Below are 144,179 nucleotides of genomic sequence, written 5' to 3' on the forward strand. Positions count from 1 at the left end.
TCCAGCTGATAACAACAGTCATTCAGTCAAGAGGCATCAAAGAGCGCATCCCTCCTCTCAGAGGAATCCCTGCAACACCAATCAGAAATCTCAGGTTTCTGCAGAACACTTGCAAAAAGTTATGTGCACAATGGCTTGTACATCAAAACCAAATGGGTAAAGGTAAGTACCTAGCACGTAAATAATGAATAAATAAGAGATAATTGTAATCGTTTCACAAAGAGGAAGGGAGGAAAATAGTTCTGGAATAAATTACTTGCCATGAAAAATTCACTGCTCCTCAGAAAACACACACCTTTCAGTTCATGATAGGTAAAAAGACAGTTGTTTAAATTTTCCATTACTGAGTTTTTCAGAACATTAGTTATGTTCATATATAAGGTCATTTAACACATAAGAATCCTGCTCTTCCAGTGCAGAATAATGAACTTGTCAGCCCAGATAACTGCTGAAATTCAGCCATCTGTGAGATATTGCCATGGAAAGAGCTTATTGCACAGGAGTTTTTGGCCGTGGAGATTGTTCTGGAGATCACACTTTTTAGACAGGACCTTGGTTTTTTTTGGTCCTCTTTGGACAGAGCAAATTCCATGGCAAATCAGTGTTGTTTAACCTTAGACACTCAGAAAGCAAAGGCAACACTCCTTCAATAAAAATGTGTGATATCAGGAGAGGTTTTGTTACAAAGTGATGAAAAAACACTTTCCGGACAAAGATGTGAGAAGCTAATCCAACAGTGACTGAACAAAATCAGACAAATGTTACATGAAACAGATCAACTTTCATCTCTGACCTACTCACAAAAGACAAGCACAAACTAAAGGCAGGCAAAACAACCCTTGTCCTGCTGGCCTTTCTTATCTTTTAAGAGAGGCAGTGACTGCGTTCCCAGCTTTGAAGTCAATCAAATGATGAGTCTGCTAAAACTGATTAGCACATGCCTGCATGCGGGGACACTGATGAAAAAAGAGCTGGGAACGCAGTAGTCTGAAGGAGCAACAGTTGGAAAACTCTGGGCCTGTGGGATCGTGGAGGGACATGTAGATCCTCTCTGTCAGCTGCAGCAATGAGGGTGTGCAAAATGCAGGGTGATATTTCATGCTGCTGAACGTGCGTATTGTATTGCTCCTGCTTTTGCATCTGCAGCATTCCCTGCTCTGCAGCTCTGAGCTCCCAGTGCATCCTGAACCCCTGAAGTCCCTTCGGTCCAGAGCCTCATTTTTGGCAGAGCCTGCCATCAAATATGTCAGATGTGCAAAAAACCTCATAACGAAGGATAATGGAATAACAGGCCAGAGGGAAAGTTTCTCCCTAATAGCCAGTGATTGGTTCAATAAAAGCAGCACAAAAAAAGAAAAACAGAGAAAAAATTGGCAGCAGGATTAGCCCTGCTATTACTGCGGAGATCCAGCTACCAAGAACCAAACAGAGAACGGCAGCTATACCAGGGTGCTAGCCTCCCACTGCAGGAAACAAATAACTCCTATTGAAATCAATGACATTTATTCATGTCCTGTGGCAACAAAATGGAGCCTCCTATCTACTTTTCTCAGTGGTACTGTTGCAGCGAGATCAGTGAGGGTGAAGAATGTGTGCGTGTGTAATTTGTGTTCTCTGTTCAAGAACATTTAACTGTCATGACAAACTGCAAAAACATTGCCAGCCTATAAAAGGGTCTGCAGGTCCCTGTCAGAGGTAGAGACAGAGCCACAGGCTGTGTGCAGGCGCTGCGACTGTTTGCTTGACTCCAGTCCCATTTTATCTCTTGCTGGCAGATCAGTTCATTTAATGAAGTTCATTCAAGTGCTCTTCCTTGGTCTCCCTTGCATTTTGGGGTAGAAAATGCCTATTCATTCCAGGTTCCTCTCTTGCCCTACGCAGCTACCAGCCCCATATTAGGATCTGGGAAATGTCCAGCATGAAGCCAGGGTCAAGGCTAAGGAAATGTCATGTTGCCTCTGAAAAGGCTGAGAGTTTCACTGTAGGGCTAAAGGACAGGCCTCAATGGGTTGGCCTCGATGGGTTTGCTCATATCTGGGAAGTGGATTTTCTGGGGCTTACCCTAGGGAAATGAGAGTTGGGGCACATGCTGGAGGGCAGGATCTGAAGTCAAAGCCCTCTTGGCAATGGGGGAAATGGTGGGAGAAAAACGGGCTTGAATCCAGAGTAGCACACCTATCTAGGGATATTCTGTTGTAGAAATACAGCAGGGTAAATGATTGCTCTTCTTGGGAAAGGCTGCTGTTGGATTTTGAACAGTTCATAAGGCTCAGCTAAAAATCAGATCAAGATTTGACTAAGATTCTGTGATTCTGTGAAAACTTCAAAACAGGGAGGATAAAATGTGTTATGGGAAAAACCTCAAGTTTTTTGCTGTAGCAGAAAAAACATCTAAAAGCTTCTGCCTACACCAGAAAACCATTGCTGGTGCTTTTGTTGTTCTGGTCAGTGAAGCATATGTTCCACTGGAGATATAGTTTACACCAGTTACTAGTTAATTTGTCAATACCAGAGAGGCTTAGTCTGAACAAGATCAAGGCTCTCATTCCAGAAGAGCTGCACCCGTACATGGGTATAGTTACTCTGGTTGAAGTAAATATTTAAAGGAACAGACCTGCTACTTCATAACCAGAATAACTCCTAAGCAGATATGCTGCAAGATACAGAAAGTGAAATTTCTGTTCTCATATTGGATCAAAAAGGCCTTTTTTTTCCCCCCTTTCCTCTTTCCTCCTCTCTGAAAATCCTATTAATTCACCAGATAGGAGCTGTGTGAGAACTGCTACATTTCAGGGGGATTAGACAATGGGGAGGGAGGAAGGGAAGGAGTTGCTGAAGGGTCTTGGCAAAACTCAAGAGCCTTCTCCCCACACCTTTTCCCCACTCTCTCATCTGCCTTGCTCTTCCCTGGTATTGAATTACATCAAAAATAATGTAAGTCTTGAATTCAAGCAGTCACAGTTGCAGACTCTTGCTGCAAATCCCTGTATGGTCATATCTGTTGCAGAATTCATTGCAGTGGCTTGAATCCATTTAGTCAATGTCAGCTGGAGACTTTCAGGGTTTTTCAGGTAGAGCAAAAAATCTGTGTGTGGAGACCCTTAAATTACTATAGCACTTTTTTATTAATTTAGCTTCACAGCACTGAAAAAAGTAAAATAAAACCCCCAATACTCTGAAAAATGAGGATTCTGGCACTCTGAAGCTGTAATAGTTTAGCTGGAAGTGTGAATTTAAACCAATAGAAACCCTCTTGTAAATATTATTATTTCAATTTAGATTAAGTCATCTAGAACACTGACTGATGGAAGATATTTCATTGGAAAAACCCTGCTTCTCTCACATATAATGTGACTCTGAACTGAATTAAATTTTTCATAATCTAGAAAATATTAAACTGCATGAAAATTATCTCTGTTCAGTCAAGAGAGTTTTGGCTGAGGGGGTTGCCTGTGAATAATTTCCTTTACAGTTTTGTGCTTTATCTTGGCAATTCTGTTATTGTAACCCTGGATTAACAAGTAGTTTATCGCAATTTAGGTTAAATGGAAAGAACAGTGTCCCCATGGCAGTCTGCTTGGTTTTAACTGGTGCCCGTGTGTATCTGGGTACCACATAGGGCTTTATCCACCTTAAAATGGAAGATCTGACTGCAGTGATGTGAGCACAGCAGATGGGAGCAGATACCTCTGTGATCTAAAAGGAGGTCAGTGTAGGTATAACTTTGTCAGAAGTGCCTGCAAGACCAGCTGTTGACATCCTCATCATCCACCAAATCTGCATCCAACCACGGCGGAGTGTGAAAAACCTCAGTGTGGCTGGGCAACTGGAAGCACCTTGAATACTAGAGTGACTATTGCACCTTGGTCTAGCTAGATTTGTTCTTGCCTGGCTATGCTTCTCTCCTACAGTCACATCTCCTGGTAGGTAGGAACTAGGGACTAGCTTTACTGATTTTCCATGGGCAACATCTAGTAAAATCCATTTTAATTGGAACAATTTTGAAAGAAATTTTGGAAGCAAAAATGAGGATAAGGACCAGGCTTCTACCAAAAAGAAATCCCAGCAGGTCAACTCCAAATCTCACTAAATGAATCATGACTGTAAAGACACATCCACCTTGTAACCCGGGGATGACTGGGTCTGAAATCTGAGAGATGTGCAATCCTTCTACTTTCACAAACTATAATAATATTCACTGTTAGCTATATGAGGTACTTTTCCCTAACATCTAGTCACCTCACAAACAGGAAGAATTAATCTTTTTTTTTTTTTTTTTCCATTTGTTTCTTTTGGTAAAGCACTGCAAAATTAGTTGTATTAGAGCATTGCGAAAATTGCAAAACTAGCATTGAAAGTTGTTGCTTTTTCTTCAAAATACATGTATAGTTATTTCCAGAAGAAAGAATAGAGAGTGTTCAATGAGCCCAAAGTGTATCCAGAGTAAAAGATATACTAGTATGATATATCTTCTGAGTCTCTCCATACATTCATGTTCAAGCAATTCATCACCAGAGTGAAGGGAAAGACAAGTGGTCAGCTGGTGGCTGTAAATCCATCCACTTCTGTAACTCACTCTAGTCAGACATATTTGCGGAAAGTCCAGGAGCAAAATCTGTCCTGTTTTAAATAGTAGCTGAGTGTTGTTCATGTGTGCCTTATCAATCATAGAGTCTTAATGCAAAGGCATCCATGCTATAGATGGAAATAAAGAAAAGACCAGGCACTACTGGGACTGTTTATGCAGACAAGCAGGTGAAGTATTGGGCATCTTTATTCTAAAGAGCAAAGAGTACCAAAAGAGTCAAACTGATTTTATTTCTACCTTTAAAGGTCAGTGCCTGATTCTTGTCTAAGCGCTCCCGTGCACTTTTGCTCTCTGAAGGTAAATGTGATCTTGACAAGACCTGGGGCTTTATCTCACCTATCTTCAGCCATCTATAAAGCAGGCAACTTATGTAAACTGATCACCTCATTTTCTTCTGTAATTAGCAAGAGAAGGAATTCAGCAAAGTTGCCTCCTGTGGTTCCTTTTCTCTGTGTCGATGGTGGAGGGAGCGCATATTATGAATATAAACAACCTGTCTACCTTTCAGATGATGAATGCTGTCCAGTACCTGCTTTGTTGGGTTTGAGCTACACCAAACCTACTTTTCTGACCCCTGGGGAGCCTTTGCTTAACCAGCACCTGCCTTACTGCAGCTGTGGCAGCTGGAACGAGGGGCTGTAATTAGGGCACTGTCGCTCTAACTGAATGTGCAGAGCAGGCAGGGATGAAATGCCTCAGTGCACTTGCGTCCTACTTAACACTTACTTACTAAGACTCTGGATCTTTCCACTGAAAACTAAGCAGTTTGCAAAAAGATCTTCCTCATTAATTGTCCACATCATGGTGAGAAGCCAGGTCAAGATGCCACTAAGAAACCTTTCTAGGAAACATGATATCACATGTCAATGCTTATTAATATCTACAGGGCAGAGCATGTAGAGCATGGGGCCAGACTCTTCTCAGTGGTTCCCAGCAACAGGACAAGAGGCAACGAGCACAAACTGGAACACAGGAAATTCTATCTGAACATAAGGAAAAACTTCTTCACTTTGAGGGTGCCAGAGTACTGGAACAGGCTGCCCAGAGATGCTGTGGAGTCTCCTTCTCTGGAGAACTTCAAAACCCATCTGTATGCATTTCTGTCCAACTTGCTATAGGTGACCCTGCTCTGGCAGGGGGGTTGGACTAGATGATCTCAAAGGTCCTTTCCAATCCCTACTATTCTGTGATAGATGTACCACTCACTCCCTTTTGTTCTGCAAGATCGCTCTATCTCTTTATGCTCCTACAAGGCTCTGGAATGTTCAAGGGACAGAAGAAATATATAAAGTTACCTCTGGCAACTTGCCTTTGTATGTCATTACAAGCTTGGGCAATTTCCATAAAATGCATGGTACTGTTCCAGCATTTGCTGTTTATATTCTGCCTCTTAGACCTATCAAAATATGTTCCCTCTACCAGAACTCACAAGGAGAAGGTGGTGTCATGCCACTGCCTTTTTAAAGTTCTCTAGAATCTGCACTGGAGGAATAAAGGACAAGAGAGGTTTCTGACTCCGTTCCCTTCATATAGCAGAAAGGAGTCAAGAAGGGTGAAAAGGAGAGAAATACTGCACACCACTACTCAGAGTGCATTACTGCTGTTCCCTTATTTGCTGGGCAAGTTTGTCTTCTGCATTCTTGCTGTTACGACCTTGAAAAATGTAGTCTGTGATGCAGTCAGATTCAAGATCCATCGTGTATCCCATCATCATTCACTTTACTCAGCATAAAATGATGGTTTTCCACCACATTTACTTGTTTTTCACATTTCCACCCCTGAACCTTCCCTCTTGCTACCAATTCCACACACACGTGTTGTTTCCTTGTCCTGTCATTAATCCTTCATAGTCTTTATTCACATGTTCCTACCCACTTACTTCTTCCACCTGGGCCACAACCATGGCCTGACCAGTCAACTCCCACTGTGCCCCGCACTTCTCAAAGAAACATGAAGCCCAAGTTAAAAGTGCCTTCTTTCTCTATCCATTTGCGGTTTGCACATTGAAACACACAATTTGGTTTTCAAATTGCTGACAGCCAGTGACTGCATTTACTACCTTTTGCATCTCAGAGTTTAACAAATATCATGGATGAAAACCCTGCATGTCCAATTTGCATAAGTGGGGAATTCAGATGCAGTTGAGCTGTGTCTTTATGAACTCCAAGAAGTGCCAGATGACCAGTCACTCTAATTGCTACATGGGTTTGGGAGCATTTGATTTCTGAGGAGCGATTATGCCTGAAACAGACTGTGCCCAAATAAAAATGATCTGCATGAAAATGCACTTAATTATAAACTGCCACAGCAGAAACGGAACCTGACAGCCCAGCTACCCCATAGGACTTCTGCATACGTCACTGAGCAGAAGAAATGGTGCTAAGAACCAAGCTCGTAAAATCCGCTGACAGGCACCAAAATAAACACTGATTTTCAGAAACAGCTGGTGCTACGTGTAGCCTTCATAGATACAAGGGTAAGCACTGGTCATGTAGAGCATTTGACAGGAGAATTTGGTAAAGTCAACATTTGCAAGCATTTACAATCATCCAGAATCAGAGACCTGATGTACATGGAAGTATATATGTGTCACAAGATCCTCTGGTAGAGAATGGGACTCTACTAAACAAAGCCATACATCTTCTGTCATGTGTTAGGGGTTTACACCTTTCTTTTTTAATTCCTTTATGCTGGGATTGAAGCAGATAGGTATTGAGTTCCTTGTCCTTTCTCCAAGGATACTGGGATGCCAGATATGAAAAGACCTGACACCACATCATGCACGGACAGTAGCAGATTAAGAGAGGTATTTCCTTCAACTACAGGATCTGTGATGTGAACACATCATAAGGCAATTAAACTTAACAAGGTAGCACAGCACCACCTAAAAGTACAGCAAACAGATACCATGAAAGGCTCCTGATCACAAGGATTCATCAATTTCTAGGCAAATCTTCTCAAAAGTGTGATAATAAGGATAGAATGTCTACAAGAATGATCATGGAGAACAAAAGAAAGAAAATAGACCTAAATCTTTATTATCTCTACCAAAGAAAAAAATGGAAAGAAAGAAATAAGTAAGCCAGGAATAATGTCCAAGGTACTGGTGTGATAAATACTGTGGATGAAGATGGAAAAAAAGCTATTGGGAGATACTGTATTATATGGAAAGAAAACAATTAACAAAAGGAATAGATGTTTGTGCTAAACAGCAAAGATACTGAAGTAGAATATGGTTCTGTTAGTGGAACTTCTGACTCTAGCACATCAGAGAAGATCTAAAACCTAGAAAAATGCCATCAAATAGTAAATACAATAGGCATTTTTGAGGAAGGCTTCAACACAAGGAGAGACATTGTGCAGAATAAGAATACAAGTACCCAACTAAAGCAATGGGACACATATGACAAAAAAATCAGCTGAGGATGATCCAATGAGTACATTAACAATGGCACCATGAAAGGCAGAAAGGAGATTCCAGGCACCCACGCAGTGCCATGGAGGCTGTGGGAACATTGGGTGCAGTACAGTTCTCTGCAAGACTAGTTATCCTCGGTCGAGCACTGCACTAACACAGTTTGTCTGGTTTTGACACCCAGTCTGACCTGTTCAGAGCTGAATGAAGCCTCACCAAGTGGAAAAATGTAGCATCATGTAAACACCTTTTATATCCCAGCACCCAAGTACTCCAGGAAGGAAAACCAGAGGATCCTATAGACTGGTTGTAAAGATAGGGAGATTTCCAGAGAACAGGAAAAGATCAGTGGTGTGATTATAACATGTTCAAATGGTCTCCGTGCACAGATGCTGCTGAAGGAGGCCAGCCCTTCTATTGGTATATGACCATCCTAACCAGTCTGATCCCAGCTACACTATGGATCAGTCATAATAAAGAGCAAAATTCTATTAGAGACACACAGCTAAGGCCTGGGGATCACAGTTAAAAGCCAAAGGGAAAATGCAGACTGTCAAAAAAAACCCCCAACAAACAGGAAACAAGACATGTTGCAGCTTGTCATTTATACTAGTTGGCACGCAGAATTCTTAAGCACTGTGGGACAGCAAGTAGCATGAAACCAGAAATATTCTCAGTGTCAGAATGATCCCTGTCTATAAACACATTTTTCAAAGCAATGGGCATCTATGGGACAAATTTGAGTTAGAAACAGTGCAATCTGAGGCTGGTGAAACAGCTGGATCCATCGGATCTGCTGGTGTCAATGGAAAAGGAGCTGTCAGGACCACAAAGGTAAGGTAGCACTGCAGCATAAGAAACCAGTGGGTAAGCAAATCTGAATTGGCTTAAAGCTGCTGTAGAGAGCAGTATTAATACAGGTAATAAACTTTACCAGGTTCTAAGAACACACCCAGTCTTGTCAGCATACTCTGCTGGACATCGGTATTTCACTGGTGTACGCCCAAGGGGGCAGGTGTTACTAGATATGTACGACAAAAAGGGTAAGGCCCTGTGTTGCTATGTGATCAAACCAAGAGTTGTGTGTCCTGGATCTCTCAAACACAAAGGTTATAACTGATGACCTTTCTATTATCAGGGGAAGTAAAGTCCAGACGAGAACATTGGCCTTTAAAACTGCCATGTAGGAGATCCTGAAAAGGCTCCACAAACACTTTAAGGGGGGGATAAAGATAAGAGGTTTTAAAACTGTGAGGTCCTACTGGACTTTTCAGGCTCTATTACCAAATTCAGCAGTATCTGGGAATGTTCTTGAACACTGGGACATATTTGTCTATGTTGTTAAATTGACAGACTGGTGTCTGGCTTGGGTTTGGCCCAAGCAGCCTGGTACTCTACTGAATACCTTCCAGGCACAGTTTGGAAGTTATCACTGGCCAGAACTATCCCCAGTAGGCAGTTTGGAGGTGGCCACCCTATTTCAAGGCTAGGAGAGTTCAATGGCCCAGTCATGGGCTGTTCTATGTGTGCTGGTCTCGGCGCCAGGAACTTTTTCGGGACATGTTACACTGCCATAGATATAACTTTGAGTCTCTCTAGGCAATCCAACAGAGTGTTACAGGCACTAAAACCACTCCATAGCTGCCATCCTCTCCAGAAACATGGAGACTGTGCCACACTGCCAAAGGAGGGATGTGTAGTGCATGCAAGACGGTAATCTGTTGAAAGGGAGTAAGCAATCTTTCCATCAGACCTCAGGGGTAGCCTGAGATGGAGACATACCTCATCCTGAGGAGTAAAGGCATTTCTCTAACTAGCTAGGGAATTGTTATGTGGGTAATGCTTAGTTTTAAGATAGTTTGTAGAAAAAAAATGTGTGAAAAGACCATGCTGCAGAGCTGCACAGATCTGAGTCTAGCATCAAAGACCTCACAAGCTGATGGGAAAGCGCAACAGTTAGGCTACCTAAATGTGTGACCTGAAGACTCAAGGCAGTGGATGAAGCAAAACTGAAGAGTGGTAGTGAACAGAAAGCACGTTGTGAAATGGAATGCAAAGCTAGAAAGACCTAGAAAGAGCATGAATGTCCATGAGTGAGCCCGACATGAGGGAAGTGAGACAGAGGAAACACGTATTTGGAAAAAAAAACCAGAGCCAACCCATCATGCAACAGAATGAAGACAGCAACAAGGTTAAATCAAGCTCATAATCAGGATACTGAAAACAAGAAGTAGGGGAACTGGTTTGAAAACCAACTCATTTGAGTTGTAATGATTAAAGCCACATCTGTAGGTTCAGGAACATACTAATATCCACTTGACTTAGTGGCAATTGATCCTGTAAAGCACACTCAACCTAAAATATTCAAAAACAATGGTTTAATCATTCTTGTGTGACTTAGAAGGAGGAGCATATCTTTCAGTAAGGAATCCTTTGGAGGGGTATGGAAGAGTCACTCTCTCTGTACATGGCTGCATGCAGTTGCAGGATCTCTGCAAAAATAAGACATGTCCATTTTGTGTTGCAAATATCTCATTATGTTATCAAGCACTGAGAACATGAAATGTCTCTTAGTCTTTGACTTGCACACTTCCTTATGCTTTGTGCAGCCCACATATCTCCTGTAAGCAGTCATGACCCAGGCAAATGAGGAAAGATAGGAGATCAGTTGTAAAGCAGTGATAGTGCTGGTCCTCAACCTTATTCATGACTGAAACCTTTTCTACCTATTTCAGAAAAAAAAGTAAGAGCTGTAAGTAGGGAAATAGCAAAGTAGGGAGAAAAAGTAATGGAAATGGATCACGTCACAGATCTTTCATGTCTGTATAAAGTCAGTTTATGATGGAGAGATGTGGGAAATGTCATTGTGTAGAAGAAAGTTTAGGAATTCTCTGATAAAATGTCCTACTGACACTAAAACATTAGTGTGAAGGGAATACAAATAAAGGGGCAAACAAATATTTGATTTCTGACCTGGGATATTTTAATTGTGTCAGGCTTCAGCTAAGATGTTGAACACACTTTGGAAGAAGGTAAAACCATTTCCTAACCTCTTAATCTTGCAAGGTGTGCATGCCAGACCATACCTAAACCGTTTCCTGCTCTGTGGCACCACCTCCTGGCACAGAATGACAACATAAATCCGGAAAGAAGATAAAAAGCAAACTTTCTGTACAGTTGTTTTGTTTGATCTAAATTATTCTTAGAACTGCTTGTATGAGGTAAGCAAAGGATGATACCATATTTTGATGCAGGGGTCTAAAGACATATAACAGCAAGTAATTGCATCATTAGCACCACAGAATTAAATCATGAGTAAAAATAATGGTGTATTAACACACCTTTACATCCTGTTATATCAGTAATCAAGTGATCTTTGGTAATATGTACATTCCATGCCCACCCACCCAAGGTTTCCTGTGTCTTTCAAACTTACTATATAAACATAGGGGAAACAAGGAACTGCCCAAAGGAAGAAATCATAAAATTCTCTTTTGTGTCATGTAACACCAGGAAGCCTTGAAATAAGATCTCACCTGCACAGGCTGTTCTGCCACTTCTGAAGCCATGCTGTCACACTGCAGGAAAGATTTCCATTTTAGTATGCCTCAGTCACCACTGGATGTTCAAGGTGAGCCACACTAACAAATATGGCTCACTGCAAGCCATTAGGCAGGAGAAGGCTGTCTAGAATGAAAGCCTGGAGGCATTTTTCAGAGACTGTCCTTGCTCTCTGCCCATCATTCTCCCTTCTCCCCAGAGGGGATTTGCTTTCCTTCCATGTTTAGATAAGGGATGATATGTGAAGTTACAATAAGAAAGGTGGACACGTGACTGTAAATAAAAAAGTTGTTGCTGGTTTTGCCTCCTGTTGTTTTTTAATATGTCTTCACCTTTAGTCTATAAATTGATGAAAAATCAGCATTTTTGCTTCCAAGAGGCTGAAATGTCTATTTTCTAGCCATAGATTGATCAGCTCCAGTCTTACCCTCATTTTCATATTCAGAAATGTGTCACAGTAGACAAGCTGATCTTGGTCTTGAACAGAAAAGCCACCTGAATATATTTGGTACACCTTTATTAAAGATTTGGAAGCCAGTTGACAAAAATCTCTTCCCAGAAAAGTAGAAAGAATTCATTTAGGAAGAACTGAGAACACCAAACTCAGTAAATGGGTGGAAGGCAGAATTATGTTCTGTTTAAATAAGACATTCCTGCATTTAGAAGGACTAATCAAACAGATAAGTGTAAATAAAATATGCAAATGATGCTATTTTTAAAAAGATGGTATTTTTAAAAAATTGTTTAAATGAGCACAAAAGAGGAGGGGAAAAAAATTGTTGATCCTGTCACTTTCCAGGTGCAGTTATGGATCTGGAACAACAGAATAGAGACTTACAAAACTGTTACTTGACATCTTTATTCCATGTGATTGAGAAAAGGAAACATATTCATCAACACAGTGGAAGAGGAGATGCTGTGGGAAAAAGGTTCCTATCTAGCTAGATCTGCATTTTCATCTTGCTACAAAGCAGAAAACCTGAGAGGGTTGACTTTCTTGCTATTGTGTTTACCTTGACCACAGGAAAGTTAGGTTTAATTAGTCATCTTGTCCCTCGCATGACTGCACTTTTGTGTAAAACTTCAAAACCTTCCCTACCTAATCTGTAAGAGGAAATAATAATTCTTCCTACTGGTGTGGCTGCAAAAAACATTGGGATGGGCTGCCAATACCTTCTGTACATAGCTGTCAGAACTGTTTGCTAGATCAGTATCTGAAAGTCATGACTGGATGAATTTTGCATGTTGCAGTTTCAGTGATCTTGTAGTCTAACAACAGTACTGTTTTACAGTAAAGTGTTTTTTGTTTAATAAGGAATAATAAAACCACACTCAAGAATATTGTAGAGGCAGCATATGGAATGCAGCTCTTGTTGCAGTTATCAGAATCTGATTACACAGTGGGAGGGATGCTAAGGCACATGGAAAATAAGGAGGTGATCAATGACAGCCAACATGGCTTCACTAAGGGCAAATCGTGCCTGAAAAATTTGATGGAATACGATGGCATTTCAACATTGGTGGATAAGGGGAGAGCAACTGACATCATCTACGTGTCCCAGATGACACCTTTGTCTCTAAATTGGAGAAACGTGGATTTGACGAATGGACCACTCGGTGGATAAGGAATTGGCTGGATGGTCACACTCAAAGAGTTGCGGTCAATAGCTCAATGTCCAAGTGGAATCCAGTGATGAGTTGTGTTCCTCAGAGGTCAGTACTGGGACCTGTGATGTTTAACATCTTTGTCGGAGACATGGACAGTGGGATAGAGTGCACCCTCAGGAAGTTTGCCAATGACGCCAAGCTGTGTGGTGTAGTCAACATGATGGAGGGAAGGGATGATATCCAGAGGGACCTTGACAGGCTTGAGAGGTGCGCCCATGTGAACCTCATGAAGTTCAACCAGGCCAAATGCAAAGTCCTGCACTTGTGCAAGTGTTCAAGGTCAGGCTGAATGGGGCTTTGAGTAAGCTGGTCTAGTGGGGGATTTGGAACTAGATGCTCTTTAAGGTCGTTTCCAACCCAAACCATTCCACAATTCTATGTGAAGTTGAACTAATCTTCTGATTTCAGAACATCTCACAAATTTACTTTTCAAGATATTAAGGAGTCTGAAATCCAGACACTAACTTGGATCAATGTTTGTGTATTCTTAATAGGACCAATTTTATGATGACCTGCTTCTTGCAGGACCTCAAATAAACTTGGTGATAAACAAAGCTGATTTTGGAGCACTAAGACGTCAGGCAGCTTATTCACCAGGTATTTGTATCTTCTGTCCTAGTAACAGGAAAGGTGCTATTATCTTTGAGGGGATAAAATTAAGTGATAACTCTACACATCACTGAAAACTCCTGCAATAGTACATGCCAACCTCTTTGGAGTAGCAACAGCAATACAGCAGAAAAAGAGAGGATATGATCAAGACATGGTTTTGATAAAAGCATTTAGTACTGTCAATGCCAAGAATGTGGAGCTCTAGTAGTCACGTCTTCTTACAATCATGGCAGGAAGGAACTGAATTGCTGCAGGTCTCAGGGAAAGCAACTGTGTCAGGCAGAAATACTGGGTCTCAAAAGCATTTAAGAATGCACTGCCCTTTTTTTCTTTCCCTTCTGTAGCACAACCACACCCTTTTTCTCAAAGGTGACTCAGTTTTAAGCACACTTCCTCTTCTTTCAGACTGAAGGAAAATTTCTCATTCACTGTTTAGTATTTCCCTCCTACTACCTTCTTCTCCCCTATGTGCCTCCTTTACTTTCTTTATTGCCAATAAAGAAATAATGTTACACAGGTGCAAAGGGATTTCTGGACTTAATTCAAACAGTGTTTTTATATCACATTCATTGACACAGTTCTTTCATGTTTAAGCACTTTGCTCAGGATGTTTGCACAAATACTGAAAAAGCTTAATTCTTCCTCACTTTGGTTTAAAAGCAAGGCACACTAACATAACACACTGAAGGAGGAGGTCACTCGAAATACATAGAGATGTCCCTAAAAGAGCAGTAATAAAAATGACCTACTTATAACAGCTTTCTGAGACTGATCTCAAGCAGATGGAAACATCTTTTCTCCAGGGTTCTTCCTCTTATGAGCAGCAGCACTGAGAGCAAAATCAAATTGCATGTGTTAGAAGTTCAGTCTTCTCTCCAGGTCCCAATGCACCCTAAGATTTCATTTTTGCTAGTAGACAGTGCAAAAGAGATTGAAGCAAGAGACATGGTGAATCTCCTGTGAGAACAGCTGGAGTCTCTTACTTTACAAAAGAGGGTGGCTGCATTCAACCTGCGTTTTTTGCAACAGTCCCAGCTCCTGCTGTCCCAAAGCTGTGTCCAGTCCTTGCCTGGGAGAAGGGTGCAAGCTGTGCCAGAGAGCAATCTAGCAATTACCCCGTCCACCCTGACTTTCAGCTGTTTAATAGCATAAGTGTAGCTGAAGTTTTCAGACCAATGTGCTGCCTTCAAACATGTGAAAACTGGAATTACATTATGAATTTCATAATTTCACCAAGTTGAAAATAAGATTTCCCACATGCCACTGGAGACAATTCCCTCCACCAGAAGCACAAGGACTGAGGAAGGGACTGTGGATATTTGTAGTGTGAATGCAAAGGAGACTGTAGTACATGGTCACTAGTTATGACCTGGCACAGTAGCCTGGCTATGGGACCTGTCTAAGTTCCTAATTGCACACTGGAATCTCTGCGAAGCTAAAGATCTTGTGAACTTTGTTTGATCTCTGCCTAACTCTCCCATTGCTAATGTGCACAATTAACACCTTAAACAACAGAGATTCACAGCTACCCGCATCCCAGAGGCATTTCCATCCATGTGATGACAACACTCACAGCCAGCATAGCAGCACCTGGACAAGAGGCCTGCTCTACCTCCTCACCCCCACATAGAAAAACTCAGGCAGGTTCAAACAGCAGATACCATTGCACAGAGGCTCACTGGTTCTTGTGGAGGGCTGATCCCTCATTGCAAGTTGAAGTACAGATGGGCAGATCACGAGAAAAAGCAGGGAAAGGAACTTTGGGTAGGGAGAAGGGAAAAGAATCAGTACAGGTCTGGTTGAGGAGCAAAAGTCCCACCCAGGGCTGCCTAGAAACATGAGTTTTTCCACTCAGCTTTAAAATGGCATAGTAAGTCCAGAATTTAACAAGGGTTCTTTGAGGCCCTTGAATGACGTTGTAGCAATTGCTGCAGAGCTGCCTGTAAATCATTGCTGTTTGTTGAGGCTAATGGTACACAGACAAGGTGACACTTTGTATTCGCCGGTTTTGAACACCACCTATCTGGTGTTTACAAACAGATTATGAGATACCTTTAGCAAATGCTTACTATTTACACTATTTACAATTGTTCAGTCCTTAGCCTTTTGAACCCAAACCAAGCAGTTTCAATAGCTTACCTAAGAAGTTGTGTAGTTCAACACTCTCCACCTCTGTGCTAATATTTTTCTAGCAGACAATCTTCCTAACAATCTCTTCCTCTTTGGATGCCTTTATTCAGTTGTCTTGCTACTTAGCAATCAATGCATGCCTTGACATCCCATTCCGCTGTTAATAAGTGAAGTCAGCAACTCTGGACACTTTGACATGGGCAATACCCTCTGTCTGTCTATAAAGTAAGCCTTCCCCCAACCAGACTGGACTTCAAATCTATGTCCTAAAGGCATTTTCATATAGTTCTCATGTCTTCATCTACTTCGGAGGGTGACATTGTTTCCCTTGTTCTTTTAGCCATGGAGGACCAGATATGACTCAAATATTTACAGTGTTGAGCTCAACTTTGGGGTACAGTAGTTTTTGTTCATCCTTGAGGTGTTCAGCCCGTGAATATGAACAGCATTAAGAGCCATTGCTTTTCATAAATTAGAGGGAGAAGAAAGTTCTATGAGAAACATGTTCCCTATCTCACACAGGCATTAACCACAGATAAAAAGGTGGGTAACTATTGGGCAGTGCCTTTCAGGGTGTTTCACATACCAGAATAAATAAATTCTCAATGACTGCTGTCCCATTTTCCACTGCCAATCCCAAAGCCTTTTCACAGCAGTGACATTACTTGGTTCCCTGAAATAACACAAGGGGAAAGATGATGGAATGGGATGGGTGCAGCTTGCCCTGCCATGTTACCACAGAGACTCAGCAGTGAATTTTCTTTATGCGCTTCTGCTAGCCTTCACCTCTCCTGTGTGCATCTATAAATTTCATCATGATTAAAAACACCCAGGCACATTAACTGACTTCACTTCCTTTGAAGAAATCCAATCAGGCATAGGAATAAAAAGAAGCATTAGCAGGAACGTAGGAAGACAGATGCAAGTACTCTTAGTGTGTCTAAAACTACATTCTTCTTGACCTTACAGTAGAAGAAAATAAGTAGCACCTGGAAAAGCTGTGTGGTTCCGTAGTGTGGGACCCTGAAAAGTATTTATTAGGAAGATTCTCCAGCCTAAAATACATTAAGCTGCCCACATGCTGGGCAATTGATATCATAGGCACTCTGGGATGAGTTAGCTGAGATCAGTTCTATCACACTGAGACAGCTGCTTGGTTAGACAAGGCATGAAGCAGACCTTGGGAATAGCACAGTTTTTTGGCTCTGAGTGATTTAAGAGAGAACACATGGTTGGTAGAAGTAGGAAAATATCTGGAGTGGAAAGAATGGGGCAATCAAATGCCTCCTGAAACATAAAACTCTCTGAAAATGCAGAATACAACTGGAGAAAATGTGAGCAGGTAGTGATTCTGCCTGTGTGAGCGATATGGCCCTGTCAAATGGGACATTATCTGAATGTGACCCAGCTGTCAGGTGCTCTTGGTCACAAAACTGTTGGGTTCCTTTGGAGGTAAAAAGAGGAAAAATAAACAGCAATATAAGCATCTCTCCAGGACCCAAAGGTAGAAATAGGGAGCTCGGACACTTGAAACAACAATAACTTTGCTTTAGGGACAGAACAAAAGAAGCTTGGAAAGGGCAAGATGTATAAGAAGCCCTTTCCAGGATGTCTCAGCAAGGGTCTGACCCCAGCCCTTCCCTCAAACTGTCAGTGGCTCCAGAGGAAGTGAGTACTTAAATAGAAGTGCAATATTTAAGTGTAACATTTGAATGGGTGCCATTTTTTCCTTTTATTCTTCACTCACACACGTTTATTCACCATCATACAGTTCAACTTCTGTAGGAAGTTCATCTACTGGCATAGAGGGTATAATAATCCCAGGATTCCCTGGATACCTTCTGTGTACCCCAGATGAATGGACACTGCTCTCATGTTAGGTAGTGATATGCCTTCACAGGAATCATTCTGCAAAACTACTGTTTTCTGCACCTATAGCATAAGCTGTTTCAGCTCTGCTCAACACCCTAAACTTGCCTATTCGTTTTCTCACTTCTGCGTGCTACTTCAAAACAATCTGCCTGTGTTTCAGCTTTGCTTGCCACTTCAAATCTGACTCCATTGCTTGATGCCTTAAAACCATCTCTACACAAAATCTCAACTTTTCTCATCACTTAGATGTTACCTTTGCTCCCTCTTAGCTCTGCTTGTCACCTTGTCCCTTCAAAGCTGCCTCTTTGTGTTATTGTTTGAAGGAGGACTTACGGTACAGAGGGTATTAACAGAATCTCTGTAAACGAGCACAGTCACGATAACCTCTTTTGTTTCCTTTGTCATATCCAGTTTTCTTACTCTGTTAGTACTACTGTTGCTGAGGTCAGGTTCACCCCTCTCTAGGTACTTCTGATATGGTCCCATCATCCATTCCGTATGGCATCAAAAGCTGACATGCAATTGACATGAACATAATCTGTTTAGTTACTTCTTGTGCGGAGAGAGATACAGGGAAAGAGGCCAGAATTCTGCTGGGACTGTTCTTCTTTGTCCTTATATGCATGAACCTTTTGTGATTTCCTTTATTTATAGAGTTTACAGGGTTAGTCTTGTTTCTCACAGCAGATGATTAGAGCAGATTGATGATTTTGATAGTTTTCATTTAACTTGGACATAATTCATCATGAGACTATACAGGAGTGTGGGGAGTTCCACATCAGAAAGGAAGTGGCAGTTATTAATTCTAAGTTGAATACACAACCTAAAGTGAGGTCAAGCAACAATTAGCAGGACAAACAGGACAAATAAAAGCTCTAGCAAGTAAATGGGTTAAGCTTAGGTTATACAATAGCAAACTTATTTACCATTAAGGGAGTTTGTTTAGAAATCATATAGGCAGGAAACATATTTCACTGAATTTCACTGAATTTTTTTTTAGAGTTGGAAGGGACCATATAGATCATCTAGTCCAACTCCCCTGCTGAAGCAAGATTGCTTAGAGAATGCTACTCAGGACTGCATCCAGGCGGGTCTTGAAAATCTCCAAAGAAGGGGACTCCACAACCTCCCTGGGCAGCCTGTTCCAGGGCTCTGTCACCCTCACCGTGAAGAAATTCTTCCTCATATTCAAGTGGAACCTCCTATGTTCCAACTTGTGCCCGTTGCCCCTTGTCCTGTCACTGGGAACCACTGAAAAGAGTCTGGCTCCCTCCTCCTTCAACCCACCCTTGAGATACTTATAGGCGTAAGTATAGACGTATATGAGTCCTTTGTTTCATCCTCTGGCAGGGCAAGGGACAACGGCACTGGAGAAGCATTCTTGGTATAAGAAAATTGTTGACAGAGTAGAGAGCTAAACTGAAAGACCACAGCCATCTCACCCATTAAACTTAACACAGTTCTTGTCCTAAGGCATAGGCTGGCAGAGTAACTTAATTGGTTTATTGCTGTAGACGCACAACAGTTGAAAAAGATAATAAAATCAGCAAAGCTGGTGAACTCATTGGTCATTTGAAAGCTTCTCTAAACAAATAAGTGCAAAACATCCCATCAGCACAACCCCCAGACAACTATATACATTTATAACAAGGAGTCATTCTCCTCCCTACCTGGGGAGAAATTCCAGTAGACAAGGCTGAAGTCAAATATTTTTCTACACCTGATGCGTCAGCAGAGTTTTGGCACGTTCCCTAAGAAAAACAGAGCATACATTTGTGAACACTATGTGAGCCTTTTGGGAGACATTGTGAGTTGGACTGTGTTATACACCATTTTCTACAGGAAAATACAACATATTCTTGACAGTAAAACAGGTTCTGAGATTTTCTGGGTGAAATTTTGAGCTGTGGAAAAATAGTAGACCATATTAGCAAAGCCTCTGAGGAGATCAGGAGAGCCCCAGAACAATGGTGGCTACTGGGAGCTCTTCACGTCAGATGTGACTTTCCTGGGATTGTAATTAGTCCAACAATGTTACAGGTAAATCACAGCAAAGATAAAACCCTGGCTAACACACCAGATCCCCTGAGGAAGGACGGGCGCAGAGATTAAAAGGAAGTTTTAAAGAGTTAAAATTTCATAGGAAAGTTTGTAGATTAACTACTAGTATGAAAGTGTTACTCTGCAAAGATGACAGACATTGAGTGGAAATCCTGCTGGAGCATGAGAACATGATAGAGTGAATTAGAGGGTCTCGTTTGGAGATTCCGTGACAGTAGACCCAAAGCTAAACTCATGCAGGGACACCTCTCAGGAGGTATTGGTAGGGTCTCCTTACAACATCTCAGTCATATGTGCTGGGAATGTCAACAAAAACAAAGTCAATATGGACGGAATATAGAAGGATATAAAAAGTTGCATTTATTTCCAAGATAGCAGTGTTGGCTACAACTGACCAGAAACCTTTTTTTTTTTTTCCGTTACGAAAAAAGGGACAGACAAACATCTCCTTGCAATTACAGACACAGTTTGGAGGATGTTAGGGGGTTTTTTGTTGTGTTTGGTTTTTTTTTTTTTTCCCAGCAGCTACAGATCTGTCATTTCCAAACTGAAAACCTGGGTGAGATTTAGATTCTCTAGTGCTGGAATCCTTAGTTTTCTCATTCTAGTGGTGGCTCCATGGCAAGTCACACTCTGTGTGTATAGTCTTGCTTTAATCTATATGTTGCTTCCAGGCTAACCTTTTATTGTCCATCAAACAGATGAATGCACAACTCTTGAGTTTTGCAGTGGCCCTCTTTAGTTCACTACTGCAGCTACAGGGTCAAAGATGGTAGTTCACATTACCTAAACATGAAAAGTCACCATACTACATCCAAATAAAGGTCCATCTGTCCCAATAGTCTCTCATGGCAGTGGTAGTAGATACTAAGTGCAGCGTAAAGAATAAGGCAAATATAAGAGGTATTCTCCAATCTTCTAGTGACTTGCAGGACAGGGAGTTCCAGAGGCATGTCTTTGTGTCCGATAGCCTTTGTCTAATTTCCTTTGAACCTAGGTCAGCTTCAGCATCCACAGGATCCACAGTCTATTCTGAACTCGTGCAGTTAGTAACCTACTGATTTTGAGTGAGTTTGACATTTCTTGTTATGTTACCTTTACTTGTTAAATTATTATTTTCTCTTTTTTTTTTTTTTTTTTTTTTTTTTTGTGGGTAAGCAAACCTATCTGTCCTGAGTACAGCAGTTAGCAGTCAGGTGCTGAGGGATGTGGACCATGGCAGGTCCCTGGGATCTGTGTGAGTGCTGAACAAGACAACCATTAACAAGGTAAGAACGATTTCTATGAAATCATTAATTGCAATCAAACTTTCAAGATGCTCTTGGGTAGACGAATAATATCACTGAAGCACTTGGAGCTAGGCCAGCCACTCGCAACAGCTATATTTTAAGTGCTAAGAGGAACAGTAAGTTAATTATGTTCTGATGCATAATGTGTGCACCTTAAGATGATGTAAAAAAAAAAGAAAAAGAAAAAGAAGACAAGAAAGAATAATGCTACAGATTAGGTATAACAACTGCTCTTCTTTCAAGGATTTTAAGATTTCACAAGGCTTCTTTATGGAGCTAGTTAGCAGCAATGACAACAGTTTTACTTCAAGCACAGGCATAAGGCATTGGCCCAAGCAAAGACACTCGTAAAGCATGCATGAACAATGAGGATCAATTCTCTATTTTTCAGCAAGGTTTTTCAGTCTCTGAGAAGCCGTAAGATGATACCAATGAAGGGAACAGCCAGAAAAAAAATTACCAGATTTGTGAGGAATAAACAGTGGGACTCAGAAACAACTTGTCGGAGGGTGGGTAGTGTTAGGGAGAATTTGGGGAAAGAAATTGCCACAATCACAGAAATTGTGCCATGTAAATAAAAGGGGTTCCATTTGTCTCCATCAGCCATTTCTCCTAACTGAAAAAATACAGAAGAACACACTGTTATAGCTAAATGTTTGTGTCAGAAAAGGTGGCAGGAAATGTTCTGGTATTGCAGGATTCCTGTCCTGAAAATATTTGACCATAAAACATGGATGGGTAAAGAAAACAGAAAAAAATTAAAAGGAAAGACATACCTAGAGAAAAGTATCTTCTCCATGTTTACTTTTCAGCAATTTTACCTCCCAATACTCTTTTTTTCCCAGCCTTTTATTTGCCACGTCTTTAGAAATCGCTGATCTGGCCCATCACCGAATTATCTTCAGACTCAAAACACTCCTCAGTAAATCTATTCTAAGCTGTTCCTTCCACGTTTTCAGTCTGTTAGCAATCTGGTCATTTTATTTTCATTTCACATTTGCGTGCTGCCTGACACAAGGCGAAATCTAGGGGAATGATTTTCAATTCATATTTGTGTCAATGGAATGTCACTCTGCTGGCATCAGTAGCATAATGTTGACTTTCCTAAATTGTGCAAGGCCCTCAGATGAAGGGCTCCTTTTGCAGTGCTATTATCTTCCATAGGCTTTGGAAAAGCTCAGTAAAACCTACAGACTTAGCCTTGGTGAAGGGCCAAAGTCCCACTCAGCTGCTTACTAACTCCTCCTCAATGGGACGGGGGGAGAAAAAAGGATGAGAAACTTCATGGGTCGAGATAAAGACTGGCAGATCACTCAGCAATTAACATCACAGACAAAACAGAGTTGACTTGGGGAAAGCTAATTTAATTTATTGCCAATTAAAATAGATTCAGGTAGTGAGAAGCACATTAAAACACATTACTACCACCCCCTTGTACCCTGCCCAGTTCTCACCTCCTGCCCTCCTCCTCCTGCGCCCTCGGGCTCCCTCTGCTGCTGCTCCCTCCTTGCCTTCCTCCTCCTCTGCCTGGGCCGCCTTCCGCCCTTTCCCAAACCTCTTTTCCCCGTTCCCAGCACCCCCAGCTTGGCTGAGGGGCTCGGCTGTGTCCTGCGGTGGGGCCCTTGGAGCCGGCTGGGACCGGCTGGGACCGGCTGTGTCCGGCACGGGGCAGCCCCGACCGCTCCACACACAGGCCGCCCGGCAGCACCACTGCCAGACACTGGGCATGGAGACCCCGTACAAGACTATGGACAAATGCAGCCATTAAAGATTTCTTCTCAGACCTTCTTGTGGGCCTGGATTAGACTTTTTGTAGGTTGACAGCGTGAGGATATTTCTGGACATGCCCACATCAAATACATGCCCACACCTTCGAGGTGAGCTGGAAGCCGCCATTTCTCCTGCAGTAAAGACAAACTGTGATGGAAACCCCAGCCAGCCCCAGCGCTGGGAGGGACTAGGTGGTATCACACAGCTTGGAGAGCCTGGGACCGCCTTTCACCTGCTTCCCACCCTGCTTCATCTCCTTCAACACATTGTGCCTTCGGTAGCTGTCAGTTTTGGAGACGCACCTCTCCAACCTGTCAAGTCGCTGACAGGAATTGACAGCTATGTAATGGCCGCCGGCTGTCTGTCTCCCGGCTGAAGTGTTGCTCGGGTGGAGGGACGTAGGTAGAAAAGCCTCTCTCCAGCTCCCCCTCCAAATGACCAAGGGCATTTCAGAGCAAGCAAAAGAGGCTTCTTCACATTTGTCTTTATAGCGGTCACCTGCTTTCTCGTTTTCTTATGGTTGGGCAGGGCAATGAGAGAAGTGAGGTAGCCACATTGCTGGGGTTGCACTTGATACTCACATGTACCCTGGTGGGAATCAAAGCCAGCAGAAAATCTTGAACAAGTAAATAAACAGCTTCTGGGTTTTGTAAAGCACAAGAGCAGGGGGACATTCAACAAAGCAAAAGCGTATCAAAACCTATAAACCCATGTAGTTTTTTATTCAGAGTGGCAGTAGGAGGTTCCCAGGCCAGTAACTCAGCAAGGAGTGAAAAGGGATTAGACTTTTTCAGATACTGAGGACGTTCAGAGGCAGAGCAGTTCAGCCTAATAATGTTTTTCAATGGGATATCACAGAGCGTCTGGCAGGGATGGAGTCACTCTCTAATAAATTGAGATTAGAAAACAAATTGCAGTGCAGTGGAGGAGAGCATATAATCCCACATCTGACTGCTAGCTTCCTCCCGGGAACGTAGGACTCTCCATATGCTGGGCTAAGGGTACCTCCAGTCTGGTCCAGCTCCACAGCCCTGTGTCTGGCAGCATTATGGCTTGTTTGTTGAGATACTACATTTTTAGGGAAATGTTTTGCTCGTTTGCGTTGATTTGCTGCTCGTTAGCGTGTGGGAGGCAGTTTAACCACAGCCCAGACTGCTTGGGAGTCACTTTGATGGCCAGGAAGCTGTCTCTTTCATATTTCTCCTACTGATTGAAGTAGGCTGATTGTAAACAGAACAGTAAAAAAGAGGGGGAGATAAATTCTCCCTGTCCTCCACATACATTACTCAGTGAAGCACATGATCCCAGTCACAAGAGGACACAATTTTCCTCCTCCCTTTCCTGCTCTAAAGTAAGATGTGGAAAATCAGCACAGTGGGGAAAACAGCACAGAATGTAGACAGCGTGAGCGTGACATCAGGACACAGTCACTGATGTGCTAATAAGTAAGTTTTGTTTATGATGGCAATTGGGAACCTGATAAAAATGCCTCTTGTTGGTAAGGCAAGTTCATATAGGTTTCCATTTGAAGAATTAAGGGCTATTAAATGACATTAGGAGCTGTTCAAAACAAGCAGGTAGGTTTTGTTGACACTGGGTGGTAGACCTGTGTAACTCAAAGGGTTGTGCAGATGCAAAGAATTGAGACGGGTTTAAGGGGAGACAGGACAAGGACAAGGACGAGATCCTTTGGAGACATGAGTAGACAAAGCATATCAGGCTTAGACTCCCTGAAATAGTCAAAGGCGGGGAGAGTGCTTGAGGGAACTTATACATGCTTGCCCTCTTTTCTTTTCTCCTTGGGCATCTGTTTTTGCACTGTTTGCTAGAGATGTCAGTAGATATGGGATTAGGCTGACCCTTAGAAGGGGTCACACATACTGTGTGTGTGCTCTTATGAGGATACCTGTTACTCCATGGTGCTATAAGTACAATCGCAAACTAATAGCACTGGAAATATTTAGATAAGACCAACTTTTTGACAATCTATACTTTTGGATTGTCCTCCAGTCCTCCAGTCTGGTTTCCTGCCTAGGCCCTCACCCAGAAATTACTGCTGGAATAAGGGAGAGGACTCAAATGCATAAGCATCTTCTTGTTTTGAGGTCATTCTAATCCATTATCAGAGCAATTTTGTGGTGTTCTTGGAAGTTCTAACATCTGCTAGTTCAAAAAAAATTGTTTGGCTTTCCTTGAGTGAAGTTGCTTCTTACAGCATTTCAAGGATCCTTCCTGCCCGCATTGCACCAGTGCAAAGAAGCTGTGAACTAGCTCTTGACTCCATTGGTCATCCCACATCTATGCTGGCTAGGGCTCCAGCTGCAAATTCCTCATCCTCTAAAGATAAGAGTGAGAGAGCCAGAAAAAGATGACTATCGTCATAGAAAGATCTCAGTAGTCAACATACCCTTCAACAGTAGGTGCCTTTACATCTCCTCAAATCTCATATTTAAATTCCGTTTCAAAACCTAGTCAGAAAGGAAACTTAAAATAGTTCTGCCAATAGTGATAGGCTTTGACTTTGGAGAGTTGGGAAGCTCAGGCCAGGCACAGGGGCACGTTAGCTGTTTCACTCATCTCCACAAGCTAATGTCTATTAATACCAGCACTTCAGGAGAGGGTGGGAGGTTGAAAGGTGATATCCCCAAATGTCAATGTGTTGTGTTTCCTCTACAGCAGTCTGGCAAGTTACGGTCTAATAACAGCTCCTGGTCAGCTTTTTTTCCCCTATCATCTTCACGCCTACATTCCTGTGGTTTTACTTGAAAGGAATACATGACATAAATCTATACAAATGCCAAACGTGCTCCCAGCTGCTGAGCTGAGTATTTCTGATTCAGAATAGCACAGAATAACCGCACAGAACAGGTCTGGAATAGCTTTAGAAGAGGAGGAAAAAAAAGAAAAAGCCAAACTTTACAACATTTCCTTTGAAAAGCCTGTAGATGGAAGGGTAACAGTGACAAGACCTGACTTGTCTTTGACACCATCATCAAATTATATTCGCTAGATATCAAAGAGTGATACAATTTTTCTCAAGGGAGCTGCCAACCCAGGCCTGGTTCTGGGAGAGTCCAAGCACTGTCAGCAATGGATTGTGAGGCTTGTGAGCGTCTTGTGGGAACATGTCTGCTCTCCCACCTTTTCCTTGGAATATGAGTGCATTTGCAAAGCTTTCCTGTTGAAAACAAGCCATTCATCATTTTTATGGTGATTGCAAGACTGAGGCTCCATTGTTCAAGCTACCATACAAATAGTACTTTAATTCTGCAGCGTTTGAGATAGTGGTCTGTTCCTTTGCTGCCTAAAAGGTTTTAATCCATTTTGTAACAGCTTTTGCCTTCTGGAGGTCTCTTGAGCAGTCCCAGCACATTGCTGATGACACATACACACAACTCAATGCAGGCCAACGCTAAGATGCGGATATAAGTGACTTGCCAGCACCGGAGAAAGTGAAATGTTACAATAGCAATGTATTTTCTATACAGCTCTTCTTATGTAATTTCCTGTGACTCACATTTTCTATTAATTTTGGGGGGGAGGAGAGGGGAGAAGAGACTGACAAATGACTTGTAGACTAGATATAAAGCTACATATGGTGCCATTGGTTTAATACTCAAGAACCTTTATATGTGAAAATGCACACTAAATGAACATTAAGACTTTAAATTCAAGCACTCAGAATTTAGGGACTGTTCAGGTCTAGTTTTGCTGTTCACTTTTCATTCATCCTCTTCATTTGTACACATGTGAACTCAGTCCTCAATGACAAATTAGCATGATGTTTTTAATTTGGAGCTAATATCTTCAGTGACTTTATAAAGCATTGAATAAATTACCAAAAACTTCCATTGCCCACATTTTTGGTTAGTGATCATACGTCCAATATACTTTTTGCACTTCGGTGGTATTTATCACTAGACTTGTGTGCACACACGCACACAAATAAAAAAGTAATCTGTTTTCTCAACACCTCTAGTCAGAGGTAGAGGACTGAGATTAAAATCTGGCATATACCTTCGTTCTGGACATCTTTATGAAGTACTATGTTCTTGCTTTTCTGAACGCAACCAGTCATACAACTCCCATGCCTGAAGCACAGCTTGCTATTGACTTAAGATACAGCTGGACATACGGGGGCATTTCTGCAAAGTAGATCCTCAGTGCCTGTGTTAGGTATGCAGAGCATGAGGAAAACACAATAGTGAAGATTACATTGAAATTTAATTTTGAAACCTAATATTTCCAGCAGGCTGGAAACCTTTAAATTTTGCCAGGTCTTTTACAGAAACAGTTTCCTTTGCATTGATGAGGCATACAGGTAATGGAAAGACTGATGAAAAGAAAAGCATATGAATTAAACCAAACTTGAAAAAGATAATGGGTCCTCAGGTTCCTTCAGCGATTAGATGAAAATATTTCTCTTTTTTGATTAATGGAAGTTCTTTCATTGACTGTAATGATAGGTAGATGAAATCTCATGGGACATAATGCCTCATTTCTGTGCAAAGTTCATGCTCATTTAATTTAATAGAGACTTACATTAGAAAGCAAAATCTCTTACAAAGTTTTCTTAGGAACCTCCTCACTCCCCATCCCTGTCATTTCTTTAATGAAGCTTTTTAAATCTTCCTTTTTTTAGAATTTCTCAGTCTGAGCTGTCACTCTGGTTCCCCATGATGAATCACATTTTGCTACAGTTGTTGAAGGCAAAGACATCCAAAGTGCAAGGGCTGTAAATTCACGGATATAATCAGCCACCTACTACAGTGCTACTTTACCCTCCCAGTTCCTCCAGACTGAAGCTTATTAGTTGTCTTGGCCTCAAGCTTAGGGCCTTGTGTTGTCTCTAACGTACGGAGAATTTGTTTTTCAAACCAGATCTTTTAAGTGAACCACTCTCTTTTTGGAGAGTTTCAAGTCTCCTTTTGAAGCCAGGATGTGCTCTTTGCTTAAGGCCTTGGGGCACTTTAACTTCTGCAGTATTAACTTGGGCAGAACCTTGAAGTGGGCTCCAGTCTGACATCAGTATCAGCCTTCAGTGAGGGTTTTTTTAAATCACTGTGTCCCCTATTCCTATATTTTCACTGCTAGCACCCAACTGTATTTCTGACAATTTAGCTCATTTCTCTTTTCATTTTTGGACAAATCTACTATATTTAGCACTAAAATTAAAGACGGTTTTAAACAAGTAGAATTTTAGAAAAGAACTCTGTAGGAAAGACGAGAAGGACAGTCTGTCCTTCCTTCTTGATTCATTATCTTGCAACAAAGGAGGAAAGAGTGACTGTTGAAGCTGCATTCAACAGCTTTATTAGCCTTACCTTGCCCCTAGTCTTTGCAGCTGCAGTATGAGCTCATCCACCATTTGCCAGGACCTAAAAAAAAAGGAAAATTTTCTGCTGCTCTAGTTTGCACTTTTTGGTTTTACATCAACATCAGCCTGAAGAAAGTGACAGTGAACCAGCAAGCAGGGGAATAATCGTGTACATGTACGTGCGCACACACACGTGGGATTTTGGAGACTTGCATGTGAGTACGCACTGGACCAAAGTTTGCCACTGAGTCAGTCACAGAGCGAGCAAGAGAAGGACCACAGCCATCTGACTGGGACAGAGACATGAGTCAGTGCCTTCATCTTTGGTTCTTCATAGGGAGACCTATTCATTGTGAGGCCTTGGATGAATCACTGAGTTCAGACTTCAATATTTCTCCAGTGGGCAACAGGGAGAAAGACCAGTAAAAGGAGGCAATTGAGAAGGTCAGAGCCTTGAGAAGGTCAAAGCCAGCAGGGAGTGACTTGAAAGGAAGGAATGACCAGTGCCCCTGTGGAAGGGAGCAGAGTCTTGTGGCATCATCTGCTTTTGTACCTGGGAAAATAACCAGCACCTTCTCTCTCCTGTTATTGCTGTATGAAATGAATACATTCTTCTGAGACAGCCTTTGTCCCAGACATATTTAAGTCAAGGTTAAGTTTTAATAAAAATAATTTACCTTGATCTGGGTGACTGTGACACATAGGATATGCACAAAGCCATTCCATCTCCAAAGTTTTATTAATTTTAAAATGTTGACATATTAAAACTGGGGTTGAGTATAAAATCTGTCACAAATACCAAAAGACTAAACTCTGAAAGAGTGAAATATAAGTATTATTTATCTTGCAGTTGCAGCAAGAAACATGACTGGGCTCAAGACATCACTGTAGCACATGAAAAAGGAACGAAGAGCAATCCCCAAGCAGGCAGCATTCAGGCTGTATTTCAGAGAGGAAGGAAGAGGACACCCAGGAATGAGGTAGATGCAGCATTCTGTGAAGTTTTTGGAGCAGAATAAAAAAGCAGCAATCACCCAATTTCCACACATAGCTCTTGTGGGAAAGATTTTAGTTATTCTGTCAACACTGACCACTGAACCCACACCAGACAGATTCTGCATCTAAAACAGAAATCAGCCTTAATAAGAAAAAGCCAAACATATGAAACAATGTCATAATGAGCTGGAGATGACCAGTTTATTCTGGTTTTAATAGGCATATGAGTACAAGCTGCTGAGTCGGCTGGCAGGACAGGCGTGTGAGCCAGAATGAGACGAATGAGGTTGCTCTGTGAGCTGGGCTTTGTAGCTGGGGGCTATCCCAGCCCTTATGCTCTGTTGGCTGGCACAGATGGGGTGGTGTGTAACTCACCAGTGAATTACACATACTGTTAAATAAGCTGTTGAAAATTCGCCTTTGCCTGGAAGGGCGTTGAACAGAAAACACGCACCAAAAAAATCCTTGGTAAGGATATGGGCTTGAAGTATTTTAGTCTGAATTCCAGTGGTCCCCACACTCTTTCCTCAAGCTTACCTGACTGTCTTTATCCCTAACCATAGCCAGAGCCACAATTCCTCCGAGATAAGATACCTCTCTGCGCTGAGAGAAACAGTAGTGGGAAGGAAAGAAACAGTCCGCAAGCAATGTGCCCTACTTTGCACATTAAGCTTGTGTCATGCACGCACAACGAGGACTTTGTTCTCAGCACCTTTCCCTGGCACAGGTGTGTTGTCTAGTATTTGCGTATATGTAGGCATAAATGACACCAGACCAGGGACATCCTCTGATGCTGCATTTGGACATTTCTTCTCTTGAGCCCAGGGTCATCCCTGGGAGGGTTTTGTCCCATGTTAAGTGGCACTGACACAAATCCCAGTGCAGATGGGCGGTTAGTGGGACTGGAAACTGCTCCCAAGAGACACTGTGTGTGCAGGCCCCTTTTTCTGAAGGTGAAAGGAGTCCAAGAGTCTGGTTTGGGGCCAATCTATGCCAGCTCCCTTAGTACCAAAGATCAGTCCTGGAAACATTCAATTTATTAATACAGATGTAACTTAGCACTATTACTCTGGATTCAGTTTTATCTGTCATTGTAGTTCTAGGGTCAGCCAAAGCAGGTAATCAGAGCCACAAAGAAATTACCATATAAAGATCTGTATCAGCTACAGATAGAAAATATCCTCGTGCTTATCCAGTCCTCCTTAGAGTTGAGATTCATGCATTCAGGTTAAGCCTGCCTTTGTATTTGCTTCTCTGGGACCATATTATCCCTTACCCTGTTATGCTTCTACAGAGGAAAAATTCAACAAAAAATGTGCTAAGACTGGAGCAGAACAAAAGGTCTCTTGTTTCTGTAGGTATGGATTAGTCCTTGCAGAAAGCAGAGAGATGAAAGCTGTTGTGTTAAGAGGATTTTTCGGGTAATACTTTAGAGATGCATGTACGTATGCCTTGTGAAATGGAGTTTAATGTTAAGAATAAGAAGGCTGAGAAATTGAATTCTTCCATTTATCCACAGATATGCTATTGAATAGGTTTCCCATACTGCTTCATCAGTGTGTCACAGTCCTGAAGGGGGTTGAAAGTCCATCCACACTTTTCATTCTATTCTTTTTAAGAGAAATAGATAAAACACATTGCACAGCTTTATTTCCGAAGGATGTTTGCAGAACATTTTTGTTCCTCTCTAAATATCTCACTGGATTAATGGAAAGATATTTTCAGAAAATAAAACCAGTCCCAAACCTATTTTTCAGATATTTAATGAAAGCCAGCTGTGGATAAAAACAAAAAGCAAAATATGGTTTTTGGAAAAAAATTTAACTCCCCCAAAGAGATATTAACATTTGCTAGTATGCTCCCAGATGGGCAAGTTGTGGAGTTGCACAGGTTATTTGATGTTTAGTCTCAGTGCTGAGTGTCTCTTCTGCAGTGTCCTGAAGATCTCTGGTCCCTAAAAGTTCTGGAGCTTTTAAGAGAGGCTGAAGTCCCAAATACCTCTCTTGAAGCAGCCTGTAACTTCCATGTTCAGGCCTCAGTATCAGGTCTTATCAGCTTGTTTTATGATAGAAAAATCACCAATGTTGTTCATTGAACAAACCTGAAATGTAACCTTTTGACATACCATTTCTAAGGGCTCAGGAAGGACACAGACTGGGTACTCTAGTTTAAGATTTAAAAGGTTAAAGATGGTCAGGGGAGACAGGACAGTGCTCAAACCCAGAGCTCCTAAGAAGCCTGGCAAATACATCCTCAGACAGAAGGACTCGGGGTACACTGCCTGGGTTTATCTACATGCCACTTTTTGCAAATCCTTTATATTATGCATGGGGTTTCATCCTTAATGTAGCTCTTCCGTCATTTGCCCGGGTCCTCTGGTATATGACAGGAATTACAAGGGAGAGCTGGGAGCTCTATTGTCAAGGAAAAAGGGTGTTCCCTTTGAACAGGTGCTGGTGAAGACCTGTCTGCAAGTCCTCACTTCCCTGAGACCTCTCCTCTCTGCACACCAGCCAGGTCCAGGTCTTCAGGCAATATCTGGGCTCCTGGGTTGCAATGAGTGTTAAGCACTTGTTGCTGATTGAGACTTCTATCCCTGTGTGCTGCCCATCCATGAACCCAGTTTAGTCATTCTGGGACATGTCCTTGCAGCCCCATTGCTCCATCTTGGGGTGAAACCTGGGTTTATTTAAACTCATGCCCTGGTTGTCCCAAGAAGAAAACGGGAGACAGGAGCCATGGAGTCCTCCAGCCAGGTCCGGTCAGGACAGCAGGAACACAGGATGTGTGGTGGGGCTTGCTAAAGCACAAACCTGTCCCCCAGCCCAATGTGCTCTGTGCCACCTTACAGGTAGGTACTTCAGGGTGACTCAGAGAGCTGCAGACATACAGGCTGATTCACTCTCCGAGTGCCCCATCCATAGCAGCTTAGGGATTTCCTGCCTTACAAAGCAGGGATTCAAGTTCCTGCATGAGAAACCCGGGTTAACGGGAGCCCTATAAATACTATAAACTAGATCACTTCCTTCTTCAGGCTCATATTGTAATGGACTTGCCCCTGAGGAAGAAAGAGAAGTTGCTACAGCACAGAAAATGTCAGCTCCATCAATGCAACCTGATACAAGCCCTTCCTTTTATTCAGTTGGCAGCGACCTATCTGATCTAAGTAAAAAAGCTGGGATCCCATTCTGCAGAAAAGAAACATATTAATGGTTGTCTGCAGCAGGTGAGATAGTTACTACACAAGAAAAGAGACTTCACAAAGAGATCGCTTGGAGACAGGAGGTGCCCGAGAGGCTTTTCTTATCTGCCCTTTGCTGGTTACCAAGATAGGTTCTGATCAGGGCAAAGTGATGTTCTAAATGACTTTTGCCCCTTCCCCAAATACCTCCTGCCACCCACACTCAGCAGTCTACATGCTTTGTCTTCAGTAATGGAAAAGCATTTTTCTCCAGTTGCTTATAGCAACATTTGAAATAATTGAAAAAGGTGAAAAGACATTTTTATCATTTTATTTCTTGCAGGTTGGGACCCTGATGTAAATTAGGCTAACTTGCAAACCTCCAGCTATTCTGATTTATGTGGAAAATTTTCCATCTTACTGCACTATATATCATAATAACACATGACTTTGATAACTGCTTTCAGACAGCAGGTGACTGCAACAGCACAGGAAGGATGTGGGGTATTTGCAACAGTGATGAATAATGAGTGGGATTTTAGTCAACATAGTGGTTGGAAACTCAGCTTTACCCTTTCTTATAAACCATATTCATCTTGGATGTAAACTCATTAAAATTATTTAATTAGTCCAAGCCTTACTGCCCTGTGATCATGCACCAGTTGAAATTAGCTGAATTATCTTCCTTTGTTTCAAATCTTTCATTTTCAAAATGAGTATGCAAGGAGTATTGGTCGTCTCTGATATGTGCGATGGGGATTTCTTTTGCAAACAAAAGACATGGTTCTGCGTATTCTTATTTAAAGGGATAATTCCAGGTCAACTCCTTAAGCATTCATATGTTTGAATTAGCAGCATGATCCTATTATAACTTTGCACAGTTTCAAATTTTCTATTAAACTTTTCTTTTTCAATGGATTTTGAAGATAACAAAAAAGAGACAAAGTTTTCAGCCAAAAAAGCTTTTGCACTGGAAGAAAGTTTCCATTGTCCTTGGGAGCAAGGAAGGAGAAGAGGATATCATCTAACCACTGTGGCAATTTGGTTATATTTTATCTGGGTTTGGTAAAGCAAAAATGTCTTGTTATTCTCCTTCAGTTAACAAATGTATTTCCTACTCATTGCACACCACAAGACTTCTTAAAATCTGTTCAAGTGCCATCAAAACTTTTTTGTTGCTTCTTCTGTACATAATATTGCATGAGAAAAAAATTTACAGCATTTTCTGTGTATGAGAAGTAACAGAAACTTTTTCAGCAGGAAAAGCAAAAGGAACTCTCTTTTGAATAGACCCTTCATTCCTTTCCAGTAGTTCATTCATTCCTCTTATCTTTGTAATTTTATACTGTCAGTCCTTATAATCTTTCAGCCTGCAAGAATAAAGGCAGGAACATCAATTTTTTTGGATGGGCTTTTGAAATTGAATTAGACTAGCTTCTTCCTGTATATCTAAACCTAGTTTTCTTTTCCACATGCAAGCTTTAATTTGCAATTTCAGATATGCCACTGTGTTTATTCATACAGATCTGAACATTCTATCTATAATTGGAACTTTGAATAAATTATACTGAAGCTGCAAATGAAACTAAGTTTATTCCTGAAGTTATAATGCAATTAGTTATTAATTCAGCAAGGTGCTTAAGCACCTTTTAGTTCCTTTGAAGTCAATTAGACTATTCCCAAGTTTACAGTTATGCCTGCGTTTAAAAGTTTCGTATTAAACAAAGCGATATGGATTTAATTTTAAAAGTTAGAACCAGGAATTAAATGTAAGAAACTTTTACCAGGGTTCCCAGAGATCAAAAGAATGATTAAATCTTTGTGTGAGTGGAGGTAGAAACTAGCTATAGCTTAAATAAAAAGGGGACTACATGCAAATTTTTTCCATGTCATTGCTGATTATTTTCTGTAGACCAGATGTTGTACTAATGATGGTTTTCTGGGCTACTTGAAGGCTAGCTGTTGCTTTTTTATCTCTTTCTTTGTTGCCTCTGGACATTGCTGTAAATGTCATAAAAGTTAAGGTGCAACTGCTGTAACCATTGACTTTGGCACCTTCTTGCAGACGGAAGAGGCCACAGACATGCTCTTTCCCCTTGTAGGAATATCCTGTGATGGGTGACCACCAAATTGGTAAACCAAAGGCTTCAGACAATCCAAGATAAAGAAAACACAGGAACCAGGACTCTGTGTTTGTGTGCCAATTTACATTCCAAACAGTAATGTCCTCTGTATCCTCCCAACAGAGGTGCGATGTTAACTCTTCCAGCTGGATGTAGAAAACTCTCCAAATCTAAATTTGTGCATGTGGGTTGCTCAGCATGGTCATGGTTGGTCTCTTCAGGTCTGTAACAGGACTTCTCTCTTTTACTTATATAGTAAGATGGAGAGTAAGGAGAAGCCATGCATGGGACTGGGAATAGGAGAAAGAAAAAAGGAAATTCACTACAAAATCACACAGAAGATAACTGGGAATCAATGGGGTGAGTTATTAGTCTTAATTCTATACTGAATTTTGCACAAACCAGAGTCTTATTGGGATTAACCAGAAAAATCTGTGGTCAGATTTGAGGCCCTGCTCACAGTTATTGACATGGTTAACCATAGCACAGTGAATCTCTGGGGCAACTTCTGCTAGGGTGCTCTAAGTGTCTGGGAGGGAGATCTGTCTCCTTCCCTGTAGAATTCAAGTCTGTTTCTCAGTTCTGATCAGAGTCCCTGATATTAACTGTCAAGAATAAAATCCACATAACCCAGTGTGATTGACTATTGTTGGCTCTGTATCACATGAATTTTAGATATAATGGTTCGTTAAGTTGATCCACAAGTATTGGCAACTCATGGCCTACTGGTTTCTGGGACTACTCAGGAGGTACAGATTTGAAACAAGCATTGACAAATCCAATACAGCTCAGGGTATCAAAGCTCTGATGTATCAGCAATGTGCACTCACAGCAGGGTCCTTGGTGGAAACAGTGGCACACAATGAAGCAAGTGGCATGAGGTCAGTGGCAGGAAGGAGGAGGATCCTTCAAAACACTGGCAGGTGTGAGGTAGGTGACCAGCAGAGGCTTTCACAGGAGAACGGAATGTGAAACTAAAGCAGAAAATTTTCTGTACCTGAACAAATTATGATGAAAGAGAAGACGATAGGCATCCCGCAATGATGGAAATGCAGGTAGATACTAGCAGGCAGGATTCCTCTGTGCCACCAAAGGACTAAATAAGATCTGTACAAAACTCGTGCGGTAATACAGGGAGGAGAATAGGAAATATTTCAACATAGTATTTCAGGTTACATAGCATGAACCAAACACATGTCCCTGATAATGATCTGAGTTTGCCACCACACTCAGTATATCAACAGAGTAATTAATCAGTTGGAAAGCTCTTGACAGGCACACAGTAGAAAGTGGCATCAGCAAGGAGATTTCATGATACACAGTACAAGGGACTGGCTAAGTGCAGGTAATGAGGAGCAGTGGATTATAACCTTTTGGATCAGGTTCCTGGAGGCTCCTGAGATGTGCTGGGCTGTCTGCCACAACTGACATTTACCCAGTGGTCAATCCTGTCCTCAAATGGAGCTGTGTGGATGGGCAAGGTAGAGACAGTCCGACTGCTAGGGGAGGTGGGTCCCTCCTGAAGCCATTATGTGAGTAACTGCATCATGAAGGGCTGGGAGAGAAGAATCAGAAGATGCGCAGGGGCTCTGAGACACCTGGAAGGTGCCACATCTTGGGATGTTGACAGGGTCCACCGGACAGCACAATCCATTGAAAAAGAAAGACCTGGGAAAGAAAACAGCCTAATTCCCCAATCCACCTTCTGCCATTTCCAATTTATCATAGTCCACTGTCACCTAACTATTTTGTAACCTCACCAGTGAGATTAGTCTCATCTTTGATGCAGTGGAAAAGTTCCTGCTGTTGTGGTTTTTCATGTCAGTTATGAACCTGAACCAGAGGGAGTACAGCACTGCTCAAAAAGCCAGTGGATTGGTGGCAGAATGGTGTAATCAAGATATGGTGGAAGGGTTCCCACTCACTCGAAGCATCAATGCTGTATAAGCTGATGGAGATCAAGAGGCAATAGCTTTGCGTGCTACATACTGCATAATGAGATAGTGAAATGTTTGGTAACCTGGGGACTGACAGCCTGAATAGTGTAAATATTGCTACACTTCAACTGGGTGGTATTGATTCTGCGTCACTGCTGAGGGTGACAAACAGAGAGAATACTCCCAAAAAAGCTTGGGATCACCCCAGCCTGTATGTCATCTGGCTGTTCACAGCAGAGTTAATCTTGGAATTGCATGGAAAGATATATTGGAGAAGACAGGAAGTGCAAGACAGAAAAAGAGCCTTTATAGAAATATGTGGGAAGGCATTCAGAAGTGCACTGTAGACGATGTTAACCAGACCCTCCCAGAGGAGAAAGGGACATTCATCGATGGAGCAACAAAAGCTTCTGGCAGGCCCAACAGGAATGTCCCTGGAACTTTACAGGCCAAAGCAAAGCAACATCTCTCCTTCTCTCCTCTGGTCTCCTCCTCTTCCATCCTACAGCACTTGCTCTTTCCCGTTGCTCTCAGTCAGTGGCAGACATATTTCCAGTCTTAGTGCGATGGAAAGGAGGATTGATTCATATGGTACAAGAGTTTATACCATACTAGCTGATATTATTAATGGGGAAAGAGCCCACCCTTCCATATGTGAATCTCAGTCAGAGCACAAAACTGTCAGCCCCAGTGGATCTCCTGTCAGCCATGTGGGAGGGAAGGACTGAGAAACAAACCTCTGTCACCTGCATTTGCCACATAATCACTACACTCCTGGTTTCCAAGTTTTTAACTGCAAAATCAGCCAGTCAGTAGGTTGCTCACAAAGTCTGTTTTATATTTCCTGCACCCATTATATTCATACTTAGGCATCCACTTCCTTATATTCTTTTTTGTCCTAGCAATGAACTATTATTTTTTTTTAGGATATTAGCATTCTGGGAGCCAATAACCTAGTCTGCTGCCGTAAGAAGATGGCTTCTAGATTAATTCCTTCAGATGTTTTGTTTATGAGCAGGAAATATTTTAAAATTAAAATTCCTTCTGAAAGGTTAGTGGAAACATGTTGGGTAGTTTTTACCATTTTTTTTCTATTCTTTAACCATATACAAACAGTTGCCTTAGAAAACGGAGATAAGGGCAAATACAAAGGCTTTAAACCTTACAAAGGAAAATGTCGTGCATTAGCATACGTACCTATGCTTCTCCTTACTAAAGTCCCTTTTTTCATTGTTTTACTCTTCAGCTGGTTCTAAATATTGGAGAGCCCTCGGTCCCTAGGACCTTCCGTTCAGTTTCATGGACTATCCTCAAAGGTTGTAAGTGACTGTATTTCAGGTTCATATCTCTTAGTCTCTCCTAGTCTCATCCTTAGCCCCAACGCTTGGCCCCCAATGCTGCACAATACTCCACACTGGTCAGGACCAGGACTGCTAATGTGGTTTGGCTAGGATGGCACCACACAGCAGTTGGCCCTGCCTCTCCTCTGTGTCCTGTGTGGTGCTCCTCTGATGTTACTGAGACTTGATTTGAAGACTTTTGGAGTTAAAATTCCTGTTCTGAAGACATCAGAATACTATTTTTGTGATGAGAAAGTCATGACAGGTGTTGTGAGCCCTGAGATGTAGCATGAGAACACATGGGGCTATTTAAAAAACGCAAAACTTGATGTAATAATATTGGATGTAGAGCAGAGGGAGATAAACCTGATCTGGATCCCACAAAGAATCCAGAGTCAGTTAGTCCCAGAACTTCATTAAAGTTGGTTTCAGAGGGAACTGGTCAAAGAATTGATTTACGTTACTGATCCAAAGAGAATTTTTACTGTATTTATTTCTTGCAGGCTTCTGTCTTTCTCTACTCACAAAGGGGCACACCAGGAAAATGGAGAATTTCAAAATTCATTGTCAGTTTTGAGGGCAGTGGGCAGCCAGGAAGGAGAGGCTGGTTTCCTGTCCTGTGGTGCCTGTACAGGAGAGTTCTCTCTATAACTGTGTCTGGACTAGTCCTAGTCATGAAACCAGGGGTACTGTAGAGGTGCAAGGATTGTGGTAGGAATCATGCAACATGCACATTGAGGTGCAGGTGATAAGCTATTGACAAAGGACTTCTCTGTCCACAGAGGCAGTTTTGTTTTGTCAACAGGAAGTCTTTGTTTTGCTGGTAGGACTCAGATGTGAATGAAGAGAGGTGGAAATCCGTGCCAACACATAAACAATTTTTGCAGGTAGATCTTTATAGTACATTTCAGAGAATTTCATGCCCTCCCTCCCACGTGTGCTGTCTGTCTGTTTAGTCAATAAGCTCTTGTGTGTTTTCCTAATGCCTGGTAAAAAAGCAGGACTGTATACCCTCATTAGACACTACATTAATAAGCGTGATTAATATGCATAATTAACTCAATTTACTTCACTTTAATGGAGTTCCTGAAGGTCTTCAGGTAGCACCGTTAAGGCTCAGAAGTAGCGGTGAGGACCTTTCCTCCCAGTTCTCTGTGCCAGCTGGATCACAGCCAGCTCTGATCCAAAGTGGCTGTACCCATCCAGAGAGCAGAGACCTGCCGGATGGAGTCAGACAGCCCTTGGGGTAATCCTTCCCATGTCCTGGCACCTTAGAACGCAAGGGGAGGGAGCATGGGTCGGTCTGAAGTTGGCTGGGCAGATGGACTGCACTCCAAAAGAGAGATTACCACTTGGTGCCAGGCTCAGGAAATGGCTGTGCTGGTAAATTGGATGGCAAAGCTGAGGGAGAAAAAGTACATCTTCCTATTAAGGAAATGCAATATGTCCTCACAGTGGGACTGAGGAAAAAATCAAACAAGCATTTGTTCATCCGACAGTTAAAAATGCCTATTTCTGGGATGACTAAAGCCTCTCCAGAAAGCTGCTCAGGATATATGTCTCAGTGGAAGTGCTGGTCAAAGTAGACCAAAATAAACAGACTAGACTTAGCTGTACTCAACAAGTAAGGATTTATGAGAGAAGCATCATGTAGAATAAAAGGGCCATTTTCCTTACTCACATTTCCTCACACTTCTGGGACCCTGATTCATAAGCTCATCTTTCTGCTCCAGAGCCTCAGCTGCCTGAAGTGCAAGAAGCCATGGAATCGAGCTATCACATTTTCAGAGATATCTCATATTCAGAGCTGTAAGACGCATTCCTCACAGATGGTCATGATAGCCTTCATCAGGATCTGAGTCAGACACACCCCTCTAATGCGACCAGACATCTGGTGTGTTGTATTGTCTCTCATGAACCTATGGCTATATACTTGAGAAATTGATCTAACCCTTGGCAATACATTTTTTATTCTGTGATTTTTAAGGGCTTGATAGACAACTCTTCCCACATCTTGCAGGGCTATTAGGAACCTCAAAGGCTAGGCTCCACTTTTCTTGATGCTAGTCATGCTATCCATTTTCTCAGCCTCTCTTGCTTCCTTGAATGTCCACTGTCTTTTCTGAGCTTTCTGGGGAACTGTGAAATCATTCCAATAAAATAAAAAAGTACAACTGTGGGCAGCACACATAAGAAGGACCACAGACACAATACTGCAGAATCAGTGAGTTAGCTAACTACTTCCTTAATGTCCCCTTGAGGCTTGAAGAGCTGTTAACCCTGCCCAAGTCGAGGAAGGTTGTTCACTGACCTCTAAAATTGAAGCCATTGGGAAATGTCCATTCCATCTAGGAGCACACGTCAGCACTTTCTGGGCAGAAGAGACTTCCTGACCTGCATGTGTCTGGACCATCAGCTTTCCTGACAGACAGGATTTTCACCCTTACAGCTTTTAGCTCAACACTTGTTTTTCTAAGCTGTCTACCTATGCTTCAACCATAAAACTAAGGTGTATTTTCTAAGAGAGTTGTCTCACACAAGTGGATGCAAGGTGGACAACTCCTGGATCTGGGGCGCTCCACTGTGTACCCAGGCCCTGGTGTTTCTCACACAACAAGGACAACCTATGTGCTTGGCAAGTGTCTCCCACTGCTTGAAGTCTGGCATTTTAAAGTAATTTGGAGAAAATTTCATTCCCGTTTTTCCAACAGATTCACACTATTTTTCTATGTAAGAGTAAAGACATACCTCAATGCTCACTTTTCACTGGTGTGTATATTGTCTTCTCTTTCTTTCCTTAAATATTATACAATTGAAAGCTAAAAGACCCATACAGTAGAACTTAAGCTGTTGTGGCCCATGCAGTCATTATATATAAGTGTTGCCATTATGTAAAACTGCAGTCATTATGTATAATTGCTAAGGAAGTTGTGTAACAAAGGAAGAGGTCTATCTTATAGAAATAAAAATGTTATCCTGGAGATCGCTATTGACACACCGTCTGCTGAGACCTGCGACTAGACCATGCTTCTTTCTTTTCATTGCTCTAACTAGTTCTTTCTCAGAAAGCCAAGATGTAAATTAAAAACATACTTCTTTAATTAAAGGCATTCAGCAATCCTAGTGGAAAAAAAGTGGCATTTAAATGCGAAGTCAAAATCAACTTATGGATCCCTCCTTCCCACCGCCCCAGCTCTCCAGGTACAATGAAGATGCCATTTTCTGGTCTCTGTATTACCATTCTTAGCACAATAAAAGTGAAATGATAGTTATTTGCCACTATTTTGTTAAAATGTCAAACTGTGTTGCAAGCAAATTGATTTCAGGCCAGTTCAGCTGAGTTCGGCTCAGCAGCGTGAGCCTTCTTCCTGCCTCTGCTCCTTCTTTGAAAAGCCACAGCAATACTGATGGGGAGAGACGGACTCACTCCAACTGAAAATATGCAGCCAAGGGCAGCAAATTTAAATAGGAACTACGGACAAAATACTACAATTGGAAGTGAAGGCATCAGCACCCAAACACAGCCATGGCTTCAGCAGCGCAAGAGCAACTGAAGCCAGTGGGAACTTCTTCAGCTCAGCCTGAAGTTCATATGCTGGCAATAGAATCTAACTCCCAGGCTGGGTTCTACTAATGAAGCTTTGGATCACCAGGCCCATGGTGAGGAAAGTCTGCCTTGTTGGAGGGCACAGCAAAGCAAGAACACCAAGACTTGTTCTCCACATGGAGCTCCTCAATAGGGCGGAGGATGTCAATAAAGACAGGGTTAAAGTCTTCTCCAAAGCTTCTATCCTGCTCACATCTATCCTATGGAGCCTCAAATATAACTCTGAGAACTCTCTCCAATGACATTCACCAGCATCTGGCACAGACACAATTTAAATAGGCTGTCAGGATGCTGAAACACAGACCAGTACAAAGCCTGGGGTGTAAATCACCCAAGGTTGTGCTCTCCATACGCTTCAATAGGTAGCGTGAGCCAAATGTGACAATCACACTGGATGTGAAGAGCCCTTAACTTCTTTTAAGTAGGCTTTAAAGTAATGTACCCAGTAACTACTTTGACCTTGACTCATGCCATATATTAGAGCCCAGTGTAAAAAAGATGAACCCAAAACTAACACACTTTTGAGGTGCGTTTCCTCTTCAGACTCTCTGAGGCTTGGCCAATGTGCTCGGTGCCTGCTTGTGTGACACAAGCTGTCGTTACTCACTTTGAACTTGGTCTCAGTGCTGTGATTCCAGGAAGCAAGTGCTAATTGGTGTGGACAAAAATGAAGGTTTCTGACTTCTTATGAACAGCAGACAAAGGGCTTTGCAATGGCTCATCAGACAGTCCGGAACAGAGCTCTCTGTTATGAACTTTGTTTCATTAGAAATGTTCTCAGCTCGGGAATTTTGTGGAGGAAATGGCAGGCTCAGGAGTTTAGAATGAGACCTTTATATTTGACTGCTGTTGCGGCGGGTTGTGTTCTCTGGTAAGCAGGGTCTTCCAAGGGACAGTGGGAGATGTGGGGTCCCAGTTTCACACAGAGCAAGTCATTTCATGTTTCTGTACATTTTACCTCTTTATAACCCTTGTTAGACTCCTATGACCAATTTTTTTTTACTATATTTTTATTGTACTTGTAGCACTAGAACACCCATTTCCGCTGGATCTTTTCAGATGATATTTTGATAGACAGTAGCATATTTGAGCATGCAGTGTCTTCACCACGAGTCTGGTAGCCAGTAAGATTCACACCTGATTAACCATACATTTATTTTTTGGCAGAAAATACATTAACAAATTTAAGTCATCGTTTTATGGAGAGAAACAGTGTGGCTTTTCACATGGCACAAATGTATGGACCTTGTTATTTCTTTTCTCTCTCAGATGACTGTTGCCAGGACACTTACACCTTGACATGAAAATCAATTGATGTATTCAACTAGCATTTCCTTCTGCTCCAGCAGTAGTAGTGGAGGAGAAAAAAGATGAGGTACTGAAAGTAGACATTTTTATAAATCAACAGCTTGGAGCAATTTGTGTCTGAGTATTTAAAAGAACAAGTAAGACTCTGGCTAGGAACTCCTGGAAAGCAACAGGAGGTTCAGCCACATCTGCAGCAAGAGAACCCACAATGAAGGGGAGCACAGGAGGACCTTCTTCCAACATTTTGACTGGGGTGGAATTGGTCTTACAAATATGGAGGGGGGTTATGAAAACAGACAGGTCTAGACAGCCCCAACCCAACTTGGAGCTTGCCCTCTTGAGCCCAATACTAATGATTATTCCAGTTGGGTGAAACATCACATGAGTAAGAGCTGCCTGAGTTTCTTTAGGAAATTCAGTATGTGCCAGCTAACTTTATTTAACATTTTTCACCAGCACCCACAAACCTGCAAAGGTAGGCAATGCTTTTCAGAGCTGGTCCGTGCATTCCCTGTGTTTAGTACAGAGCTGTGACAGATTCCATATGGACGTTTTACCCTTCAGCTGCTTATAGACACAGATCTGCTGAAATGGGTCTTCCAACTCCAGGTGTGAGGTCCTACTGACTGTGGAGACAGAGAAAGCCCCTCCAGCTGTCAGCTTGCACCAGCCTTGAAATGAGTGAGAAGTTACCTGAGCTAGTCACAGGAACAGGCTGGATTCTGACCTCATTGACGTGAAGGCAGGTCAGGGGTCTCCTCAGTTAATTGATTGCACCATAGCAACAAGAGTGGCGATCAAAATCGAGCTCCCCCACACTGTGGCAGGGCTTGTCCTGAGCATTTACCTGGCAGCAAAAAGCTGCTCTTCACCAATAAAGTCACTACAGCCATGACAAAGAGCAAAAGGGGAAACTGCATTTCCTAGATGATATAGAAATACAAAGCAAGACAAAGCAGTCATTCCTTCTCTGACTTGTTCCCAAAAGCAAACAGGTATGTAATCTCTTTAGGAACAAAAAATAATATGTGAGGGCATTGCAGAGCTTACAAGAGATTTTCTCTGAAACAAATTAGATCAGCTGCAGTTTACCAGCCAGGTAAGGGTAAGCCTGGGATTAGTTAGTACAGGGGAAAGAGAAAGAAAGGGCAATGGAACTGCTTGGGGTCTAAGAGAGAACAGTGTTCCAACTCTCTAGGTGAGCTCAAACATGCGGTTAATGAATGAAATGGTCAGTGGAGAAAACTGAGCAGTGAACACAATGGGGAAGAAAATAAAAATAGGTCTCCATTTTTGGAGGAGATGGAAACGGGACTGTCGAGGTTTAACTCCAGTCACCAGCTAGAACCACGCAGCTGCTCATGCAGTTCTTGCCTCTCCCCCAGAAAAGCATGGAGAAGAAGGAGAAAAGGAGGGGAAAGGGAAAGGAAAAAAGCCTTCTGGGTTGAGATAAAGACAGTTTAATCGAACAGTAACAGAAAAGATAAAAAACAATTTTAATAATGACACAAGTCACTCTCACCACCTGGTGAATTGGTACCTTTCCAAGCAGTGATCACCCCCACCCCAGCCAACCCACTGAGCATGACATCTAGGGTATGGAATATTCCTTTGGATATTCCATTGCTCTACCTGCATCCCTTCTCAGTTTCTATCGGAAGCTGACAAGTGTCCTTGAAAAGTATAAACATCGCCTAGCAACAACTAAATCAATATACATTATTGAAAACCCTTTCACAGAAATCACTAAAAAGAAAATAAGAAAATTAACTCTTTCCCAGCTGAAATGAGGACAGGGTAATATAAGAAGGAAGTATCTTGCTGATTTATAGTGAATTGAAAAGCATCATAAATGTTCTTTTCTCCTGTCTTGTTACATACCTGTTCTCAATTGTTTTACAGGGCTGGTGAACAGTTATCATCTTCAAGTCAAGAAATTACTCAAAATTCGGAGGACATTATGTTATATACTATTGGAAGACTAGCTGATAATGGAAATTATTGCTAATGAATTCTTAATTATTTACAAAGGTCCCCCACACACCAAATCCCTCTCCCTAACTTCAGGGCAATCCCACCACCATAGGTGTCCTGACACTCTCAAACCATTTGCTAATTAGTGCTTTAACTAAAATTTCTGTGTAACTTTTTTCTTGGTGTAATCCTATAAGAATTTCTCTAACAGCAGTTTCACTGGTCCTCTTGGTAATCCTCATTTGTTTTTCCCATCTGTCATAGGCACATATGTGGATAGATACGATATTAAACTATTCACTGCCATATTTCTTTTTCACTTTTTGAGTCTGAGTGAAATCCCTTCACCTGTGCAATGTGGATATACCAAAATGGTCTTAAATGCAGCTATCTGTATTAAGCCAGGTGCCAGACTGGGCCCTGTCTGTTACTCTAATTCTATCTACACTAATTTATCTTGGGTTTAGATGATTAAGTTAATGGGATACCTTGATTCAATCACTGTATGAACAGAATTATTACTGAAACTGTAGATGGTTGGAAGCTTCATGATAGGAAATATTGTTATGCTTCCAGATTTTGCTTTCACCCCCACCCTCACCAATTTTGCATATATATACCTTTCTTAGATCAGTGTGGACTTTTGGGCAAAAGTTTGCCAGAAGCAGTTTCAGTCCAAAGTGCAACACTTTGGCAGGATTGAATCCAATCATTTTTGTTGTGACTAACTGAGAGGAAAATGTACAGATGATCGCCTGGTTTTAAAATTATCCATGAATTTTGCAAGCAATCCTATAGGCGTCTATAAGATATCCAGAAAAGCTTAGTGTTCATCTACTTCTGTTCCCACTGTAAATCAGGCATTTTATCAAAATGAATTTAATACTGACTTTGACAAAATTAAAACAAGGTGAAACCAAAAGTTGCACCCCTCATGGCTTCAGAGTTCACCAGGCTATTCCTCCCTGATGCAAAATGACTGTGACAGACTATAAATAACTGCATTTCATCTATCTTACTGCAAGTCATGGTCAATGTAGAGTTCTTGTATGGGATCACTGAGAACCAACTAATTGGTTGAACCCAGCTCTTGCACAGTCCAGTCTCTGTTTTACTTTTTTATCTCCCAGAGCATCAGACTCAGCTTGGTCCCTTGCTAACAGCTCTATTTTTGGTAGCGTATGCAATAGCTATCAGGCCATGTCTGTTAAATGAGGTGAGGCTGGTCTCAGATCACTTTAGTGGTCTACAGTGCAGACACCTGTATCTGACACACTTGTCAAGGCTCCCTCAGTAGGTAATGGAGACTCATTTACAGAAGGTGATATGTTTTACTTTCCTCTTTTAGCTTGGGATAAATAACCTTGTCTTTCAACTGGCTATAAGGGGAGCACAATTAGCTTAAACTAAATGCCTAGTTTGGGATGATGAAGTGAAATGAATCTCTGATGGAAGTATAGGAAAACCTGACTTTTAAAGCTTTCTTTACAGATTGTGGAGAGATCAGATGGTATTTGAGGCTGCTCTATATCTTAGGGTTGTCTTTTCTTCATACTTCTTGCACATTCTGCAAATCTTATTCTTCTGTTTATGGAAGCTGAACATGTCTTCCTAGTACTTCCCTAAAACACATCTTTCTCTTTCACCTCTTTGCCATGTTCCACTCTTCAGATTAAGGTGTTTGGGTATCTTGTTTGTTTGTTTGATTGATTGTTTTTGTTTGAGAAGCTTTCAAGTTTTTTTCAGAGAAAGTAAAGATTACCGCACCTTACCTACAAAAGCTCCTTTTAGAGACCGTGCACTAGGATGAGCACATGTACTTGACCTTTAATAGGCTGAGAAGTAAATCAAGGGTCCAACAAGCTTTGAGCAGCAAAGCTCAGTTGGTGTTCCTCTTTTTCCTAAAGGAAACATGGGCTTTTTCAAGGTTAAGCTTGTAACCAGACAAACTATGAGAGGAGTATGACTCTCATTTAGCTTAGTTCCTTTCAGCCAGATGATGAAGGCAGCCAGTCTTCAAGAAGGTCACAAGCTCCTCATGGCTAAGAGTAATCAAGAATTCCTTTATGCAGGACTTCAGTGGATTTACAAATACAGCTGTATAAGCAAATACTACTGGCACCAAATATTTGAAGAATCAGTAGTGAGTGCTGCATTCAGTAATGCTTATCATAGGCTCAGAACATAGATAAATACAAGTCTAGAGATAAGTCACTTCCTTAGAATAAAGTCACTTTCTTTTATTTGTCTACAGTGCATTGCTTTCCCCATTAGCACTTGGTGCATGGCTTAAGTAGCTATGACGTTTAACTTGGGATTTATTATCCACTTCCTTTTAAGACCCGAACTTGTAATGAAAACTGGATCATGCTACAACATCTCATTTTAATATAAATGCATATTAAAAATGAGTCTATAAAGCAGAAGCTGTCTGCTGGTAATGAGCTACAGTCATGAAACCATTTGTAAGTACCTTAATTGAATAGCTTACACTCTAAGAATAGCAGGTCGATTCCCATCACAGCATGTGTTCCACCAGCTGTGCTGAAAGAGATGGTGGGGTCATCTGCAAGTTAATTTACAAACAAAGCCAGTTATATATCAACATTTCCATGACAAACAGCTTTTTCTCAACAGTTCCTCCTCTTCAAATATGCTCATGCAACACTGTATTGAAAGGTCAGCTTGGACTCTCTCCACTGCCATAATACATCAAGCACTCAGAGCTTGTGCTACAGCAATCCACCCCCGATGCTCTGCCAGACTTGGGCTATTTATCCCATGAACAGCCTGCTTTGGTATTCCTTACTCATGGAAAGTGCCCTGGGAGTGCTGGTGTCAGAGACTTTTCGAAAAGAACCCCCACATGTGGAATGAGGTGGGTGTGAGAAGGAGGAGGCTTTGACAATGATTTCTTTTAAGTTTTCCTTGCTGTGAGTGTCTTTATTTACCATAATTGATTGATTGAGGAGTTGTGTCTTGCAGGTACAAATCTTGCATTCACACCTTAGTGTAAGCCTGGACCATGGGGCTCCTTACCACCTTATTTCTGTGTTTAAAGTGCATGTAGAGCCTCAGGCACGGGGACCCTGGTGAGGAGAGATGCCCCTGCAGGAGAGGAGAGCTCTCTGGGACATTTCCATTCCCTGCTCCATTGTAAATTTGCTCTGTGACTTTTGACAAGTCACATTCCTGGTCTTCCTGTGCTGAAACTAACAGCTAGTTACCAAACTTAAAGGCTTTCCAGGGCTTAATTTAACCATTCTTTAGATATTTAGGTACAAAGTATATGAGAATTGCGAAGTCTCTTGATGTACCATCCATCACATTGTCTCCGTGATGGGGGCATTTACTTGTTCACTGTTTGAGGAGCAAGTACACCAGTGTAAAAGCAGCGCTGTTCTGAACTACCATCTTTCACATGCCAAGCTGTCACTGCGTGTGGCGATTTAAGAAGGTATGACAAATGTTTAACAAGATTTTTAATGGCTGTTAAATCCACAGTCCTGGATATATTCCAGTTCAGGTAATTACATTCAGCCTGCTTAAAGACACTTTAACAGGATAGATCATTCTTCACAGAGCCTCCAGTATGGAAAGAGTGAAAGAAACACACAGCACTGCTGGCAGGCAGGGGAGGGAGGCAAGCAAGGGTATTCCTGAAACAGGGAAGCAAGAAGAGTCATGGGTTTATATGTCTTTGTGTGTGGTGGCTGAGAACAAGGAACCTTTGGTAAGGGAAATAAACTTACCCTAGAAAAGCAGGAAAACTGTTTACTGTGTTGATTTTATAAAAAGTTAATCAAACAGCAGAATGAAAGTTGGGGTACTGTGCTAAACTCAGCAGTGAGTTGATGCCAAATTCCTCATTTGTTGCTAAATTATAAACGTAGTATTTTGAAAGCTGCCATTTCAAACACCAAGCTCCAGCTTAGGAAGCCTCAGGATGTTTTTTGAAGAAGTAAGAAACGAGGCTTGACAAACACCATCCTCGGTTTTTGAACTCCATAGACAGTTCTTTTCTTTCATAAAAGGAGATTTCTTCTCACACTTTTGGGAGTGCCAGCCTTTTAAATTTGTTAAATGTTATAGCCCTGAAGGGCCCTTTAGAGAGCTATCAGCTAGCTCTTCTTTTCTTACAGCTGGTATGTCTTCCTGACATGATTTCATTTTCTTTTCTTACTGAGGAAATTGAGACTCACTCACAAATCTGTAGCCCCAAATTAATCTGCACGTGCAGATTGATTTCTGTAAATTGGATAACACGTATTTGTTTGAAATAGGCAGAAATTGCCAGCCTTTTAGGCAATGCTGTAGATAACATCTGTTTTGATGGAATTTTGAGAGGACTGAGGATATGGGAACTTGATTTTTAGTGTTGCTGACTGTCTTATCGCTTGTATAAATAGTTAATTTTTAATAATTGTTTTCTTGTTAGTAGTAAGCAGAGCAATCAGAGGCAAAGCGCATAACACCAGTCAATCATCCTTCTCTATTTCACTGATTCCAGAGTAATTATGTTTCTATCAGCCATGATTGCTGCTGCTGATTGGCTTTGAACAGTGCCTACACCTGGGATATCCACATTTTTATGCCCATTTTCTCACTCTGTTTTATTTTCCATTGTCCACCTATTTTGCTCACTGTTTACAGCCTGTATTATTTTATAACATTAGCTATTTATTTTAGACTACAATCTACAGCCTTGGTTTGATTTGAAATAGTAGGTGTAATTTTATTAGAAGTGATAAATAATTTAAAATAACTAGGTGAAATGGAAGTTCAGCTCTTATACTAATTTTCCCAGGTCAGTTTTACCTCATGCACACTGGATGCCTTTTCTTGTTCCAGGAATCATGTTTCCAGGATCCAAGAGAAATTAAGAAACTCTTAGTGATACTACTTCTAGCTCTGAGAAACATCTCTCAACTAAACAAGTATTGGAGTTGTTGAAAACTTAAAATGGCGTCATTCCCAAACTGCCACTCTATCTGGTGGCAATCTTGGAGGGCTTCACAACCCACAACAGATTATGATTTAGACAAATAAGTGGCCTAGATGTGTTATATTACCTTTAGCGGAAGGTGCTGTCTTATTTAATCAGATAGAAGATAGGTCAGGCAGGGCTATCAGCCCTGTAACCTGATGAACACAAATTATTTCCAGATAAATAAAGACTGTCCTCACAGATTTTTCTTTTAGAGGTTTTGTAAGTGTATTTAATGCTATTACATACTATCTGAAAAGCAATGCTCTCCTTGGTGACGGATATGAAAATATTGTTTGAAAGTGAATATATTTTACCTTGATTTTTCCAGTGGGAACCAGTTTAGAAGCCAGGATTATAGAGCACTATTTAAGCTTATTGCATCAATATCAGGCATGAGTAAAACCATGCCTTTATTCTGCGTTAACCCCCCAGGGTACAATGTCTCAACTCTGTGCTGGAATTTATTTTTGTATTGCTCTATTGGAGTAAAGCATCTAAGGATCTAAGGGCATCTCAGGGCATCAGTAGTGCCAAATGTGTTAGCTATGTGTTTTTTTCTCAAGCTGTAGTCCCCTGATCACAACAGTATGTTAAATGGTTTATAAACTTTCATATCGGGCTTATAGACTTTCCTCTGCAGAGCACCAATTAGCTATGTCTGAGTGGAAAGCTAGATGTGGGATCGCTCACTCCAAGGATGACTACCCTTGAGAAGTGTGCATGAGACCACACAAGGTTTTCCTCCCTTGACACTTGTGTTTCATCAAACCCCGAGATCTCCCATATCCACTCAGCCTTGCTCTGGGACAATACAACGTTCTTGACTCTCGCAGTCTCATGACTCTCGCCTTATTTTGGGCCCTTTGAACTGAAAAGCCACAAAACAGCCTGATAGCCTAACACCCCCGCATAAGGCTCAGTGAACGCAGGCGAAAGTTAAACCCCAGCAGCGTGGGTATAGAGTATGACCAGGTGAAGGGTGGTTGAATTTAGGAAAGGGCACCCTGAAAGAATTAGTATTTCAAGGTAGGCAGGGACATCTCATGTATGATTTCATGGGTGATGTTGCACTGTGTCTCCTGTAGATGTTGTGAAAGACAGTGTGAAGGGACTGACAGCAGGACACTGAAAATCCCACTGTAGTCTGGAGCAAAGGAAATGTTGTTCTCCCACCCCTCCAGCCCTCTTTCAAGCATTGTCAGTCAGAACACACACAAATGACACATCCTTATCTCTGTTACCATCAATATATAATGCTGTTATTAAAAGATATGGAATGGGTTGTGGGGAGAGCTGTAGATTATTGTCTTTTTAAGTCTGAATAAGGAGTTCGAGGTTGAGAAAATGCTTTAGAGACTAACGTCCTGCTCCAGGAGCCAAGGAAGTAAGAGTTTATTTCCTAATGTTTCTTATTCTGCACCTAAATCCAATAACCCAGTGTCCCATCCCAACCCCTATCATCCCTCTCCCTTTAAAATAAGGTATGAAACTTCAAAATCTTCTGAGAAGGAGGATAACGGGTGAGCAGTAGCCATAAGGATTTCTGACACTATAATGATAACTACCTAAATATGTTTTTAACTGGTGATTCATATTCACATGTCACAAAACAGTCATTGGCGGAATGGAATTAGGATTTCCCAGAAATTACCATAGAAAATGATTGAATTGCAAACATCCTTAAGAAAAAGAGATGTCTTAGAGGTATCTTTCCTATTGCCTCAGACTGATTTTTTGAAACACGAATAAAACCCAGAAAGGGCAGAATGAGTTGTTGGCAGATGGAATTTTCTCATTTCCAGGCTGTAGAGGAAGACAGGACCATGTAACAGTTCAGCAAGTACACCCAAGACTGAAAAGATATATATGTCTGATTTTTCTCCATGAGATGTTGATATTTCTTCTGCTTCATGAATCAAATACCATTGCTTGGGAGACATGTTGACTGATCTACTGTCTCGTGCTCTGCCAACAAACTGTGAGCTTAATTATTTCTACTACTAAGAGAAAATAAGACCTTCGGGCCCCTGGCACGCTCTCCTTGAATTTTCCTTTTGCTTTCTGTCTTAGAGGCTTGGGCTTCTCCTTACGACAACCTCTCCTGAATGCTGCCATGGTGAGGCAATGCCATCAGCTATGCACGACACCTCTCCTCCTGCTGCCTCCTAGCTCAGAAATCACCTGAGGCAAGCAGTAATAACTCATTATTCCATAGTCTGAGCATGAGTAATAATGAGCTGGCTGCTCAATTAAAATCCTATGTCCTATAATATAAACGCAGCACATGGCTTACAGAATTTAAGAATCTCAGGGCTTAATTAGTATGATAAGAAATTCTGGGAGCAGTTACTATTATGGAACAGCACATTGCTGCTTGGAATTAATATATGTCAACAGCCATATCATAAGCAAGTTGTCTGACCCCTCAGGGCCAGCACCACCTTGAGGACGGACCACTTGCTGCTGGAAGTTGGTTGAGGCTAAAGCGTTACCATCTTCTGCTGCTTGTCCCACCATAGAAGTTTCAATTTCCTCACAGGTGTGAATGAACACCTCACCTCTCCTCAGCCAGTCCTGCCAAAAGGAAGGGCTGTAACAAACATAAATAAAATAACATATTTTTTTTTGTTTGGTTCAGTTCTCATTTAATTTTTTTTTTTTTTAAACCTGGTGGTTTTGACAGAAATGGGCAATAGAGTGGCTACAGGCACAGTCATACCCCATGAGGGGACACCCACCTCCAGTGCAAGGGGAGAGGAGATGAGTATCTGGAAAAAAGTGACCTCATCTCCAAACTGACAGCTGCCAGACCATCATGCCTGGACATATCTGAGTTCCTATAAGCAAATGGCTGACATTTCTGCTCAGCAGCTTTGTTTCATGCACTTCTACCCATTCGGTTAATTGACTTTGGTCTGGGAGGTTTCAAGCCACCTCTTAGTTCTCCAAGATAGAATTGCTAAGTCCTTCCTTCACTGAAACAGCTTCATAGCAAAAAAACCCCAAAACCCTCACTGACATAATTTTCCTAAACAGATGGGTTGTTTTGTTTTAGTTTTATGAGAGAAAAATAGAGATTTCAGTTTGTTCTGGTTTTCTGCTTTTTATTTTAAGCACACATTTTTGCTTTTTAGATCCTCTGGGGGAAAAAATAGTTGGAAAAGAATATTTATCAAATTCTACAAGACTGAAGGTTTGGGGGAAGGTGGGTCTTCTACTTCATTGATTGCAATCAAAGCAGGCTTCTCTGCTCTTCCCCTCTGTGAGAAATCTGTGCCTCTTCTAAGCAGGTCACTGGCATGAGGCTTGGGGAAAACAGGCTCCAATTCCCATCTCTATTACAGCTTCAGAAATGGAAGATGGGAATGAGTGAGTTCCTTCATGTGGCAAATTTGAAATGCTTTTCATCAGGTCTCTCAGGGACTGATACAGCCTGTCTCTCCATCTCTCCCTTTCTCAGGGTACAGCTACAGCCGCAAAGCCCGTTAAAGAGCTCCCCACCACCCTGTCTCCAGCTGAACATATTGCAGTTTTTGTCCCATCCACTGAGCCAATACAATTGCTTCTGCAGATGGGGAATAAACCTTATTACCGATGTGGCCAACAGATCCCTGTAACATGCGGCTGTTACCTGAATATTTTGCGCCAGAACCAGGGGAAGGTCAGCTCTCCTGTCAATTAGCAAACAGGAACATCGCACCTGGCTTTCCAGCTTCCCATCATTCACAAAGCCCTCCTTGATCCCTCTCTTTTTTCCACTCTGCAGAAAACACTGTACTCATAAATTTTATTTTTATAGGGAGTGCTACACTCCTCAAATATGTAATGTATGTTCATACTTCTCCATCTTTAACTGAGGTAACTGGAAACTATTAAATGCCTTTCCTTTCCCTGGCACCCATTGCTTGCAGATACACAGTAAAGTCTTCAAGTTTTCCCTGTTTATGTTTTTTGCATTCCTCAATTGTCAGTCTCTGGAATGGATTTTAACTGCCCTATTCTTCTTGGTAATGTATTTTTTATTTGACAGCCTGCGTTGTTCAATAAGAGCCAAGAAATAAGGCCCTCTACCTCCAGGAGCCTTCCTGGAGCTGCTCTTTAAGGACATACTCCTTGCCTGCCCCTGGCAGGACCAGAGACCATTTTGGGCAGCACCTTCAGGGCAGGTCTTTGAAGAGAGTGTGAGCCCAGGCCTGGAGGTGAGCAATTGCTAAACAGCACAAGCTCCTGCAAGCCAGAAATAGCCTCCTTTGAAAAAAAAAAAAAAAGATTTACCATAGTAGAGCTAGCTGTAATAGTCCAAAACCATTACGTTAAGTGTGGGTAGTCAGGGCTCAGTGCTAGAAATCTCTTCTTGTTGCCTTTTATAATTGGCAGTACAGGCATTCCTGCTCTGTCCAGTGCCGCAGAATATGAGCCTTGAAAGGCAAAGCAACAGGCTGCAGATGGGTCTTCCCGATCCTTTCTAAAGCACAGCCCTACACAGCTCAAATCCCTGTTATTAACAAGCCACTAAGGCTTCACAGGCATTTAACTACTGACACTGGTGCTGCGCATCGCTGTACCCTCTTGCAGGTACTCTCTTGCAGTGATTCATCTATACCTTTCGCTGTATCTGTGTCAGATCGTGGTGATAATAGCTTTTTTGTATATTCTTGAAGTTTCTTTTCCCACTAAGGTTCTTTCCTTCCAGAAAGAACGGAACTGGCTTCCATGTGATCAAATGCACCACATCTTGTCTACTGTTAAGAAAACGGCTGTTATAAAAATATGGTGCACGGTGAAAATTGTTATAATGAATAGCTGCAGTTCACACTTCTGCTCACGTAGTAATATATTTTGACTATTCGGTGTCAGAGGCTGAAATATTTCCTTTTTAATGAGGTCAGATATTTTTAATGTAGATTCTACAGAATCTAGATGATTCACAAGGTATGCGAACCACTTGTACTCCATGGAAATAAGTAGGGCATAAGAGAGGGCAATTGCTCTATTGCTCTGCCTTCAGTAGTGGAGTTTCTGAACACAAGAGGTCCAATTTTGAGTCAGCTGCAGCTCAGCACAATTCAAGATCTGCAGAGTGTGATTCTGAAAGAAGCATGGGTGAAGGTTTCCTGATGAAAGGAGGATGAGAAGGCAAAAGGCATAGCAACGAGCTAATTAAAATCAATGCCAGGGGAGATCTCTCTGATGCCTGGGTGGTGAGCAACCAGCAGGTGTCTTCATTACTTAGACTGCTGGTGACAAGCTACATCTAAAATTACAGGGTAGCTAGTTTAATTTCAGCTGCAAAGAAAGTCTTAGCAAGTCTCTGGAGAGATGGAGTGGGAAGAAAGCCCGTAGAGGCTCAGTCTGACAGCTTGATATTTGGACAAGAAAGAGTGTTCCAGAAGAGAAGACCAGGGCTCATGTGAGCTTAAAACCTTTTTCTTTAAGAGCAAAGTGAATGAATAAAAGAGGGTGAACTTTGGTTTAAGAGGAAAACAATCAACATGGCAGACTACTGCTGTTGTAAAGGGTTTGACTTTCATCCCAGTGGAATGCTGTTGATTTCACACAGTCTTATTTTCCACCCAGAAACATGGAATCCCTCCTCTAGCAGCCCCAACGTGCCCCAAGCCATAGGATGGATGAAAGGCAATGTTATTGGTGCTAATGGCTGCTCTTCAATTTCATTCCTTAACGGAATTGCTTGCAAGCTGGAAAAATGTTCCAGCATTAGCTGTGAGCTGTTATCAGACTTGTGCAGGTTGCAGCTTTTACAGTTAAGGATGCAAAGCAGGGTTCATTCAAGCGCTGGCTTCATATCAGAGCTGGGCAAAATTTATGGACACATTTCAATGCAAAAATGTATGACATTTTCATTGCTTTTTCATGTTGGTTCATACAGGTGACTTCTGTCAATGAGATTTTGATAGCCCCTGACTTGGAGGGGGAAAAAAAAGCAAGTATCACATTAGACTGCATCCCTGTTTCAGGGGGAAGACAAAAAGGAGGTCTGTGTATTAGCAAAGCATCTCTTCATCACATAATTCGGAGACAAGATCTACAGCTCTTTTCTCCCTCCCTGGTACTCTGTTAGATGTTTACTTGGCAGTGATAGTGCAGGAATTGTGGGGAAAAAAAGAGAAGCAGCAAAAAATTTCAGGAGTTGAGGAAGTATTGTTTCACTGCTGCAGTGATGATGCTTTAGAAAGGTCAAACTGATAATTGTTGTTGAGATACTTAATTGCGATATGGAAATGTTTTTCCATACATAAAAAAAAATGTTTATTTATTAAAAATAAGTCATCTAGTAATGTGTGTTTAAAAGCCATGATAAAATATAATTTGAAAACACCAATATGTCCTCTTCTATTGACTTACCAAGACCGGAATTTGGAATTTGGTTTATTTTAGTGTTCTCATCCCAGTTAGTAGGACAGTTTGAAAGATGGCTCTAATGTACTGTGATGTTTCTCACCAGAAGGAAGCGGGAAGCCTTTGATTTATTTTGAAATACTTTCTGCTGACTCAAAGTAGGCTGAGATGGGAGACATAAAGCACTGTTTTGGGTTTGCAATTACTTTTCTGTTGGCATCTTAATGGATAGAAAAGATATGAGTAGCTCGGGACAGATCCTTAGCAACGTATTCAATTAATTTGAAGGAAAAATAAATACCTGGAATTGAGCTTAGCTAAACTTTGACCAACTAGAAACACAGCTTGTGATAAGATCTTTAAAATATGCATGTTTGCTGCATCACAAATCAATGTTAAATAATCTACATTCTGTCTTTATCTTTTTAGAACTATATTAAAGCTATGTTCATTTTCTGAATAAATTGGCAGAACTGCAAGGCAAGGTGTAATAGATAATAAAAATTAACCAATTAAATCTTCTTGCTTTTACTAGGAATAATAAAGTATCTCTCACCGAAGATCAAGGTAGGGTTGGGTTATTTTTGGTTAGAGGGACACAAAAAGGTCTGGAAACTGGAGCAACAGAGGTAGTTTTGCATCCTTATTTCACTCCTGTGAACTGCAGTAGAAGATGATAGTTTTGCAGACCTGAGATTGCTGCTGAGGCTGTATGCATGGCAATCAGGGGAGCAATTACAGTCAAACAAAACCTGGTGCCTGACACATTGTGAGGGAGTCTGCTTATTTGTATTTTCACCTAGCCCGTGCAGACAGTAAGAAATGGCCAATTGTTCCCGTGTGCATTTTCTCTCTACTTAACATAAGATGTTTATGTGGTCCCTAATAAAAAAAATAAAAATCATAGCAACCCTTGCAGATATATTAAGGATCGCAAAGGACTGCAAAAACAACAGGGAGTGGAGAATCTTGAAACACTATAGTTCTTTGTAATGCTGTTATCTCTTAACAGGACATAGTGTTTTTATTCCTAGGCCTTTTCTCGCTGAAATTGATGGGCTTTCCTATCAAGAGGGTAAAATTGGGCAAATTATCCTTGATGTTGTGAGAGGGAAAGCTGCTTCTTCAATCTGCTAAGCATAAATGTGGCTCTATTTATTAAGCAGCACCTTTTAAACAAGCAGCATAGGATATTATTACAGGTAAAGTGCCCTGAATAAACAGAGTGAGACATCTGTAGAAGAGAGAGGATGTGTGCCAAGCTTTGCTAAGTTACAATGCCAGCAAGTTATTAGCACTTCTGAAATGCAGACATATATGTGAAAATTAATGCTAGGCAGGTGTTTCCAGAAATAAATCCCCTCAATTACTTTGATAAAGACCTGACATGGAACCTGGACTGCCTTTGCCCATTTGTCACACTGGCAAACTCTGGGCAGCACTCATCTTTTTTGACTACACATCCAAAAAGGTACATTGTGTAGTCAGCAAAGGGAGAGGACAATACACGGGTACATGTACCATGGGCACTTAAAGCAGCTGAGCTGCACTGTCCCACAGAGGTGCCTGTGTCTCCTGACTGAGTACAGAGAGAGCATTGGTAGCAACCCTGTGCTATCTTCTGGGACTGGAGGTGGTCTGGCCGCTTATGGCTTGATGGCAGCATCTGAGCATGCCATCCTGGTCTTCTCTTTAGCAATGGAGAAGACCCAGTGAACAAAGTTGTTGGCATTCAGTGGCATTATTGGATACATCCAGTCTCTTGACTAGCAGCCTGAGCTCCAGCAGCTATATTGGCTAGCTCCCATCAACAGCAATGGGGTTCTACACTGCTCGGTGAGATGTCTGCGACATAAGCTTCTGCTGCTGAATTTAGGTATGATGATAATAGCAACTCTGATTTTAACCAGGTGACGTTAGGTGGCATGTATTTTAGTACAGTGGAGATAAGTTGATGTATTTGTCTTCGATATGTGCACAGCTCTCAGGATGTAGTACATGACAACCCTCTAAGTTACACAAATCCTCACTACATCCATCTGGGGTAGGGCAGAGATGTTTCATACCGGGAAACAGAGAGCACAAACCTATTGGTGTATCCAGTAAAGCCAACAACCAATAAGCGGTCTTTAAAATCTATGTAGCTACATGAACACAACACTATGTCAGTGAAGTGTCCTTCAGTATGATTAATTAGTTTATGTTTGGTGATATACTCTTCAAGTTTTCTTCTGGAATGGTGGGAAATTAATCCAGTGCTTCTAGAAGTCAGGCTATGTACTGTTCGTAATTAAACCATCTTGTGAACTCATCCAGATTCTCTCAGACTTCAACAACCATGGTGGTTGTTGGTTATGGTTATGATTCTAACCATAAAAAACTTTTTCATGGCTGGAAAACAGATTTGTCTTCAGGTCTGGGGAGAGTTAAATTTTGAGTTTTTTAGGCTTTGTAAACTTTTTGATGGTGATCTGTATGAACCAGAAAAAGAGTAACCACATTCAAAGGGTATTCGGCATCCCAGCGACAGGCCAAGCCTTAATGTCTGGTTTTGTTGGATGAAGCTAAACTCAGTCCACCACACAGTGATGTTTGCTAAGGACAGTATGGGCACTCTCAGTGGAGGACTCACTTGGTAGTATAGATGGAGAAAAAAAAATCATCCTGTGGTCTTGAGCACGTTTTCTGAAGGCATAGGCTCAGATCTGCATTTAACTGTAGTACATCAGTTCATGACTTAGCATGGTAATTATTTGTGCAATTTGAAGCATCTGAGCAGGTTTATTAAATTTAGTGCTTAAGAATAAGGGTGCTTTTAAGCACTCTGCTAAGCTAGAACTTTTAAAGCTCATGCTTACACAGCAGTTATCACAGGATTCAGGAGTGTCTCATACAATGTGCTGCTATTGGAATTCCATTACCACAGCTATCTATTTAGCCCTGGGGTGTACAGGTGGCTGGTTATCACTGTGTGTTTTTACTCAGAAGCTATTAAAATTGTTAAAGGGCAGTTTTCTTCCTGCCACTGGCTCAAATATTATATCTCTGTTTTATAGTCTTCATTAAAAGAGAAGGATGAAGATGCACAGAGTATTCAAGTTTAATGGTGGTAAAAACAGACACTTGGATATATATATCCCTTGAAGAAATTTAGTATATACTTGATTTAATTTACTTTCCACTAAAACTATCTCCAAATAATAGCTATTAATTAGCACTGTGATGTAGTATACTAGCAAGGTCATGTGTGGTTATCTTAGATATTTCTTGAAAATTATGTTTGTGGCTAAATCACAAAAGAAATTCCATTTCAGCTTGAAACTTCAGCTGGCAAGTAGTAATAGTCAGTGCATATAAAACATTACTGCTCTCATGGATTGTTGAGATGAGTTTCCAGTTACCCAATGACACTTCTCTGTTGCTGAAATTGACAGTTTGCAAGATTCTTTGATTAGGATATATATTTTGTTGGCATTATGAAAAAATGTACTTTTAGAGGAGGAAGAAGATTTTAAAAAAAAATAAAAAATGCTGATGACAGGTGCTGTTCATGAACCTGAATTCTGTGCCATGCACTACTGTACATTCTCATTTAGTCCTGTTTCAGCTCTGCACAAGCATGGAAACAGGAATGGTGAGTCTGTAATTGGGAAGTTTTACGAACGTGAATGAGAAAAAAATTAGTAAAAAAGGGACTAGCTTTTACTAGACCAACATGCATGCCCCCAAACAGGTCTTGTTGGCTTTTGATTTTTTTTGTTTGTGTGCTCCATCTCTGTTAGCTGCTTTAGTGAAAGACATTAACTTGCTTAAGAATGGGAAAGAAAAATTAGAGAATTGTCTGCATCAAGAAGCTTCTGTAATGACCCCATTTATGTCCAACTCCAAGATATTGCTGCCCTCCCTCCATTCCTAATTTCTTGGCCTTAGTCTACAGGGTGCTCCGGGGAGCTGGGCAGCTCACTGTTGGAATGGCTGGTGAGAGGACACAGAGGGGTTCCTGTCAGCCACCCGGCAGAAAAATGGGCAGCTTTCCCATGAGGAGTCAACACAATGCCAGAGGATACAGTGGGGCTTCCAAATCAGACCGTTCCCTGTATAAAACTGACCCATCAGAAATTTCTACAAGCATTTTGAGTTGTGCAAGCACCTCCTGATTAAGTCTCCTCAAGTCTTTGTGAGATTTTCAGAGAGACAGAAAGAATAATATTTAGTTAAGTTCATATGTGAAGCCAGTGGCAGAGGAAAAACAGTAATATCTGTATATCCAGGTCTATTTCTTCAACGCTATTCTCCTTTCACTGTATCCAGTGATACAACGCTATTTAGTAACAGTTCAAAGGATGGAGTGCCTGGCATTCCTGAAAGCTGCTCAAATTCTGATCTGAGTATCAAAGGCCATATATTTATCTCTAAAGACAGATTTTAAAAAACCTTGTACATGCACATAGAGGCACTCTGCAAAAATTACAGGGGAAGGGGTCTAACCATATACCTCCATTACAACTCCACAAGCAGGGGACTCCACTAGAAACGGGATGACCTCCTGTACTCTACTACATTTACCTCCACTACTTGCTGAATAACAGGCTTTAAGCAGGAGTCTAAGAACTGAGACGTAGACAGGTCCAGAGCTGTGTCCTGCTATCACTGTAAAATGTTGACATCACACCCAAGCCTTGCATCAAAAACAGAGATCTGCAGGAAGAAGGAAGAACTTTCTGCTTCTTCTAGCTTTTATAACCCAAAGAGCAAATGACTTTGCCATTTCTGTATTCTGAAATACATCCAGAAGGAATAACCATAACAACTACTGCAATTTGTTAATTTGAAATTGAGCATATAGTTCACTGTTAACTAGAATATTGGATTCAAGGAGACATTTTTTGATATGTTCTTTTAATTTGCTACATAGGAAATCTGCTTTTTTTTTATTTGACTTTATTTTCCTTCCAGTTTAATCATAGAATACCATGTTGGAAGGGACCTCAAGGATCATCTGGTCCAACGCTTCGTAGCAAAAGCACGATCTAGACAAGGTGGCCCAACACTATGTCCAGCTGAATCTTAAAAGTGCCCAATCATGAGGAATGCACCACTTCCCTGAGGAAATTATTCCAATGGCTGTTATCATTGTGAAAAATTGTCTTTTTGTGTCCAATCACAATCTCCCCAGGAGTAACTTTTACCCATTACTCTTTGTCTTTTTCATGTGGTTTCTTATAAAAAGGGAGTCTCCATCTTCTTCGTAGCCACCATTTAGATACTGGAACATGGTAAGGTCTCCCTTAAGGCTTCTTTTCTCAAGGCTGAACAAACCCAGTTCTCTCAATCTTTCCTCATATGGCAGACTTCCCAGTCCTTTGTTCATTTTGGTGGCGCTTCTCTGGACTCTCTCCACCCTGTGCACATCATTTTGGTATAACGGGGACCAAAACTGAACACATTATTCCAGGTGTGGCTTGACAAGTGCTGAGTAGAGTGGGTTAAAGACTTCTTTATCTCTGCTGGTGATGCCCTTGTTGGTGCAACCCAGCATCCTGTTGGCTCCCTTTACCGCAGCAGTACACTATTTGTTCATATTGAGCTTGTTGTCCACCAGGACCCCCAGGTCTTCTTCCACAGAGCTGCTCCCCAGCCAGGTAGATCCCAGTCAGTGTTGCGCTCCTGGGTTATGTTTTCCCAGGTGCAAGACCTTACACTTCGCCTTGTTGAACTTCATAACGTTCTTGTTAGCCCACTCTTTCAGCCTATCCAAGTCTTCCTGCAGGGTGGCTTTTCCTTCCGAAGAGTCCACTTCCCCACTCAGTTTAATATCATCAACAAAATTCACCATGGTGCACTTGATCCCATCATGCAGATCATGCATCTCACTTACGGAGATCTCAAACACTGTTGGGCCCAATATTGATCCCTGGGGGAACCCACTTGTGACAGGTTGCCAGTTTGAAAAGGACTATTTACCACCACCCTCTGGGTGTGACCTGTCAGCCAGTTCCCCGCCCACCACACAGACCACTTGTCTAGGATGTAAAGCATGGGTTTCTCTAGAAGGAGGCTGTGGGGAACCATATTGAAAGCCTTGGAGAATTCCAGGTAGACAATTGACGCTGCTCACTCCACATCAACCAAGCAGGTTATTTTGCAGTAGAAGGCAGATTTTCCCTCACTGAATCCATGCTGACTTTTCCCAGTCACAAGCTTCAAAGTAAGTTAAAATTAAATCCATCTCAAAACACTGCATTTTGCATTTGAAAGAATGTCCAGGTTTCCTTCGTCTCAAGAAGCTATCCCTAAAATATATTTTACCAGCTTCATAGGAATATTATGGTAACAATGAGCATGAACAGTGCAAAGAATTCACACATCAATATGAATTTAGGTAGCAGAGTGACTTGTATTGAATTTTTCCTCAGTACAAGGGTCAATAATTTGTCTGTTGACAAATTTAAAGTGACTGTAAGTGGCAAACAATCTCTTTTTCAGTTCTGAAAGATGATACTTTCAGTAAACCCATGACTCTAGGTTGTGAGCGTCTGCATGTTACAGACCCCTTCAGGCTCTGCTCTGCAGGAGACTACTGTATTTGGGGTGTCTTTACATTGCCATTCCATTTATAAAGCACGTGCTGCATGCTATAGTACTGGAAGCCTGTCATTCAATTTTGTATCAGGAGTTGTTATCACCAAAATATAGTGGGGCTGCACATAAATTCACCTGTTCCTTCAAATCCTGAGTTGGGCTCTAATGAGACCTCAGGTGATGGTAACAACTGCATTAGAGTTGGCATGACATTTCTCATAAGCAGTGTGCTGCATAAATGCAGGTCAGACTGAGGAGGCTAAAAAAGTGGGGTTTCTTTCTCCTGAACATGCTAAGGAAAACTGTACAGTATTTTCTTTTCCACGGCTCCTGGGTTTGTCTCCATGCCAACCTTATCTTTATCAAATGCATAGAATCATAGAATCATTTTAGTTGCAAAAGACCTTTAAGATCATTGAATCCAACCATTAACCTAACACTGTCAAGTCCACCACTAAACCGTGTCGCTCACCATCACGTCTACCTGTCTTTTAAATACCTCCTGGGATGGTGACTCAACCACTTCCCTGGGCAGCTGCTTCCAGTGCTTGACAACCTTTCCAATGAAAATTTTTTTCCTAATATCTAATCTAAACCTCCCCTGGCAAAACTTGAGGCCATTTCCTCTTGTCTTATCACATGTTACTTGGGAGAAGAGACTGATTCCCACTTGGCTACAACCTCCTTTCAGGGACTTGTAGAGAGCGATAAGGTCTCCCCTCAGCCTCCTTTTCTCCAGGCTGAACAACCCCAGCTCCCTCAGTCACTCCTCAAAAGACTTGTTCTCCAGACCCCTCACCAGCTCCATTGCCCTTCTCTGAACATGCTCCAGCACCTCATTGTAGTGAGGGGCCCAAAACTGAACACAGCTCTTGAGGTGCAGCCAGTGACAAGCACAGGGGGACAATCACTTCCCTAGTCCTGCTGGCCACACTACTCCTGATACAAAATGCAAAACTTGCAGAGAGTCATTTTAATTCTAAGATTATCCTCAACCTGCTAAGTACTGATGACAATACACAACATCCAAGCAGCCCGAGTAAGATACAGAGAGTGGTACCAATGTGTTATGTATTGCTGGAGTGGAATTTAAACTATTCAAGCATATAAATTGAAAACTCATTCTGAAGAATTGCTTTGCTTTCCTAAACCGAGTAAATGGTAAAAACAACCAAGACATTCAGGAGACTTATCACTGGAAATGAATGTAATAATGTAATTCATGCTGTGTAGGGCAGACTTTAGTCTTGATGGATGGTGTTTGGTTGGTATTAAACTCTGATTTGCAGAATGGGAAATTCCTTAAGGAAGCAAAATTTCTTGCCAAAGCTGGCAATGCGAGTGCACAGTGATTAACAATGTGCCAAAACATTCACTAATAACTCAGATAGTCAGCCAACACAGTCACCAGCTGGTTTGAAAACACCATGAAAACAATTTACGGACCCTTTCTAAATTTAGAGTGGGACTATATAATTGCCAGTACAGTAACCCCATCTTTATCTCAAGTTGTTTCTTTAAAAGAAAAAGCTAGAAAACCCTCACCTGAACTTAGAAGAGCTAGTCTTCCTCCTCTGCTTACCGAGGAAAAAGAGTCATCTCCATTTTCTCTTTGTGCAGAGCAACATTATTCAGGGACTAATTGTGAAATCCTTTACCAACTTTCCATACAGTCCCTCCTTAAGAAATTCAGTTGGAGCTTTTCTTGGGTGAAGATGGTGAGATTTTTCTGACAAAAAAGAAAATTCACTGCAGATTCTGTCTTAGAGAATGTAACTCTGGCAACTCATCTCAGTCTTCCAGAATGTTGGGGCAGCCATGTTTCAGATCGTTTATCATCCCTTCTGCAGCAATGTCCCTTCCAGACTAGACAATTCTATTATTCTATGGTTCTATGCCTTCTGTAAGAGCTGGAGATGTGATGGTGACTTGTGTAGCTCAAGGTGTTATTTGACACTTACTGTATCCTGGGGATTGCTCTGCTCTTGCCAAAAACAAGGGTGTACAAGGATTGTGTGGTTCATAGTCACCTCTATCTCAGGACTGGAGGGGTGAAGACAACTTCAGTTTGTATAAAGGTTTATGAAGTCCTGTGCTGCAATTGTGGAGTCCCCGTCTCTGGAGATTTTCAAGACCCGCCTGGATGCAGTCCTGAGTAACATGCTCTGACATGCTCTGGGCAATCCTGCTTTGGCAGGGGAGTTGGACTAGATGATCTTTATGGTCCCTTCCAACTCTAAAAATTCAGTGAAATTCAGTGAAATTCAGTGAAATTGGTCATGTTCATCATATAGTGTTGAAACAGGACAATAAGACAGCTGTAGCTCCTCTATGTTCATAGGTACCTCCCAAAAGAACCCAGTTTATTTTATGCACTCTTTATTCAAAACCATTTCACCATGGTGCATGGTGAGAAAAGAATGAGGTTGAGGAAGGGCTGAGTGGTCCAGCAGGCTAAGTTATGGCCTTTGAACCACTTGGTCCTTTCTCTGCTGGTTTCTGAATGGCCTTTGGCGGGAATTCTACCAGACATCTTCAGGCTCAAGGGCTATGCTCTTCAAGGTGCACTAGAGATTTGATTACTCCTGATATATAATGCTTCCTCATTTACTTTCTACCCTCCCTAGTCCCAGAAGGCCAAGCAAATCCAAGCACTGTGAGCAAGGCTGGGTGGTGGTGGGTTAGAGTTGGAAAAGGCAAATAATACTTGAATATATAGCTTCTGCTTCTACTAAGGCAAAAGCCATTACTTGAGTTGGAAAAGCATTAATGCTACTTTCAGATGTAGTAAGCAATGGGAAAGTACCTGCACCTGTGAAAATCTGTGTGTCATTCTCTGATAGTAACAAACACAAAGTAAATTGGAGCAGGCAAATATATTGAATGGATGAGCCTTAGCCGAAGTTGTTTTTTGGGTGACTTTCCTGGTGTTTACATAAGGAAACCTCTCTGTCTGTGAAACTGCCATGTCTTAAAATTAAGAGCTAGGACTGAGTTGGGATCTTCAATGATTCCTATGAAATGAAAACCAAATAATGTGTCTTTCTACCTGAAATACAAGTTCGGCTGTTGGGGTTTTTTTTGTTTGTTTTTGTTGTTCCTTCCTTAATTATAGAATACTGCATTGCAGCTATTCAATATTTCTTTCTGATATTAATCCAAAACTATTTAGCAAAATTTCATTTCAAAAATTTTGAAAAGTCAGAATTAAAATATTGCAATTAAAATTTTTAAAATAGACTCATTCTAAACTCTTCACCCTTTATTTTAATTTCTAAAATCTAGTTAGACTTGACACTCCCCAAAATATTTATGGGAAAATATTATTTGACTGAAAAGGGGAAGATACATGATTGTGCCAACATCAATCTTATGAATTCATGAGCTCTCAGTCAGAGCCAATATTGATCATAAAGTTTTTCAAAGCCTTAGTGAAATATCCCCATTTCATATATAGGGAAAGTACAGTTAGCCATTCAGTCACAAAAGGAACAGAGCTGTCTGACACAGTTCTGGGCCAGGAAGAGCACCAAAGGCAACCTTCCAGCTGAGCGTGGGCTAAGGTCCCTCATGAGGCAATAAGACTCTTGCAGGACTAAGCTGAAGCCTATGAGATTATTCTTTGTTTTTTTCAATTGATTTAAATACATTTGCTGTAGGGTTTTAGCTGCTTATTTTGCTATTGTCATGGGGCAGACAGAAACTGAAATCAAAGCACTGAAAGAATTACATTTTTTTTCTTTCTGTCTATTAAATTGTGATTCTCTTTAAAACAGACTTCCCCAACAACAAGAGTATGGTCATCACTCAAGCTAAATGTAACTAACTGTCCCATTTTAATACAGAAAGTACATATTCTATATTTGAAGTTGGTTATGAGATCTTGAGTTGAAATAATTTCTGGTTATGCAGTCCTTCTAGAATGGTAAAAGGTGTGTAAAATGCTGCCCTCAAGATTTAGGCTTAAATATCACAACAGTTTTGGCTAGTGTGCAGCAACTAACTAGGGAAAGAAATTACTTATGGTATCCTTCACTCCCATGCAAGAAATGAACATTCCCAGGAAACATCTATCCGAGTTGAGAAAGGCTTGAGAAACAGGGCTTTATTTGGGAGCTCAGTAATAGATTAATAGGTCTGGATGTCAGAAAGATTCCCCTGAACCCAGCATAAAATTTTCTAATTGATTTCCATTGATCCTATATATGCCTTTCTTGCCTTACTGTGTATAATTCCCCTTTCTTCACTACCTTCGCATACTTATTGCTAGTCATGTTCTTCATTATTCATTCCCTCCAGGATCACACACAAAACTGAGCTCCTAATTCCTTCTAAATTTACTTTCCCATCCATTTTTAGTTCTCACTGATTTTCTTTTTTTTTTTTTTTTTTTTTTCCAATAGGAACTTCAATGTCTATGCTGCAGATTGTGGACAGAAATCTCTGTGGTAATACTCCCATTTACACACTGTTTTGGTAGTTTAGGAAAGTTTGTATAGTGCTATGCAACCCTGCACAGCTTTCTCTCAGAAAAGAGCAGAACAGGCACATCAATTCAGATACTATACCCTTAGTTTCTCACTAACTTTCACATTTCTTTTACCTTTCTAAGTATTACTCTTCACTTAGAGAAAAATAGAGCATTTCATGCTTTTGATAATTTTTTTAATGTACATTGAAAAAATGAAAAAGAATCTTCATCATTAATGTGCATGGGAAACATCTGGGTTTTGTAGAATATTCACTTTTGGGCAAGCACCCAAATCCTGAAGGCTTTTTGGCTATATATATATATAAAATATTAAAAAGTGAAAGATGTAATTATTTTGGGGAGAGGGAGTAGCAGACAAGGGGGAGACAACATCATCCAATCAGTTCTAAACCTCATTTTCATCTGTTTCTAATCTTTGTGAATTATATCTCCATTACCTCTGATATACACCCATGAAGGATTTAGAGTTCTGTTATTATATCCCTACATATGTGATTTCCTTGGTCATTAATGACAGCACCACTGTCTTACAAAATTATTCAACAAATCAGATAAATACTCAACCTTCTGGATTCTGGTGGACATCTTCAAGAAGTGAGTATTCAGGCTTTACGATCTTCAGGTCTCATAACGCCACGTGGGATGTAAGAGTTTCTTTTCATAACAGTACCAGTGCTTCATATCCTGCAGGATGCATGGGTTTGATATGCTCTCAGACTCTCCTATTTCTCTTACTTTCCTCTTCAACTTGTAACTATAGTAAATCTTGCTCCTCTCTGTAGGCAGATCTCAAATTAATTAATGCCTCTACCTGCAAAGGATCTCACAATAAAGAGAGGTGATTTGTGTTGTTAACAACTTGAATGCAGTAAAAGAATCTTCTGTGGTCTTATTTACCAACCTGTGGAACAAATATTTAATGTTTTTTCTGTCTCCAGAGAAATTCAGTCTCTCAGGTCTCCAGTTTCCCTAAATCAAGTCTGTTTTGCCAGTGAGTGATTTCTCCCTGTTCTTATCTTGACCCATGAGCCTTTCATCATATTTTCTCTCCCCTGCCCAGTTCAGGAGGGGGAGTGGTAGAGCAGCTTAGTGGGCATCCAGCAAAGGTTTACCCACCACAGATACAAGCAGAAAAAATTGTTTCCAGTGATGATCAGACGGATCAGAAGTTTAATAGGTAGTAATTTTCATGTGGTTTCATTTGGTTTCACTTGGATTCATGTAGTTTTCATTTTCCTCACTTGTACTTCTAGATAGAAGTTATGGTGAGACATGTAGAACTTGATACAACTTGCCAAGGAATTTGCATTGATTTAAGACCCAAATCCAGTTTGTATTACTCGGAGGGTTAAAGAACTGGACTCTCCTCTGCCTCCTCTAGACCAAAAAGAAAGCTTATCTGCATGTTTGCCAGACTTAGAGTTTGATTTAAACAGGTTGTGGAAGTTTGGATACCAAAGGGTTGGGTCTGCTCTGTAAGAAGCCTTGAAATCTCAATATTAATGTAGGCTGAAACTAAGATATTTTTAGTACTGCTACTGTGTTGCTTCAGTGTAAATAAAAACTCATTGGTTTTATAATACAAGTAAATCCTACTCATGCCAATGCAGTTCATGAAAAACCTTGACACCTACAGAGCAATAAGGGAAAGCAAGACGAGCCATCCATTTTTAATATGATTTACTGGGGAGCTTGGGAACAAACTGGATGCTAACATCCTTATAGCATCAGGTAGTGTAACTTGCACTGGGTCTGATTGGCCGGGGCTTGGGTAACACCTGGGTCAATGTTGTTGAACCTAGAAGAAGTTTTGACTTGAAAAGTATTTTTGTCAAAGTTGGCAGTGTGGCAGTGGACTATTCTGTGTATTCCCAGCCTATTCCAGTCCATGGTGGTTTGACACATGCATGACATACAAATGTTACAATGGCCACATTAATACAATATAAGCAACATTAAGGTAAAAGATTAAAAAAAATGACTTTTTAATAGAGTGAATAGAGATGCTGAGTATCAAATCTCAGGAATGTCTTTTCTTGCACTTTGCATTTTAGTGTTTTTTCCCTTAATTCTACAATTTTAATACTAAACAGAAATTTTTGTGTTTATATACCATATTTTTAAAAAAGAAATGCTAGTGTCTCTAGCAAAAGAGACAAGGTTACTCTAGCAAGTAATATATCCACTATTGCTCCTGCCTGCCAGTGTTATTGGCCTACCATGTATGAACACAGTCTGCTTCTAAATCATAGTCAAGTCCTTCACAGTCTTCCAGATCTTTAATTAATGTCAATGAGCAATGGATGACACTTAATATAGGTTTATCTCTCTTCTTGTTGTAGCCCTGGTATTATTCAGCTGTACAATCTATGGAAGGACACGATAGACTGAATGTTGAAAGTCTTGAGTTGCACTCTCACATGGTTTGCATACGATCTGAGAAAGCCACACCACCTTCTTGAGCTCTATATTCCCCACTTGTAGGATAGAAGTTAGTCACAATGATGATCACCTCCTTTCTCAAGTGTTTTAGACAAGATTCATCTCAACATTATGTGTCCACATCAAACCTCCCACTGGTTTGATGTGGACACATCAGCAGTGCTCTAGTCACTGCAACCAATGAAGCTTTGAATGTGAGTCACCTGAAAAAAATCAGATTTCCACCATAAAATGAGATGATTCCCCACTAAACTCTTTTAGCTCCACCAATCAGCTCTGCTCACGCTGTAGGTAAAGTCTAAGGTTACTTGCTCAGATGAAGACATTTACATTGTATATCCCCACATTCAATTAAAAATCACTGCATAAGTGATTATATTAGTTATAACAGAGTGAGTGAAAATTTAAGAGTTGTTTGGAGCACAGACTATCCTTTGGTATATCTGGAGAGTCCCTAGAACATCGATGGTATAAGTAGAGCTCTCAGACTGCTATAATATTTAGTGCTTTTTTTCGTGGAGAATTGCCATATTAATTTTTTTTTATAGCTTATTTTAATCACAGCTTGAAATGAATGTATTTCTTGATATTTGGATTCAAAATCATAGACAAAATTTTGTTGGAAGGGATTGCAGGATCTCATCTGATCTAATACCCTGTGCAGACTAGTGCCAACTCTAAAATTACATTAGATTTCCCTGGGCCTTCTCCAGTCAGGTTCTGAATATCTCCAAGGAGAGATATGCCACAACCAGAGTTTCTCAGGATAACTTAGTCCAGTGTTTGACCATGCTCATTTTGACTTTTTTTTCCCTTATGTCCATTCAGAATTTCTCCTGGTGCAATCTGCGACCACTGCCTCATCTTTCCCCAAGCACCTCTGAGAAAGAGGCTTCTCTACATCTTATCATTGTGTACTTGGTCTTTCTGTATTATTTACATTCAGTCACGCTGCAAGGCAGACTTTATTTTTCTTTACAGAACAGGTGTGTTCTTAGTTAATAACATTTATATTTTCAGAGTAATAAAACAATTGTGTTGACAGATTGGAAAAAGCAGACATTTTCCACTGACAAATATGTCTGAATAATTATCAGTGAGTTTCACTCTTCTGTTGAAAAGGCTTCTTCCATCAAGACATTTTAAAGGCTATCTGTGTCAGCTTCTACAGGAGGGGTTGCTGATGGTAATCATCATCTATGCATTTTCAGCATGGATGCTTCGGAAGTTGCTTAGCACTCCTTAATATTTTTGTTCTTTCTGACATTTATGAAAATTAGTGAACTGTGAAATGAAGAGAGAACTGGTAAAAAGGGTCACAGTGTCTTTTCCTGTGATCTGCAGAGCTAGGCTCAGGTGAATCAAATAACAAAAGAGTTGAACACATGTAATTCTTTTTCATTATGAATCCTTAGTTGTTTCAAAGGAGTGAAATAATCTAAATTACTGATTCAAATTGTCCCAAAAGCATCTTCATCACAAAACAGGAGACAGACAAAATAATACAGCAAAAAGCACACTTCCCACTATACATAGATGTGTAGTGATGCTGAAAAAAGGTTTGAAAGACAGTTCCAATCTTTACCCAATCTCTTGGTTGTGGAGGCACTTATACTACTAAATAAAACAAGATAGAACCTTCTTCTACTGCTAACCTTTCCTGCAAAAAGGGGGTGGCTGTAACCAGTCTGCCTGCTGGGAACGGTCCTTGAAATGTTCCATTTTTCACATCATTGCTGGCATTTTTGGTTGACCCAGAGCAAATATAGGCTAGAGAGCACACTAGCAATTAAACAGCACAAATAATCACGGCCTAGTTCTTGAACCTGAGACCTCGTCCTGTTTGTTTACTATTGTATACAAGTCTGAGTATTCAGTGAGCTGCCTTTGTCTTCTGACAAGTCTGGAGACATTCTTTTCATTTCCAAGGCTTTCAGTACCTTTCATTCTGATAGACAATCATAGTGCAACGAACCATTGGCTTTCTGTGGCTTTCTTTGTCATCACATAAATTACAAAGCTGTGGTTTAATACACATTGCCCCATTTCGCTGATGCAGCAGACAGAAGGATTTAGAACATGTCAGACCTTCATCACAGCATTACCTGTCAGACGGGTCTTTCTGCCAAGCCACACAAGTAACTTTACACCTAAGAAATTTCTTACTGGAAACAATACAATATTTTTCTTCCTATATAAAGTGCAATGTGTTGCATCATTTGGGTAAAGTTAGACTGGTGTCTTTACTAGCCCACTTCCATGCATATTCTGAAGTCTTCAAACAAATCTGTTTCAACCTTGCTAAGATGGCACGAGTGGATGATAAGGACGTCCTCATTTACATTAAAATGTATATTCAGATACTGAAGCTTAAACTGTGCACTACTAATAAATCTGCACACTTGTACAATCATATGAAAAATATGCAGCCATTGAAAACATCTGTGTTATGGGTGGGAGCAAGAGGTACAGCTCTGCTGTTGGGATTTGTTATGTAGATCTCTGCTTTCGAAAAATGTTGGCAACTTCCACTTGATTTCTATATCACTATTTGAAAGGCTTGTTTTCCTCTGAGCTTTATATGTTTCATATAAGTCTTTCAAGAATGAATTCAATGTGTTAGGAGTTTTACACTTGCAAAAAGCTAAAATGAAGGTAATTTCTCTGAGAATTTGAGGGTTTGGCTTGGCTTTATTTTGGATTGCAAGGCAATCTCTCGAAATATTCAGTGCTAACGTTGACCTCTGTGTGACTGCAGCTTATTTAAAATAGCACTCTAAATGCAACCTTTTCTGTACAGCATTGCTTTAAATTCAAAGTGCTTGCCAGTAGCTTGATTATCTGTTCCAATATTTTTTTCTAGAAATTCAAGCTACTCTGACCAGTCTTTAATTCTTTGGCTCAATTGTTTTAGCCTTTTTAAGAGACTTTCTGCCTGAAGTAGGTAACTATGTTCAAATTCACTGACTGAGGCATAATGTTCAAACTATGATGAGGCATAATTATACCTGTGTTGGCTGCTCTTCTGGAGGGTGGGAAGCACAGTTGCAAATGGCAAAGTGGTATCTGCAAGAAAGGTAACCAAGTTTGGAAGTCCTTGGATTATTTTACAAGGAGTCACATAGAAAAGATGAGGGATGATGGGTACAAGTTATTCCTGGGAAGATTCCAATTGGACATAAACCAAGAATTTTTCACAATGAGAACAACCAGCCATTGCAATAATCTCCCCAGGGAAGTGCTTTTAAGATTCAGCTGGACAGGGTGTTAGGCCATCTTGTCCAGACCATGCTTTTGCCAAAATGGGTTTGACCAAACCATCTTTATGGTCCCTTCCAACCTGGTATCCTATGATTCTGATTCTAGGACTAAAGGTCTTGCTTTGAGGGTGGACTCACACAGTTGCAGGAGAGCGAGTCGGTCATTGAAACAGGATTTGTAACCTTCATGCCTACATGTGTTTTGGGTGAGAGAGTAAGAGGGAAGGCAGAAATGCCCAAATCATTCACCAAGGACAAGAGCAGACTTTTAATCCACAAGAGCTCAGAGATGATCTTTATACTGACTTTAAGATTGCCAGTGCTAGAGTCAGTTGTCTAGATCCCTGATGGGGATTTTGTGAGATCCTTTTCTTCTGGAAAGGCTTCTGCTCTGTAGGAAACATCAAAGCTTCATTTTCCTTTATATAACCGGGATGCTCTGACTTTGTTGACGATATTAATATAGTAATTGTTTTGCCACAGCCTTCAGGATGGATTTATGGGTCCTTGATGAAAAGACTCTGTACTGGACAGAGTCCTCCATCACAGAGTGGTGACCCTCAAATAGGAACGGTCAAGATACAAGAAAAATTCAATGTCACATGGTCAAACTTTTATAGACATATCAGTATATATTTCATAACTGTAAATATTTGGAATGTAAGAAATACTACTGGAAAATGCAAAATCTTGTCTTCTAGGCTAATTTTCTGCTTCTTTGTCATTCTGTTTCTATAGCTAAAGAAATGGGAGGTGGATGCTCCATTATGTGTTAGCTGGTCCCCAAAAAAAGGCAGATTTTAAAGCACTCAGTGACCAAAGGCAAAGGAGTGCCTTCAGACTGCACACTAGGATTTAAATACCTTACATCTACGTACATTTGTTATGAGCTGAACAGAAAACTGGGATCAAAAGCAGTCCCAAAGCTCTATGATTGTTAATATTTTGTTGAGCAAAGTGTTTAATACAGCCCTGTTGTCAGAGAAACTCCTAATTAAGTGTACAAGATTTAGGGCAGTAGAAAAAGGTTTACTACTTCATTTTACACAGGTGATCAAAGCAAAGGGCTAATTAAGCAACTCGCCTGAAATCTGGATAAGCAGAACCAAACACAGATCTCTGTCGCTGTGTACAAGGCCATCCATCCTTCCCCAGGCTGTTACGGCTGAGTCCTTTCCATAGAATCATAGAATGGTTTGGGTTGGAAGGGAACTTAAAGATCATCTTGTTCTGATCCCCTGCTGTGGGCAGGGACACTTCCCAGCAGACCAGGTTGCTCGAAGCCCCATCTAGCCTGGCCTTGAACACTTCCAGGAATGGGGCACCCACAGCATCTCTGGGCAACCTGGGCCAGTGTCTCACCACTCTCACAGGAAAGAATTTCTTCCTAATATCTAATCTAAATCTCCCCTCTTTCAGTTTAAAACTGTTACACCTCGTCCTATTGCTACACCCCCTGATAAAGAGTCGCTCTTCATCTCTCCTGTAGGCCCCCTTTAAGCACTGGAAGGCTGCTATGAGGTCTCCCCAAAGCCTTCTCTTCTGCAGGCTGAACAACCCCAACTCCCTCAGCCTTTCTTCTTAGGAGAGGTTCTCCAGCCCTCAGATCATCTTTATGGCCCTCCTCTGAACTTTCTCCAGCAAGTCCATGTCCTTCTTATGTTGGGGGTTCCAGAGCTGCACTCCAGGTGGGGTCTCGCTGCTCTCTGGCGCATATCACTGTGGTGCTGTTGGTTTGGAGGAGGGACAACTGCTGAGCCAGCAGGGTTGAGACAGCAATTCCCACAAATAAATTTGATGCACACAGCCAGGGTGGAGGCAAAGAGAAAGTTGAGGAAGCGTTAAAGCCTCTTACTGTCCTCACCCCCCATATGAATTTAGCATGTACTCCACAACACGCTGGAGCCTGCATGTCCATAGAGCCCATGCTCCAGTCCTCTGTGACCTCCTGCAAAGGTGTAGGTTTTACATCGTAACCATATAACATGAGTCTGAGACATAGGAGCCAAATTCACCCTAATTTAGGAGCCAGAGAAGGTTCAGAAGCATAAAAATTTTTGCACTTGCCTTTCTTTGCGCAATTCCTCATCTTTAAAACCAGGATAACACTGACCTTCCTCACAGAGGGGTTAAGAGAAATCCATTAATGTTTGTGCAGTGAAATGAAAGCTAGAAGGTTAAGTGGTTGTTGTTCGTGCCAATAATTCATCACATGGGGCATAAAATTAAGGTTGACAGTGACCTTTCTTTTCCTGAATTCCTCTTTAGGGCCAAACTCTGGTATCTCTTCTACTGGCATAAATCCAGAATATATACATTCATAACAGAAGAACTGTTGTAGGTTTTCAGTGGTAAAAACTAATCAGAACACTTTGCTCTCTTTCTTTTTATTAACAACTCTTGTTATTAATCAGATATCAAAGTTTATGCAAATCCTTTCTGGCAAATAAATGTTTTTTATTGCTGGCATAAAGCTGATGATAAATTAATTGTCCCTCATTTCCATAAATATATCCAACAGTAGAATGTCTTTCCTAGGTAATGCAATTCCCTATTAATTATTTCCTTGTCTTGCTGAAAATGAATGTAAGAGGGAGAGACAAAGAAATTTATGTATACACAAGACGGTAGAAAACTTCACTTGCACGGGTATAGGCCTTTCCATAGGGTTGCACTAATGATTTCTGCATCAGCTACAAATTTTCAGGATCATAAAAGTAATTACGACTCTTGGCTCCAACTCCTGTCATAGATGAAGCTTTATTTTCATGTACATGTTTGCAGAGAAAAAGTATTATTAAGTTTAAAGTCAGCAAATTCCTGAGTTATTGAAAGCTTGGTACATACATTTGTACGTATACACAGCTTTGCCAAATATTCTCTTTGGTTTTTTTTCGGGGGCCAGGGTGGGGGAAGATCATTGAAACTTCTGCAAAAAGGCTGTGATACCTGACTGTTCTTTACATGCTGGAGAACTGACCTACTGGGTTTACTTATACCCAGAGCCAATCTCTCCTTCAACCATTTCCTGTCTTAAAAACTCCACCTTGAATCTTTGTTGCGAGAAGTATGCCCTGAGCTGCCTATTTACAAAGTCTCAGTGAAGACAAAAGATTTTTAGCACTACTTCAGTGTAGGCCCCCTCAGCTGAGGTTTATTGCAATTAGATAAATCAATGTGAAATTAAGAGTGTTTTGTCACTTATTAACTCAAATTTAATGATGTTGATTAGTAAGTACCTCTTTTTTCATTAAAGACAAACACTGAGACACTGAAATATAAGATGGTGAAGCTGGAAGCATAGAAACCTTCCTTTTTAATTAAACTACAGAAGGGAATGATGCACCATGGTGAAAAGGCAAAAGCCCAGATCATATTTTACCCATGGTCATAATCCCTAGAGCACCTCCATTTACATACTTCTGTCAACAATTTATGCTCCAAGTAATTGGCCAATGTTGCCTTTCATTTATTCTCTCTAATTTATTGTTTTTCAACATACTGTTTCTGAAAGCTATGAAAGAATAAACAGAAATGTCTGTGTCACCTGTACTAAAGATGTGTGTTTCTAAAGTCCCACTGGCTGACTCACTTCAGGTATGGATGAGTTGAAAGCACCATAAGAAAACTCTCTCCATTTGCCTTGAACTTCTCTCTTGACATTTCCTGAAGTTCAGGAATTTCTTGAATCTCTCAGCTAGCTTTAAAGTAAGATTAGTCTGTAAAAATTTGAAATTTCAGTATCCTGGACATTGCTTTGACTAGTATCTTCTCCTTTATGTTAAAAGATATATCAAGGAGTTATTCACAGGCATCAGACAAAAGCATCAAACCGTCTCACATCAGAAACTAGTTGTTGTCATCATTCTCCCTCTCCTTTTAGAAGGAAGGATGCAATTGCCCGTAGCTGGGAAAGTAATTCAACAGGCTGAGCACTTCTGGCCCCTATGAAAAATATTCAGTCACAGCCAAAAGTTCAAGACAACAGTAAAGACAGGGTGTAGCATGTTGACAGAGCCAGGATTGGGAACAAAGCAGGCAGTGGCATTTCCCCTCTCTTGCTTTTAGTAAAACCAGCCCTAGGGAACTGAGATGAAAGTGAAGTGCTGTCTTCTACTGTCTCTCTCCCTGCAGCCAGTTTTACCATGAAGATGCACTTTGATGCAGCTTTACTCAGGAAAGGTGACAAACCACTGAAAATTCTAGCAGATCAGATGTCTCAGGTGGAGAAAAGGTCCTAGTTGTGCGTGTGGCTCCACAGGGCTCTGATGTGCAGGGATGTGCTCTGTCCCTGGCAGCTTTATGAGGGTTGCAGGCTGTCTCCATGGGCAGCTCTGGAAATGAACCTGTGCTGGAGGAAAGGTGCTCATACACACCAAAGTGGGTACCATTATGGGATCATTTCTGTTTCTGTGTGTGGATGTGTAACTAAAATGTAACTAACAGCACCAAAAATTGTGAGCCCTAGTATATATACTATATATGCTGTACTGGGGCTGTACTGAGCCCCAGTAACTTCTTCCTGGCACTCATCAAAATCTTTCCTAGGCAGCACATTCCATGTGAAATCTCTGTATAGTCCCTCTTGGATGAAAGTTGGCAAAAGAAATGTTAATTGGATTGCAAGGGTGACTACTCTGAAGACCAGGGCCGCAGGTAGTTAACAGTATCGATAGCTACTTGCTACCAATACATCTTTTACCCATGGAGAACATCTGTAACCACTGCAAAGTCAGGTCCCTTTTCTTCTTGCCTTTGTTTGAAACCTGAGGCTGTGTCTCTACTATTAGATTCAATAATGGCAGGGAGCATTTGTGAATACTGGAAGTCGTTGTCTCTACTGCTAAATTGCTAGAATGGAGCCCAGTGTGGCTGCCATCGGGGTCGGAGACATGGCCCAGGAGGTAGCTGAGGTCCATCCCAACAGGAATTTTGGATGTCACTACCCTGATTTGAATGTTAACAGAGTTTAATAATATGAATGTAGATTTTTCCATGCCCCAGTGCCAAAGAACAATCCAGACATATTTAATTTCTTAGAATAGACGTAGCTTAAATTTCCCAGGGATAAAATGATAAAAACAAAAGAGATCAAGAATTCATTTTACATATTATGTCAGCAGAGTATGTTGTGCATGATCTTAAAATATAATGTGCACTTCAGTGCTGGTGATTATATATCTCAGTGTAGAAATCTCACTTTTGTAATTAATGTTGCTCCATTTTCTACTGGGAAATATAATTTGTGGATGGAATGGAAAAACCTTAATGAATCAATGTCACAGTGTTCAAATGCCTGAAAAACCTCCTCATTTATGGCAGTGGCAGAAAGTAGAATGGTATAAATGATACAAGCTATCAGAAGCCCCTGTTATCAGCAGGGCTGAGGTAACTGATACTCAGCCCATCCCTTTTGAAATAAACTGCAATTATTTAAAATCCCTTCACAGATACTGATTCACTGAAGCTCATTCTACCTGGCCAGAGATTATTTTCCTGATACTAGCAACCAGCAGCAAAAAAACCAGGCATAAATCTTCAAAGCAGGTTAAGCTAACATTTTTAATCTTTGACCAGTATGCTAAAAGATGCTAAGTATGGTTAATATTCTGCTGAGAAGTAGGAGACCATTAAGCTAATCCTGCTCTTTATAGTGGTCTGTCCATCATGGATGAACAGTCATTCTTTGCTTCACTCAGTGCTTGTGTTCAGCTGTTTAAATGGTAAATAGCAAAAGTATATCACGAACAAAATATATGGGCACTCAAAGAAGCTACTTTGACACAGCCTGGGATCTTGCAGAGTGTAAACTGCCCCTTTGTAACTGCTGGCATTGGTCTTTCTTGTGAAACATGAAGCTATTCAGCTATGTCTGCGAGGTGAGATGGGCCAGTATCTTGCATGTAACAGAAGAGGTGAATCTGTGGAGGATGGAAGCACAAGAAGAGAAATTCAAAGCTGGTGAACCCAGCTCATTCTGATTTATTGTTTGTTTCAAAACTGGTGTAAGATGTGTTGGCTTCCAGTGAGTTATACACATCTACTGTGGCAGGGAAGTACAGTTGAAGAAGAGTGAGAGAAGATGGGAAACTTGATGGAAGAACTGTTCTGGAATGTAGCCTGTTGGTTGCATGACATATCCAGATCACTGAAGACGTTGGCACCTGAGTGTTTGGTTTTGGGTAAAGGAAAACTTGTGGTTCTGGCTCAGTTCCCACTCCTGGTCAAGGTAGTATTTCCCTGACAGTTGCAGGCAAGGATAAAAGTAAGTGGGATGAGGACTCCAGCTGTAGTCATAATCGATGACTTGCAAACACCAGAAGAGAGTGATCACACTAATTCTGTCCACTTTCATTCCAATTCAGCTCTAAAAATCACTTGAACTGAAGCCATGAGTTTCTTCATTGCTTGTGAATATACATAAAGTACTGTTTGAGACTTTTAATTAAGATTTGAATGGGGTTATTTTTAAGAAATCACAAAACTTTGCTCTTGGATAATCAAGGTTAAATAAAATAAAAGAGTTCAAGCTGAGCAGACCTTCCAGTTTGAATTGAACTTTTGTTAGAAAACTAGTTTACAGAAAGATAGGGCTCAAAGTTCACCAAGAGGATCAACTTTCATTTTGACTTAAATGTCATTATTATAGAAAAGCAAAGGCAAGTCTCGTCAATAGCATTTGCCCCATTGATGCCAAGAAACCAGCCACTGCTAACACAGGGGATGAGGGGAAACAAGTTGTAAATGCATCCAACAGAACTATTATTTTAATTTTTTTAAAGAAAATGACCTTACAGTCACTTTTTCAGTTTGAGCCCGAACCAGGAGCTTAGGGTGTGCCTACCATTTACTAAATGTTCAGATATCACCAGTCTGTGCTTCATCCGCTAAATAAACTTTCAGGTGCTTTGTGGCTTAAGGAAACCTCTGTGATTTTAAATATCTGTTAAAGAAATACCACTTCATTCCTCACATGCCAAGTTACTTTTTTACCCACTCCTTAATGCCACCTGTGATTTGCTGTGATGTGGGCTGGCTGTTGAAATTCTCTCATAGGGACTCGAAGAACCTGATCTTCTACAAAGTCAAAGGCAAATCCTTGAATTGTTTCAGTGGAGCTGACCTTCACTTGTCACCTAGAGGCGAGAGTCCCTCTCAACTGCGAGCCCAGGAAGAAATGAGAATGAAAACATGATTGAATTTCTCTGTTTCTGTCATGAAAGTCACACCTGAATGTAGGTTTAGCAACTGAGTTTTATCTGGCATTAAGAAGGAAAGAGACATTACCTTATTGGTGCAAATCCAGCCCCTGAAGTATTGCTTATTACTAAATGCCATTCTATGTGGAAAGTTTGGAAGTGATTAGAAATCTCCTAAATTTGTGACCTTTTCTCTTAAGAAGCAAACTTCCTTGTTTTCTGAAACACAAGAAGAAAATGGTTTAACATTTTTCATCCCAAATTAGAAAATTTGAAAGAAAAGGTGAATTTTCTGAAATCCTTGGACTTAACGTGTTTTGTCTCCATCAAATTTTCCTTTAAATTGACTGCACTCCATTTTGTTGTACAACTGTGTGTCTCATAGGGAAAACATTTGCTTCATCTCACTATGAGTTAAACTTATGTCCCCAAAGAACCAGTGGAACTTCTTGTGGGGACAAAGTTTGCTTTGGTCCAGAAGGAAGAGGTTAAGGTGTATTAGCACAGGTCATAAAGGCAGTTTTTTCCAGGAGTACATACTAATGAGGCAGCTGCTCCAGCTTGATTAGAATTACAGTCGTCACCTCACTCATTTGCCCTTGCAGAGGTGTTTTTTTTAATTGCAAGCGGCATTTGTGAATCCCCTCGTCCAGTTCGTTATTATGAAAGCCCATTCTCAGGAGCTAGCAGGCAGCATAACGCATTCACCGGGCGTTGTGCATGCTCCCCCTTCATGCCAGCTCGATGCTTTCCCTCCCCGAGGAGCAGATAGCTTATTGAACACCCTTGCTGTATGGAAACAATGAGCACAAGGACCCTTATATGTCACATCGGGGCTGACCCCTTTGCAGAAAAACTGATTCTCTCTCTTGAAATGCTCTTGAGGATGGTACCTGCCACCGGCTGCTGCTTCTGTATTGAAGAGGAAAGAGGAAAGTCATGGGAGGGATTAGAGGAGAGGTGATGAATAGCTGCTGAAATGGGACCCGGTTTGCACTCCTCCTATTGCAGATACAGAAACCGGTTGTGTTTGTACTCTCACAAAGGAGATTTTTGTCCTGTCTGAGATTCCCTCAGCCTTACGTGTCAGTTTTGCAGTGAAGACACACAGTGCTTTCTGTAGTGCAAGGAATGCATCAGACCGTCTTTGTGGTGCAATTTCTGTGGCTAAGCAGGCAGGACCACCAGGTGAAATCAATGCAAGCAGTGTCCTAAAGATAGGAACTTTGTTTTTACAATTTAGTCTGGAAAGAAACGCCTTGAGCCCTGAAGTGACAGTCAGTGCTCCAGCATTTGGGAGTTCAGTTTTGCATTTTGCAGTCATGCGTTCATGAGATGTATTTTCTAGGTCTGCTTCATATTACCAGCCATATTATCCAGCACTGGCAGCCTTGCTGGGCTACCAATTAAATATTCAGAGTTGCCTCTCACTTTACTGATTTCAACTTTGATAGTGTTCAGACCCTGAAGAGGAAAAATGTCACCCTCAAAGGCTTCCCCAGAAAAGGCCAGACTGCAAAGCACTGAATCACACAGTCATACTGAAGCACATTTAATTTCCTTTCCTTATATCTCCAGCAATCCTCCTTCTAAAGCCAGAGTATCTCTAACATCACTTACCTCCTGCTCTGGCTGGGGGATCTCCTTCAGCTGTTAATATAACCAAACACTTAAACATTTAAATAGAAAGTATGCTCACTACTTAACATCATGGCTTTTGTAACTAACACATATTCTAACACCATCTTTTGCTGCGCCTTTAAAAATTGCTTGCCTGGTTGCAAATTCATTTTCAAACTTTTCTTTTATTTTACTTTTTCTTTTTTCTTTCCTTGACCTTTAGAAGGCTACCATCCTTATTCCTCCCTTTAGGGTATGATCCAGAACCCACCTAGTTACTGGAACTTTCAGTTGAGATTGAATTAAGACCTTATAATCTTCTTGATAACTCATCTATCTAGAGAGAGTCCTAGCAAAGAAATAAAGAAGACGGTACCTTGCAATTTTTTCTGAAACTTTTGTAAAACTGACAAGCAGCTACAATGATATGTATGGTATAATGATATATATGTATTTTATCAACTATGATAAAATGCACTCATCAACATCTCTTCTTGCTGTTCTTTTTTACATAACTATAGCACATTCAGAGGATAAATACCTTCTTTTCTTTTAAGATCCTACAAACTGTCTGTTATATTGGTTGTCAAAAAAAAAAAGATTAACAAATAGATAACCTTAGAAAAACTTATACCTCCAGATAACACCTTCTTTCTCTAAAACTAGGACCTGAGATAAATCTTCTTTTTGGAGATTTCTATCTTTTCTACTGAGTGTGAAGAAATTAGGTCTTTTTTTCAGAACTTCTGATGTCGATGTCTGTCTGAGATGATAGAATTTCTAAATATAACGGTTCACACACAAATATGTACTTGAGAAGCAGGTTTCTAAGTTCCTATTGTAAGTAATGGAGGTCTGGACCTAGATTAGGCTGCTGGGAGAGAGGCATCTCATTCCATGACAGTTGTCCTACCTGGCTTCCATCTAACAATTCAAGCAGATACTGTCACTCCATTAAGGTGTCTCAGACATCTTAAGGCATTTGAAATGGCTAAGTGGAGGTTTGGTGGAATACTCTAAAGATTCTGAAATGGCACCAGGCCTTTACTTTTAAGAAAATTACTGCATTGAGTACAACGGGAGCTGTGTCTGGATCCCAAGTGGTAGGACTCAGCTAGTTAATTATTGGTTTCTTGTCACATCTTAGGTGACTGTAATGCCTTTTCCATCCATCCGTCTCTACAGAAAGGCCCAGGTCTCCTATAGGTCCTCTGTCCCGTTGACCTGCCTCATGAGGCTGTATCTGGAGACCTTCTAGTTGGACATAAAGAATAATCAACTAAGGGCTGAGCGAGTTCCATGCATACCCAGTATGGTACTGAATGGTTATATTTAAGCAAATGAATCTGCCCTTTTGATTTAAATATCTTAATTCAGAGCTGAGTCGCATCACTTGGTAGTCTCTAGATTTCAGAAGGCTAAAGTAGAAGGAAATTAACTCCTGCTGTTTTGATAGATTCCTGCTCAGGAAATATTACAGAATAGAGATCAAAATAGATATAATTACCTTTGTGCTGGCTTCAAGGTGACTGCAGCTGGAATCCTTACCTGCAAGCTAATTTCTGTCAGATCACTCTTAAGAGAAGAACCTAGATCACTACTGAGACTATTCACGTACCAAAATTAGATGAGATGAACCCAGTCTCACAGGTCTATTAAAAAGTCATGCCTACTTGAGGAGTATCCTAATTACCACTTGGAAGCATTGTACATGCACTGTGTCTAATAAATATGCATCAGTAGAACAGAACACAAGTACTCCTTGCAGTGTAGTATTGATGAATTATTTTAATTGCATTTGCAAACAAATATATTGGGAAGCCAATTGATAGTTCTGTTGTGCATCTAAGGTTTTCACAACGTCATGGTGTGTCCCTAATCAGTATTCCTTACCCAGCACGTTCACCTGCTGACCTAAAAATATTCAACACCTTTTTTTAAGACTAATGGTCTTGTTTAGGTGTGGTGTAAAACAGCTTTTCTTCAGCCAAGAGCTAATCTCTTCCAAACAGTGGGTAATTTTGTGATAGTAATGAGGAAAGAATAATGTCACCTGTATGGTACTAGTATGCAAGTCTTTGCCTAGTATGTGAGTCATTTCTCCATTACTGGTTGAAATTAAAAGTTGAAAGGGGCTTGAAGAATGAAATGAACCTTCTACGATCCCAGAAATACAGAAAGCCTAGAGACAGAGGGTGAGGCATGTGCATTCCTGAAAGTTTTAACCATTTGATGCATTATACTCAAATACTGACACACTTTTCTGGAAAAAAGAGCAGCAATTTGTGGTCAAGAATGAACAAAGAAACCTAAGATCAATATTTACTTGTACCCACCCAGAAGGCAATTTTATCCCCCAGTAACATGTGCTGGCCTGAATCCAGAGCCTACTAGATCTAGGGTGGGACTTCACTTAGTTCATTTGTAGATGTAAATAAATAAATAATTTTGCTGTAAAAAGACTGGTTATAGAAAATGAACATATATTTCTCCAAGTATGTTATTTAGAGTTTATTACCAGGTTACCAAAGGACCTCATGGAGCTGGTCTTGCTGAGGATGAGAATTATATGCCATCATATTTGAAATGATTGTGCTGATTGAAATAAACACACAAATAAAGATAATTAAAATAGATATTGCTTTTCTTTTATGGAATAATAAAAATGTATTACTTTTTAAACTACTTTGGCAAGAAAACAAATAAGAAGTTTGATGGCTTTTCCATCACAAGGATGCAAACATCAACCAACCTTTTTCCAAAAAAGGATAAAATAGCTTCCCTTAAACTTCAATAGTGTATTTGAGTTTTTTAATTCAGAAATAAAACAAAGTATCACTAAAATATCAATTAAAACAGTATCTCTTGGAAAAAAAAAAGAAAGGAAAAAAAAAAAGGAAGAACCCACAAAAGATGTCACTATTTTTTTCAAAGGGATTACACATAAAATATGTTTGGCTTTTATTATTATTACAAACACACTCTAAGTATAAAAAAAAATAAGTTTTATTCTAATTGTAAAGAAAACTTAATACATTTTATGCATAGGTAGAGAACAGTTTTGAAGGGTACTGTTCCTAGTGAATAAAGCCATGGGCAGTAACTCCAGAACCCTTTATACCCTACAGTAGGGGCCGCACCATAGGCCTCTGCCAGAACCCCACAGCCTGGTAACAAGTGATGCTGGTAACTAAAACTATACGAGTTGATGTTTTTCACCCAACTTGTACTGGGATTCTTGGGGAAAGCCTAGTTCTTATTGTGTGCAAGAAGGATGTTTCTAAAACACATTTTCCTTTTCTTTGATTTGGTTTTGTTCAAACTGATGCAAAAGCCATTGGAAAACGTTGAAATACCTGGTAAATCAGGAGTTGAGCTTGTTCCAGCTGTGGCCGAGACTCAGTTCATTTTAGCAGAGTAAACATTTAGTCTCTCATAGCTGGTTGACTCACAACATGAAGGTGCCAATTGATACTCATTGACTAGGAAGGTAATTTAGAGAACTAATTTTGAACTGACATCTAATCTTAGTGATTGATGCCACTTCACTGCAGAACCCACTTAATCTATGGCTTTAAAAATATTACCTAAGAAGTTTCCCAACTCTCCCACCCACAAGCAAGTACAGATTATCTAAGGGTTAGTAAACAAGTACAACTTACAGTGGAGCAATTTCTTAGTGATTTTTTTTCCAGGACCTAAATTTAACTATCTTCACTGCAGCCATAGAAATTTGTATACTTTTTATGAAAGAAAAATCTATTTCAAAATATCAGCCACGCATAGCTGGGGACAGTTTTTTTTTACTTTGTCCTAGTGAATTACAGCTTCACCTGTTTTCTCACCAGACATCTTGCAATAAAGACAGGTATTGATTTTCAGTAAAAACTCTATGTAAAAAGGGCAAAATGTTTATTGACAGAGGGGACACAGTCCTCAATACAAGTCTGGGTGTGATCATCAGCACCCATTTTGTTTCAGTTGTACTATGCAGGAATTCAATGGACTTCTATAATCCCCTTAAGTCATTCATTTATTTCAATTAAAATGTAACTTCAAATGTTAAAATCTTTTTTATACTATAAAATCTAAATTGGTTCTTTTCCTTCCTCATGCCCCTTCACAATGTACCTTAGGACTGGGTTTGCTGGGGTAAGCAAATTTCTTCCCTTGCTTTAGCATCACTTGATGCAATCAGCTCATGAAACTGCAGAGATCTCTTCTCAATCAGTTAGTGATAATTAATCTCAGAGGCATGTATTGCACCTCTGGAACATTTGAGAACAGACTAGTTGTAGTTAACATTGCAGCAAGGCAACCGAAACATACATTATTCTTCCGCTTTAGAACATTTTCCTCTAAGCATTAGTTTAATGATTTATTTTTAATTTTTTATTTTATGATTTATAATATTCAAAAAGCTCAAACCTGACTCCCCATTGATGCTCATCATCACTACATCAAATCCCATATCTATGGGATTTCAGGGTGGAAAATCTCAGAGAGAGAAAGAAAGAGAGAGAGAGAACGCATATAATTGTAGATATAGATATAAAATGTGTAATTTTATTTATGTAGATGTATATGTATCATCTATCTACATATACAAGTATTAATTTGTAAAATTTTAAATTTCAAAAACGACTACCTTCTTTAGATGTTTAAATAAATAATATTATCTCTCAACAACGGTACCACTTTTTAATGGTTCTCTTAACTAATATTAAATGTAACTCAAGGCATGTAAACACACAAAGGCCATTATCACTGCAACTGAACATCTGTTGTTGCACCAGCTTTTGGGTATCATTAATTTCCCACTTACAGATTACAAAACATTACATTACCTTTAATGGCTCATCAAAATTATGAGCAATTGTTGTAACCATATCTGCACTCTCAGGAGTCTAAGAACATCAAGGTTTATACAGTCAACAAGGTAACAGAGTCGTACAAAAGTTTTGAAGGAGAATGAGGTTTCTCTCCATTTACCTGAAGAGTTCATGTAGGGAAGAAGAGCATGGAAGAAAGATGTTTCAAGAATTTCTCCTTTGACCAAGTTATTTAACTCATCACCCTTTTAGGCTCTGTTGTAAATTAGCTGTATTTAACAATGATAAAATAGCCTTTATTCATTTGATTTTTTCCAAGTTCAGCTTGACCTCTGGGCTGTTAATGGAATCAAAGAAATATAACCTGTGTAATTTGCACAAAGCTTCCCAAAGTGAACTCCTCCTTTCACAGTCATAATGGTGGTGGTATAGTGAATCTAAGGCACAATCTAAGTGCTCATGCATCTACCAACATACCACATTTACAGTCATAACCACAACTAGCTCTGTACTTAGCTCCATGGTGAGCTATTGCATATTGAAAAGAGCCACATCTATTTGCCATCTTAGATCTACATTGTCACACTTGTATACCACTCCCTTTCAAACTCCTGTGCAGCATGTTTATGTGCCCTGTAGGCAGACTGAACAGCTTCTGTTTAAGTCTCTAATGGCACATCAGCTTAGCTAGCTCTCCATTTCACTGCAGATCATCGCTCCCCAGACCATCCAAATTGCACACAGGCTGCTCCAGCTCTGGCCTCCTAACAAGAGTGATCCAGTTGGCTCCATTTAACTAGGCATGGCTAACAGGACAGTTTTTTTCTGAGGGATGCTCCAACCAGTAGGAATCCATTTTGCGTTATTGGCTCTAGCATACAGCCTCAGTGCCAGGCTGTGAAATCATATAATGCATCAATTCATTATTTCATGAACTTCAAAGTGGAAAAAAGCACAAAGATGAACCATAACGATGCCTCAAGACCAAAGCGGTCACATAGGACCTAGAGAAGACCTCGACTGAGTGCTGCGCAGAGTGTACAGGAGCTAGTCTGCAACATTTGGGACTGGGACTCTCATCCAGAGGCTACCCACAAAACCAAAATAGGCATATGTCATCTTTTCTACTCTTGAATAACTTCTGGGGCTTTTCATGTTCCTTAAGTTTTCCAATTTTCTCTTCCTCTATCCTCAGTGCAGGCAGAATGACAGTGTCTCTCCCTGTGACCATGTAGGGTACAAGCTCCTCACCTTGCTCACTCTCTGTCCACAGTATTTCTGAGAAAATTGTGCAGAGTTTGTTTTTATTGTTTTAAGAGAAAAAAGACTTTAAAGATGGTTTTATGAGAAATCAGGTTACACTGACAAAAAGATGGATTTCTATAGTTTACTTGTCTTCTCAAAAGGAAAAAAAATAAATAAATTTAAGGTTCCTGAAAATGGCAAACATCTCAGGTGAAACAGGGTAACCTAAACTCAGCATTACAACTATCTATAGGAAATCCCCAGACACTCTGAAGGAAGTATCCTGGAGTAAGACCACCTGTACACCAAACAGAAAGAAAATAGCAAATGACTTTTTTTTCCTTATTTGTTTTGGGTTTTTTTTTTTTGCGATTCTCTCGCAACCTCTCTGTAAGGTCTAAAAAAGAATCACTTTGTCATGACTTTTCTGAATGCTCATGGACCTATAAACTTCTGGAGGAGAGAGATCTCTGAAGAAAGCCCTCTTTTTGCCTATCAAGTGCTGTGCTGCCTGCTAGAAAATCAGCATGTGTAGAACGAGGCTGAGGTTTACCATTGCTAAGCCTTGGTACTTGATGCTTCTCACAACAGGAGTTGGATTAAGTAAAAGTGTGCCACTTTTATTTTACGGCAGCTGACTTTCCAGCAACGCAGGTAGTTCAAGAGCCTTGGAATTGTTGCCTTAGGAATATGGTGAAGTTTGGTAGATGCTAGATTTTCTAAGCTAGGACTCAATGGAGAAAGATAATGAAAACCAGGGGCTGCTTTGGAAATTTCAGTAGAATTTCTTATAACTCACTTGGATCGCTCAGACCAAGCCAGAGCATGAAAGTTTTTATCAGCTTAATATTTCTTATTCCCCTCACTCCTTCTTCTCTGGAATTTGTTCTCCTCCTCCCCAGAAGTAAACATTGATAAACAGAAGCCAACTATTTCTAATGCAGACCTGAAACACCGGACTTTTTTATTGAGGGGTTTGTGGTATTGGTTTTTTTTCTTTGGGGTTGTGGTGGTTTTTTTTTTTTTTTTTTTTTTTTTTGGTGGGGATGGAGGGAGGTTGGTTTTCGGTTTTAATTCATCAAAATGGATCAACTTTCTGTTTACCTTGTATTCATTTACTTATTTCTGGCTGCCTAGGGGGTGAGGCTGAATGGGTGTTCCAGGAGGAAGAAAAGAATTTATAGTTGAATGGAATCTCTTTTGATGAAATTTATCTTAAAGACAAGTTCCCATTGTGTGTTTTGGTGTTGTGTTTACTGACTTAGACATAAAACTCTGTGATAAACTATTTCCTTCCTCTATCATATGCACTACAGTCACACACGTGCACACACATGTGCAACCAGGGAAATTACTTAACAAAGGTGCTTAGGCAGAATCTGAGCATCTTGCAGTCCAGGATGGATTTATCTGGACAAGCCCCTGTGAAACCATGGAGTGCTGTTATCCCTCCTCCTTTCTCTGTCAAGGGAAAGAAAGAGCCCACCTTACCAGAACATGTTGCAGGAACTGGCTTTGAGCTCCTCGTCTCTCTGTTGACCCATGAGGGCGTCTAAAGAGCCAGATTAAATTAGCTACTTAACTTCTGGAGGGCTGAAATTACGTGAGATGACTCCCATTCACTGTACAAACTCATACAGGAAGATTCTAATGAGCTCTGATTTTCTGTGTCATAGGTTAATGATCTAGTCACTAAATTACTTTCATTCTTTGTTTATTCTCTGACCTTGTCTAGCATTTCTGGCTATTAGCACATTATAAATATTAAGCATTAGTAATACCTTCTTTTGTATTGAAAAATCCATAAGGCCTTTCAAAAGGTAGTTGACAGAAAATAAAACCTGGGCCAGCTGAGCATAACCATACCCAGAGCCCTACTCTGCTCTTGGCAACACAAAAAGGCAAACTTGCCTTCGTAGGTTCATACGATCTCAGGATGGAAGGGACCTCAGGAGGTCTCTAGCCCAACCTGCTGCTCAAAGCAGGGTCAGCTATGTGTCAGACAAGATTGTTCAGGGATTTATCCAGTTTGTTCTTGAAAACACCCAAGGGTGGAGACTGCATAATTCAGTTCAGATATTCTGATCAATAACAACCACTGGCTCTTTACAGAGAAAATAAACATCACAAAATAAACAAAGAAAAAACCGTGCCAGAAACAGCAGAACTAACTAACTCCATTTGCATAATGACTTGTGTCCTCTGTGCACTAAATCCTCCCTGGTCCAGGAGTCCCACCTCTCTTCCCATTTCCAGGGCAGACTAGAGGTTGTCCAGGCTGGGCTGTGGCTAATGCAGCCATAGGGATGCAGGTTGGCTATACGTGCTCATGGCCAGGAACTACCTATAATGCCCAAGTCATTCGCCTCTGTCTCACTGAGCTCTAATTTAAATCTTTCTATTCTACTCAGCTCCCAATTTCTTCACAACTTTAGGAATATAATATCCTTCAGACCTCTAGCCTTCTCCAAAATTTGGTTGAAATTGGTTGTAGATTCAAAAGTTAGGGAGAAGCTGAAAGACTGATAGATAGACTGCAGGAATACATAAACCTTCATTTCTTCAGGAAATAAGTCTGAGAAGCCAATTATTGTATGATTTCTGTACAAGAGTCCAGAATCTTGAAACTGAACAAAAATGTAGAAAGCAGAATGTTTCCTCAAACCAAGCACACATTGAAACTTTTTGGCATTAAAATGGCATTATTTCCATTGCAAATTTGCTTCTCAGTGGCATGGAAGTTACATCAGTTTCCGCTGTTATGCAAAGACATTAATCCTACTTTAAATGTCTGTAGGCTTTTTAATCCAGCATCCCCAGCGTGCTTACAATAATTAAGTATGCCATGTAATGCTCCAATGAGCAAAGTATGATTTGTGGGGAGAGGTAATATCTTTTATGAGACTAACTGATACAGTTGGGGGATAAATCAAACAAGCTTTCAGACACACCAGCTTTTTTATTTCAGGTTATTCACATAGTTTGACAGTGTCTGTGTGCCGTACACCTTGCCAAACTAACTGCCTTAGATTGGGTAATGTGTTAATACTCCACTGAAATTAGGGTATTGCATATAGAATGGGGATCAACCATCCCTTCCAGGAGTCAGGGCAGTTTCCATCAAATAATACATGGAATCACAGATTTATTTTTTCCCCTACAGACTAATATACAATTAAGGACATCAGTTAACACTCATTCCCTTCCTGATTGTTCAGGACTATTATACTCAAAGGAAGGAAAGGCAGGCTGAAATCAATGCAGCATTAAATGACAGAAAACCTGGAAAGAAAAGGATAAGATATGTACAGCCCGCTGTTCTCCAGGCATCCCAGTGAGCTAATGATGCAAAGGTCACTGCTGTGGACAATATGAAATTGCAGACAATATATAAGAAGCTTGAGTTGGAAATTATAGGCCTATTGGAGATGTCTAATTTGTTTAAAAAGAGGCCACAGGCTTTCCAGCTGTGTTGGTCAGAAAAAAAACAGTTTTCCTTTACTGCAAAGGAAAAAAAGCAGGGGGAGAATAATGTAAACATTAATCTATTAGAATTTAAAGAGAAAATGAAACATTTTGAGAATTATTATCACAAAAAATATCTAAATAATTGAAAATATTTTTACTTTTTTTCAAACATTTTGATTTGATTTTGATTCCTGTATTTTGTATCTTTATAGCTTGAATTTTCAGTAACAGTCTTGAATCCAAAAGCTATAAAATAAATTTAAAAAAGGTCAAATGAGAAGATGTCAATATCTTTTTAATAAAAATTAAGAATTAGGAAATATAACAGTAGCAAATCCTTTTCACATTTTCAAGTAAAATACATATTTTTTTGAAAATGTTTGCAGTCAACCCTAGGCTTTCATTAGCAGGAAGTCACTATTTCTGGGTGATGTGATGACTGAAGGCAGCCAGTCCACCATCATGGGCTCTATTTTAGGTGGGCAAGTCAGGCTGCCTTCCAGAGAGGCAAACCAACTGCCCCATGGTAAGGGTGGGATTTCATTTGGGGTCTGTTCCTTAAGAGCTATCAGGATGAGGTGACGTACTGTAACCAGCTGGATGCTGCTTGTTCTTCCAACCAGTAGAAAGTGGTTATTCCCTGTCCAAACTGAAGATATTCAGGCTAGAGATGACAAGCAATGGGCACCTTCACTGGAAACTAGGGCAGAGGAAAGAGATGATACAATCCTGGGGTTTAGCCTGATGAGATTATCACACATAACCAGTGGTCAATAACTCCTACATCCCTAGTGTCTAAGCATCTGAAGAAGAGACAAGTCACTGTTCTGTTCATGAAAGGGTCTTGTCTCTCCCTCACACCTGTCCTGTCCCCATATTTCCTTTTTGTCCTGGTCTAAACTCCAACTCATCTCACTGTGTTTATGAACCTATGAACCTTTGTGGACACGGATGGTGGCCTGAGGAAAGAGGGGCATGAAGGACAGAGAAGGCAAGTGACTGGAAGGAAGAGACAAATGGAATCCCCTCTTGGTGGCTATGCCAGCTGAAGAATGTCATGGAAATACGGTGTTAGTTCTCAGCAAGTGCTGGTGACTACAGACTCAGAGAGACAGTTGCTGAACTGATTCTCAGCAGGCTTCCTGATTCTCAGCATGGTCCTGGCTCCTCCAGTGTGCAGTCGTCTAGAGCTCCTGGAATGGGCTGTTTTCCCCTACTTCTGACAGACAGTGGCTTGTAGGTCTATGTCCTGCCTTTGCACAGTGACTGTTATGTAAAGGTCAACTCATATGTCTAACAGTGCGTTCTCTCAGAGAAAACATTGGGCTGGAAGGAGCCATTTCATGGACTAGATATCACTTCACACAGACTGATGTAGTCTGTCGGTTACTGCTTTATTGTATGGACTCTGGTGGCAGTAGCTCCCTGTGTTAAAAATGGCTGTTTGGGGATTTTTCTCTCTTTTCTCATGACGGAGTCCAGCTTCTCTTCTCCCCAAGATCTAGTCTCAAACCTGAGGCTCTGGTACACTGCCATAAGCCACAGTCTGCGTATCCAAACTAGCTCCAGACCCAGAAGTGCCAGGTCTGTGCTATCAACTAGCTCTTTCTTTATTAATGAACATCTGAGAACATCCTAATTGCAATATCTAAATGCAACATAAACGCAGCAATTTATCCCAATACACCAACTTACTCATGGTTAGCATCAGGATTCTGAACTTGGCAAAGGCATCTAAATCACTTTTTCACTTATGAAATACTTGTCCTTCTAAATCACAATGATCTCTTCTCTGAAAGATGTTATTGGAAGTACCAGCTCCAGGCAGAGCTGAGGGGAGTAAGCAGGGTGTTAGTGGTTGACAGGAGAGGTGCCTGCCTGTCTCGTTTGTTGTGAACAGTTTGTGACGTGGTGTTAAATGAATAGTCTCATTTTACAGTGTGTTACAGAATGGTTTGGATTTTACCGTGAGAAAGAAGTTAGTCTATGTCCCGCAGGAATTGACTGGTCAGGGTTCTTGTTACAAAAATAAGAGGTCTACTCTGAAAGATCCCTTCATCTAGATGTTTGAATAGATTACAGAGTAATGAATGGAAAGAAAGAGCTGTGCGTGCTACAGTGATACGGAAACTTAATAGGTGGGTGGAGCACAAAATAGCAGTAACAGCAAGACAAACTTTCTCAGTACTTTTTTACTGTTGCAGAGTGATTTCCTACCTTATTCAAATGCCCACAAGGTGTGCACAGAAACATTTCTTTGCACTGACACCTTGAGAGGTCTATAACCTTCCTTTCACCAGTTTGAATGTCCTGTCACAGCAATTTGAAAATTTAGTAGAGAAAATGCCTCGACAACAGCACCTCTTCCAGCTTGTTTCCTGCTGCAGTGAACTCCAGACCATAACATTTCTGTGTAACAAGTCTCTCAGCACAGCTTTTTGGATCTTGTTTGCTTGGGCTCTTTCATTGTTTGATTACAGAGCAGCCACATTTTTCAGATATGGTTGTAATCTGGAAGGAGATATTTTAAAATGACATAATGAATTCCATGTGACTTAATGACGGTAGATTGGATTCGGTGCATTTATAAATGAAATGGATAGTTTTATACTTGAAAGTTTGAAAATTCAGCCTGGCAGATGAAAGCCAAACTATATTTTGTCATCTTCACATGAAGAGGGTTGAAACAGTTTGATCTTTGTGTCTGTGATCTGTACAGGAAGATAAGGTGGGTTTCACCTGCAGGAACAGACACTGTGGTAGGTCAGTGGGAAACACTTTTGAAGAAAAGGAGGTAAGCACTTACAAAAACTGGCTTAAGAAAGAGTCTCCATCATCCGTGGGATTTCATGAACAAGGAAGTCAAACACCTGTCAGGAAAAATGGAGGTGTGGGTCACCATGTAGCACATCAGGGAAATGAGTTCCATTTGGCCCCATTCTCTGTGGTATGGGTTATTAATAATAAAGACTCTCCAGCCGTAATAAAGATCCTTCCATTACAAAAACCTATAATAAAGCCAAAACCACGCTAGGAGTTATTGCTGTGTCTGCAAGCAGTATCTTCAGTTTCACTCTTTTCTCTTTGGCTTTCTGAGTACCAAGTAGCCAATTCTTTTCTTGAATTAGTAATGTGTTTCCTGGTACCTTTCCACCCCATTCTATGTAATTTTCTTCATTAATTTTCTTCTGCCTGCACTCTGATTTTTGTTATACAGCTTGGAGCATAAAGCAGCCTCTACTTTGTGTTTCACCTTGGGTACATACTTACTTCTTTGCGCTAAGAAGCAAAGCCTCTCCAAAAGAGTAATATCGTTGTAGGTAAAACCAAAAAAGTGGAACTATACAAGTTTTATGGGAATGTGCCCGGTACTTAGTAGCTATGCAGTAGAGCACAGCAAACCCTGTGAGAAAAACACTGAACAGCATGCTAGGTGATTGACAAATGCACCCTATATTCTTATGGGATGTGCCTTATGTACCCTATAGTATTATAAGGCATAGGGATAGCGCTGGGAGGGGCATAGATGCCCTCTTCAACCACTGACCTCCAGAATCCAACCCAAATGTGCTCCTGGTTAGAAAGGACCCTGCCCTCCAGCTGCATCTTTGAACTGCAGTCTACTCATTCCTACTTGGGCTATCCTGGCTGAAGCCTCTGGCCTGAAGCCCATGCCCTTCTCCCTGTGCTCCTTAAATTTTGCTTTTTCTCCCTTTTGATTATTTTTCCCACAGAGCACAAGATTACCCATACGAGTTTCAATTTCAGGTACCTTACTCATAGTCAAGACACAATGGGGGAGAATGTCAGAGTCACCACTGAGGGTTTGGTACCCAGCTCCCACAGGAAATCTGTAGGAACAGGAATGTTATTATACTTTGTTACTATACTTTTGATCTTTGAGAATCTTTTTCCTTCTGTTTTGGCCCTCATAACTAAGTTGAAACTCACCAAGGGCACAGTGAATTTCAAAGGAAGAACTTTGTCTTTCTTGGAACCTGAAGACCATCAGGACAGTGTCTAATTATCATTGCACAGCAATAAGAATTGGCAGGTTATGTTCCAAACTCTCTAAATATCCAGCCATAATATTTAACCTGATGACTTTCTGTGCAATGGATTTGACAGTCTAAGCTAACCTATATGAAAAGAGAGATTTTCACATCTTTTAAATTTGCCATTCACTTCATTTAATTGACTGACCCTGTTCTCATATTATGGGATACATTACAAACCTATCTCCCAGAAGAACCTGCAACTCTTGCTGATGTTCCAGTCCCAGGTTGTTAGACTTCACCAGGAAATATGAAAATATTACTGTTGTGTCTTCACACTGAACCTGACAATTACTTTCCTTGAGATGTGCAACACATTAAATGGATTACTTTTAATTTAATTTTCTCTCTTACTGAAATCAGTGTGAGATTTTTTGTCATCATTGATGATAGTGCAATCAGACACCAATAGTACGAAGCAATGTATAGAAAGATTTTGTGCAGACGGTAAATTGCTGTCATTTTTTATGGCCTGTGCAGAAATTAAACTAACACTCCCCACTGAACTGTTGGTCATGAGTCAGGATTTTCCAGTGCATTGGCCCAAAATGTTCTAATAGAAGGAAAATAATTAAACTCCAAAACAGTTTATTGCCTACTGCTCTGAAATATGACCCTAATACAGTAAACAAGAACCTGGCTATAAAGAAGTATGAATTTCATACTTAAAAAAAAAATAAATAAAAGGAAAAATAGAGTTAATGGGATATTATGGTGTCACTAGCCAAAGAACCTTGCGTGGCATTTCTAAATTATATTGGCCACTTTCAGTGATACAGATGCATATGCTCAGATAACTCCTTGGCACCCTCTGTGTTGTGCAAAATATTTGGCCAATGACAATTAATCCACTCCAAGAAATGATGTCAGGTAATAAGTAATGTCTAATAAGATGGAAGGCATTTTCGAGCAGAGTTTTTTATAACCCCACTGCCAGGAATGGGCACTTTTGGTTCCTCCCCTCTGCCCTACATTGAAGGATTTATATTATTTATTTTGTTAAACTAAAAGTTCAAGACCATTAAGGAACTGCAGTTCATCTTTAAGATGAATTGCAAACTGACTGTGCAGTATTTCATATTAATGATCCGGTGCATACTGAACAGCATGCAGAGAAGCAGGATGCCAGTTCTCTCTTTGCTAAACACAGCAAAATAGTCCAATCTAGAAACCAATTAGCATTGGTAGAAAAATAAAATTATTTCAGTTGTCTAAACCATAACCTATGAATAACTTTAATCAAGAAATGTAAACATTTCTAGACCGCAACTGAGTTGCACACAAATCACAACTTGAAGGCTTACCAGTCAGAGTTCAAAGTTACCAGTCCTCTGTAAACAGTTTCCCAATGAACTAGCGAACATTTAAAACCTGTTATTTGAATTTTACACGAGACCACATCTATCACTAGGTAGTTTCATTTTCCAGGAAAAGATAGCTGCTATGCTAGGAATTATTTCAGCCTTTAATGAATTTCCTATTTGAGTTATTAATGTGCATCCAATGTGGGTTACAACATCGTGTGTAACCGCTGAAATCTGGCTTTTAAATGATCAGTGGTTAACAAATAGCTTTTAAGCTATTTAATGAGAGCTAAGGAAAAGATTGTTTCTTGCTCTGTATCTGGAAGGAGGTGGGATGAAGCAGGCTGCAGAGCATATCTTCATGCCAGGGACACAACTTTAGCTGCTAAAGTAAAATGATGCTGGCCAGAGACTGAAGAAATGCCTTTACAGTGTGATCATATTGATATTGAGATCAGACTTACATTTTTATTGGGTTTTTTTCTGATTAAAACCAGCCAACAACCTACACAAAACATTAAGATAGTGACAGAATTCTCTTACTTTGTAAAAAAAAAATTTAAAGAAGGGAAACTACATTGTTTATCTTTATTTTTCTTTCTGAATTGAACTGTTATTTCGAACAGGAAGTGCATCTGTAAAGCATCGAGCAATCCTTTGTTGTGCACATGTGGTTAGAAGGTCATATAACAATGCTGAGTCTGTAGATGGCTCAAAAGAATGAATACAAGAGGTAACTCACATGGATTTGTCTGTCCGTAAGACAATGGAAAGAGGGGAATGCGGGTATCCTGTTAGGTGCCCCATATCCTTCTATTTCTGTTTCTTGAAGTTCACTGAGAGCTGAGCTGCAACGGTCTGCCAAGAATAACAGCATGACGCTCAGACAACTATTTCTTTTAAGGGCAGTAAAAGGCAAAGGAGTTATTCTTGGCTTTGCAACACAATTGCATGTTAGTACTTTTTGGATATAGCAGGCCAGGCAGATAACCTGACATTTGCATATTCTTCCCTATTGTTAACACTGACTTCTTCCTGTTTCAAATTCTTTTTGGGCCTCCAACAGCAATTTTCTCCCATATTACAGTGAGAAAATCCCTGACACTTTCAGATTTACAAGGACGTTTTTTAAGCAGGAGTGTTAACGGGCTCAGTCTGAAATTATGAAGTCTCTGATATGTGGCTATTTGTGTTTAACCAGATGATGTCATTGGTGATGTGGGACTGAACTCCTGCAGCAAAGAGGTTTTTTGGAAGAGATGTAGGGTGATGCAGAGATTCAGGCACCAAAACCAGTCAAAGCAGTATGTGCATTTCCAGTGAAGAGCAGTTCAGCATGTTCCTCAGCACTTTGACCGACCAGGACAAAATTGTGATGCTGATTACACTTTCCTAAAGCCTTTCCACTTTCCTAGAGCCTTTCCTTGTGGCCTCTGTGGCTTGCCAAACTATGTCATTCTTCTTCAGTTCGGTGCTGTGTGAAACTTCATCCAAGACTCCATGCCCACGTGACATCCCGTGTTTCTCCCTTGTGTGCATCAGCCCTTTGGCAGCTGAAGGTGCTATTCCCCATAGAGAGAGGGTTCTAAAGGGAAAGTAGCAACTTAAAACATCATTAAAGAACATTTAGAAAATGCTTTCTTCAGAGAAGACTGCAAAGGAATATAAAGCAGTTTGTGATTGCTAGATTGTGTGGAAAACATAACTAAAAACAAATAATTGTTTCTCTAAAAGTTATGTAAATCCTCTAGTGCCTGCATTGATTGTTGCTTTCATCACACTGCTTTAGCTTTAATAGGTTTGCTTCTCAGTGATTAAATCTCATCACCCTTTCATTTGACTGCAAAGGCGCTGGGAAGTCCAAGGACTGCTCTGCAGCGGCTCTTGTGCATTTGTTAGCAGTGGCCTGCACTCCTCCTTGCCCTGTCCCTGACTGCATGACCCCTCCAAGACCATTCTTAACACCCTTCTTACCTGAAACGCCCAGTATCCATTATGCAAAAAAAAAAAAAAAAGTAATAATCTGCTAAAAAGGGATTTACAACTCCTTTCTGAACATGGTTTTCCTACAGTAGGAAACATCTCAGCATCATCAGGCCAGATGAAGTGCCCTGAATGCCTTATCCAAACCAGAGATGTTTAATCTCTTTGAAGTCCCCACAAAGAGATATTTAGAGCACTTGCAGCACTGCAGGTGTCCCAGGAAAGGTGCCACATGTGCTGCTGATCCGATGGTATTTATTATGCAGAAAACTTAATCTTTAGACTCTCTGTCTTCTGGCACACACTTGCACAACTTCTCCTGTCCCTGTGGGATACATGAAGGGCAGATGCAAAAGCCAGAGGGCATCTGAGCCTGTGCCAAAGCAGGAAGAAGAGACCTCTTCAGAGTCCAACCATGATCACCCACTTATCACCTGGGGAACCATCACTCTCCACAAACCGCGCTGGCTGTAAACTGTTCCTGACGGTTTTAATTTCTCCAAAGGATGTTTTTATTGGACAGTCTCTCTATGTCTCCTGTTGACTTTTATGAAGGGCATCACACTTCTGTCTTTTTGTCCTGTTGTGGGAAACTCAGAAAGTATAATGGAGGGACAAAACCACTGAGATAAAGTACACGTGAAGATCCTTTTTTAAATAATTGGTTTCTTCAATTAATTAAAAAAAAATGGAAAAAAAAGAAAGGACAAGAACAAACAGCACAAAACCAGGCTTGAAGCAACTGTGCAGTAATCCAGTATAATCCCTTTTACACTTCACTGTCTTCTCTGACTTCCTAGTCATACACCAGGGATGAAGCTGACACCGAAAAAGCAGGTAGTGGAACAAGGAACATGGCAAAAGGGTTGCTCTTCAGAGCAAATCAAGAGGAAGGTGTCATCTCCATGAAGTTTTGGTTGATTTAGAAGATATACAGCAGCATGGAGCAGTTTCGGTAATCAGAATGAAGATATGCAGAGCTTATATAAAATTCTACAGAGCCTGAAAAACATTTCCCTGATGCCAGAGGGAAATAAAGATACCACCAAGGGAGTGTACTGCATTAAAAATTGACATGGACAAGTAGTTGAGTTCTTCACAGGCTTCAATTAGCTATATAAGAAATGACAATGTTATACTCCCTCTCTCTCATCCTTTTGTCTGCTTCATCTCTGGGGTCACGTATTTTCCTCTTCAATGTGTTTTGCTTACTCAATGTGCCCTTTTTCCTTCTGGGGAGCCCAGAATACAAGAGGTATACAAGCCCAAGAAAGGCTGTTTCACATGGGAAAGGTGTTAACTCTGAGCAAAACATGATCATGTTCTTTTGCTGTGGAAAGGAAGATCTTTCCTTCTGCAGGCAAAGGTTCGTTTATGTACCCACCATGTGCACTAACAGAGCAGGAAGAGAACATGAGCAGTGGAGCTCATTTCTTGTTCACCAGTTCTGATGCTGTGCTCCTCACCCAGGAGCGCCTGCCAACAGCACACATCAAAAGGAGGGGCTGAATTTCGTAAGTTCCTCTATTTAGACCATGAGTAAATTCTTTTAATTTGCGATTTTACAGATGTTTACTCTGCAGACTAAATGTTCCAAAAATGTAAGGGTCCAAGAAAATATTGGAGATCAAATTGAGACAAGTGAGTAGGACTCAAGTTTAAGTTCGGCTTGAGTTCCTGCAGCAGAACAGAGAGAGGTAATGAAGGAAAAATGCAAAATGCAGAGAAACTTTCTTCATGCCATGAACAAAGGAGTAAAAACAGAAAAAAATCCTACTTTCACATTTTCTGTTGAGGAACTGTGTTAGGTGGCATCAAGTAGCACAAGCAGCTGACATATTTAAGTATACATGGAGCTATAACATCTGTGGGTTTTTAGATGCTTCAGTGAAAGATGGGCTGGAAGGGATTGAGGATAAGACAAGTAGGAACACAAAACTGGTCATGGCGCAAGTCATTACACGCTTAGTATCGACTTCTCTGTCAGATAAAATCTGTTACACAGCAGAGGCAACCACTATCTTGTCATACTGCATATTTCTAACTGAACAAAAACCACGCCAGTAAGATAATACTGGATGGTGTGATTCTGCGATCCTCTGAAGAACAGCAGGAGAATCTGTGAATTTGAAGCTGCTCTTCATGACATCTACTTGATCCTGGATGTGAAGAAAATCCAGTCATCAGTCTGGACTCCATGATCTCTGTGAAGGTTTGGAATCTGCAAAATAATTCATCCATCCACAGATTGTGTGGTTCTCTTTTTACAGTATTCCTCTCCCTTCCTAAAGCATTGGGAGTTCATAAAAATTTCAGTAAAAATATCAGTAAATTCTATAGGTACTCTATGAGGTAAACACCATTTGTTTTCTGGCCCTAGGAATAAAATTGATTGAATAAGCCTTTGAATCTCTTACCTAAAATCTGCTGCAGTCCCTTGGAGATAGCCTGTGACTGTTTGTGGATGTTGGGTTAGGTCCTAAGGGACTAATTTCCAAACCAGTAAAAGATGCAACGCTGATTTGTGTGGGAAACAGGCTGCTCAGGTGGATGAGTGCTATTTTGTTATATGACCAGAGGTCTGTATACTACTACATCGATCCATGGTGGCAAGATGGTTGTAGGAGGCAAGAAGAGGGGACTGCAACCGCCCTTCCTGCGTCAACTGTAATCACAGATAAGACTTTCCAACCTGATTTTCAGGATATCTTAGGCTAAATCCTGCGATTCTTGCCTAGTTAGCATTCAGCCAGACATCTCACTGAAATCAGGGGAAGCTCTAGATAAGGAAAATGCAAAGTCAGGATGGAGAGCCAATTGCCTTTTAACCACATTTTTTTATTGAAATCAACTCCGCACTTCGGTTATGTGACAGATGGCATTCGGCACTCGTGTCAGCACACAGCAGGAAAGACAGCTGGAAGTTTGCACGGCGCGTTCCTGCCTTCCTCGGCCCGTCATGCACGGACAGATGCGTTCGCAATGCCACTGCGACTGAGTCCTGTACCAAAAGCTGGCGACACAATCCTGGGCACAGGCTGAGGGATTTGACCTGTCGGTCGCCCTACAGCTGGTTAAAAGGTTTGTGAACGCATCACCTGTGAGAACAGGGCAGATGGCAAATTTGACTATTTCAATTTGTATTATATTTCATTATCCCTTTAACTTTTTAATTTGACTGCTCTAATAAATTAATCAAATTTTATGAAGTTTGTTTTTCTGCCGGGTAGGCAAATGTCACCAATATCAAAATGTAATACAAAGGCAAATACTCAGGATCATCAAGACACCCTGTATCCATAGTGATTCATTTATAATGCATTAAAGTTATAGTGCTTTAGGCTAGTTTAACTGTTCAAACACATTAGGAGGAGTACTTCAGATAACTCCATCTTGGGAACAGAGAGATATTTCAGAAAGTGATGTGTTCAGGGAGCTTAAAAAGCAAAATGTGTTGTCATGGATGATTTTAATAGGTGATCTGAGATTTAGGCATCCTGGAGGCAAAGCTAATTTAGCCTTCCAACCATTTTGTCATATTTACTGCTCAAAAAAAAAAAAAAAAAAAAGAAGAAAAATTTGGGGGGTACATTTCTTGCTAAAAACAGTGTTTTTCATTTTCTTCCATGCAAACTGAATACCTGATGGAGACAACGAACAAATCTTTGCCTTTATGTTGTCTGAAAAAGGAAAATAATTTTGTAGTAATGTTTTGGTGGCAATATTTATTAACAGGCTAGAAACCCGCATGGACCCAGGCAAAGCTTAATAATGTCTGACAAGCCGTTCACAGTAAAACTGGTTAATGTCACCTTTGCTTAGCTCAGATGTTTTAACTTCACTTGCCCCTTAGCCCATTATGTCAAAGAGGTAACAATAATGCCCAGGAAAGACAAATGAGCTTTATTTCTGTGTTCAAAGGGAAGAAAGCAATACAATAAGCAAAATCAGTCTATTGTCTACACACTGTATAAAGCAGAAAGTCTTTTTCCAGCAAAACTCCATATTGGATAGACAACCTAATCCCACAGCATTTACTCCAGGAAAACTGCCCACAGGGCTGGAGATTCCTAATGCACAGGAAAAGTCACATACAATTAACTCTTCTAAATGATACTGGAAAGCCTTTGCAGATTCGATGAATCCTACTATTTCTGTCACACAGGGTTCCCTGCCAGACATGTAAGAAAATTGCAATTAAAACCAGCCAAAAATGTCCCAAATTGCTAGCCTTAACTGTGTTCTCTTCAAAATTGGGGAAGGGGGGAGATAGAAAAGAGAAAAACAGTGAATGAACAATAGACATTATGAACTTTAGTTTATAATTTCTTATAATTTTTCTGCCTGTCCTTGTGAGGAGAGTTTTCAAAGGAAATTGCCCTGCTAAAAATTAGTCCAAATTTTATGCCACAGTGTATTGTAAAAAATTGAAATACATTATAAGTATTACTTCAATACCAAAATTATTATAGTAAAAAGCATAGTAGGCATCGTATGTTTAGCAGGGATAATTTCAATATTAATAAATGACAAACATAAGTAATTACTAGGATAATTAAGTAATCATAGTTATCTGGGAAATCAAAATAACGTTAAAATCAGGTGCATACAAAAAAAAGCATCCTAAGACTACCCCATATTTAAAACCTGTATTAAGTACTATTTTTCTTTGACTGCCAGTGTTACATTATTTCCCTTTGCAGGAAAGCATAATCTAAATAAACAGGCTGTGGTTTTCAACCAGAGACACCATTATCTTCAATTAAAATAGTATTTCACCTAATTACAGGAAAAACATAAATAAAATTCCTGTCCAATCTTACATTGCCGTTCCAGCAACACAGTACAAATACTGTGTTCCAACTGTGAAGCTTATTTCCCCCAGATTTCAATGTCTGGTTATTTTCTCACGTGTCAGAGCTGGAGATGGGCTGAGCAGAGATCTGAGGCTGTGATGATGAGGTAAAATTCAAAAAGAAGCAAAGGGATTGTTCCATTTAAAGGCTTTTTTAACCCTTTTTCTGTATCATAGTGGTAAGGGAGAAACAACTTTTGGGACTTTGCCACATTTGTGACCTGTTCATTGATAGAACTCTTTACCAGCTCATCTTATTAACTGCTTTATGTGAATTAATAACGCATACACATTAGATCTGGAATCTAACCTTTGTCTTTGTGGCAGGAATTTCTCAGAATATCTTTTTTTACCTAACCCACTTCTCTGAGGCATCCCTTCAGTTTTCTCAGGGGTTTCTAGAAGGTGAAACTGTTTCAAATAGGTCAGAAACCTTTATTCTCTCTATAACTATTTTTAAACTTTCTTCTTTACAGTTTTATGTAAGTAGCCCGTGAAGATGAAACGACTTTTTGTCAGAGGCTTTATTTTCTGAAGTTGTGTCTGTGACCAAGAAAAGTTACCAAATTAATATCCATGTTTACTCCTAAAGCAGTTACAAGTAACTCTACATAGCACCGATATGCCATATGTACACAAGGTTATTAAACTTTCAGTTAAATAACAGGAAATGAAGATATATAGCACTTTCAAGGGCACAGCTCAGAAAAGTATGTTCTAATTTTTAAAGATCAAAACATTTCCCATCTCTGTGAGGGCACATAACATGATGGAATTACCCAACCTGAAACAACCCGTCCTCATGACTCTCTGCATATAAAGGTCTAAACTTTAAAAGAAAATTATTTTTAACGAGACTTCTAGCAGTTTTTCCCTGAAAGGTAAGATCATATCTATCATATCTTTTGTCTCTCTATTAAATTTGTCTCGTTCTTTAATAAAACCAAGGAACAACAACTTCAGGTTTGTTTGCCTTCTGACCAAATATGTCAGGATTTATGACCTGATATTTGCAGTTTATTTGCAACCTTGAAACTAAAAGTTTCTGTTAAAGATTTTGTATAAACCACAAAACATAAAAAATTATGTGCATATTTCAAAACATATAATGAAAAAAAGAGTAAAGAAAGTTAGAGCACAGTTAGATTCTATAAAAACTGTTTTTTAGAGTCTTTCCTCAACACACTTTGCTGTAATAAATACTATTTTATGACCAGAAAACCATTAATCTTCTAGTCATTTGGATTGTTCCTATGAGATAACTATCTGAAAATTTCTAGAATATCTGAGCAGTTAATGAAACAAGCAACAAAACCTTACTCAATTTTCAAACATAATATATATTTTAATATTTTACACCACATAAAGGTTTAAGTAAGGCTGCAATGACCGAATAAATAAAACCAAATTATAATAGGATAGTTAGTTGTTTTAGTGATGTAACTGAGTTTGGGAGATGAAACAACCAGAAGAAGAAACATTTTCGTTGAAATTGTTTCACTGCAGAAGTGAAGCAGCAAAAGGCTCAAGGGGTTTCATATCTTTATTTTCTTCTCTATGACACAAGCAGCAAGAAAGTGAAAATTTCATGAGGGCAATCGGATAAAGAGAGTAACTGGGGAGCTGAACCAGGTAAGAGAACAAGGTTCTTCAAGGCCTCACCAAAATGTCCCTCCACAAATCTCCATGTCACCAAAGCTCCAGCCTAGGACCTTTGTGGGCAAGCTCTGTGGAAGAGTTAGTTGGTTGGATGGATCTGGAGATAGAGTTCTCACCTCTTTCCAGGTCATTGCTGAGATAGTCTAAAGAGTCATAGTGCTAAAAATGTTGCCTGCCTTTGAGTGAAAAATAGCATCTTGTCCAGGTCTGTCAGTCCAGTGCTTTCCATGAATAGAATAGAATAGAATAGAATAGAATAGAATAGAATAGAATAGAATCAAATCATAGACTATTTTGGGTTGGGTTGGAAGTGACCTTTAAAGGCCATCTAGTCCAACCCTCTCCTGCAATGAGCAGGGGCATCTTCCACTAGATCAGGTTGCTCAGAGCCTGTTCCAACCTGACCTTGAATGTTTCCAGGGATGAGGCATCTACCACCTCTCTGGGCAACTTGTGCCAGTGTTTCACCACCCTCACAGTAAAAAATTACTTCCTTATATCTAGTCTTAATCTTCCCTCTTTTAGTTTAAAGCCATTACCCCTTGTCCTGTCACAACAGGTCCAGGTAGAGTCTCACCAGAGCAGAGTAGAGGGGAAGAATCACCTCCCTTGACCTACTGACTACGTTGCTTTTGATGCAGCCCAGGACATGATTGGCCTCCTGGGCTGCAAGCACACACTGTTGTCCAGCTCATGTCCCACTTTTCACCCACCAGCACCTGCAAGTCCTTCTCGGCAGGGTTGCTCCCAATCCCTTCATCTTCCAGCCTGTATTGATACCATGGGTTGCCCTGACCCAGGTGCAGGACCCTGCACTTGGCTTTGTTGAACCTCATGAGGTACACATGGACCCACTTCTCAAGCTTGTCCAGGTACCACTGGATGGCATCCAGTCCTTCAGGTGTGTCAACTGCACCACTCTGCTGGGTGTTATCTGCAAACTTGCTGAGGGTGCACCCAATCCTGCTATGTCATTGATGAAGATATTAAACAGTACTGGTGCCAGTACAGACCCCTGAGGGACACTACTTGTCACTGATCTCCATCTGAACATTGAGCCCTTGACCACTACCCTCTGGATGCAACCATCCAACCAATTCCTCATCCACAAAAGAGTCCACCCATCAGATCCGTATCTCTCTAATTTAGAGAGAAGGATGTTGTAGGGAACCACGTCAAAGGCCTTAGAGAAGTCCAGGTAGATAAAATCCATAGCTCTTCCCTTGTCCGCTCATGTAGTCACTCTATCACAGAAGGCCATGAGGCTGGTCAGGCAGGACTTGCCCTTGGTGAAGCCATGTTGGCTGCCTCAAATCACCCCCCTGTCCTCCATGTGCCTTGGTGTATGGTATATGATTGCTTTGCAATAACAAAGAATTGAATTTGGAGTTCACCAAGTACTTTCATATTCCTTATAACACATCTTTAAACACCCAAATCAACTGGTTGGATCTGCATTTTCTCCAGCCTTACCTCTTCTGGAGATGTAGTCATGTGCAGGTATGGGAATGAGTACTGTCATCAAGACAGGGTAGAGATGGCTACCAGATCACAGCAGTCATTCTCACGGTGTACTCATGGAGTTGACTTAAACTGAAGGAGCTGGATGATCTATTTGCCAGTCACTGAGCAAATGATTAAGCAGAGTTTGGTTGATTTATTCTACCAGCCTATTGTATCCATTTCTTTCGTGCTATATAGGGTGATTACACATCGTAAAGGAAAAGGGAAAACCAGAATATTGTCATTTCCCAGTTGCCTGATGCATCCAGTAAACAGAAGCTAAAACACAGAGAGGTCTTGCTTAGCTTAGTTTTAGGGAGGGAAGAATGCAACACACCCAGATAAAAGGCATCCACACTGATTTGAAGGAGAATAATCCAGTCTGATTGGCAGAAATAAAATATTTTTGAGGTGTCTGGAGATGTGAATCTAAACAATTTACTAAGATCTGTTGTCTTTAAGGGATGAAATAAAATTTGAGGGCAAGTCCGTCTGTTCTGATATTATGAGGTGAAAGTTCAATCCTATATCTGGAAATGAAATGAAGGCATGATGTATATTGTTATTTTGAATAATAAATTATTTGATCATTATGGTGAGGACCCAGTTCACAACTGGTGAGCACCCCTAAGCATCACTGTATGAACCTCTAACTTACTTGCGGGCCTGTTCTACAAAGAGAAATGTAACATCAATGATGAGGGACTGGGCTGTGGTATAACAAGAATTCAGAAAGTGTAGCTGAATTTATGACTGTAGGGCCTGAGTTATTTAGAAGATGATCTCGCTTGGCACCAGGCCAGACTTTTCCCTGTATTATTCCGTTGACTTAAACCCCCCCACACATTTGATTTACTGGTTTTAATGAGGTTGGTTTTCCTCTGGGATATTTATTGCTGCAGTCGTCATCCAAGGCCCAGGAATGTGCCCAGCATTGGGAACAGTACAGGACATGTTGGGATCAGCCGGGATGACTCTGTGTTGGCTGCCCACTGAGTGTTCTCATGTCTCCTTGCTGCTGTGTTCAGCCTTGTGCCCTGGGAGTTGTGGTTTTAGTGGGAGTTTTTAAAGACATTGCCATTGCTATGGATGATCACAGACATCACTGACAAAGTGGGAGGGGAAAAAACTTTAGTGTCAAAGAAGTGTGATCTCATGCTTTGGTCTTTTAGCTGGTGGTCTTTTAGCTCCCGTGGGAGCTGGGAAAGGTAAAAGATGAAGGGCATGGTTTCAGGTAAGTCAGAGCACTGTCAGATCAGTCATCCTCTCAGATGCCCAACTGGATGCTTCAGACTTTTTTCACCAGACTTTTTTTAGGAAAAATACAGTTCTGACTGATGGGATTCAATGCATTTTCACATTTCTCTGCAGATATGGGACCAGTTTGCTTGTTGGGACTATGTGGGAATATCCCAGCTGCAACAGCCTGCAGCAGCCTCTGATACTGGTGGTGGTCGTTACTCCGTAAACACCTTCCATGTTCACCTTTTAGTACCTGAAGGGCTGAAACTACTCTGAGGATATTCTCTGGAGTTAGTGAGTTGCAGTTTAATTACTCAGATTGAATAATCTAAAGATTGCTCCTAGTCATAAACTCATGGAAACAGTATAACTCAACCTACAGGGAGCCAAAAACAGTCTAACTGGCCACCTTATAAATTTTTAAGAAAATTGTTCCAATTGATTTATTTGTAAACGCTAAAAGCTCTTTCCTTCTCTGTGAATGAGAGAAGTAGGCAGAAGAAGCGTGTCTCACATCCTACTCTTGCTCTGCTGCAAATCCTGTCTACACCATCATAAGTTAATCCTACAGTTAGAAAGGAACGTGAAATCAAGTTGGTGGACCAGATCGTTCTCCAGTGTATCAAAACTCACACGGAACAAGTTTGAACAATGAGCCTATGTAAATAAATGTGCTGCATTCTAGAGAAGGCTGCAGATATTATTTTCCCTAGAAAATACTTCTTTCAAGATTTTATTTGGGAAAAACTAATAAAATATTGAAAAGTAGTGTTCTTTCTTCATACTTTTTCCTCTTTCTTTTCTTATTTGTCCCATAGAAAAAAAAAACCCAAAACAAGACAAAATTAAAAAAAAAGATATATGAAATTGTGAAAGTACATATACAGAGACCTTTAATCAGAAAACATTGCTGCATGTGTTTATGTGTATAAAAGAAATCTGTAACTGGGGACCAAAACACTTTTGAAAACTCAAAGCTTTCTTACATAGATTTTATAAAAAGTCCAAATAAGAGTCATGGAAAAGTTCTATTTGGCAAAATACTGTTTTCTGACAAAATGTGTTTTCTTGGGAAAATGGTGAATCATCTTTAATGTTTTGTAAGATGTTGATCGCATTGGTGATGCCACACATACAGTCACTTTTCTTCTCATCCAGTAGGGAAGCCATTGTTTCATTTATTACTGTGATTAGGGGTTATATGTTGTTATTTTTCAAAGCTTAATTTCTAAAACTTTCTAGTTCTCTTAATTTTAGAGTTTGGTATAAAAATGTGAATTACAAGGGCTACAGAACCAGAAGGCAGAAGAAAAGAAGGAAGAAAAAAAGAAAAAAAAAAAAAAGAGAAAGAAAATAAATCTTGCACAAGGGTCGTCTAGATTTACCAGATATACCATGGGGGCTAAATGAGTTTCATATACCTTCCAGTCCGATTTCTAGCCCCTACAGTTCACTAGTGAAGAGATATAGAGAACCCACGTGGGCATGCACACTCTGGGTCACTTTTCTAAGGGGAGTTACAGGCTTGTCCTGACCTTGAACACTACTCATGGGGGCTCAAATTTCCCCTAACACTGCCTCCACCAGGTGTTACAGCTGCTTCCATCTATGATTCACATTTTTGATCAATCAACTTGTGAAGGACAGAGGGACTGCGGAGCCATTGCTCACTGTATCTTCAAGTAAACTTTGACAGGAGACAGTAAGACTATCATGATGATGAACATTGATGATAATGAAGACAATGCTTATAAATTAGCACATCTCCCTGGAATTTACCAATCCCTCAGGCACCTACAGGCTAGGAAATCTTTTCTAACATGAGAGGGTTTGAGAAGCTCATGTTCAGCTAACCAGGAAACCTGCTTATTAATTCGCTATCTTTGCTGTACAAGAAGCCCAAAAGAGGTCTTATAGTGCAGAAGCTGAAAAGCCAAAAACTGACCTCAGAAAAGCACAATCTGACTAAATTACACCACCTAGGACCCTAAACTCTTGTTAACTTCCAAAACAGTGCATTAAAGTTTTCCAACTCTTTCTCAAGTCTAGTTATTCCTTCAATTCAGTTCACTATGTGGAAAATGGTGAAGAGATGGACATTTTTACATAGCAAACAGCTTCTGATTTATGATTAGAGCATCATCTAGCTGTGTTCTTAGCATCCCAGTTCATCCTAGTTTCTGAAAATTACTTTGAAGAGAACCAAAAAAATCCCAGAATTTTCAACATGATCCAAGGTTAGGAGGACAGCTTTTTAGATCAAGTTTTATTTACCAGGCTGAATACAGAGGCAGGGTCTTGTGCAAGGAACACCTCACACTATGGCACCCTTGCCCAGACTTCAGGGAAAGACTGTAAAATATGCACTCAATTCTGTTTCTTATTTTTACTCAGATGATGAATAGGAAGTCAACACTCTATGTTATGCTGCAGGGTATCTTCCTCATAAGACTATTTGTATCCAGAAGTGCAGATAAACTAAACCTCAATTAACCAGATCCGGTTATAATCCCTCCCAATGGGCACTCAACCTATTTAAAAAGAGGTAATGCTGTAACTTGTTAATTTAGCTAAAAAAGAGCAATAAAGATGTCTGCTTAAGAAGACAAAGCATGGCTAATGATCTCCAAGTGCCGGATTCCTGAAATCTTCTGGACTCCCTTAAGCCTGTACTGCATCAGCCCCACTCATTTCATATTCCAGGGTTGGTCTTCAGACTCAGATACTTCATATACCTGCAAGGTTCACAACTGAGCATCCAGTTTTCTTCTCATTGGAATGGCTTTACCTATTTCTTATATTTCATTAACTTTTGGGCAAGTGGATGGAAAATATTTCAAAATAAGAAATATTTCAAATTAGTACTGTCTACTTCTGAACCTGAACTCACTGCTATGTATGTAGCACTCTCTATCCTCTAAGAAAAGATCTATTTCTGTGGTTTATATTTTCTTTATGGAGCACAGTGATCAGAATAGACCTGTGTATTTCAGTATGCCTTAAGGATGCACAGTAGCCTTTACAACAGCTATGAAACAGGATGGAAATAAGGTTCTTCATGTTACATGGTGATTTTTTTATTCCCAGCATCTCTAAAGTCCCATTTGACCCTTGATAATGTCCTTGCTTCCTCCGTCACTTAAGAATATTGCTTCTATTAGTGTAGCAGTAGTATTATATTTCATGCACTCACAACACTTTAAAGTATAGGGAGAATTGTCCCCCAGTCCAGCAACTGTGCTGTTAGTCTGTTATTCGATTGCTTCTTAGCAAGTCTTTCTAAACCTAAGTTGTTTTAGAAGTAATTTAAAACAGCATTGTGTGTGTCGGTACTTGTTAGAAAGTTGCTTGGTTTATGGCTGAAATATACGGTGTTGATGGATTTAGAAAGAGCCCAAATCCTCAGTTACACAACGCTATTCAACATGATGAATGAAGAATCTGGTCAAGTAAATTACCTCCTCATGCCAGCTGTTGTCTCTAATTTTATTGTGAATTCCACCACTGCTGCATATACACATTGAAACTCTTCTTTAAATGTTTTCTGCTTCAAAGAAATAAGATTGACCAAATTTCCATTTAAAAATCAAACACCTGATAAAATATTGCATTTCAAGTGCCTGATTATTGTCTCAAATCAGATTTTTGCTGTGAATAATAAAGCCCCAAGGAGATTTAACTCTAACATTATCCCTGTCAATTTGAAGTTTATGTTCCTCCAGGTCTATGACAGATACAGTTATATCTCACTGGATCCTGAGGTTTTGTGAGTGATTTCTGAATCTAAAAGAAACCTAAAGAACTATTTTAAGCACCAGCTGTTTTTTCTCAGACTGCTTTTTATAGGGGAAAAATCATGGCTTTTGGTTATTTCAAGAGTATACTTGAAAAAATAACTGTCAGTGTAACTTGGGTAGCTTTACATTTTAGAGTTATACTGCAGTAACTCTTCTTGGATCCTTCTCTGCTGTAGTTTTGGGTGTTGAAGTTATTTATGAGATGATGCTAACGTTATGGAGAGATAGGAAGGTTCCCAGTCTGACCCTGATCCAACATAAATCAAGAGCAACTCCTGCTAAAGCTCATTATGAGATTGGTGAAACAGAGAGCAGATTCCAGCCCAGTATGACTTCTCTTAAACAATGCATTGTGCTGAAGTGTGGAAGCACTTTTAATGGCTTTGGATAACCATTCATCTCAGCAGTGTGATTCATGGCTCTGTCAAATGTGGTGTCGTGCCATCCTACCCCAAATTTATTTCTATTTTGTTATTCTTTTATAAAGACCAGTGTAGCATTTTAATGGGAATTGCCTCATGACTAAGAACGAAAAGATGTTTTCTGTGAGGATATTTAGGTGAAAGTTAGGGACAAAATTTTATCTGAGTCAGCTAGTTCAGCCCACACCAGATACAAATGAGCGTGAGAGCTGTCGTTGGGTGAATATGAATTTACTTAAGAACTCACATGGCCTGGAGTCTACACACAGTTGCACATGTCTGTCTGTAGGATACTGTGTCAGCACTGAGAAAGGAAAGGTTTTATAGTCAAGACTTGCAATCTTTTAAAGTTTTCTGAAGGAAGGAGAGGTCTTCAGGAATTATCAGAAGACAAGGGATTTGGCTAACACCAGGGGTAACCGCATTGAAGCCTGATTCAGTGTAAAAAAGAAATTTCTCCTGATAGGAATATTTGAGAACATTGTTGAGGCTCAGTCAAATATCATTTAACATACTCCATGACCAGTGTTGGGATTACATTTATGCACTGCCCTGTTTTCCCAGGCTCCAACTCTGTTTCCTCAGTGGCCCAGAAGGGCAACTATTCCTTTTCTATTGTATCTCCTGCAGATTTTGATTCATCTGACAGTCCAAATACAAATCAGATCAATGGTCTGTTTTACCAAAAGTCTGTTTCCATCGGTTGGCAGTGCAAGAAGTTTTCATCAGATCTGCTAATTCCTCCAGATTCCTTTATCAGGGTGATTCTGCATGGTCCCAGACCACAGATAAATGTGTCATTCAGGTGTTACCATTTACAGGATAGCTTTTCACTCAGCAGAAGATACACAGTTTACAGAAACTGAAGTTATACAAACTCCCCATTCATGCAAAAACTTGCTGTTTCATTAGTTTTAAATTTCACGTTACAGAACTATCTCAAATGAATGGGAGGATTAGAATCTAATCCTCACAAATATTTCTATAAACACATTATGGGTTGCATCCATGGATGCTTTGGTTTGGAGCTGAATAAAAAATGTCTGTAGAAAGTGTCTGCTTTTCTTAAAAACATGTTATTTTCAGCAGGAAACTAGTAGTTTATTACAAGTAATTATTTTTTTTTCTTTGAACAAAAAATTGCTTAGTGTTTATGAAAGCCATCCAAAGGAAAATACCTCTATTTTTTTTACCAGCTCAGTCAGGCACTGTTGGGCACAGTTCATATCCTCCAAATCTCAGTTATCTGAGCTAGTGTGCTGGTTTTGGCTGGGATAGAGTTAATTTTCTTCATAGTGGCTTGTAGGGACCTATGTTTTGGATTTGTGCTGGAAACAGTGTTGATGACACAGAGATGTTTAAGTTATTAGTGAGCAGTGCTTACACACGTCAAGGCCTTTTCTGCTCCTCATAACACCCACCAGCAAGTAAGGTGGGTGTGCATGAGAAGTTGGGAGGCGACAGAGCTGGGACACCTGACCCCACCTGACCAAAGGGACATGCCATACCATATGATGTCATGCTCAGTATATAAAGCTGGTGAAAGAAGAAATGGGGAGACATTCAGTGATGGTGTTTGTCTTCCCAAGTAACTGTTACACACGATGGAGCCCTGCTTTCCTGGGGATGTCTAAACATCTGTCTGGTGAATGAATTCCTTGTTTTGCTTTGCTTGTGTGAGAGGTTTTGCCTATTAAATTGTCATTATCTCAGCCCACGAGTTTTGTCACTTTTACTCTTTCATTTCTACCCGGTCTCACCCTGGGGGGGTGAGTGAGCAGTTGTGTGGGGCTCAGCTGACAACTGGCGTTAAACCACAACAGCTACTCAGCAGCATTTACTTGATAGGCTGCAAGAGATATTATCTCCTCTACAGTTTGTCCTATCTAGAGACATCTTAAGGATAATGGTGTGACTCACACTCTTGAAGCACCTATTTTTCCACTGATGACAGAGGGAATCTGGGTGACTTGTAAACTAGATCCCAAATTTTTAGATGTCTCAAAGTAAATGAAGTAAATCCAACTCTTAAGTGTGGTACAGTTAAGGTCTGAATTACATTAGTGATACACTCATTTCACAGTCCTTTCTGTGTCTTAATTGTATCTATTTTCAAAGGAAAACTAAATCAGCACAGATTATTGTAGGATGCTGATGACAGTGGAACAATGTCCCTCTCTTTCCCTCTTTTATCTGCCTCCAAAAGCAACCACAGTAAAATTTCTGTTGCAGTCATAACAGAAGTTAAACATGCATAAACTCAGTATGGCTGTGTAAACAAAAAGACTTGCAACATTATAATGAGCAAACATCAATATATGGTGGATTTTTTTTTTTCTTGAGCTAGGCAAGGTAACTCTGAATTTGCAGATCTTCTGGTATCCTCACACAGTGCAATGTCCTCTATGCTTCCCATCACTCTTAATGGAGAAACTGGAAAATGCTTTACCCGCTACTCAACAGTGTCCTTTCAAACACATTTCTGTCTTCGCAATAATGTAATGCTCTTTGCCTTTTAGATGGGATTATCATCTCACAAGCATTGCAATCACCAGTCTCACCCAAAGCCTGCTTAGTCCAGGCTTATTTTCCAGGCTGGGGTCAAACAGCCTCCGGAGGGTCTCCAATTGAAGCAGGCACTAAAGCCAAGCTGTGTCCATGAGAACAGCTCAGCAACCTGACAAGGCTGGAGATGGAAAAGGGCAGTCAGAGGATGTAAGAGCTACAGAAATACACACTTGCAAATAAAGACGGGCAATTCTGCATATTTACGTGGTGTAAGGCAAAAAGGTGGAAACTGCTACATCTTAAGCTTTGGGTTTAGAGGGCCCATACCTCAAGATTTTAAAATGAAGGGAACCTTATGCAAGTGGTTAAAGGATTCTCTGTTACATGACCAAAGGAACCAGCCTTGCTATGTATACAATACAATCACTGATATATGGACCAGATATCCATCCCTGTGCCCTGATCTTCCCAAACTTTTATGTGGTCTTGTGTGGAAGAAAAGAGGAGAAGAGAAACTGTTTGCTAATGACTGTGAAAACAACCTGGCATAGTGTGTGAATTCCTCGCTTCCCTGTCCTCCTCTCTTTTTTAACACTGAAGAAAGCCCGATTATGTTAACTCAGCTATGCATATGAAATTGTCCATCGTGTTCTCACACGCAATTTTTTTTCTTGTGGAGGAAGGAGCCTGTAAATAGCACAGCTCTAAGCTGCTGCTGTAAACAGCCTCGTAAAACATAGGCTGTTTGTAAGGCAGAGCAGAGCTGCCCGTGCAGATGGGCTGCCTGTGTGTTGCCTGTGCTGACTGAGGGACCGAAGTGGAGAATTCACTCTATCACTTCATTATTAACACTCCTTCCTCATATATCCTCCTCTTCCACACTTATGGGCTGTACACAGTTCATTTACATACGAGCTACACTATTTCACAGGCTACTCAGCATTGGCATCAGCAGCACTGCTCGTGTTGACCCTAAAAACTTATAAAACCTGCCATTTTTGAGCAACTAGTGCTTTGAGGCAAATTTACTAGGAGATAGTTTAAAAATAAACTCCAAACAATCTTTTTCCATACTCTTGGAATTCTATTTAATGTGATGGATAGTGATGACACATTAATTCTCTACTAAGGCTTCCCAGCAATTTTTAAAACACCTTCCAGCAAGAAAATTTTTTTTCAGTTTTTAAGAATCCACATATTTTATAAGGTTTTCTTTCCCTCTGTCTTCACTTGGTTCCTCAGAGCAACTCCTCCATAGTTTGTTTGGGTTTTTCATCTTTCAATTTCAGAAAACATTTTGTCAAGCTCAAATTTTAAAAAAACCACAAACAAATATGTTAAAGTGTGGGAAAGCATATTTGTTTTTTCCTAAAGCAGCTAAATTTCACCTTTTATGGCTACAGAAAAGCACAGAATTTTACAGTTCAACTTTCCTTTGCTTTCAGTAGAATGGTATTCAAAAATACTTGTGTGCTTTTAAAGCAGCAGTTACATCTAAACCAGAGTATCTGTAATCTAAAAGAAATCCTTTAATATAATAAAAAGTTTCATCTGGAAATATTACTTCACTGGCCATCTTAGAAAGAGAATCCTTAATTCTGTAAGCTGTTCCTTTTCTATAGAGGATTGTTCTTGAGAATTTTCTTGCCTGTTTTCAAATATTTCGTGCTATTTTTCCATGCAAGACCATGTCTGACCTTCAGACTGTACTGCGTAGTATTCAGCCTGCAATTTTCTTCATAGTTTTAATCCCAAGATTTCTGTTTATATCATGCTGAGACAACTTCTTTTTTTTTTTTGTACTGCACACATATCTGCAGACTAGCACATTCCTTCCCTTTCAGATTTTGCCAAGTACTTTGTCTCTTCCAGGTTTTGTTTTCATGTACAAGCCCATCAGTTAAGGAGGTCACTACACCTAAAAAAGCCATTTAGATTTCCCTGAGCTGCAAAATCTTTCTCAGGAGAGTCTGTTTTCCTTCTGCTCTTGACCACAGTCCCAAAATATGGTCCCATAAATTGTCTCCTTTGGATGTATTGGTACAATCACTTGTGGGGCCAACACTGGACTCTTGGACAAGAAAACAGAGCTGGTTAAAAAGACTATCTGCCTATTAAAAAAGGAGGCTGTAATTTTTTTCAAAATTCAGGTTTTCAGTGATCTGGTTTCCAGCACAGCCTTATAAACAGCTGCACTGGTAGACCTGAGGGAGCAGGAACCTGCTGCATGCAGAAAGAAAATGAGCAGTCGGGGGCCGTGAGGACGGTGTGAATGTCTTAAGCAGCTTTACCATCAAAGAAAACCAAGGTTGTGTAAGGGCACCCTTAGGAGCGTGTAAGCATTCTCATAAGTCACTCCTCCCCATCTTTAATCACTGTCAGCACTTTATTCTCAACTCAGTGTAATTTTTCAGTACATTTTCCAGTAATGAGAAAAGCAGACAGAATATTCTCTCACTGTAGTATTGCACGGAAAAGGATTCTTTTTCTTCTTTCAACATAAAATATGCAGATAGATAGATAACAATCTATCTAACTAGAAAAGATCTCTGTACAGAAAATACAGGCTTCTTGATTTTTTGTGTTTAACCACCGAGTCACGTTACAAACTCATGCTGAACTCACTGATCTCTAAATCTCACCTAAATCCCTTTGCAAAGGGTTGCATTGTGAAATCTTGCTCTCTGATTAAATAGTGCCATTTAATACTTTTTGGATGGACATAGACATTTCAGAACTGCATCCCCTATCTTTTTCCCCCTTTTTTGAGACCTTACACTGACCTTTTTTGGGTGTGTCCGTCTTAACTCGCTGTCTTCCTGGGTGTTCATAACATTTCTCAATTCAGCACTGCCTGCACGTTTTCATCAGTTTGCAGCTGTTTGCTCACGCTTCCGTTTCATTGCAGCTATTAAAAGCAGTCACACGGCATAGCCCCTCTCCTCCCCCTATCAAGCTAATAGGATTTGCTGCTGATCTTCCCGGCGTGCCAAGGTATCTGGGTTTATATTTAAACAATGAAATTTCATGGATATATTAGTTTTCCCAAACTCATCCTATTATTGCAAACCCTGATTAAAGCCTTACATTTCCAATCTTTGTCTTCACATTTTTATTCTAAACTAAGCATATAACCAGATTTTTCAAGGAAATCTTTCTTCTTGAAATAACATATAATGGAAAGGGACAAAAGAGAGTAAGAGTGAAAGGATACAAATGCAGGAATGTTCCTCAAATGCAGTAAAAAATGTTATTGTATGTATTTGCTATTGGAAAGAGATGGATTGAGGATTATGATGATTTGGAAAATTTAAATTGAGAAATAGTGTTTAAGTATATATTTGGAAATTAAATTAATTTGGTCATAAAATGTAGTTTAATTTGGGCATACGGAAAGTTAGGAAGCTTACTTCCCACATGTGGGTTCTAGTTCCTAGTACCTTTTCATTCTGTCACCTTTATTTATTTTCCTGTTTTCACTTTAGACAAAAGTGCTAGACAAAAATGAATAGGCCATCAATAACAGAAAAAACCAAGCATCCAAAAAAGGGAAAGCCTTGCAAACACAAATTGGGGAAAAATATATTCTTTTTTAAATTTTAAAAATACAGGGGAAAAAAAGGTATTCAGGAAAATATGAAAATTGTAACAGAGATTTCACACAGAAAACTGAAATTTTTTCTTTATATTCTGGATAAACCTTCTTAAAATGTGTCTGCAAATAACTGAATAAGAAGGAGTTCCAATAAAGAGATTGTATATCAAATCTTACCTTGCAAATGAAGATTAAGAAATTATTTAGGAGTTTTAGTACAGGAATAAATAAGCCCAAGGCTGAAGAAACTTCTACCTCACCTGTCCACGGAATCAAGAATCCTAAGGATTTCCACTCCAATTAAGTTTTCTTTTCTTTTCAAATTTTAAGGAGAATCTGTCTCTCCATTAGACCTTCATAAAAGAAAAATGCCTCTCAACATGCTTGGTAACAGTGAGCAGTTTACGACTGATCATTTCAATAATCACATATAATTGAAATTTCCACTTCTCTTTCTTTAGAAGATGCAGTAGAAGGTGTAGACAACCACATCAAGGCAGTGCGCTGCACCCAGTGAAAAGCACCTGTTTATCCTTCACCATGCAGGATCCAACCTGACAGCCTACCTCTGCTCCTGCCACAGGTCCCAGCTGGTCAGTCAACGGTTCAGCTGATGCCAGTAGGTCACCTGCTGTGAAAAGCCATGTGCTTCCATGCACTGTGCACCTCCTGAGGAGCAGGCTGTCAAACCTACTTGTTCCAAGAGGCATCCACCTTCCAGGAGCAGCGGGAAGCCCCAAACCAACACAATGTGTAACAATAATGACGAGGTTGTCATGTCTGAGCCCATGAGCATGCATTCAACCTCATGGAAGTGACAGCGTCCTTCTCCAAGCAGGGCAGGAAGAACCTGTGCTTGGGTAGGAGAGGGTTTGTTTTGATTTTTAGAACCATTGTAAGGGAACACAAATTACAGATATTTGAATTTTCTATTTCAGTCCTCCTAGGATTTGACTGTATGGCTGTGCATGGAGTTTAAGGTTAAGTCTCGCTTTTATGGCAAACGCCTTTCCTCCATTTCCTTTCCATGATCTCTGTTTCTCCCACAGCTGGCAAGTCAAAGAAGGGGCCCAGGTGTTTGTGATATGCATCTTTCATTTTTTTCCCACCTTTAAAAACAGAAAACCAAATATTGCAATGCTCATATCCTGACAATGGGCAATAAACCGAACACTGTACTTCAAAGGTAATCTCCTGTCTGCAGATCTGATTTCACACCAGACAGTATTAGCTAATGTGCAGGATTTGGCTAATGCTTCTGGGCCTTGACTGCACTCATCTGAACACTTCAGGATATGGATGGAGGAAGGTCTGGTTTTCTGCATTGCTACTCTGGATTTGTAGCTTGTTGATCAATCTCACAGTCAGGAAAATTTCAGTTGCTTTGAAAACAGCAGCCCTTGCTTGTCTTTTTTAAAGTTTCAGTTTATTTCATGCAAGAATGATTTTAGTCTTATGATCAAAACAAGTAATGTACTGTAGTATAACATAAATTGTCATGACTTAAATAGATTTAGGCTTGACAGACTGTGTAGTATCCAAGCCGTTCAAGTATAAAAGCAATGAATGGCATTATGCCTATCTCAAGAAGTGTGGCTGTCAACTGCTATCACTTCTGTAGCATTCTGGAAACAAGGACAATTCAAATCTTCAAATCACAAAGCATCTGCTTCTGTATTGCTTTTTTCTTTTCCAGGATTTATCACTGAACTACTTTTATCACTAGCTTTTTTGATGTACCCCTGTAACTTTGGTCATTTGTCTTGAAATATAATATATTGCATAACCAGAATTATAATCTCTATATAATTAGAATTGCATTTACATAGTGAACAATCATAGAGGGAAATTCCTTGTAAAATAACAACAGAATGAGCTGATAGAAGGACAGGCATCAGGACTGTCACTAGGAGTAACAAGAAGGAGAATTAGAAAGCCCGTAGGAGCTCAGCATTTCTGGCTATAAACTCGTGCAGAAATGTCATTAACAGGAACAGCTTGTGTGACAGCGAGTTTACAGGGCACACGGTGCTGTATACTCTTAAAATTGCAGCAAGCATCCAGAATTTTCAGCACAGTGTTGCTTACTGGAAATAGTGCCATCAGACACAGACGGGGGATGCGGTGGAGTGGAGATCAGTCTCTGCTCAGGTATGCGCACACCTGAGAACTGGTGCTGACCTTCCTTTCCTGAGCATCCTGTACCCGAAAAGCAAAGGAGCACCATGCAGCTGTGCCGTGGGCCTGCAGCCCAGCGTTTGCTCAGTTCAAGTAGCTTGTGCAGAAGGGGTTGGCTTCAGTGATGTCTCCCGGAGCAGCAGCTGTTCCTGCAGTAATTGAAATCATTCTCTGCCTGGCTCATGCAAAGTCCACCAGCGGCTGGGGCTGGTTCCTGGCCAGGGGAGCAGAAGTGGAGCCCTGCTCCACGAGCACTGTGTGCTGTGGGGAGAACGTCACAAAGCTTAGGCTTGGAGGCTGACCTTCTGTTTGGCCTTTGAGTCAACATTAGCTAAGGCATAATCCAATGAGAACGGCAGAATGGCTTTTTTGCTCCATCCCGGTGTTGGGTGACCAAGTGTCTCCCTCCCTGTGGCCCCATGAGAAATGCTCGGTGCTTATAGACTCCAGATGAAGGGAATGGAAGTCTGTGTTGTGAAGCAATTACACGTGTCATTCCCCAAACTTTGGCATATGTTGTATCTTGGATAACATTGCGTTTTCTTCTTCAACAGGCCATTTACGAGGCAGTAGCCTTTCCCCCTCCCCACCAAAGGAACACTCTCTATCCTCTCAATGTGATTACAGTCCATTTCATTCCATAATAGGTTTCTTTTATTACTCCCTCAGGCATGCAAATCAAATTTTACTCAGTACCAAAATCTTTGTTCTACAAAGAATGCTGGCATCGAGTGCAGTGAAAAAATAGCTTTGCTATTGAATATGGTCTGTGTTAATAGAACTTCACCATCTTTTTTACTTTGAAAGTAAACATCTGTCAAAGTTTATTTGCTCTGCTGGAAAGGCAGGAGTGTCTTAAGGGAAAGCACACGATAAAGGCAGATAGATTATTCTGCAATTATACCTTTCTCTGTCTAAATGTTTAATTAGATAAGCTGCCACAGAGACAGAGATTTCTTTGGCATCCATCTGCCCCATTTATTGACGTTATAAATGCTATGGAAGTCTTGGAAAATTTGATCACAGCAGCTGCAGCAAAAGCGAGGAGCTGGCGGTCTCAAGCTAGATCACTTTCAAACAATGTTTCAGCCCAGATGAGTTGCTCTTGTGCTATCAGTTTGGGATGTACCAACTTGAGGTTTCTCCTATATGAGAGTTTTCCCACTCCATATGTAAGTCTAGCTTAAGACCGTAAAGGAGCAGGAATATTCAGACTCTGGGCAGGAAAGATTTTGGCTTCTAAATAACAGAGCTGCTCAGTTCTGCTGTTACTAAGGGCTTTCCTGTGCAGAAAGAAAAGTGGTGCTTTGTACAGATATTGTGTTTCTTAAAATTACAGTCAATAAATATTTAAGTTTAAAGGCTCCATTACCATTAAAGCTCACAAGACTAAGTGTATTTATTTTCACACTACCCCATAAAGACACGGAGGTTTGGCACTGTCATCTGCACTGTATGGGTGGTATTAAGCCAACATGCAGCCCAGCTAGTGGATTCAAGTTGTAAAAGTTAATAGTTTGAGACGGCATTCGTATGGACAAACGAAAGAGTAAGAGTCAGCTCTAAATTATAAAAATTAAATTTGAAATTTAAAATTTAAAAATTTAAATGTCTACCTGAGTGTCTAAGCTTCCATTACCAGCACAGTCAATGGAGATTTATTCCATCCAGATGAGGATAGATTCAGATGCCTGTGAGTGATGAGCTGAATGATGTCCTATGAATTGGCACCTTAGACCTTATACCACAAGTATTCTTGCTGAGCTCCACCTTCAGAAAAGCACACGTTGTGGTTTAATCCCAGTCGGCAGCTAGGACCACACAGCTGCTCACAAAGTTCTCCCCTTCTCCCCAGATGGGCAGGGTGAAGAGGGAGAAAAGGAGCAGAAAGAGAAAGGAAAAAAGCCTTGTAGGTTCAGATAATGACAGTTTAATAGAACATTAACATAAAAGGAAAATAACAGTAACAATAATGACACGTCACTCTCACCACCTCATGAATCAGTACCTTCCAGAGAGACGCTTTCTCAGCTTCTATGACAAGAGTCCTTGAAAAGTATAAACATTGCCTAGCAACAACTAAACCAATATGCATTATTGACATTCCTTTCACAGCAATCACTAGAAAGAAAATTAACTCTTTCCCAGCTGAGACCAGGACAGCACACTTCACATATAGTCCTGTATCTTATCTACCCAGCCTGATGTGCATAACTTGAGGCATCCCAAATGGAGAAGAGGAGTTTCTGGGATATGATTAATATCTTTCCTTTTTGAAAAGGTCAGAAGGATCTAAGTAGTTAATATTTATCACTTTATCACAAAATAAATATCATTTATCACTAAATCCCGAAGTCAGTTAAAGCAATGGTGTAGGAAGAGTTCTAGCTATTACACGGTTATTTTACATAGCAGATTTTTCTCCTACACTGTTCTTTGGACTTATTATTATTTATTGTTGCATCACCGGGAGACTGTTATGGGTTTTGAAAAGATATTAAACAAAGCATGTCAATTGCTTTTAAAAGAGGTAAGAAATTATGAAAAGTAGTGGGGGACATTTCACATTCAGCAAACAGAGAAGAGATATTGAATAATGAGTTACAAGGGGATGACGTCTCATAATCCATTCTTTCCCTGGTTTACCAGTTTTAGATTTCTATTTAATGATTCTGTCAGTATTGTTTTGGAACTCAGATCTTTTATTTTTGGATGCCATTTTGAAGCCATTTGGTGAAGTGTTTTGTATAGGAAAAATAGAGGAAAATATATGAGACATTCACAATGAAACAAGAAAGAATGTGAAATACAGCTGATTTCAGTTTTGGCTGCAGACTTGAATTCAGGCCATGAGAGTGGATAAATTTGCTAATGAATCTCATTCAGTTTCTCTAGTTTATCAAAACCGCTCTCATATGTAGCTTCCACCATTTTTACTTCAGTTATACTTTGGGGTACATTTTGAACAAAAAAAATGGGATGTGCAGTTTGTGTGTTATTATTTCTATTTGCTTAACATGCCAAAATAGGTTGCTGTCATGTTTTTAGTGTCCCATAATCTTTATCTGTATGCCTACAGTCACTGCATAGGAATTTTAGAAATATAATCCTTTCTTTGAACTACTCATCACAGTTATGTTCCTTCATGCCATTACAGGGCAAACCCACTTATTTTTTAAATCAGAGAGATGGAGAGATTAATGCCTCTGCATCATCTGTTTTTGCAGATGTTACTGAAACACTTTACAAGAGGCAAATGTCATTGTAAATCAATATTTGTAATTGCAGGGCAGAATGATCTGTTTCCAATGGCTGAGGAGCAGCTAAATTCAGACACAATTATGAAACCATAATATAGCAGACAAGCAAACCTGCCCTCTGAAATGAGCATATTACTTGCCACAGATTCATTTTCCATATTGTGAGAACACTACTGAAGTATTAGCCTGTGAATATCTCTTTTCATTCTCCATATATAAACACACTCTACTACATTCATCTTCCTGAACCATATAATCTCTTCTGGACACCATTACTGAATGTACACAATACCCCCAAACTGATTTTTTTTCTGTGTGTTGCTGTTCTTGACCTCGATTTCCTCCACCAATTTTATTATTGCAGTATTTGTACCCTTGTCTCCTCCTGCTCCTCTAAAACCTGTGGATGTTGTGATTTCAATCACTGGAATACTACTGCTGGATAAAAAGAAAGTTCATAAGCCCTAAGCTTTTACCAACACAGTAGACAAACCATAAAATATGCATCACTCACAGACCAAAGATGTTCTGGTTCCAATTACCTGTAGCAGTTGCTATAACAATACTTCTACAGACATTCTCACAGGACCACATTCTGGGGAGGTACATTTTTTATTTGTCCAAAAATACTAAGTATTCATAAGCAATAGCATCCATAAAAGCAGCAAAGCACTTCAGCGTGGATCATCAGGTTCAATGACATGTTAAATGCCAGCCAGAAGTACCAAGAAAAGAATATGAATTTTAATGATCTGTTTTCTTGTATTGGGCATCTGAATACAATGAGTTCAACAAGACAAAATACTTGCCTGCACTTAGGTATGCCTGCAAAGTGGTCTTTAAAAAGCAACTTGGAAAAAAAAATTAAAGAGAAACTAGCTTATCAAAATATGTAATTGTCAGAAAGTTGTAATTCTTTCATGGGCTCATTCAAAATTATTCTGTACTTTAATTGACATGATTCAGAATAAATTTATGCATTTTGATATCAATTATGGCCAAACTCCACTACTTTCTCACTGTTGCTGAGCTGTTGCTCAGGTTTTTTCCAATTTGCATAAAAAGAGAAAGAAGGAAAAGCTCTGATTTCAGCCCTGTTCAGGTGAAAGCAACATCAGAACATTTAATTTCATATTATTTTCTGGAAAAATTAAAGCAATCTTACAATTTGAAGTGTTAGTTAAATGTGACCATTTTGTTTTAATGTGAGGAGAAAGCCTTTGTCTCTTCTCTCTGGAAAATGGCAAGTTAACCTTTTCTTTTTCTTCTTTCATGGAAACAAGCTTGTTACACTTCCTCTAAAATTAATTTTATAACTCTAAGTCAATGTATTTAGTTTGAATTTCATCTTTATTTTCATTTTTAACTAGCTCTCTATTTTTTTAAAAATAAGTTTTGTAAATGTATTATATGATAATATTTTTAAGCAATAAAAATAAGATATCACTGCTACTTTATCATTATTACTCAGACTCTAATAGATCGTCAGTTTTTGAATCAATAACAGCCAATGCAGTTCATATATCAAAATGACAAAGTAAAATACAAGTGAAATGAAAAAAAAACCTAAATGCAACTTTTGAAATTAATCACATTTAAAGCATGGAAATGAAGACATTCTATTTAGTTATTTTTAACATACTTTTGTCAAAATTTAGTCCAATACACTATGTCTCATCTGTTAGAGCTCTCTGAGCTCTTCTGATCTCTATTAATTCTCACTGGTGCAAGTGGAGGTTGGAAAAGTATTCTGGGAAAAATTCACTCTATTTTTGCAGTGCTCCTATGACCTTTCCTTATATTCTCTATAGATATCTACTGTTAGCAACTGCTGGAAGCAGGATGGTGGGGAAAATGAATCTTCTTTGGTTTTTAATCTGATATAGTCTCTTGCATGTTCTTGAGTTATCTAGGAGCAGCAGGCATCATTGAGATTTAACAAATTGAGTCATGAGAAGAGATTATTAAGAAGAAAAAAACCCCCAACTTATTAGTTCATCTGTGATATTGTAGCAGACTTTGAGCGGAGCATCACATGGTATCCATGTCTGTACAGAAAACCTCATTTTCTTTCTAGGCCCCGTTACCATGATGGGTAAAACACTCTCTTATGTGCTCTTGCCTTCAGGTTGCATAAATCAGGTTTGTTGGTTGTCCTGGGTCAGCCTGACATGGGAGAAATCACCTTGCCTGCTCTTGGTGCAGCAGATGGATGTAGACACACACACACAGAGCATTTGGAAACAGTGTGTCTGCACTCATAAATACGAACCATTGCCTGGTTTGTGGCTTTCTGGGTAAGGGACACAACACAACTCTTGCCCAAAGGGCTAAACCTTCTCACAAACCGAGGCACCTCATTGCTGCCCTGTGGCATCCCACCTGCTCCTGAACCAGCATCTGAGAGATAGCCTGGAACAAGTCAAAATCACCCATGGAGTGTGTTTACAGCTGGAAGATAGCTCAGCCTCACAGGGACACAGCTCTGAGATCCAACTTTCCCTTTGCTGAGTTTTACATTTGTTTTATCCAGCAGAAGTCTCAGGTGGCAAGGAGTGGAAAGAAACAGAAAAAGAGGAACAAGTCCCCCTTTGGGGCTGGGTGTCCCTCCAGTTTCTCCCCAGAGGACTTGCCTAGCTTTCCAGATCTCTTCAGAGACACTTTTCTCTTTCATTCCCCAAATGTAGCCATCTGATCCACCATTTCTGGCCAACCAGCATAGTAGTTTCATAATCCTTCAAAGGATGGACTCTAAACCATGGCACAGAGAACACGTATAGTTGCTTTAGCGTTCAGTGCCTCTAAAGAAAACAACTCAAATTCCTGAGACAGCTTCATGGTGCTCACAGGCGTGACACAGGATCTATGAGCGACCAGCATCCATCCAGAGCAGCAGCTCTGAGGGTAGGTTGTCCTATGGTACCTCAAACTTCCAAAGGGCAGAGCAAGACTCAACAGCCATTTCTCCTGATTTAATGCTCTCATGCCTTGTATTTGTCTTATTGGGACCTGCACCTTGATTTTATTTCTTTGCTTATACTCAGTCTGGCAGAACACTTATTCAAGCGCTCTATGTTCATGCATCTGATTGATCTTATTGATTTCTCTGAACTGCAGGAGAGAAAGAGAAGGGTCAGGTTTGCTCTGTGCCACTCCAGAGTGTCTCAGGAATCCGGTGTGTAAAGCTAAGCATGCTTTGCTTTTGCAGAATTGGAGTTTTAGACCAAATTCTCCTGAGGAAGGGAGGAGGGCAGAAACTTCAAAGATGCCACGTAAGTACATGTTCCTATGTTAAATGGGTGTTTTTGAAAATTCCCCTTCCAGCATTCTTGTTTTGTGTAGTGCCTCACAGGCTTTGTGGTATTACTAGCATCTTAAAGATTCATAGAAGGACACACAGAGCCTTGGGTCTTCTGAACATATTGAACACAATTGGGTTTGTTTCCACTGCAAGTGCATATTTTATTTGTAGTGACATAGGCACCCTGATTGATCCTCTACAACTGGAGAAAGTGTGGTTTAGTTGTCTAGGTTCCCTCCATAGTTAATGGCAAAGAAGAAAGACAAGACCAGAGAGAGGACCAGTTACCCTCTTACCTGACACTGACCTTGAGGTGCTATGAACTCATGCTTTCAACTGGTCTTGCTTCCCATTGACTCCAAAGTGAGTCTGGACAAGATTAGATTAATCTAGATTACAAAATTTGCTTTTAGGCACATAATATTAGGCAACAGAAATCCCACCTTAGTTTACCAGGGGACAAATAATGAGCAGGACAACCTCTATGTTTCCATGGAAAGTGTCAACCTAAATCTTATGCTGGGCCACGGACCACATGAGGTCTCAGTGTGCAATGGTGCACTAGCTCCTGGTCTGTGCAGTGAGACGGTCACATTTCTCTTTCTTGTGTTGTAATGCCACCTTGACTTTTGCTGAAGTCCCAGGTGTCCTTGAGAGATTGCAATAAAATTTTGTGTAGATTCCCTGGCAGGTAAGGCTAAAACTAATTACCTGTGTGTAAGGAAAACAGATGATTTGCAGCAGGGTTGCACGAATGTCAGAATCCACGTTATCAAGATGAGGCAGTTCAAGGAAAGTCTTTGCTTCCATAAATGTCTATGCCTCTAGACATTTGTGGACTAGACATAGCCAAAGAAAAATTCTTGACTATCCCTGCTGGATTCAGTAATTCAGTTCAGTAAAATGGAATTTAACTTGAAATCCAAACAAAGCGGAGTGTGAGAGAGGGAGCGAATGTTTAGTCTGTGTTGGATTGCCTGTTAAATATCTTGAAAAACAGGATTTTCCTGTATCTATCTCACCATAGACCTATTAGCTGAAAAGGCTGTGAAAGCCTGGACATTGCCTTCCAGCTGCCCAAAAGGAAATAAACTCATACAAGCTGTACCAGATAAAGTGGAAATCTCTGCAAACACACAAAGATCCCACATTCCTATCATAAGATGTAATAGCATTCTTAAATGGGTCAGTTGTCCCAGAAAAGTTCAAGGCATTCACACTGCTTCACACAAAGGTCTCAAAGAGTACAGAAATGTATTTCCATAGTTACCTTTTCTAAACAGCCTCCCTCCTCCCCAAAAGAAAACAAAAAACCCCAATGAAACAAAAAGAACAAAGAAATAAACAAACAAAAAACCCTACACCTGGGACTGAAGAAATAAAATAACTTTTACAGGGATGTACACAAGGACATAGCAAAAGAAAAGACGAGAGGGGATCTCCATGCAGCTGACAACCAACTGAACTACAGACTTCAACGTACTGGTTTATACAATTTTTTAAAATACCTGGAGATATATACAAATATATATACACAAAGCTAATCTTCTTAAAGAAATAGTTATTGGCATAAGAGACAACTATGCCATTTTAACTTCAACACATAATCTTTTAGAAAATGAAAACTAAACTTCCCAGGGAAATTAATTCTCTTTCTGAATTTGTATAATAAAAAAATCCACAATGATTATGACAACAGTTCATTCAACCACATAATGTTTCCTCTGCAGAGGAAAAACAGTAGCATTTTTGGCAAAGAACATTTTTGCTAAGGGCAGAGGTGGTCTGACTGCCTGTGAGTAGCAGAATAAACTGGTGTTTTGAACAAAAATCATATTTATGCGAGGGTGTCCTGCAGGAGAAAGTAAATTGTCAGCCACTTCTAAGGAAGAGATGTTCAAATGCAGACAAAAAAGGTCCAAAACTGGCCATTAAGTCAAGTAGAAAAACAAACCACATTTCTCACCAAAATCCTTTCTCAGCAAGTCTGTCCAGGAAAGAAGCCAAGAAAGGGCAATCTCGAGAGATGCCGAAAAGACAAAGGGAATACGGAGGGAAGGAGGAAGAGGCTGATAAGAGGGGGATAGAACAGTCAATGTGAGGTGGGGGACGGAAGAGAGAGGAGTTTGTTTGTGTGTCTGGTGTTTTGACAAGCACCCTGCTGAGTAGGAGTCAGGGAAAATTGATAGGAACTGGTTTTAAGAGGAAAACAGATCTGCATCAGCTTTTCCAGAATACAGTGACTCAGCCTGAGCATATCTGCAAGTCCAAAGCCTCCAAAGTTAAGCTTAAACTCACAAAGATGCAAAGACAGTACTCCATACCTTTGAATCTTTGGGTAATTTCTACAGTGATGTTTCTTTATGTTTGTGACATGTAAAGGCAAATTTGTCTTGAAGTTTCTTTTTCTAAAGTGTATTTTTATATTGCTTATATATAAAGGTTTAGCTATTATAAATAAAAGAAGTCTCTACATTAAAAATGACATTAAATTAGCATTACATTTTGGGAGTACACTTTAATAACTGCAGATATTCTTGGAGAATTGCAATTACCTCATACACAAGTATTGAAAATCATGGGAGTGCAGAATAATAGTTAAACCTAAAATAAACACAGTTTAGAAACAGGATTGTGTGGTTTAGTTATCTCAACGGCCTTAATTCACCCCTAGGAGAGTACTTGGAAGAAGGGGTGTAAAATTTGCAGTGATCCTGGTGCTAAGAAAGTTGTCGTGTTTGTTATATATGGGCTACTATAATAAGCTTAATCATCCCATTATGGTCCCTGTCATGATGGGGGAGACCAAGGATTTTTAGAGCAATTCCCTGGTCCTGCTCTCCAAAAGATATTGAAATACAGACTTTTAATCAAGCGCATATCCAATATTAAGGGATGGGAATTTTCTGTTTCCATTGTTCATGTGGCCAACAATATCATAGTTGTTTCAGTTTGTATGATCTCTTTCACAGACACATCAAATTCCTCACTGCAGAGACTCCAAGACAGCTCTCTTGCAACCATAAAATAGTTTTTTGTGTAAAGTATATGTACATGACTATGTAATTACAGACTGTATTTGCACAAAGGAGCCTGAGTAAGACAATCTCACCTATAGTTTCTTACCTTCTTAATGACTGACTTAGTAGCTTTCAAAATCCTCTTTTGGCAGAGCAGCTATTTGCATGTATCCATGCAGAGTGTTGATGGGAACTAGCAGGTTTTTCTAAGCAGGGGTTAGGTAGCTAAGTAATTTCTTTGTAATTTTTTTTTTAATCAATATTTCAGCTGGCCTTTAGGCATACAGCATACGTGGTTTTATTCCTATAGTTATATTTAGCAGCAAGAATTGAGTTTTAGCAGAGTAACAACACTATAGGTTTGTCAGGACATTGCAAGAAGGGTCAGGTGTGGGAACAGAAGTGAATGCAGAACAGGATTGAGGTGAGACTGGTTCAGAAGCTTTAAGCTCCTCTCTCACATTGGCCTCACTGTTCTTTAAACCAATCAAAGTGTCTGAAGATCAGTTTCTCTCTCATTTGTTAAGCATCAGAGAAAGATACTGAATCATTGACTCTGGAGACTGATTTCTTTCAGAGTATCCACAAAGTTAGTGGAGGGAAGTCATTACCAGAGAGGGAAAATGGCCTAATGCTTGATCAGTAGTTAAGGATTTTGGAGACTATGATGTGAGCACCTCTTCCATCCATGGCCTGAAAGCTGACCTTGGCCCTGAACCTCCTGTCTCATCTCCTGGCTGTAAAGTGGAGTGACAGCACTTTGTCACCTTGCAGACTCGTGGAGAGGTAAAGGCACTAGGACAATGCTGTAGGGAAAAACTGTGGTTTGGGGATCTGTATATTTGAGGGACTGAAGCCTGAGCAATTAAACTTGCCCTAGACTGTCTGCAGAAATCCTTTTTGAATCTGAAAATACTGTGAACAGGTCTTTCTCTGAGGAAAACCAAATACGAGGGTGTGTGTTGCTTTTCTTTGATAACACTGGAAAACCACTGGACGCCACTGGAAGTGGCCAGTCTCTTTCAGCAGGTGGAAAAGACTGAACTCTTTGTGGTGTCCTCTTCTCTTTCCCTTGTTCCTGAACACATGCATGGGCCAAATTGCTCATTGTCTTTGAGTTCTGTTGTCACTGGAGTCAATTTTCTAATTTCTGAGAGCCTCAGGCAATGTTTTACCTTGCAATGAAATACAGGATGGACAGCTTCAAGGCAGTAATGAGGGGAGTGCCAGGGGCTTCTGATTCAGAAGGAAGGCTGTGGAGACTTCTCTGAACTGTTCTTACCCTTGTATTTTGCCTTCTTCGTGTGCTCTCTCCTCTACACTATATTCTTACAGTTTGGGACAAACAATGACCTAATAAAATTTGCTGATAATACTAAGATATTTAGGGTAGTAAAGGAAAAGTCCTGTGCTATGTCCCCTATGTGGCTCTCACAGAGCTCGGTGACTGGCAGGTGAAACTCAGTGGAGGTAATATAAAGTGACACATGAAATAGAAATCAGTCTAACCTGAGTGTATAACACGACAGACTCCGAGCTATCACCGTTCAGGTGTGAGAGTTTGGGGTTGTGACAGTACGGTGATAACATCAGCTTGGTGCACTTCAGCCGTCAAGAAAGCAAGTGAAATGTTAGCAATTATTAGAAAAGGAATAGAAAATGAAGGAAAGAACACTACCATGCCACTGTGTAAATCCGTATTTTGCCCACGCTTCAGATGTTATATACAGTTCTGGTATTTCCATCTTGCAAGGATTATATACGGCTGGAAAAGATCCAGAGAAGCACCTCAGATGCAATCAATGTGAGAAGCTGCTTCTGTACCAGGAGTGACTAAGCTGTAAATCTTCAGTCTGGACAAGAGACAATTTGGGATTAAGTGCAGGGTGAGGAAAAAGAAGGGGAGATAGAGCTGAGGTCTGTAAAAATTGTTGTTGGCATGGAAAAGTTTGGTAGGATAGATTATTTACAACCTCTTTCAGTCAAAGAACTATGGGCATCAAATTAAACTGAAGGGGATGAGCCTGAGAAAAAAAAAAGAAAGTATTTTTTCTTCACACTGCATGTAGTCAATCTGCAGACCACCTTCTGCAGGATGTAGCAGATGACAGGGTTTCCGTAGATGCAAGGAAACACTAGGCAAGTTAATGAAGGGCAAAGCTAAAGAACATTCATAAATTGTTATAAACGATGTTGCAAAAGAAAAAAGAAAAAACAAAAAAGAGAAAACAAGAAAATTGGAATAAATTCCCCAGTAAAAAGCTATAAAAATATTTTTCAAAAAACAAGTGTTTCAAAAAGAGGGATTTTTTGTATCTTTGTGAACTGCCCTTACCATTACACTTAGGAATGGTAATATAGCTTTTATAATGAGTTCATTGACAGGTCATTAATATCTTCACAATTAGTCAATCTAATCTTGATTCCAGACAAGATAGCTATCTTTGCTGATACAAAGACACAAGTCGCTGCAGGGGTGGTGGTGTAAAGGAACTGTCTCCTCAGAGGACTAGACCGTATGGCTGCACTACTGTAATTTAACAGGCAAAACGAGCAGTCATATGGGCCAGCAGAGAAGACAACTAACAGAAGTTGAAGAGAGAACAGCCACGTAAGGCAAGATTTATAAAAAGAAAAAACAACATTTTTTTGTTTGCGATGGATGGTGAAAAGCTTTGCCCTTGGAGTTAACTTGTAACACAGTCAGGTAAGCTCTTTAGCCAAGACTAAGCGCAGAATAATGATGGGACCTTGTGGATTTTGAAAGGTGGCTGTTCCTGTGCCTTTGCTGCCACTGCAAGGATTTGAAATTGCGAACAGATGGAAAGGTAGTCTGCATAACAACAGAGGAGGCTTCCATGAAAACACACATTTCTTAATACGTGACCATAGCTTAAACAAAAACACCTTTAAGGGTTGATGGGCTGTGGCTATCCATTTTCTGTCAGAACAGTGTAAGCAGAAAGAAAAAACAATTCACCCTGAGAAGAAGAATTTAGGTTAAAATATAAATAATCTCTTTGGTCTTCTGTAGCCCAGCTAATCTTTATACCTCTGCCCGCATGACAGGACCAGATTCTCTTCCAGCTCTGAAAGTCCACAAGACCCTCTGGCTGGAGGCCCTGCATGCAATCTCAGTTTCAGGGTGTACCTTCTGCAAATGCCTTTGATGAGATCAGATATTTGGCAAGTCACTTAAAAAATATCTGAAGGACTGCAGTGAGCTTAGCACTCCACTTCCCTCTAAAAATTCTGCCAATACAGGGGCCAGAAGCTAATGTGGCAGCGGAATTGATGTGAGTTATATTAAACTGGTCTTAAACTAGACAACTTTTGTTTCTTTGGGCAGTTTCCCTAAATCTTCATGTAGGTTAAAGCAGGACCACAGCATGATCACTGTGTGTTATCTGGCCCAGAATAGCAACTCCTGGACATGCTGCATTGAAATCTGTTGCGTCCAGTGTGCCAGCTAAAGGACTTGATAGAAGTGTCTTGTACCTCCACAATGTCAAGGCTGGAGACTGTTTTTCTGAGACACAAAGTCCTCTAATTTGCCCTCTGAGTCTGGCAGTGGCACACCACCCCACACCCCTCCATCTGTAATGCCATGACACCAGCCATGTGCTTAACATGACCTTTTCTGTATAAAAGGCAACTAGACACAGCAGGTGCACAGGGTCAGAATAAGTTCCCTCTACTTTCATCACCCCTCTTACCCACCTCTCGCAAGATGAAGGATTTTTTTTCTACCCACGATATATGGAAGAATATAGCAGGCAACAGCTAATAGTGGCTCAGGCTGTGTAAGAAGGAGTGGCCATGCTCCTGACATGACTAAGGCAGAAGCTCATGTGTGGGGTTGCTTTCAGAAACCGTGAAGTACCCTTTGGGGCTCCCAGACCTTTAGCCATGAGCTGTCTCTGTGGTCCTGGGAGGTTCAGTCTTGGAGCAGCCACCCCATGTACTTGGCTGCAACATCCTCTAAGAAGGTGATATGGCCAACAGGTCAACTGAAGTGCCTCTACACCAATGCATGCAACTTAGGCAATAAACAGGAGGAGCTGGAAGCCACCTGTTAGAAAGCTACAACAGAGTTGCCATTATTGAAACCTGGTGGAATGTACCCTGTGACTGGGAGCGTAGCTATTGATGGCTACAGGCTGTTCATAAGGGACCGGTGAGGAAGGAGAGGTGGAAGCATTGCCCCCTACATCAAGAAATGGATAGAGTGTGAAGAGTTGTCTCTGAACAATAGCCATGAGCAGGTTGAAAGCCTATGGGTAAGAATTAGAGACCAAGTCAATTAAGAGAATCTTGTGGTTGGTGTCTACTACAGGCTGCCCAATCAAGGGGAGACTGTTGATGAAGCCTTCTTACTCCAGGTACAGGAGGCATTGCGCCCACAGGCTCTCGTCCTGCTGGGGCACTTCAACCACCCTGGACATGAGCCAGCAACATGCGCTTGCAGCCCAGAAAGCCAACCGTATCCTGGGCTGTATCACAAGAAGTGTGGCCAGCAGGTCCAAGGAAGTTATTCTGCCCCTCTACTCTGCTCTGGAAAGACCCCACCTGCAGTACTGCATCCAGCTCTGGAGCCCTCAGCACAGGAAGGATGTGGTCTGTTGGAGCGGGTCCAGAGAAGGGCCATGAAGATGATCAGAGGGATGGAGCACCTCTCCTATGAAGACAGGCTGAGAGAGTTGGGGTTATTATGAGGGGTTATTATGGGGTTATTATTATGAGCCTGGAGAAGAGAAGGCTCTGGGGACACCTTATTGCAGCCTCTCAGTACTTAAAGTGGACCTACAGAAAAGATGGGGACAAACTTTTCAGCAGGGCCTGTTGCAATTGGAAAAGGGGTAATGGTTTTGAACTAAAAGAAGGTAGATTTACACTATATACAAGGAAGAAACATTCCAGGTCAGGTTGGACAGGGTTCTGAGCAACCTGATCTAGTTGAAGATGTCCCTGCTTATCGGAGGGAGGTTGGACTAGATGACCTTTTAATGTCCCTTCTAATCCAAACTGTTCTATGATTCTGCGATCATCCAAACCTTACAGTGACTTGTCCTTTGAGCACATTCCCAGCCAGTGGCCCCACAGTCAAGAGATGAACATCTTGGCATCTGCACTTGTATGCTGCAGCAAAGCCAGGCTTTGAGCAACCTGGTCTACTGGAAGGTGTCCCTGCCCATGACAGAGAGATTGGAACTCAGTGATCTTTAAGGTCACTTCCAACTCAAACCGTTCTATGATTCTATGATCCACATGTGAAAAGGGCATATTAACAATGAGGCTTTGAATTCAACCCCACAAAGATGATGTCACAATGATTTTGGGGCTGGGCACTCACTTCTTATTTCCTTCATAAAACGTTCTAAGATCAAACAGTGAAAAATAAAGGCTAAAAAATGGCATTGGAAGGATGAAAGGCGTGGTTGCTTTTTGTCTGAAGAGCATTGACTAAAGTGTGCCATTATAAAATTATATTTATTTTACAGGTGAAAACACAGACAAGAATAGGTACCTTAAAGACTTTTCAACAAAATAATTTATTATGACCTTTAGAGCGTGAAACAACAGCTCTTCCAGTGACAAATCAAAACCCGGGACTGGAACATTTCAGGCAGTGGTGCTTCACCAGCTGCATATTATAAAAGCATAATGGAGAGGGAGAAAAGGTTTTAGAACTAACTTTGTGTTGTAGGAGCCTAAGTCCCTTTTTCAGATGGAGCAAGTACATAGAAGACAAGTGTTCAGGTAACTGCTCTGAAAAGGAAGTCTGAGTTTCTAAGTCAGTTAAGAGACCTATTAAAAATATTGACTGAGAGTTTGGACTTGAATTAGTTCAGAGTCCATCACATGGAGGGAGAGAACATATCTTGTGCCCTTTCTTATGGAACAGAGAAAAGACAAATTTGCCCACGTTACTGTGAATACAAAGCTTCCTGCATTGGTCCAGTTCTGGATCACGTGAGCAAGGTGTTGATTTTCACCCCACACGCACCCCACTACTATCCTTTAACCTTAATCAAGCTACATTTTTACACAAGAATGAGGGGGAGGAAATAAATTATTCCTCTCTAGAATTACTGATTTCTTCAACAGCAGTATCCTGGGAAATAGGATGTAGGCGCTTCAGTAATATCAAAGGCAGCAACTAACAAATGTACTTCTTATTCAATCCATGAGTCTGGAAATTCATCGGGCACAGGGTGAAATGTGGTCACTGCTATCAAAGTATATTGTCTACTCTGAGAACAGAATTTTGGATGTGAACCAAAACTTTCTTGTGGGAGATAAGCTTGTTATTCACACAGTAAAACGTTATGATTAACACCTGATGAAGCATTAAAGAACCATAAAAATTCTGCTACCTGGGAAAGATTACTTAGCAGGAGGCTGCCTGCACTTTGGCAAGAAAGTGTGTAGCGGGTGAACTTTGTCTCTCAGCTTTCAGTGCAAAAGTGGATTTATACAGTCATTTTGTGGTGCAAAGAAAAGCACAACCATCCAGTCAACTGCAGACATGAACAGACAGTCTCTGCTTCTGTTCGCATGAAATACTCCGGTTTATAGGAATTCTTGCCCCACCTATGGATTGCCAGTACAAAAGAAATTAAGTGCAAATTAAGTGGGGTTTATGTTTGCTTTCACAGCTTGTCAGACACAGCTTTTTTTTTTTTTTTTTGTAAATTTGCCTATTTCTTTCATGGTGTTGAGTAATAGGAACGCTTTGTTCCCCCTGCTTGCAATGGCACCTCTCACCGTGCACCCCAGCGTGCTGCTGTCTGTCCTGTATGCCCTGGGAGCTCCTGCCAAGGCCGTGCCTCAGTTAATCACAGCTGCGGGGACGGCGCATGCCCGGGTCTCATCCCAACATGTATCAGGACCTCAACAGATCTGGTAAAGTGGTAACGTGGGTGCCTTGCTGAAAATCCAAACCTATGCAAAGGCTGAAGTGTCTTCATGGGTCCTGTGAGGACCAAGCTCTAGCATAGACCCACTGTGGATGCTGCTGAACTAGAGCCTAGTGCGACACAGCCTTGCCTACGCTTATGCTCTTTGAAGTTCCCACTTTAGCCTAAAATGGCAGAGGTTCCATTAGGGACTGGTTATGTAAAATAAAAAGGATTCTTGGGGGATGCTGGTCAGCCTCATTAACAGACTCTGTTGAGAATCAGCTGCTGAGCCACAGGCTTGCACTTTTTCAAAGTGAATAGTAATGCTGAGTAATGCTGAGTTACTATTTTTGCATGTTCAGTTTAAAAAATCTTAAACCATTTTATGATGACTAGATGATCTCTTTTTTTTTTTTTCTTTTTCTTTTGTTCTGAAATGAGGCTTCAGATGAGGATGAAAATTAACAGCCAGCCCTAGAAAATCTAGGTCATTGGTCCTGAAGTGAGATTAACATGGATTTACGGTTTTGTTCAAGTGCATACACCCCTGAGTCAAACTGAACCCAAACATAGTTAACACCAGGACAGATTTACACCTGTACGAAGGGAGATCAAGTGTCCACCGCTCTGCTCTGAGAAGATGGGTGATTAAGGTAGTGCATTAAGATGGATGATTGAGTTTCAGGGCATGACTCTGCATATGTGTTAACGGACAGTTAACAGTACAGACTTCTCAGGGAATCAGGACTCTATGCCTGTTATCCTTATCTGTCAATAAAAGTAATAATGCTAGCTTTCATGCACCCTGTTTACACAGTAAACCATCCACAGCTGTGCAGAGGCTGAGTCTCATGCATAACTAATGTAATGGTTTCCATCTTCATTTGGGACCTCCAGGCAGAGCCGTAATCCAAATAAAGCTAAATTGTTTTACATGGGGATGAACGATTCAACAGCATAGGAGGCTGAGAAGAATAAGAACTTCAGGGTAAGCATTAAGGAAGGAGGTCCTGGCACCTTCACGTGTTCTTTAGCTGTCTCGTGTTGATTTTGATCAAATGGGAAAGTTTGCCCATGCACTTCACTAATATCTTCTTTAATCCTCATGTTTTCTAGTTGATATTTTGGGCGATTTCATGCTTCTGTGATCTCATTTGACTAACTTTATGTGGCTTGAACATTTGCACACATAAAAAAGTCATGTTTTTGTTAAATGCCAGTTGTATTCTAAACCACAGACTAACATATATGGCTTGAGGAGAAGAAAAAGGGATCAGAAATGAAAGAGAAGTGATACCCAAACTTCAGATAGCTCCATTATGTTGATTGAGAATAATGGAAAGGAAAGGATCTGAGACAGCATATCTGTCGGTAAATAGAGACTGGATTTAGGGTATAATAAAGAAGTCCTGGAGTGTACATCATGTCACACCAGCAGATCAGCAGTCTCATGGGTTGGCTTTAGTGGAGTTTTTTATATGACTGAAGTTTATTTTTTATTGTTTGCAATGTCTGAAAGGGCTTCCTTGGTCATAGGTGGGGAATATAATAGTATGGAAATGCTTTATTGCCTTACATCAAATGATTTTCCCTAATCTGTAGTGGAAATACCCACCCACTAAAGGTAGGAAAGACAGCAGCACAGGATGGTGGCAAGTGAATAAGCTTGTGGCAGGGGAAAGTGCAAGAGAGGGAGACTGAATAATGACTCTTCGTTCAAGGCTTGTGTATCAAATTTCTTCTGCTGTTTGGAGGGGGAAGAAAGCAGGATATAGCTTTGTAGAAGAGAACAATAGTGGTCCATTTGGTTTCAAGGACACTACTTTGTACCCATCCAATTTTATTTGTTGGTATAGGGGTAGCCATAGTCTGTGATTTTTCTCTGAATATGAAAGTGGTGATACAGCTTTGGGAGGACTTCGAGTAAATTTGAAGCAGTTTGGAACAAAGTAAGAGGGAGCAAAATAAATGAGTCTAGTGAATATTTGAAGTTTCAAAAGTTGCTTAACACCAGAAAATCATAAATAATTGTATGCCAGGGGAAAGATCACTGAAGGAAAACTACTACAATTAACAAAGGAAGGTAAGATTTACAGTGATACATCCCCCCATTGAATCACAAGAAATGACAAGTATATAGGAAAAGAAAATATCTGTCAAGTGTACTTTAATATAGATATCATGGTTTGGGGGGTCTTGAATTGGAGGGAGAGAGGAGTTATTTGCATTCTTGGGTTTTTTTTAGCAACCTCATGCAGTTCACTCATGCCATAGATCTAGTTCTCTCTCCAGCAATATTTCTGGGACCAAACACCTACATTACTAGTCACTATGGGCAATATATATTCCATATTCTCACACTACATTTGTTTAATTCAGGGATGCACATCTTGTTTCTGCTGAACATAAGCAGAGAAAACTCACACATGTACCTCTGTGACTTTATAACTCGATAAATTGCATATATCAAGTGTCCATAAGAGCCCTCAAATTTCATCCAAAGTAAATCTGCATGTGGTCCAAGGGTGGGCCTGGAAGCCAGAAGTTCTTGCGTTGCAGTCCCATCTCTTCAGATGATTTCCTCCATGACTTTGGGTGAGTCACAAAAGCTGCTTACATTCCTGTTGGTCTCTAACTACAAAATTAGTGACTTAGGTACTTTAGTTGGCATTGTGTGTCAGAACTGAATAGCTGTGGATACAATACAATCCTGATCAATACAAATTATTTGCTCTCAAAGCTGATTTTTATTATTTTCTTTATTACATTTCATTTTATATCTAGCCAATTGGCATTTCTTAAAGATTAATTTGGACCTTTTTTCCAGGATCTACTGTTCTCAAGTTTGAACTCTTATTTTAGAGGCATATTTGAAGCAGGAACATATTGACATTTTACCTTTCAAATCAAATGAATGCTTGTTAAATTGTTCTCCTCATTTTTCAAGTCATGGCGTAGTGTGTGGAAAGGACACACATAAATAGACAGAGCACAGAGAATGTACATTCTGTTCATCTCCAATTTTCCTGTGAACTTCATGGACAGTCCAGGGACTTGGGTGTGTTTTTACAGCTTAGCCAGCACTGCAGGTGCTGACAGAACAGAAACCTACTGGATGCCTTATAAATTAGGCACAGAAATAGTTTTATAGAAGCGTGTATCAGCCAGCATGGGGATATGACTACACGCACGTATGGAGTTCTTTCCCACTCCATATAAATCAATTGTATTGCAGTTTGTGTATCTGTCCTCTTCTGTGTTTATTTGTCATTGAGGCATTGAAGGGTCTGATGGTTGTCAGAGGGATAAATCAAAAGGCACACCATAACTGTCGTGGTGCAGTATTTTCCACCATTGCCTCTAAAGTTAGATATAATCAGTACTGAATTTCCAAGTTTATATACAGCATTCGAGGTTAGGAAAGCGATGGTGTATTTTTTATGTTGTCTGATATTTTCCAGCTGTTTTTAATATGTGCATCTCTTGAAGGGCTCTGTATGAGTCATCAGCTCAGTACACAATGCTTACTTTTCATTGCTAACCTCTCATAATTCACCTTAGCAGTGCCTACTGCACTTTTCAAACCGAGGCGATACTAACAAATCCATTATGTTAAGAGACGAGGTAGTACGCTGCTGCTGGAAGATATGGGTTTGGAATTATGTTTATTTTACACGGTTCAACATATTCTTCCATTTGGAGAGACAGTTATGCTTATTAGAGCAATCACTTGACAGCCGCTGCCATAGTGAAGGTCACAGCAGGAGACAGGGAATGTTTTTCAGGACATTTAGGCAGCAGAGACGGGACAAATCCCTTAGGTCAGGCTTATCCATTGTATCAAGTGGGAGGCTGGAGGCTGTAAATGACACTTTCCTCTTGTCTCTCTTCTCCCTAGCTCTTTCCAGAAACATTCTCAAACCGTAGGGCTCTTCCCTCATGCATGAAGCATGGAGGAAGCTGAGCATGAAGCTACTCTCTCTCCGCTAGGACAGGGCAGTGAGAGAGATTGAATCATAAAATAATCTCATTTATAAGGGGAGATTATCTGGATAAACCTTCTAAGCAGGGTCCTAGGTTAGGTTATCCAGGACCTTGTCATGCCAGGTCTTGAATATCTCACCCATTTCTCTGGACAATGTGTTCCAATGCCTTACTGCTTTCACCCTTACTGCTTTCACAGTGAAGCATTTTTTCTTACATCCAGACAAAATTTTCCTTGAAGCAACTTGTGCCCACTGCCTCTTGTCATGTCACCATGGATCCCTGTGTAGAGAGCACCTCCATTTCTTTACAACTACCTCCTAGGGATTGGAAGACCATAATTAGATCCTCCTGAGCCTTTCCTTCTCTAGGCCTAGCAAAACCAATTATTTTTTTTTCAGCAGAATTAGTTTTCACCATTTCTTCATGTGTCAAGTTCTTCAACCATCTGATCATCTCCACTGGACCATCTCTAAGGTTTCTCTTGAACTGAGAGGACCAAGTCTGGAATAACAGACTTGCAGAAGTGGCCCAGGGCCTGGTTTGCTTTCATTGCTGCAAGGGCACATTGCTCCTTCATGTTCAGCTTGCTGCCTGCCCAGACTCCATGTCCTTTTCTGCAGAAAATTGAAAGGTAGTTTGTTTTGGGTTTGTTTTTTTTTTTTTGGGGGGGGGGGCAGGAGCAAGGGGGAAGGAAATTTGCCCAATCTGTTTTTATGGGCCAATCCAATGTGAGAGCTACCATCTGATCACCGGTGGTCATAGTGTTGGTGTCAACGACCCAGTGCTCCCCCCAGAGTATAACGCCCAGGACTTTGAACATGAAACATTTAATGTGAGTGTTGCTGCGCTACATCAATCATAAACTAAAAGAAGATCCTTGTGGCGGCAAAGCCAAACTCTCAAACATTAAGCAGCAGGTAGGCTTTGAACTACCCATACAAACGCAGTTCTGACCCTATCTGGGTTCATTCTTGGGACCTGTGCAAAAATTAGGCTGGACATATAATTAAAGACTAAGCACATTATGTATGCCATGCTGGGCATTCAATTAACATTTGTACTGCCTAACTAATACTTGAGCTTCTTTTTACATTCCTCTGAGCTGCTGGGTACGGGTGAAATGTTGTGACAATATGTTTCAGGTTAATTATGCATTATTCAGATTTTCTTTTCTAAGCTTTGAATCACTGCCTTTTAGCTTAATTGAAAGTCCCCTTGTCGTATGACTGACCTTTTTATTATTCATTGTTTTATAAAAGCCCCCCACTGCCTGCCACCCAACCACACTAAGGGGGCTGAGCCTTTCAGATCTCTGAATCCAGAATCTCTACTTTGATGTTTAAGTGTGACAGATGTTTGATTGCATACCTGAATCTCTCTCTTCTACTGGGACATCCGTATTACTTCCTGCCCTGTTTCCTATACAGTTAAACACCATCTTTGCTTTCCTTTCTTCAGTCAAGCTTTCTGCATTTATCAGATGTCCACAGTCACATTCTTCACTTCCTCTGAAGTATTTAAAATGAATTTAAATGTTATCATTAAGAACAGCATTTAAAAGCTATTAACGTGGATGGGTATTTCAGTATAGATCAGCTCTCCCTGTTTGTATTTCTCTTTGAGAGAAAATTGTTTTGACTTTCACTCCCAAGAGTGGTTTTGAATGATTGAGGGAGATGTGCTTCCCCACTGCAATTGGAAAGACATTTTGATGGTCGTGAAGTGGTGGTGGGAAAAAAAAAAAAAAAAAAGAAAAAAGAAAAATAAATAATACCACGTTTGTAATAAAACTGGCATTCACTATTTCTCCTTGTCACAGATGTCAGCTTACAATTCAGAGTGGAGGTAGAACTAGGAAACATATTTAGTGTTAGGAGCAACACTATTGTTTACCCCATAGATTTTCACCAGGTTTTTTCCATATTCTTGCTAATACTAAAGGCGCCCACAATTCTATGTGTCTCCCAAGCTGTGTTGCTAAGGGACAGACTGTAGACACATGCTGTGATCTGCCACAAATAAAGCTTAAAATGCTAATTTGGTCTGGTTATTAGCACATTGCTGATACAAAATTGCAATGCTTTTTTGGCCATGAAAAAATACAATCTGTATTCTAATCCCAAATAAAGGTTTTAGGATTAGTGATTTTAGAGTACCATGAAATTGTAATGATGAAACACCAGTCTGTGCTGTAAGAGACTATTGAGAATTCAAGAGTGGTGCTTGTAATTTCAGGAGATAATTATTTCTCTGATAAGATCTTCCATGTAAGAGACTTTGTATGTTTTCGTATCGGTTTCCTGAACAGACAAATAGTTTTCATTTTATTTCCTAATTATAGAGTAATGCAACTTGCAATATAGCTGTCTTTTGCCGCATAGTTCATACACATCATACTACCATATGCCTCATAATTAAATAACTCAGGTGTGGAGTAAAAAATAACAAAGGCAAGTTGGTGAAAAGAAGAGAAGTACCTAGAGAGTTGAAGACAGGTGCATTCCCTGGATTCAGTCAGAGAAATAAGGTCTGGAGGCCTTTGGAAGACAAAGGTTACCTGGAAGAAGGAAACAATGCCAGCAAACAATTCTGTGATCTCATAAAGCTTTTCATGTAGGAAGGCAGCTAGGAGTTGCAACAGGTTCATTCTCACACGAATAGAGCATCTGAAGCTAAGGACTGCAGCAGATGGCAAAATATTACCCATCAGTTGTTGTTACTGTCATATTTGTGTAGCCCCTGGGGTCTGAAACTCAGATGAGCAAGAACTCTTTGCCACCACCTACTGATGAACCGGGGGAAGAGACATAATTAATTTTCACAGATAATGTTCATGACAGGATGGATACTTTTGAAATTTTGCTTACAACTCATTCGAGGATAGGAACAAAAGGAAAACAAACTCTTGTTATCTTCACAATGCTTCTAAGAAGCTAAGAATTAGCTCTTGTGTCACTGGATGACATAGGACAGGAATTCTAGCAGGGGGCTGGGTGGGGGGGGGAAATGAATTAAAGAGCTTGATTTTCATTCTATTCCTTCTATTTCGTAATGAATTGAACTCTTCAAAGTGAAACTGGAGAATTAAGCTGTCCTGGATGAGGAGAGACAATAAAGAGGTGAAAAGATATCTTTATTCAGTACCAAAGGAGATTTAATTACTGCAGGAAAGAGAAAAGCCTGGAGATCCCAACCTTGCACTACACCTAAAGGTGACTGTATCCTGGGGCAAGATCCAGAGCCAGCAAAGTGCTGGGAGATGATAGAGAAGAGAGCAGTGGTAAAAAGAGGACACAATCCCAAAAAGACACAACTGCACAGGAGCAACATGTCAAGGGACAGCAGGATGGCTGCTTAAGGCACACCTTT

This window comes from Numenius arquata, chromosome 3 (assembly GCF_964106895.1).
Source record: "Numenius arquata chromosome 3, bNumArq3.hap1.1, whole genome shotgun sequence".
Taxonomy (NCBI): Eukaryota; Metazoa; Chordata; class Aves; order Charadriiformes; family Scolopacidae; genus Numenius; species Numenius arquata.